Source organism: Populus nigra, chromosome 3, assembly GCF_951802175.1.
Source record: "Populus nigra chromosome 3, ddPopNigr1.1, whole genome shotgun sequence".
Taxonomy (NCBI): domain Eukaryota; kingdom Viridiplantae; phylum Streptophyta; class Magnoliopsida; order Malpighiales; family Salicaceae; genus Populus; species Populus nigra.
This window is the reverse complement of record NC_084854.1, coordinates 9,521,646-9,665,824: the sequence shown is the minus strand read 5'-3', so window position 1 is coordinate 9,665,824 and position 144,179 is coordinate 9,521,646. Positions and strand designations below refer to the sequence as shown.

The 144,179-nt window shown below is 32.7% G+C and overlaps 6 protein-coding genes, 1 long non-coding RNA gene and 2 other non-coding genes across 11 annotated transcripts in view; 5 read left to right on the top strand and 4 right to left on the bottom strand.

Moving 5' to 3' along the window:
* Nucleotides 1-32,827: 32,827 nt before the first annotated feature.
* On the bottom strand, nt 32,828-33,789 carry LOC133688932 (protein GLUTAMINE DUMPER 2-like). Its single transcript, XM_062108586.1, has one exon. The coding sequence runs from the start codon at nt 33,635-33,637 to the stop codon at nt 33,113-33,115; it is 525 nt and encodes a 174-aa protein (XP_061964570.1). The 5' UTR covers nt 33,638-33,789; the 3' UTR covers nt 32,828-33,112.
* A 26,959-nt stretch (nt 33,790-60,748) lies between these two features.
* Nucleotides 60,749-64,619, bottom strand: LOC133688685 (uncharacterized). The gene is made up of 6 exons (XM_062108261.1): nt 64,451-64,619; nt 64,338-64,364; nt 64,172-64,234; nt 61,210-61,288; nt 61,090-61,135; nt 60,749-61,007 (listed from the first exon to the last, which is right to left on the bottom strand). Exons 1-6 carry the CDS (start codon nt 64,490-64,492, stop codon nt 60,998-61,000), a joined length of 267 nt encoding a protein of 88 aa, XP_061964245.1. The 5' UTR covers nt 64,493-64,619; the 3' UTR covers nt 60,749-60,997.
* On the bottom strand, nt 61,402-61,506 carry LOC133690413 (small nucleolar RNA snoR99). The gene has a single exon (XR_009841444.1). It is a non-coding gene; the product is annotated as a small nucleolar RNA snoR99 (small nucleolar RNA).
* Nucleotides 64,620-77,726: 13,107 nt separating the features above from the next.
* Nucleotides 77,727-82,969, top strand: LOC133688649 (glutamate receptor 2.8-like). The gene is made up of 5 exons (XM_062108215.1): nt 77,727-78,037; nt 79,750-81,032; nt 81,121-81,433; nt 81,561-81,964; nt 82,172-82,969. The coding sequence occupies exons 1-5, from the start codon at nt 77,782-77,784 to the stop codon at nt 82,616-82,618; spliced, it is 2,703 nt and encodes a 900-aa protein (XP_061964199.1). The 5' UTR covers nt 77,727-77,781; the 3' UTR covers nt 82,619-82,969.
* Nucleotides 82,970-85,780: 2,811 nt separating this feature from the next.
* On the top strand, nt 85,781-90,359 carry LOC133687995 (uncharacterized). Its single transcript, XR_009841071.1, has 6 exons — nt 85,781-85,862; nt 85,965-86,054; nt 86,174-86,237; nt 87,331-87,926; nt 88,043-88,817; nt 89,102-90,359. It is a non-coding gene; the product is annotated as an uncharacterized LOC133687995 (long non-coding RNA).
* An 11,190-nt stretch (nt 90,360-101,549) lies between these two features.
* On the top strand, nt 101,550-101,653 carry LOC133690391 (small nucleolar RNA R71). The gene has a single exon (XR_009841425.1). It is a non-coding gene; the product is annotated as a small nucleolar RNA R71 (small nucleolar RNA).
* Nucleotides 101,654-104,926: 3,273 nt separating this feature from the next.
* LOC133688597 (diacylglycerol kinase 4-like) lies at nt 104,927-108,503 on the bottom strand. Its single transcript, XM_062108132.1, has 5 exons — nt 108,386-108,503; nt 107,352-107,427; nt 106,616-106,698; nt 105,731-105,801; nt 104,927-104,981 (listed from the first exon to the last, which is right to left on the bottom strand). The coding sequence occupies exons 1-5, from the start codon at nt 108,452-108,454 to the stop codon at nt 104,927-104,929; spliced, it is 354 nt and encodes a 117-aa protein (XP_061964116.1). The 5' UTR covers nt 108,455-108,503.
* An 8,438-nt stretch (nt 108,504-116,941) lies between these two features.
* Nucleotides 116,942-122,571, top strand: LOC133688245 (glutamate receptor 2.8-like). The gene is made up of 5 exons (XM_062107670.1): nt 116,942-117,255; nt 119,290-120,575; nt 120,679-120,991; nt 121,119-121,522; nt 121,744-122,571. The coding sequence occupies exons 1-5, from the start codon at nt 116,994-116,996 to the stop codon at nt 122,434-122,436; spliced, it is 2,958 nt and encodes a 985-aa protein (XP_061963654.1). The 5' UTR covers nt 116,942-116,993; the 3' UTR covers nt 122,437-122,571.
* Nucleotides 122,572-140,704: 18,133 nt separating this feature from the next.
* Nucleotides 140,705-144,179, top strand: part of LOC133690005 (glutamate receptor 2.8-like) — a 5,069-nt gene continuing 1,594 nt past the window's right edge. For 2 of the 3 annotated variants that reach the window (XM_062110142.1, XM_062110140.1), the window contains exons 1-3: nt 140,706-140,986; nt 142,532-143,820; nt 143,924-144,179. The exon at nt 143,924-144,179 is cut by the window's right edge and continues 57 nt beyond it. In XM_062110142.1, the coding sequence (XP_061966126.1) occupies nt 140,731-140,986; nt 142,532-143,820; nt 143,924-144,179 (1,801 nt within the window). In that variant the 5' untranslated portion in view covers nt 140,706-140,730. Of the gene's footprint in view, nt 140,987-142,531; nt 143,821-143,923 lie in introns of all 3 variants that reach the window. The other variant, XM_062110143.1, reaches the window with a different exon arrangement.

Genomic DNA, 144,179 nt, shown 5'->3' with positions numbered 1-144,179 from the left:
AACTAGAACAAAAGAAGAAGAGAAGGGAAGAGCAGCAATACCGTAAAAAACATACACACTCCTAAATTTAGGTTTATGCAGTCTGCAGAATAGTAGGAAATAGGCATATAAAACACATTCTCCCCTACTGACAGAATAGTAGGCATATTCCGTATGTATTGCAAAATGTATCATAAACTTTTTTCTTACTTTTACATTAACTGGCAGAATAATAGGCAAGGCATAAATCAAGACATTTGAATTGCTAACTGTCACCTTTTCATCAATAAGTTACTTAACATCTACATAGCTGAAAATAATTGCTTGATTGATGTTGTTGTTGTTTTCTTAATTTCATATGGATAATAGGGAAGATCCTACATCAAATGAGTCAAATCCTTTAAGTTCGGAACCAAATTCTTTGCCTATTCCAGTTCCAGTTACTACCTCCAGTACAAATAGCAACACTGAAGAAGGTAATCTACCTTCTAGATGTAATAAAAGAAAAACATCCTAAATTTGGGATCACTTTAAGAAACTAGATGGTAATTCTAAAACTCCTAGGGCTGCATGTAAGTATTGTGAAAAAGACTATATATGTCATATAATACTTAATGGGACTAGTAACATGTAGAGTCATCTAGGTGTATGAAAAAAATTTCCTTTTGTCATTGATCGAAAACAAAAAACTTTAGTGTTAGAACCTAAACCTATAATAGAAGGGGGTGATAATGGAGAGAAAAATTTGGTAACTGTTAAGACAGTGGGTTATAATTATGAAGAGTGTAAGAAAGCCCTTGGAAAAATGATTATACTTGATGAGCTACCTTTTAACTTTATAGAAAACCAAGGATTTAAATCATTTTTTAAAGTAATGTAACCTAGATTTAATGTTCCTTCTCGTTTGATGATTTGGAGAGATTGTTTGAAGATTTATTTAGTTGAGAAGGATAAATTAAAGAAAGCTCTTAAGGATCAATGTTTATGTTTAACAACTGATACTTGGATATCAATCCAAAATATTAATTATATGTGTTTGACTGCTCATTGGATTGATGAAGGTTGGAACTTGAATAAAAGAATTCTAAACTTTTGTCAAGTTTCTAATCATAAAGGTAAAACAATTGGCCAAGCAATTGAGAGTTGTTTATTGGAATGGGAAATTGATAAGATTTTAACAGTTACTGTAGACAATGCAAGTTCAAATAATTTGACAATAAAATATCTAAAAAGATTAACAATTGGGTGGGCAACTAATATATTGTCAAATGACTTCATGGATATTAGATGTTGTGCACATATTGTTAATCTTATTGTATGTACGAGATTGAAAGATATTGATGATTCAGTGGTTAAAATTAGGAATGCAGTAAGGTTTGTTAGATCTTGTCCTTCTAGACAACTTGTTTTTAACTAATGTGCGGAGAGGTTGAAAATTGAGAGTAAAAAATTTGTTTGCTTGGATGTTGCAACTAAATGGAACTCTACATATATGATGCTAGATGTGGCTGATAAATTTGATGTGGTTTTTATGAGGTTAAAAGAAACCGATCCTAGGTATTTGAGTTACTTTGAGGTTGATTCAAACGGGAAACAAAAAAACTTTGGTCCTCCTGCTTTAGAAGATTGGGAAAAGGCTAGATCTTTTATCAAGTTCTTCAAACTATTTTACACGGTTACATTGAAATTTTCTGGCTCATTGTATGTGGCATGTAATTCTTTCTTCCATGAATTGATTTCCATGCACACAAGCATATCTCAACTTTGTAGAAGTGAAGATGTTTATGTAAGTAACATGGCCAAGAATATGATGGCAAAGTATAAAAAATATTGAGGGGGATCAAGATACATAAAACTTTTTGTTGTATGTGGCTGTTGTGTTAGATCCACGTTTCAAATTGAAGTATGTGAGATTTTGTTTTGGAAGATTGTATGATGTTGAAGAGGCTGAAAATTTTACAATTAAGGTTAAAGATACTTTGCTAAGGTTGTTTGAGCATTATACGAATGTTGATGAGAATGTTGAGGTTGTTCCTAGTGTTGGAACTAGTATAAATGAAAATGTTAATGTTGATTTAACGGTGATAAATGATGATATGTTAGATGACTTAGCTTCTCAATTTAAAAAACATTTAGAGGAAGAAGGCTGTGTCCAAAAAAAAAAATGAAGTTGAGAGGTATTTGGGTGATGATTGTGAGGATCTTAATGATTTTAAATTAGATATTTTGGGTTGGTGAAGGTGTAATGCTACAAAATACAAGATTCTTTCTAAGGTGGCATAACACGTGTTAGCTATCATGGTATCTACAGTTGTTTCTAAAGCAGCATTCAGTACTGGTGGTCATATATTACATCCATTTCGAAGCTCTTTATCTCCTTCGACAGTGCAAACACTTGTTTGTTGTCAGAATTGGTTGAGTTTAGCACCAATTCCAATCAACATTAGAACCTTCATGGATTATATTGAAAATTATGAGATGATTGAGTCAGGTAATTTCTCTTACAAATTTAAATATAGTTATTTTATAATATTATTTATTTTTATATGTTTAATCTAACATTTTAATTTATGTTTTTGTAGAATTTGGTGAAAGTTTAAAAATCTCAACTGATTATTTGTAAGTAGTATTGGTGGCTTGGTGCAATTTTGGAATATAATTGTTATGGGTAATTAATTTGCTTTACCTTGTTAATTCCCCTTAACATTTTGCATACTTAATTCTTTCAATAGTTTAACTCTAATATGTTGCTAATTTGCTAGTGTTTTTTTATAGCATTATCGTTGCTGGAATTTTTGGATGCTGCCAATGCTAGAATTTTTTGATGCTGGTGTTGCTGAGTTGTTTTCTTCAAACTATGCCAGATGTTTATGATAATTTATTATTGGTCGCTAATGTATTCGCTTGTTAATTTTTACTTTTTTAGTGCGAACAAACTTTTAATTTGAGATGTTTAATTTTGATCATGCATATTGCATTGATTTATCACTTTGGGAAGCGTATTAAAACTAAAAGTCAGCCAATTTGCATCTGATTTAATTCATGTCCAAATTCATGTCCAAAGGTTGCCGTGAATTAACCGAACATCAGGTTGCTGTGAATTAACCAAACATCAGGTTGCTGTAAATTTTAATGTAACGCTAAGCCAATTTAAAAAAAAACCAAAAACAAAATCTATATATGAAGGGATTAGGTTTCTCGGTTTTTTCCAAAAAAAAACCGGATTTAACCGAACCGGACCGGTTCGGTTTGAACCGGTTTCCGATCCAGTTCAGTTAATATTTATTAAAAATACTAAATTTGGTTCGGTTGGTTTTTCTAGTCTAAACCGAACCGAACCGAATCTTGAACACCCCTACTAAAAACGATGCAAATATATTAAAAAAACATATTTTTTTGGATTTTTGTTGTTTTTCGCTATTTCTGGATTTTTCTGAAAATTTATCAAAACATGGGTCAAAAATTAGATAGCAACATCTAATATAAGGATAAACACTGAAAGGAGTTATATCTAAAATATTATTTGGAATGATGTTGTAGTCAAAACTTTCAAGTTTGTCCTGAAAGAAGCCTTATTAAAATTGGTGATATTTCAACCTGTGTCCCACGATACAAGAGTCATGGTCATCTAAAACATCAAAGAGAAAAGAGAAAAAAACAAAAATCACTACATCTCTTTAGATTTCTCACCATGGTTCATTTGCGGTGCATAAGTTGTGAATAAACTTGTTTTCTTTAAACATCTTTTATAGCAAGTTCTTAACCTAAAATACCAGGGTTTGATCATCGTAACAATCCCGTCAATGATACACTAATAGAAATAGAAACACCATTAGATCATAGCAACTGCAAATGAAGAAAAATAATGCAACTTACCTTAGGTAAGACATACTAAAGGTGTTAATACATTTCCTTTATGCAATTAGTTCCTTGCCTAAAATCTCTAAAGATCAGTTAGGGTTCCTAGTAAACATAATACTAGATGACGAACTGGTTTCTAATAACCATAATATTATATGATAACTCCTTATCCAACCAAAAACCTCTTAACCCATCTAGGAAAAGTCATCATGACGTCACACTATCATGTAGGGTGCGACATATAACACCGATCCAATTCTAGTTATTTTTTTCTATTTCTCCAAAGATAAAAGATATAATTGAAGAAGCATATTCACCATCCCATGTCCATTGAAAATGATATTATTGTATATGAACAGAGTTAGTGAAGGCATTAATTATGATTAAGATTTGATAATAATTGACAGCTTTGTTTTAATGTTTCTGTATTGCTTTGTATTATTATATTTTTTAGTTAGGACTCTAAAGAAGAAAGATAGAGAAACCGTAAAGAAAAGTAATTAAATTGAAAAGGTTTTTTTTTTTGCATTTATATGGAGAGATAATTTTAAATTCAAAGATAACTAGTGAAATAATAATTTATTATTAAAAAGCTCATTACTTGTTATATTTAAATACTAAAAAACTAAAATTCTAAAATATTTTACAAGGATGTTTCTAATTATCATAATATTATATGATAACTTCTTATCCAACCAAAAACCTCTTAACTCTTCTGCAAAAAATTATCGTGACGTCACATTATCATCTAGGTACAACATATAGCACTGATCCAATTCTATTTTTATTTTTTTTATTTCTCCAATGATATAATTGAAGAAGCATATTCACCGTCCCCACATCCATTGAAAATGGTATTATTGTATATGAACAGAGTTAGTGAAGGCATTAATTATGATTAAGACGTGATAATACATAGTAGTAATGCTTTGTGGTCTCATTTCGAAATAGGGTCCAGGGTGATAATTGAGTTTATCTAACTTAGCTTTAATGGGACTTTCAATTATTCCATAGGTGAAACTAATAGAACAAATGAATGACCCACTACAAAACTAAGGTGATGAAAAAATTTATTGTTGATCACTGTCTATCTATCTCTTCACACACACACACACACACACACACTTGATCAGCTCGTTTTGTGAAAATCTCAAAGACTGATTCATTGTTCCTTGTTAATTAAAAGTGCAATCATTATTCTACCCATTTGGGAATAAAACGAAAGAGGAGCGATTAGATTGAAGCCCAATAAGCTTGAGCCAGAGAGATTTTTCATAATCCAATACATAGCAGAGAGCGTGCCTGGAAATAAACAAATATATAGTGGGTTCGTGAATTAGATTAAAAAAAAAAAGATATAGCACAAAGGGTTTTATTCGAAATTAATATCATCAACTGTAATATGTTAACCAATTAAGAATCATACCATGTAGCATAGAATGAGGAATCTGCTTAGATATGCTTGAAAAGAACTTAAAGGAAAAAAGAAAGACATAAAGAAAAGCATCTGCTATCTAACCTTTCATGTGGAAAAAAACTTAAAAGATGACAGCTGAAGGAGGGCAAAAGCAAGATAAGAGAGAATACACAGAACACTTGGCAATTGCTAACATCTTGTAATAAAAGTTATAATAAAATAAAATAATGGGCTCTTTTTTCAACATAGATGGCACAAGGTTCCTTATCTTTGAGCCTAATTTATTCCATCGAAAGTACAAGGTTTACCGATTTTGTGTTGTGGATTAGATGGTACAACACTCTCTTGCTGCCGCGTCTTTATTACTTTCACCCTGTTATTTATTAAATTCCCAAGTACGAATATAAAGTTCCATCCAGAAAAGAAGAAGAAAAGACACTGGAAGGAATTACATTTTGGGAAAAAAATGCTAATTATTTAGTTTAACGCCATGTGATATATATATTTTGAATATATAAATATACTAATTATCAATCTTAATAAAAATGTTGCAGAGTTATTACGAGTATAATTTTGAGATGCGAGAAGGGTTCTGAAAAGGTTTTATAGATAAAAAACGATCTATGTAAAAAGTCTTTACTTGATTAGTTAACTAGAATTTTTATTAAAATATAATTGTTTAAGCTTATATGATGCGAGCCTCGTGAATATAAAAATTCATAAACTTATAATTAAATCAATCGTTTTTTTAAAAAACTAAATTTAGACTTTAAGCTTGTAATAATGATAACTTGTATCTAAACATTTAAGACTATAAATAACCAAAAAAACATCACCCAACACTTATAAAGAAACGTGAATGAGAAGTATAGAAGACCACGAATCTTCGTCAATTCTTCAATAAGTCATGGTAGTTTAATGAAAAACCAAATTAAAAAAATTTCTTCTCACACACGATGATATACAACAATATTAATGTATTTTCAATCTAAAAAAAATATTGTCTTACAAAAGTAATATTTATACTTGAAATAAAATAAATCCTAGTTGACATAGTTGAGAATAACATAATGTCTTAGGCTGGCCTTAGCCAACCTTTCCTGTTTATATATGTATGGCAGAACACGACAGTAATCGTAGGGATTATAACATTGGAATAATCCTATATTAATTTTCTATTCAGAGATATATATGCTATACATTCTATAATATGCCCCCTCAAGCTGAGGGTGGAGGATCGACCCGAAACTTGAATCTGAAAGCAGTAAAGGACGCAAAGAAAAGTGGTTTGGTGCAGACATTAGCAAGTTGATCCCGAGAAGGGATAGAGTGAATATGAATTTCCTTCTCCATAACCCGGTCGTGGACAAAATGATAATCTACCTCAACATGCTTAGTACGAGCATGAAAGATAGGATTCGCTAAGAGATGGGTCGCGCCAAGATTATCACACCAAATAGTAGGATCAGAGATGGAGGGAACTTCCAGATATATTAACAAATATTGAAGCCAGATGAACTTAGTAATACCATCTGCTAAGGCTTTATACTCAACCTCAGTGGAGGAGCGGGCAACTGTACGTTGCTTGCTGGATTTCCATGAAATCAATGTCTGACCAAAGAAAACAAGATAGTTACCCGTAGACATGCGATCATCAATACTACAGCCCAATCTGCATATGTAAAACCATGTAGAGCAAAAGAGGTTCCTCGAGTGACATTAAAACCATAGGATGTCGTTCCTTTGAGGTAGTGAAAAATGCGTTTAACGGCTGCCCAATAGGAATCTGTAGAAGCATGCATGAACTGATAGACTCTGTTAAAAACCAAGCAGATATCTAGGTGAGTGAAGGTAAGATACTGAAGAGAACCCACGATTTGATGAAATCGTGTGGGATCAGAGAATGGATGATCCGGCTGTATAGCAAGTTTGGAAGGCAAGACTAGAGTATCAACGGGTTTGCAAGAAGTCATACCAACTCGAGTGAGGATGTCAAAGATATATTTTTGCTGGCGCAACATCAGAACCATACTCGTAGACTGAACTTCAATACCTAGAAATTAGTGAATATCACCTAAGTCACGAAGCTTGAATTTTGAGCTTAGTAACTGGATTAGGCAATGAAGCATGGCAGAGTTACTACTCGTAAGCAGAATATCATCAACATATACCATGAGATAAAAGATATTACAACCATTAGATAAGATAAACAGGGAGGTGTCAACCTTGGAGGCAAGGAAACCAATGGAGAGTAAAAAATCACTCGGACGAGTGTATCGTGCCCTTGGTGCCTATTTTAAACCATACAATGACTTGTACAATCTGCACACATGAGATGGAAGAGTAGGGTCAACAAAACCTGGAGGTTGCTTCATGTAGACTTCTTCAGTAAGAACACCATTGAGAAATGCATTATGAATATCAAGCTGATGAATCTTCCAATTATATAAAACCGCAATGAAAAAGACTAATATGACGGTGGCCTGCTTAATAACTGGGCTGAAAGTTTCAGAATAATCAATGCCTTCTTACTGGGTAAAGCCTCTAGGAACTAGATGGGCTTTATAACGTTCAATGCTACCATCAATACGATGTTTGATCCAATATACCCATTGGCTACCAACAACATTTATCGAAGGATGAAAGGGCACTAGGGACCAGGTGTGATTGGAACGCAATGCCTTGATCTCATCACACATAGCATCATGCCAAGCAACATATTTATCAGCATCAGAGAAGGCAAGAGGTTCAGAGGAAGGAGAGAGCAATACTTGGGTGGCAGTTGTATCAGCTGCAGCAGAGGCCACCAGATTTATGGTTTTAGGTTGCCGTGGTCTAAGGACCATAGGGTGGCGGCTGAGTAATGGTGGTGATGCAGGAGATGATGGTGTCACGGAGGTGTCCTGCTGTAGTGGATAAGTGGAGAGATCAACCACTAGATTCAGACAAGGTGAAGAAGCCGGGGGAGAAGCTGCTGCAAGCAGAGGGCTGGCAGCAACAACGGGGCTAGTAGCAGAGACAAAATCTGCAGTAGCCTGGTGACTGGAAAAATAAAGGGAAGCAGAGGAGGAATTAGAGGGTGTCCCAGCACTAGCAGAGACATCTTGTTGGAGTGTAGGGAATACTGATCTACAACCTGTACTTGCAACATAATGGTGAGATGAAGATGCATGTGATGATCGGCAAGGGTAAGGTAGAGGCTGTGGTGTTTTGGTATGAGATACATGCAGGGCAGAGATTGGGCAGGGCATGATGGGGTGGTCTGTCATGGTCGGTGAACAATGAGAAGTGGGTCAGATTTGGGAGGATGGTAGCAGGAGGTGGTGTGTGGTTTTGAGCTGAGACCCGTGCAATCTATTCAGAATTATCAAATGAAAAAATATGTTCATGAAAACAGACATGACAGGAGATATACATGCGATGAGATTCAATGGCAAAACATCGATAACCAATGTGAGAGGAACTGTAGCAAAAAAAACACACATGGAGAAGATAAAAAATCCAATTATGATTATTATAAGGACGCAAAAAAGGAAAACAGAGACATCTAAAAGTATGCAAAAAATGAGAATCGGGAGACCGTTGAAACAAACAATCAAACAAAGATCAATTTGCAAGAACAAGAGTAGGCATGTGATTGATGAGATAAACCTAAGTGTCAAAAGTATAATTCCAAAAACAGAATGGACCTTTACATTGTCCTAAAAGAGTAAGGCCGGTTTCCACAATATGCCTATGATGTCTTTCTACTGTTCCAATTTGATCATGAGAGTAAGGACATATCAGACGGTAATGGATACCAATGGTCTGAAAGAAAGTGAAGAGTTTGTGATATTCACTGCCCCAATCAGTTTGAACATATTGTATTTTTAATGAAAATTGACGCTCGACAAGAGTTTGAAATTGATGAAAAACAGAATAAACATCAGATTTGACAACAAGTAAATAATACCATATATATTTTGTGTGCGCATCAACAAAGATAACAAAATAACGATAACCATCCGAAGAAAAAAGGGGAGCAGGGCCCCATACATTACTAAAAATTAATTCAAGCGGAGCAGCAGTTTTGTGATTAGTAAGTCCTAAAGACAAATGCGATGATTTTCCTAATGGACAACTTTGACATTGAAAATTAAGATGTTTGTTGTTACAAATAATCTTATTTTTTGAGACTAAATATTGAAAAATATAAGAGATAGGATGACCTAGGCGACGATGCCACAAATCAGCAGAAGCAGAAATGCAGGGAGACCAATAGGCTTGAGAAACTGACAGGACGGAAGACTTGAACCTGGACAAAGTATAGAGAACATCTTTACTCTGTCCTGAGAGGAGTACTTCATTGGTGTTGAGATCCTTGACATAAAACAAAAAAGGGTGAGATTCAAAATAAACATTATTATCGAGATAAAATTTTTGAACAGAAAGCAAAGGTTTTGTGATTGCATGAACATGCAGGACATGAGATAAAGTGAAAGAACGATGTGGGGTATATAGCTTGGTATGACAGATATGAGATATGGAAAGTCCCTTACCATCACCAACATGAAAATTATCATTACCATTGTATGGTTCTGAAGCAGTCAAGGTTGCAAGGTCAAGTGTGATGTGTTGATTTGCACCGGTGTCCGGAAACCATTCAGTAGTACCTGCAGGATTGTGCAGTGCCAGATTGGCACTATACTGCTGACCATAACCACATTGCTGAAGTTGGGAGCACTGAGGAGCAGTATGTCTGAAAGCTTGACACAACTGGCAGCGGGAATTGGATCCCCTATTGCGCTGCCAATTTCCCTGTCAGTTGCTTTGTGTGTTGTCTTTGCTGGGAGTGCTGTGGAAGCTGTAAAAGTCAGGACTAGAACCAGAATTGTGATGCCCTGTGTGATTGAACTCTTGAGGACGCCAGCTTCCATTAAAACTCTCTATTTTGACCAAACTGAGCAGCAGGCTAACGATGAGAGATAAACGCCCTAAGGAGGAATGTTCAGCATGGGCAACAAGGGTTCATGAATTGTAGCAGACCCTATGGACGAATGGGAGGATTTATGAATAAATTCATGTGTTAGCAGATAACTAAGCAAATCTGCATATGGAAGATCTGCCCGTGTAACAAGACTTGTTACTAAGTCCTTAAATTCTCTGCGAAGGCCACGAAACACATATAAGTTGAAATCTGCTAGCGAAATAGGTCGGCCAGTAGCGGCTAGCTCATCAAATAAGGCCTTAGCTTTTTGTAAAAATTGAGTTACCGATTCATCACCTTGTCAAAGGTCTTGAAGAGAGCTGTCGCACCCTCCCGAGAGCTCGACGTCGCGGCGACCCAATCCTTCGTTTGCGGGGGTTGATATTGGGGTCTTTCTGTTTTGAAAAAGGGAGTCGCCACCTAGTATTATGGTCACTAGGAAACCTAACTGGTCTTTCAGAGATTCTAAGGCAAGGGACTGGTTGCGTAAAGGGAAGGTATTAGCACCCCTAGTACGCCCTACCTAAGGTAAGCTGCTTGGTGTTTGATTTGCCTTATAAATGTTATGGTGTTGATGTTCTCTAATCCCATCACTTTCCTAAGATAAGTCGGCTCTGATGAACGAAATCTAGGGTGCTTTAAAACCTATTTTTTTTGTCTTAGTATTTTATACTTTCACAACTGGTAAACCGTGGAGTAAAAAAAAAAAAAAAATTGAAATGTCCTCGATTATAATCAAGGCTTCTTTCAAGGATATGTGCGGATTTATTATTCCTAGAAAATTATTTTGGATATTTACCACTCCGGGTTTCTTTATCCAAATATTAACAGTGAATAATAACAAATTATCCCCAATAATATTTTGGATATTCGTCCTTTAAGGATTTCTTTATCCAAACATTAGTGGTGAATAATAACAAATTATCCCCAATAATATTTTGGATATTCGTCCTTTAAGGATTTCTTTATCCAAACATTTGTGGTGAATAATAGATGAATTCCCCCAAAATAAGATTTTTATATTTTTTGGAATATTGGCCAATACCCTTTGGAGTTTTACAAACATGTTGTAAAATCCAGAAATGCAAGAAAAATGATTTTTGTTGTGTTTAAGAAATCCATGCGAAAACATTTGTTTTTTCGATAAAAGACGTAAAAACAATGTTAGGGTATTGGCCGTATGCATGAAAACAAAACATTTTTTTTAAAATAAACATTTTTTTGTTGACGAAAACCGGGTATTTTCATACTGGATTTGTATCTTTATAGTACAAAAATACAAACTTGCAGAAAATCACAGATTTTTTGAATACATATTTGAAGAAAACTTTTGAATGGGCCATACCCGGCCCAAAAGGAAAATGGGCCGAAATCAGCCCAACATCATGGGCTTACTTTCTACAGGGCTGGACTCAACCCAGCAGCATGGGCTGGGCTGGGGTTCCAGCCCAAAACAAGTATGGACTGGTTACTGTACACCAGCATAGTAACCGGGTTACTGTGCATATGCACAGTAAGTAACTAGTGAAATAGCATTTCACTGTTCAAGTGAATTATATTTCACTTGAACAGTGAAATGCAAGGAAATGGTGCATGCACAGCGACGAGAAGGAGAAACAAACCTGGTGGCAGAAGCGATGTTGAAGACGATGGCGAACACTCCCTTTGATGCTGGTGGCGGTGGAGAGGCAGCCGACGAGGTCTCCTGGTGGTTCTGACGGTGGCAGTGGCTGAGAAGCTAAATGTCAGCAACTGTTTTTTTTCTGCAGTATTTCTTCTCCTTTATGCAGATGCACCCGCCTCTGTTTTCCTTCCTCCTTTGCTTCTGTTTGGTTCTTCTCCTCTTGATCTCGGGTGTTTCCTTCTGTCAGCTGTTCGTCCTCCTCAGTGTACAATGGTTTCTCTCAATGGTGGCCCTTCGGTGTTGCTACGAAAAGTGCAATTTCTGCAGGGAAATGAAGAATGTTGCTGGAGGAGTAACCTATGGCCCTGCTGCTTCTTGCTCCCGGTGCAGAGAAGAAAACACGACTACTTCTAGGGTGATGGGGAAGAGATATGGAAAAGCCGGCGATTAGGACCAGCTGCTGGTGCAGAGGCGAGACTGGTCACAGCGCTGTTGCTGAAGGTTACAGTGCAGAGGCTGAAGCTGCTAAATCTTGCAGTGCTGTCATGTCAATTTTTTTGGTGTTGCTGTTGCAGCGCTGTTGTAGAGGAAATAGCCAGTGAGGAGGAAGATTGCGGGAGAGCCGTTTCTGGGGGGCTGTGTTGACAGAGAGGGAAGGTCGGTTGGCTGAAGGGGAAAATGGTGGGCTGTTGATGAGAGGGAGAGGTCGGTTGGCTGAGGGGGAGTAGAGGAAGAAATCTGCAGAAATTGGGCGAAAATGCTGGTTTTTTGGCTGACTTTGGACCCGATTTTCTCCTCCTCCAGGTCTTCAACAGAGATTCTATTTATAGGCGGTGTAAGAGGGTCATATTGTCTATATTGGGGAAAATTTTCAGCCCTTGATTCGACTCGAGGAATCCAAACCGTTGGTTCAAAGTGTGCACCTCGAGCTGCCAAATTTGGCAGCTCAAGGCTGTGAACTGCCCGAGGTGGCCACTTTGAGCCACTCAACGGAGCCGTTTCTAAATATTTCGACCCGACCGGACCATTCTCCAGGATAAAGGGGTTTCAGGTGGACATGTTGGTGCACGTTTTGTCGAATTTGAAGGCCAGACGAGCCGAAAAATGCGCCTGGAAAGCAGCCACTCGGGCAGCTTTTTGAGGAAGAAAGTGAACAGTAACAGGCGACATGTCACCTGGTTTTCCCTGCTCTGTTTTCAAATCAGTCCTCCAGTTTTTAATTTCTTCAATTTGGCCCCGGATCAAATCCAATACAGCCCCTCTGATTTACGCGCCTTTTCCAAATTGGTCCCTGGTTTTGGATTTTCTCAATTAAGTCCCTAATTAGCCATTAAACTTCAATATTTATGCAATTAAGCCCCTGATTGGACCTAATAAAATCCTAAAAATTATAATTTGGCCCCAGAACTTTAATTTCTTCTAATTAAAGCCCAAATTGACTTAAAATCAATTTATCTTGCAATCAAATCCTCTATAAATTGAAACATAAAAATCCAATTAAGTCCATAAACATCCAAATTTGGGCTTTTCTCCTCAAAATTCAAATTTTCCTTCTCAACAGGGCTCTCATCCTTCAAGAATATATTGTCAAAAATCAAATCTTTGTATTTTTAACCTCCTTGACCAATTTTCCGACCATTTTCTGAGCGCTCCTACCTCCTGTTATTTTTCTAACCTCCTTTGGGCTTTTTATTTTTATTTTTTTTGTGGGGACCCAAAAATAGGTTACAACAGATGCCCCCTCTTTATAATGCTTACGGAGCAAGGGTTTTGCGCAGTAAGTTTTATAAAGATAAACCCAAAACGGAACTCCCGAAACTGACCTGGTTGAAGTTTGATTGATCTGAAACTTGTCTTTTACAGCAATCCTCCTCAGCCCCTAAAAACTATGATCAAAATTTAGTCATCTTGAGATCCTTTCTGGCCATCTCCTTTGAATTCTCACTTCAGTTTGATCAACATGGAATTCCATCCGAGATCCCTTCTGGCGGTATCTAAAAAGTCATATTTGTAGTTTGTCCAACCTGAAATCCCATCTGGCGATTTTCCTTAGCCAAAGCTAAAATCGGTATTACTGTTGGGTTAACTTGAGATCCCTTCTGGCGACCTCCTTAGCCAAAACCTATATTTGTAGCTTACTCACTTTGGAATCTCATCCGGTGATTCAAAACTAAACTCTGTGGGGTTGGGTTAACTTGAGATCCCATCTAGCGATCTCCTTTAACCACAACCAAAACAACAACAAAATGTGTGTGGTCTTATTATGATGGGTGACCTACCCGAGTGGAGAAGGGGAAGAGTGGTCTCATTCTTATGGGTGACCTACCCAAAGGGGAAGAATGGCCTCATTATTATGGGTGACCTACCCAAGTAAAAAAAAGATGGAGAATGGTCTCATTCTAATGGGTGACCTACCCAGAAAAAAAATGATGGTCTCATTGTGATGGGTGACCTACCCAAGTGGAAAAGGAAAGAGTGGTCTCATTCTTATGGGTGACCTACCCAGGGGGAAGAATGGCCTCATTATTATGGGTGACCTACCCAAGTAAAAAAAAAAAACGGAGAATGGTCTCATTCTAATGGGTGACCTACCCAGGAAAAAAAAATGATGGTCTCATTATGATGGGTGACCTACCCAAGTGGAAAAGGAAAGAGTGGTCTCATTCTTATGGGTGACCTACCCAAGGGGAAGAATGGCCTCATTATTATGGGTGACCTACCCAAGTAAAAAAAAAGATGGAGAATGGTCTCATTCTGATGGGTGACCTACCCAGAAAAAAAAATGATGGTCTCATTATGATGGGTGACCTATCCAAGTGGAAAAGGGAAAGAGTGGTCTCATTCTTATGGGTGACCTACCCAGAGGGAGAGTGGCCTCATTATAATGGGTGACCTACCCAAGTAAAAAAAAGATGGAGAATGGTCTCATTCTAATGGGTGACTTACCCAGAAAAAATGGTCTCATTGTGATGGGTGACCTACCCAAATGGAAAGAATGTGAAGTGCGGTCTCATTATAATGGGTGACCTACCCAGATGGAAGATAGAAAAAAATATGGAGTGGTCTCATTGTTATGGGTGACCTACCCAGGTGGAAAGAATGTGAAAAACGGTCTCATTATGATGGGTGACCTACCCAGATGGAATGGTGTGAAGTGCAGTCTCATTATAATGGGTGACCTACCCAGATGGAAGATGGAAAAAATATGAAGTGGTCTTATTGTTATGGGTGACCTACCCAGGTGGAAAGATAGAAAAAATGTGAAGTGGTCGCGTTATAATGGGTGACCTACCCAAGTGGAAGATAGAAAAAAAGTGAAGTGGTCGTGTTATAATGGGTGACCTACCCAGGTGGAAGATAGAAAAAAAATGTGAAGTGGTCGCGTTATAATGGGTGACCTACCCAAATGGAAGATGGTAAAAAATGTGAAGTGGTCGTGTTATAATGGGTGACCTACCCAGGTGGAAGATAGAAAAAAAAATGTGAAGTGGTCGCGTTATAATGGGTGACCTACCCAAATGGAAGATGGTGGTCTCATTGTGATGGGTGACCTACCCAGAAACAAAATGATGGTCTCATTGTGATGGGTGACCTACCCAGAAAAATGTTGGTCTCATTGTAATGGGTGACCTACCCAAAGATAAAAGAAAAGAGCGGTCTCATTGTAATGGGTGACCTACCCAAGATAAAGAAAAGAATGGTCTCATTGTAATGGGTGACCTACCCAGGTGGAAGAATGGTCTCATTGTAATGGGTGACCCACCCAAATAAAAAAACATGGAGAATTGGTCGCATTGTAATGGGTGACCTACCCAAAAAAATGTTGACAATGGCTCAAAGGCGCACTTGAAAGGAGATAGGGTTAGAAAACACACTACCTAAGAAGTGAGGGCTCAAAGGCGCGCTCAAAAGGAGGTAGGGTTAGAAAACACACTACCTAAATGGTGGTGGCTCATAGGCACACTCAGAATGAGGTAGGGTTAGAAAACGCACTACCTAAGAAGTGAGGGCTCAAAGGCACGCTCAAAATGAGGTAGGGTTAGAAAACGCACTACCTGAGAAATGGTGATGAAACACCGATCTGACACATGTTGAAAGCAATGCATTATGGTCAATATGCATGTATGTTTTTGTTACCTATCTTGGAAACATAGGTCCCCCTTTCATCGTAAACTTCTTCGAGCTCTTGTTTCAACCTTTTCTCATGAACCGAAATATACCATATCCTCTTAATGAAGAGATCTCTAGTTTCTTATGGGGCCCTTTTCTTGCTTCATTGAGTATTGTGCTATATTATTATTTCAAAAGGAAAAGCTCAAAAGATTTGGTTTTGTTCATAAAAACTGAAACTTTCAATGCAATTAGTAAAAGATGTTTTTTAGAAGTTTTTATGATGATACCCCTTTGGGCTTTGGTTCGCTATGGACCCCTATGTGTACTTCGTACACTTCTTGCCCCCAGTGTAGTGTGCATAAATATGCCAAGTTTAGATTTGATTTGATTCTCTCCAATTGATGGAGTCATCTCCTTAGTCATGCATTAAAACAGTTCTTTTAAGTAAAAGATTTCAAATGCTATGAGATCATACGTTTTATGAAAAAAAGGTTCTTTACAATGAGAATTCATGGCTGCACCTTTTTTATTGATCGGGAAGCATAGTATTTCTTTATAGAGTCAGCCTTCACAGATTTAACTAGATATTCTCCATCCATTCTAGATAACAAATAAAGCTCCTCTCGAGAATGTTTTCTTTAACAGGTAAGGGCCCTCCTTGTTTGGCGCCCTTTTACTTTGATCCTCTTCTGGTAAAGGCTATATTCAGTACAAAATCTCCTTCATGGAATTCTCGAGGTCAGACCTTCTTATCATATGATTAGGCCATCATTGATGATAACAGATTGCAGCTAATCTCTTTTCACTGATCATATTCAACTATTCATATCTAACTTTTACCCATTCCAACTCTTCTAAACTCAGAGTCTACCAAAACTCTTAATGAGGGGTTTTCCACTTCTAAAGGCATCATCGCCTCCATTCCATATACCAACGTATATGGGGTGGCTCCTATTGAGGTTCAGACTGCGGTGCGGTATGCGTAAAGGGCCAATGGCAACATTTCATGCCAACACTTGTACGTGACTACCATCTTCTAAATAATCTTCTTGACATTCTTGTTAGTAGCTTCTACCGCACCATTCATCTTTGGCCTACATGGTGAGGAAATGGGATGCATGATTTTCCATTTAGCGCAGAGTTCTATTATCATCTTGCCAATTGAATTTCTGGGCATTATCAATTATAATCTTTTTCTAGTGGACCATACTGACAAATCAAATCTCTCTCAATAAATTTCTTCACCACTTTTTGCCTCTACGTCATCCAAACATCTCAATAAAGTTCTGTCCGATGATTTCTTATACAAAATTTCCCCATCAAGATCCATTGCCAACCTTCTCAAAGTCTTCTTGTTGATTTCGGATGCCCCCATGGGATATGTCTGGTTTTTTTGGATGAAATTCTTGATATTATAGTACCAAGGGTTTCCATCCACTTCTCTTTCGACTGAGCAACAATGAGCTGGGTTATTTCTGATATTGATGTGTACTGGTTGTACCTTGTGCCCGAAGTCTATTTTGGCCATAGATGCTAGTGTAGCCAAAGCATCTGCAAAGTGGTTTCCTTCCCTTCCTAGATGGGTGAACTCTATTTCCTTAAATTCTCCAGTCAGCTTAGACAGGTATTCTTGGTAAGGCCTTAGCTTCTCTTTCTTGGTTTGCCATTCTCCTTTTATTTGGCAAATGATCAACATTGAGTCTCCATACACATCTATCTTTTTATGTTCATCTCTAATGCAGCCTCTAAACTAAGAATGTAAGCTTCATACTCAGCCGTGTTGTTGATGCACCCGAACTGTAGCTTAATTGAAATCCCAACAACATCCCAGATTTCAACCCGAATGAACACTTTGTGGTTAAGCCTCAACTTATACTTCTTTCAAGACAATTCCTTCAATATTTGGACATGATTCTCTCTTTCTCTAGGTTTAGCAATCATGTCATCCATATCTTCAATTTTTCTCTTATTTTTTTTCATTGCCCGAATCTATGGTTTCAGCTCCTCTCTAGCGGGTTTCCGAGCTTGTTCACGTTGTCCTATTTTCATCAACATCTTCCTCTTCTATAGCTACTATGTATTCTTAAGTTTGGCCATTCATTCTCAGTGTAAAATGTAGATGTTTGTTTTGAAAGATCCGATTTGAAAATGGAAAGTGATGTGTAAAAACATCAAGATGAACTTTTGAAAATGCATGATCTCATTAAAGGAAAAATTATCTCAAAACATTTGCTTGAGCAAACCGATTAGGTGCGCAACATCATTCCAAACTCCTTCAAGTTTTCTCTGGTACTGAGCTTTTGGTTGTGGCCTTTCTTCATTTTCCATTTTTCTTTCTCGAGTGTTGTGGATTCTAGAAGGGGGACCTATGTTTCTTAATCTGGTGCGTGCATAGATGTATAAGAAAATGCATGACATAATGCATCATTGTCATAAAGAATGCTTTGTATATTGGGTATGGATGCAACCTTCTTGTGAACGAATAACATCCACCACCTTATAAACATAGGCTCTCTTGTCACATTGCTAGGAGTACTGCCTTTCAAGTCGTTTGTTTGAATCATGTTCATCAAGAGACAGATTTTGCATAAGAAGATGGGTCAACGCCCTTTTCATCAATGCTTGATAAATTTATTTCCTTTCCTCCACAAACTCTCTAGCCAAAGGTAAAAAAGGCAAAGCCGCGATTCTCAATCTTCCCTAAAAAGGCATCGATTTTAGCTAGGCTTCGGCGATAGCGAATGATGTCCCTTCCCACTTTTCACGCATTGATTCAAAGCAGCATTGTTAGCGTCGATTTGATCCTTGTATTTTTCCATTGTCCAAATACTTCCACCTTTTCGCGCTTCTTGTCAAGTTTTTATCCTCATAACTTTTATCTCATTTGTCTTAACCGCTAACTCTGCTTCAATAACCTTAAAACCTTTCCTTTTACTCTCTTCCTTTACAATATCCGTCGAATGGTTTTCCAACTCCAATATTTCTTGTTCAAATCCTCATACTTCCTAATCCTATCCATCAGTTCGAATTGAACTTGTGCAAATTTTTCTTGGGTATATTTTGTGCTTCCTTGGCAATCTTTAAAGTCAACCTCCATTGCTTCAAGTTCAAAGCAACTTTGCATCCAATCCAAACTAATCCCTCCTAGCTCCTTCTCACTTCTTTCCTAGCAATCTTCTCTTCAATTAGCTTTAACTCAAGCTTTGTTATTCTCGCGTCTCTAGATTGTATTTGCTCATCTAGAAATGCTCTCATTTTATCTTCGTTTATCATCATTTCTTCCAACATTGCCTTGTCTCTTCTGCTTTTGCTCAACTCTGTTCGAAGTTTTTGCACTTGTCTTCTCAACTCCTCTTCATTATTGACCCTTTTCCTCTTAATAGACTCTTCTATAGTTTGGGGAGATTTGGCCCTTACATAAGGCATGGCTGAAGATGCTAAATCTCTCCATCTTGCATATCCTTCACTTGCACTTGGATCCTTCAAACCTTCTATCTCAACCAAAACCAGATGCTTCCAATCTTGTTTGATGATCTCCAAAACTTCTTGTGCAATGGGATCTTTGAACAAACCAAAGAATTGAGCAATTCCCATAGTTCTTGGAACAAATTGCATGCCCCCAAGTTGCCTTACGACCAGGGCAGGAGCATAACTCATATAGCCTGTAATCCCCACCAATGGCACCCAACGTCTCTGTCCACAACTCATTAGGACTTTTACTGTTGTTACCCATGGGGCTCTCCACTTGAAGTCACTATTAGGCAAACCTTCTAATTTTTCAACCCAACCTTGGTTGTCTAGATCTCCCCATTCTTCTTCTTCTACTAACTTCAGGGGTCTTTGGGTGAACCACCAAAAATTATTGAAGATAGGTTTTTTTGTTTCGATATGGCTAACCATCCAGATATACAACAACTGCGTGCAACATCTCATTGCCCCTTTTCTGGTCCTCCTACAATGATTAAGCGTCAAGATGGTTTCAGCTAAAATAGCAGCCACTGGATTGATTTGTGTATTCTCATACTCTACATAAGCAGCAGCGGCCTCCAAGCTCACTAAACTCGTCTAGCTTGGGAACAACACAAGGCCAAATATGCCCAGGGCAATCAATCTCTCTTTTTCTAATCCCAACTTCTTTTCCAGTTCAATTTCTAGCATCCTCCATTTCAGATCGGTAGCATTCTTTTCCAAAAACTTTTTCAAGTTGGAGATTCTGAGCAGTTTTGATAGTCCGGGGATGATCTTGTCAGATCTTAAAGTCAACATCCATATTCCTACATAGTGGGACATAGGTCTATGCTTCCAAAAGAAAAACATCGGTAGTCTGTGCCAAAATGAACTATGGTTCGCACATCTGGGCTTAAAACTTCTACCCTTGCAATTTCCATCAAACGTCCTTATCTACTAAAAAATGCATCCTTATCCACATTCTGAAAGTGAGTCGTTAACTTGTTCACCTCATTCATAATGCAATTCAGGTTCTTGATTGGTGACAGTTTCTTAGCATCGCTTCTAAGGCAGTCTCCTTCAGTCAATTGTGACATTTCAGAATTTTTTATATATTCTATGATGAAAAATTTAGCAATGGTGGCCGTTTTGTTCACAAATCCTGTGGTTCAAAATGCCTTGGGGTTTTGATGCAAAAGATATTATGGAGCATACAACCTTAAGGATATGTTCTAGTTCCTTTACGTGAGACATAGGGTAGGTTTACTACTTGGTCTCTAAAAAAGGGTCTCTTGCTGTCCCAGTGATCGCCCTCATAAAGGCAATATGGGGGTTTAGCAGATAGTGGGATGGCACATGTACCAATCACTATCAGTCTAAACACTCAGCAAAGAGTTGGGGTTTACACAAACTTAAACCTTGACTCAAGTCATAAGGCAAGCTGCTAGTCCCCCACCTAACTTAAAGTTTAATGTGTGTGCTCTCGACAAGATAGTAATAATACAAGTGATGCATGATAGGGTGCAATAAAATCTATATCCATATCTGATATACCATGCATGATAGGATGTAAAGATGCATGCTAAAGCTTTTAAACAGAGTATCATTCATAGTAAAAAAAACAACAACACATGGCATAACAAAAAAAAACACATACCAAGCTTAGTCCAAGGGTCCCCAGTGGAGTCGCCATCCTGTCGCACCCTCCCGAGAGCTCGACGTCGCGGCGACCCAATCCTTCGTTTGCGGGGGTTGATATTGGGGTCTTTCTGTTTTGAAAAAGGGAGTCGCCACCTAGTATTATGGTCACTAGGAAACCTAACTGGTCTTTCAGAGATTCTAAGGCAAGGGACTGGTTGCGTAAAGGGAAGGTATTAGCACCCCTAGTACGCCCTACCTAAGGTAAGCTGCTTGGTGTTTGATTTGCCTTATAAATGTTATGGTGTTGATGTTCTCTAATCCCATCACTTTCCTAAGATAAGTCGGCTCTGATGAACGAAATCTAGGGTGCTTTAAAACCTATTTTTTTTGTCTTAGTATTTTATACTTTCACAACTGGTAAACCGTGGAGTAAAAAAAAAAAAAAAATTGAAATGTCCTCGATTATAATCAAGGCTTCTTTCAAGGATATGTGCGGATTTATTATTCCTAGAAAATTATTTTGGATATTTACCACTCCGGGTTTCTTTATCCAAATATTAACAGTGAATAATAACAAATTATCCCCAATAATATTTTGGATATTCGTCCTTTAAGGATTTCTTTATCCAAACATTAGTGGTGAATAATAACAAATTATCCCCAATAATATTTTGGATATTCGTCCTTTAAGGATTTCTTTATCCAAACATTTGTGGTGAATAATAGATGAATTCCCCCAAAATAAGATTTTTATATTTTTTGGAATATTGGCCAATACCCTTTGGAGTTTTACAAACATGTTGTAAAATCCAGAAATGCAAGAAAAATGATTTTTGTTGTGTTTAAGAAATCCATGCGAAAACATTTGTTTTTTCGATAAAAGACGTAAAAACAATGTTAGGGTATTGGCCGTATGCATGAAAACAAAACATTTTTTTTAAAATAAACATTTTTTTGTTGACGAAAACCGGGTATTTTCATACTGGATTTGTATCTTTATAGTACAAAAATACAAACTTGCAGAAAATCACAGATTTTTTGAATACATATTTGAAGAAAACTTTTGAATGGGCCATACCCGGCCCAAAAGGAAAATGGGCCGAAATCAGCCCAACATCATGGGCTTACTTTCTACAGGGCTGGACTCAACCCAGCAGCATGGGCTGGGCTGGGGTTCCAGCCCAAAACAAGTATGGACTGGTTACTGTACACCAGCATAGTAACCGGGTTACTGTGCATATGCACAGTAAGTAACTAGTGAAATGCAAGGAAATGGTGCATGCACAGCGACGAGAAGGAGAAACAAACCTGGTGGCAGAAGCGATGTTGAAGACGATGGCGAACACTCCCTTTGATGCTGGTGGCGGTGGAGAGGCAGCCGACGAGGTCTCCTGGTGGTTCTGACGGTGGCAGTGGCTGAGAAGCTAAATGTCAGCAACTGTTTTTTTTCTGCAGTATTTCTTCTCCTTTATGCAGATGCACCCGCCTCTGTTTTCCTTCCTCCTTTGCTTCTGTTTGGTTCTTCTCCTCTTGATCTCGGGTGTTTCCTTCTGTCAGCTGTTCGTCCTCCTCAGTGTACAATGGTTTCTCTCAATGGTGGCCCTTCGGTGTTGCTACGAAAAGTGCAATTTCTGCAGGGAAATGAAGAATGTTGCTGGAGGAGTAACCTATGGCCCTGCTGCTTCTTGCTCCCGGTGCAGAGAAGAAAACACGACTACTTCTAGGGTGATGGGGAAGAGATATGGAAAAGCCGGCGATTAGGACCAGCTGCTGGTGCAGAGGCGAGACTGGTCACAGCGCTGTTGCTGAAGGTTACAGTGCAGAGGCTGAAGCTGCTAAATCTTGCAGTGCTGTCATGTCAATTTTTTTGGTGTTGCTGTTGCAGCGCTGTTGTAGAGGAAATAGCCAGTGAGGAGGAAGATTGCGGGAGAGCCGTTTCTGGGGGGCTGTGTTGACAGAGAGGGAAGGTCGGTTGGCTGAAGGGGAAAATGGTGGGCTGTTGATGAGAGGGAGAGGTCGGTTGGCTGAGGGGGAGTAGAGGAAGAAATCTGCAGAAATTGGGCGAAAATGCTGGTTTTTTGGCTGACTTTGGACCCGATTTTCTCCTCCTCCAGGTCTTCAACAGAGATTCTATTTATAGGCGGTGTAAGAGGGTCATATTGTCTATATTGGGGAAAATTTTCAGCCCTTGATTCGACTCGAGGAATCCAAACCGTTGGTTCAAAGTGTGCACCTCGAGCTGCCAAATTTGGCAGCTCAAGGCTGTGAACTGCCCGAGGTGGCCACTTTGAGCCACTCAACGGAGCCGTTTCTAAATATTTCGACCCGACCGGACCATTCTCCAGGATAAAGGGGTTTCAGGTGGACATGTTGGTGCACGTTTTGTCGAATTTGAAGGCCAGACGAGCCGAAAAATGCGCCTGGAAAGCAGCCACTCGGGCAGCTTTTTGAGGAAGAAAGTGAACAGTAACAGGCGACATGTCACCTGGTTTTCCCTGCTCTGTTTTCAAATCAGTCCTCCAGTTTTTAATTTCTTCAATTTGGCCCCGGATCAAATCCAATACAGCCCCTCTGATTTACGCGCCTTTTCCAAATTGGTCCCTGGTTTTGGATTTTCTCAATTAAGTCCCTAATTAGCCATTAAACTTCAATATTTATGCAATTAAGCCCCTGATTGGACCTAATAAAATCCTAAAAATTATAATTTGGCCCCAGAACTTTAATTTCTTCTAATTAAAGCCCAAATTGACTTAAAATCAATTTATCTTGCAATCAAATCCTCTATAAATTGAAACATAAAAATCCAATTAAGTCCATAAACATCCAAATTTGGGCTTTTCTCCTCAAAATTCAAATTTTCCTTCTCAACAGGGCTCTCATCCTTCAAGAATATATTGTCAAAAATCAAATCTTTGTATTTTTAACCTCCTTGACCAATTTTCCGACCATTTTCTGAGCGCTCCTACCTCCTGTTATTTTTCTAACCTCCTTTGGGCTTTTTATTTTTATTTTTTTTGTGGGGACCCAAAAATAGGTTACAACAAGAGCCATGAAGTTGCATAATACGAGAATTGGATATGGAAGCTAAAGCTTGCTCAAGTGTGTGCCAGACAGAGCATGAGGTTGGATAATCAACAATAAGATGAAAAACTTTCATGGATAGTGAAGAGAGCAGGGCACTTATAATGAGTTGGTCCTGTTGTTTCCAACGAAGAAAGTGTTGAGATACCTGAAGAGAGACACCATCGGCAGCAAGAATATGTGGAGAGGCGCAGGAGTTTGAACCATCAACAAAACCGAAAACTCCTTGGCCTAGAAGATACGGTATCATCTGCATTCGCCAATATAGATAATTGGTGTTTGTCAGTTTCAAAGAGATGACTTGATGAGTATGGGAGAGAGACACAATTGCAGCGGCAAAAGCAGTAGTGGCTTCAGCAGAAGAGGGCGGTAGCAGATGAGCATTGTTGGGGTTTAAAAGAGCATGGCCAACATCTGTAAGTTGTGGCCACTACAAAACCGAAGCTGAAGAAGAAGTTGGTGCTACGGCAGGGGAGGAAGATGGCACTACCGGTGCTACTACAAAAGGAGAGATGGCTGCCGACTAGGAGGAATCCATTGCAGAGAGGAGAAGAAGTGTTTTAGTTTATTTAGGGCTCTGATATCAAGTTGAGAATAACAGAATGTCTTAGGTTGGCCTTAGCCAACCTTTCCTATTTATATATGTGTGGCAGAACACGGTAGTAACCGTAGGGATTACAACATTGGAATAATCCTATATTAATTTCCTATTCAGAGATATACATGTTATACATTCTATAATAGACATAATAGACTAACATCAATTCAAATTAAAATAAGACCCAAAGTATCTCAAATAAGATCTAAAACAAGAAAAATAATAAAAATAAATATTCTAAAAAATAAGCACAAGTTGTTGCCCTATAGGAATTAAAATAAGCAAGTGTTGAATAAATTCCTTACTTGGAAAAAACCCCTTGGCCGAATAGATATTGTTGTCGCTCTTTGGAATCCCAAACATAATAAAGAATCCTCTTACAACTTAGAATCCATAAAACATATGAAAACAAATAAAAATTGTTGCTGCCAAAATTAAGTATCTCATGAAGTAGATGGATTAGGCCTCTCTTGTGTACAAATTAAATTTATTAAAATCAGATCATTACATATTAAAGTTGTAATCTCATTGAAATTCACATTGACTCAAATACTATGAATAAGCTTATTGAATACATCATTAAGTTTCTCAATCCTTAATCTTGTAATTGGCTCATCTGAAACTTTTAATGAATTATTTGGTGTAGTTTAGATCGCATCATTATATTTATCATATAATCTTCTTATAAATATAAGGTTGTTTGAGCTTCATCTTTATCCAGTAACCTCTTATAAATATAAAGCCATGCATTCATAATTTTATGTGTTGAATAACAATGAATAAAAGCTTTAGTGTTTAGTTTTTTCAATAATTAGTATCAAAGCTTGGAAAAAAAAAAGAATAATTTGGCATCAGCAGCAGCCTCCATAGCACGAGTAGACCTGTAAACGCAGTAGCAAACAACCTCAAAAAAAGATAAGGCAACTAGTTAGAATAGCAGTAGCAGCTCACCATATTCTCATGCAATAGTGGCTTTAAGCACGTAACAACAACTTCATTCCAGTATAGACGCAAACATAACAACAGCACAAACGCAACAGCCTTCTCCCTTCACGACAATGGCAGACGCAATAACAGCACTTACACAAGTACACCTCCAATCACAGCAATTGTCCTTTAAAAAAAATAACATAAACAAAGTAGAGAAAACTAGAGTAACTAGAGAAAAATTGGCACGGTACGTAGCAAACCAAAATAGAACACAACAATAGTTCATTTTAGAAGAAAACGATCACACATGTAGAAGCAACATGCAGAAGCAGTAGAATGCAATACCATCTCAATAAGAACTCAACAACAGTCCTCTTTCTAGTAGTAGTGGCCTCTAACACAACAGTAGATCAGCTTAGCAGCAGGAGCAGTGGCAGCAACAATCTTCAATGTGAAAGAAAAACTTTTATTGCCTAGAATTTTTTGAAAGATTATTAATAAAACTTTGTGCAAATCTAGATATAGCAGTAACAGCTTTAACGTGGTAGCAAGCAAAGTCTCCCTTCAAGGCAAAAAACCAGCCTTTAATAGTGGCAGAAACGAGTCTCTAACAAATTAAATCATGACTTTCTAAAACAAATTCAACCAGTGATTCCTTGTTTTGATGACCATTATGATCATTGGATGATATTGTTAATGGAAAATTTGTTAAGCTCCAAGGAGTATTGGCAATTCATTTGACACACCTGGACATCGTGGCGACTGATTAAAAATTAATCTCGATATGGAAAAAGAACAGATATATGACATCTTGTTTTTTTAGGGGAAAAAGTCTTGTTTAAGGAGTCGCCACCTAGTATTATGGTCATTAGAACCCTAACTGGTCAACAGAGATTCTATGGCACGGGACTTGTTACGCGAAAGGAAAGATGTTATCACCCCTTAAGCATCCTACCTGAGGCCGGCTGCATTGCTAGTTTCGTCTAAAATTGCTAAAAGTTTGTTTATGTTCTGTTCTCATGGTCATCTTGTAAAATTCCCGAGTCTGGCGTCAGTCAATATTCACCTAATGAATATTTCCAACTCTGGTGTTGGTAAATATTGTGCAATCCATAAAATACAGTATAATTCCTGACTCTGGCGCTCGTGAATAAATCCGCAAAATGGTGTATTAAAATAAGTGAAAACTATTTTTTTGTTTTCCTTTTTTATCATTTTTTTATGTAGCCTGGTCACAAAACTTAAAAAAAGGGGGGTTCGGGTCACTGGTCCAAACTAGTGACTCGGCTGGTCACTGTTGCATGCATACATGAACAACTCACGCATGCATGCAACAGTAGTAAGGTAATTAATTTGGAAAAACAGGGGAAGAAAGACTTACCTGGTGAGGCAGTGGTTGGAGGCGTTGGTGGAGGAAAACTGGTTGGTTGCTTTCTCCTCCTCTTTCATTTCTTCTTGTTCTCCACTAGTATTCCCTCCTCTCTACGGTTGAGGATGGTGGCTTCCAGGGTTTCTGAGATCAGTGCAACTGCTTCAATGGAGGACTGCTGGATGTTCATGGTATGGAAGAGCTATTGGGGCTGGTGTAGCTGCGGAGTGAAAGCGAAGACGATGACAATGGTGATGGAGGGTTGCCTGACTGCTACTGTTTTCCCCTCTGTTTCTGTTTTTTTGTGTCTTCCCTAATCTTTCTTTCCTATGCTGTTGCTTTATGCTATTATTGGGAAACGAAGGCGAAGACGATGGTGATGGTTGGGGATGTTTGTTTAGCTGAGATGGCAGGCCAAGACTGGTGTGGTGGCGGTTTTGGTCTCAAGCCAAAGAGGAAAAGAAAAGCCACTGAGGGCTTCTCTGGCTGTTTTTGGTGATTGTGGAAGAAGAGGAGGAAAAAAAAAGCTGGGGGGAGGGGGCAGCGGCGACTAGTCTAGGATTCGGCCGCGCTCCCTCCTTTTTTGTTGTAAATGTCTTTTTTTTATTTATCTTTTTTGTAGGGTTTCTGGTAATGGCCTTCTCCTGGGGTTTCCTCTGCGCCCCTTTTGCATACACTAAGATTTGTATTTATAGTGCAAGAGTCCTTTCGCGTGTGAGAAACCAAGTTTCAATCAAACTCATTCTCTTTTTTGAAGTTTGAATTTGATTAAGAATTAAATTTGAAAGCAAATAACTATCATTATCTTGAAGACAAGGATTATCTTGAAGATAGGGATTATCTTGAAAATAAAGATAGAATGACAAAAGCACATTGTAGTCCCTAGTTTTCACGCAAGTTGACAACTCACACTTTTCATCGAAATACATCTCTGATCTTTTAATTTTACATTTTAAACCCTGTAAAATTAAATTAAAAGCCAATGGGCCAAAATTGGGTTACAACATCATTTATGAAGAAAAACTTGAACCACCAACTAATAAAAGATATGCAAAAAAGAGAGAAAGAAAGGCAATGATTAAAATCTTTTAAAGAAAAAAAGTTATATTTTCCGATTGATTAACTAGTCAATCTTGAAAATTATTCTTTATAATGATATCTCAAAGGATATTTGGAATTGCATGAAAACAAATATCAATGAATCACTAATGCAAAGAGGCAACAACTTCAAGCATTTTAAACGCCATTTGAATTGTTAAAGATGAATATGGGAAGTCAATTACAAAGTATTTTTCATGAACAATAGCAATTGTTAGTAAGATGCAGATCCATGGTAATAAAATGAAAGATATCATCATCATTGAGAAAATTATTTGATCATTGAAACTAAAACTCAATTTTATTATGTGTTCAATAGAAGAGTCAGAATAATGATGAACTCTCCATTGATAAATTGTAAAGTTCCTTGCTAATTCATAATAAAAATATGAGTCAACAAGATAAGAATGACCAGGTTTTATGAGTTTCATTTAATAATCAACTTTTTGCCTCATATAGAGGTGGTTAAGGAAAAGAAAGGAGCACAAGCAACAAAAATGGTAATTCCTAAAAATTAGCAAATAATTAGTCTTCTAATTTTCAAAGAAAAGAAAGAGTTTATGACAACAATCATTCAACTTTTAACAAGCCAAAATCAATAGACAAGTCAAAAGTTGAATACATTAGGTATCATATGTATGGACATTACAAATTAGAATATCAAACTAGGGGAAAGTCTATTGCACGTCATAGGGATAGGATTGCTGCTAGTTCTTCTAGCAGCAATGCTGACGACCACAAGTCATTAGGTGTCGACTAAGAACATACACTTGAGACACATGCATCGACTCACGATGCGAGCTTATCAAGCGTGATGCTGCAACATTGAGGGGAGTCCCTTCACAGTGGGATCCATTTACCCACAAGTATGAGACCTAGTGGAAGGATGACATTTCAATGTAAGTTTGTTTTGTTTTTATAATGACATGTTTAATAATTTTTGAAAAAATGATATCATTTAACGAATGCAATTTCAGGTTTACAAACATTGAGGCTGCAACAATAATAACATCGGCCTTTAAATCATCGATAGAAATTTCATTATTTCAATGGAGCCAAGTTTCTAAACATCCTAAATGGAAACCATAGGTTGATGCATGGTTTTCAAGGTTCAAGGTTAGTATTAACTTAAATATTTTTATGTTAATTTGGTTAGTTTATTGAAATTACTGAAAAAAAAATTATAAAATTTTTACTTCAAGGAAAAATTTGAGTGGGAGAGAGCTGATAATAATGTTACGATGAGGGTTTGGGAGAATCACACTGCAATTAGGTAAGATCAAATTCAAGATAATTTTTTATTCCAAATATTAAAATTTTATTTTTCATTTACTAATAGATAATTAATTTATATCATATAGGTTGCATGATTTTTGGTATGAGGTGTAAAAGAAAGCCAAAGAATATGCGAAAGAAAGAAAGCTTCTAAGTTGGAATGACATGGTGGTTTAGAAGGATTTCAAACCGCCATACATCTCAGAGGCTGTATGGGCAGAAATACATTTGGCACGTGATGTCTGTACGTTTCACATGACTATCATAGTTCGGTCACAGTTTCGTTACCACTAACACTACAATCAAGTGTGTTAGGATTTTTTTTCGCATGCAAAATGGATGTTAGGATTTTTTTTATTAATTTTTTTTAAAAAAATTATTTAACTGACAATATTTTTAAAAAAACGTATGTGCAAAGTGATGACTACTAAAAGGGGTACAACAATTTGTGGATAGTCGAGCTCAACACTTTGTGATGTGTTGGTTTTCAACCATTTTTTTTTGAATTTATTATTTCCTTGAATTTGGTGAATTTATTTTTTCTTTCTAGAATACATATAATAGCCAGTTGAAGGAGAGATACAGAGACAATCCTTCGACCGAGCCAAATCTCGATTTGGATTTGTGGTTGGAGATAGGATGTATGGTGGACCCGATAGAAATCGGGTGTTTGGACTCTCTTACACTACAATCAAGAACTTACAGATGACCTGTAGTGTTTCAACCATTCGATGATCGTAATCAATTTCAAGCACTCAAACTCCAGAGTTCGTAACAATGTTAGACCAACGAGTACAGGCTTGGACAACCCATCTTAACGAAAATATGAACGATTCACTATTGATTATAAAGAACTCTGTTAATTGGTAATGGAGATGAGATCACAGATGGGTAGTACATGTGAACCCCCTAATTACCCTACAGACTCGGTGATGACCAACCTCCTCCTCCTCCAACATCGCATCTATTTTAGATTTATTGTATTTAAATATACAAATATTTAGATTTGTGATAAATATTTAATATTTAATATTTAATTTATTTTAATTATTTTTCTACTTATTTTTTATAAATTTAAAAAAATAATATTTTTAAAATATCACTAATGAAGTTACCGATGGAACAACTCTGTCGGTATATTCTAGAGAGAGTTGGAAAAGAATTACTACAAATATCACTGCTACTGTACTAACTCACTGATGAAATTATAGATGATATTTTATCGATAATATGTTATATTTACTGATGAATATACCGACGGAAAAATAAAAACACCGATGACATTATATACTAAGTAATTGTTTTTTGGTGCGCTTTGTCTGTCTGTAAATTCATCAGTATATGTTTTTACTGGCGGACTCACCAATAGAGCATAAATCACTAACGAGAGTTTTTTTGACGAACTGTTTCTGTCCGTGAGCCCGTCAGTAATATACGTGCCGACAGATTGTGAGTGTAAATACCGACAGAAACTTTTATCGGTAAACTATTAAATTTAGTAGTGGAGAGACTTAGGAATAAAACTAATGCACAAATTAATTTTTGTTAGATAACATAATTAATTATGACCTCTTCAATATCCATCATAAAATTAATCTCCATGAGAAAATTGTTCAGGTTATGAAAGGTAATTAATCACAGAAGTTATTCATGAGTTGACAAAATATTATTTGGCTAGCCAAAAAATTATTTTACAATTAAACCTAGATACTCAAGCCCAAAATTAAGTGGTTTAAGTCTGAAGCCCATGAAACCTAGGACTTTTTCATTCTAAAAGCTTTGATGCTTTTTGAATTTAATTTTAACTTCTCAAGATATTATTAAATAAACCACTTGAAAGATTTGTATTTTTTTTCAACGTGAGATACAATAATTTTTAAATTTAAGAGTTTTTCATATTTTTAGATTAATTTCTTCACTTATAAATAGTTTTAGACAGGTTGATTTTACATGTTGAAATATTTATGTTAGGGAATATTATTAGATTTCAATAGTATAACATGAGAATATGGAATATTTTACTTTAATTAATGTTATATGCGTTCCAAATCATTACTAGCTAGGTACATCCAAATCCAATTACCTCACAATTTGAATATTTCGATTCTTTATCAAGATATGCTCTGAAGTAAGCATTAACTCCTTTATCTACTCTATGATTCCTTAGTGTTGCTTACTTCAGAAAGCATTATGTACCAATGATTATTTTTGCTTACATAGTGACATGTATTTTCATTGTAAGATTGTATATAGACCACCAATATAGGAACAATAGCCCAGCATAACAAAGACTGTTCAGGTAATGACCGACATGCACCACCTCCTATAATTTCCATGGAAAATGCAGTCTCCCACTAGCTGGAAAAAAAAAAACCCTATGGTGCGTCATTTTATCCATCGTTTGATCATTCCCACAAGAGTACTAGTAACAATAATAATTGATTAAACTTTCATATCGTTTTGTTTTTTAGTTCACAGCAAATTAAAAAGGAAGAAAGAAGAACAGATTCAAATAATCAAATCAATCACCAATAAAAAATTTTAAGTTGCTTAGTGGGAATCGTTTCGCCTCTCTTTTTTCCTGCTTAACTCTCTTCTTCCTCAATCAATCTCTAAGCATGATTATTTTTTAATCCAAACGTGAAGGCCAATATGTTGACAGCAACATCTGTATTATTGAGTCTAAGAACAAGATCCTTACATGAAATAAATCTAAATTTCATCTCACCAAATAAAACAAGACAATACGAGTGAGCAAATAAAGCATTAGTTAGGGCATTTCCATAATGGGTTTTGAATCAAGATCCACCTTCTTTATTAACTCATGGCACTATCGATCCCATTTAAATTTCCATTGTCCACAATTCATAAAGCGAGGATGGTCTTGTCATTTGGCCATACATAGTGCAGCTCCACAATTCAGTGCAGTGTCTATCACAAACCAATACAGTCATTAATTTGGGATGCAGACTTGGGTCTTCAACCATGTCTGACCAAAAAAAGACTGCAATGAAAGCTCTGAACTCATGATTCAGTACAGTTGAAGCAGAGACGTCGGGGAGCTTCTTTTAAAAAAAAAGAAGAAAAAAAAGCCTCATCAAATGTTATAATTCTGCGTTACTGTGTAACCTTAGCATTTTCACCTCGCCGCATTATTCACAATTTAGGAAGGAAGGATAAGAGAGACTTGTCAGTTGTCAGCATATACTTTTACACATGCCAACCTGCCTTCTGCCTTCACACTTTCTTGTTGTTTCTTCTTGAATTCTGCTTTCTGATTTGGAGAGTCACAGATTTCAAAACTATAAAGGCACATCTCATCTTCAAGAATAATTAAGACGTTTCCTAAACTGGCCATGATCAACAGGATTTCGGTTTTAGTAATTTCTAAATTATAGTAACAATATATTACCGATCAAGATTTCAGATTTTCTTGAAAAAAAGAAAGAAAGTATATATAATTAATGGTAAAAAACAGCTATATTCTTCCATTTACATTTCCCGAACTGAAAACACAAAACCAAGAGGGAGAAAGATAGCTGCTAAAGAGGGTCATACACCAATCTAACATCGGAGCTCATGTTACAGACGCTATTCCTCCAAAGAGACCTTAAATCAAAACCTGTAACAGATCTCCCTCATAATCCTAAAATTCAACACCTAAAAACCCCAAAAAAGAAGAAGAAAGGGGGGGGGGGGATGGGGGGGCTGAATCAATGGTTTTGACTGGAAGATTCATGACTGTTCATGTCTCCACTTTGAACCTGGTGATCTTCATCAGTATTCCCCTGTTTCACCATCTCAACATCATTAACATTCCCCAATTTCTCACTCTTTTCACTACTGCAAGAACAACTCTTCTCACTACTAGTATCACCAAATGAAGTTGACCTACTAGACATTGGCGTGGCCAAGAAAGTTGGCTTGACTTCACCAGCCATGATAACCAAAATCTTCTCCTCAAAAGCAATAGGCTTTTTCTCACTACCATCACCACTCTTATTCTCTCCTTCTCCAGCTTCAAGGTCTCTTTCACCTCCTTCATTGCCACTCTCCAGGTACCCAGATAGTTTCCAGTAAGAACATGCAAGAATTAAGAGGGCAAAAGCAATCAAACCAAGCATGGCAGCTAACCCACCAAACAAATACGGTACAGGTGAATGCCATGGTGAGTGAGGTGTAACTGCGCCAGGTTTTGGTGCTCTTTCTGTCACGTTGAAGGGTTCTCTTGCAGCCATTTGTTTTGTTAATTTATCGAGGTGAGAAAAAGAAGGGAGGAAATGTATAGCAAGAGGTAAGAACTTGGCCTTGCTTAGCTTTGCCTCTGTGGGAGATGAGGTTTTGCAGGTGGTGGTTTTGATGAGAGGTGAAAGAAAGATGGTAGTGTATATATAGATAGAGGAAGAGTTATAAAAAGAAATAAAAGTAGGTGCGAGGTGGTTTTTCATTTCTTTTTAAATCTGTGGGGGTTTTTTATTTCGTCATTTTGCATGAGAAAGGTGGGGTCCAGCACATTGGGACCCACTCTGGTTTTGAGGTTCTTAATCCGGGGGTCTTATTTATTTTTTATGTTACAGTGATAACGCACTTTGAAGCTGAGGATGCGATGCTGTAATGATAACCTGACATGACGGGTGTAGTTGGCTTCCTTTTCTTGTACTGTTCTGTTTATTCTGGTATTTATACATGCATATGTTTTAGTGTCTGAAAATGGAAGAATTCGAGATAAATTATTATCACAATCACCACCCACCCTTGAGCAGCCTCTCTTAATGGGATGGAAGGTGTGGTTGTAATGAACAAATAAGGCTAATTGCTGTTGCTAAGTACTAATTAGGGCGTTAATTATCTATAGGAATGTACAGAAAAGCATATAGAATAAAAAGGTGTGAGGTGTAAATTAAGTTTCTGTGGCTCCATCATTTGATTAGTGATGATATGATCCAAAATGGGATCTCATGATTATGTATGTTGCGAGTAACGTTCAATTTGCATTCGCAACAAGCCAGATGACGTTGGCCCCATACAATGGTTGCTTTTACTATCCACTGTTCAATACCAACTTGGATACCAGGTGGTGGCCTTTCAGCCTGCTCTTCTTCTTCTGGAGATGCTTTTTGTGGGATCATGACGTGTAAATATGTCTTCATTTTCGAATGGGTCTAAGATTTTACACTGATTAAGTGACACTCTCATGTTAAAACCATCGAAATTAAGCTGAATTAAATGTTCGAAATATCGGATTCAGCTGAACTAAATTTGGTTCAAACAAAAAAGACATCTTCTTTATCGTTTACACCAAAATCTAAGCACTGGAAAAGCCACCGTTAATTACTTGCTTGTAATTTTCGACCAGGTTGGTCGAGTTTCATACTCTCACAATAACATTTTGTAGTAAATCTTCCCTCGAAACTTTAAATCGAATTTCCTTGTAATTTGTTAATCTTGTATTAACGTGTTCTCAACTCTCGCCCCCCCCCCCCCCCCTTCTCTCTCTCTCTCTCCGGAAGCAGCTACCGTTTCTATGTTTGAATATAACTCAAAATGCATAAAACATAATGATCAACACTCAAAATGGGGCACGTGAAATTATTACACCAAACTAATAACTCCTTTATCATACCTAGGAAGGTAAAGAAATACACGATTTCACAGAAAGCAGATAGAGATCAGATCAAAAGGTCATTGGGGTGCGTGTGTGAATGGCCTAGTGCTGGAAAGAGATGGTTACTCTCACAAAAATGAACAAGAAACCGTTTCTGTGCCATATATATATATATATATATATATATATATATATATATATGTATATGTATATATGCGTGAGGTTTAGGACTACTCAAGCCACGGCCACAGAAGAAATGCCTATGGTGCTGCCTTTGGCATTTTCGTTCATGGCTATTCAACTTTTTACACCATAATAAAAGAGGATAACAAAGTTCACTACTTTTGCACAATAATAGCTCTAAAGTAACTCCAATGCTTCGTTTTTTCTTCTATCTCATTCTTAATTTAAGTCTTTTAAGTAAATAAGTATCATTGGACACTAACTGTTTTGGTCAATTGGGTTGAGATTGAGATTGACGAGTCATTGCATAAGAAGACAAAAACAAAAACAAAAACAAAATGACTCATCTTGTCTCCACATTTTTTCAGATTCATCAATAAAAAGATGTTGAAAATTGCATGTATACTTGGATTGATATTGTTACACTAAATCATAGAAGATGTCCATGAAAAGTATACAAAGTGGCGATGAAGAAATAATAATCATAATAACAACAACTACTCTCTTGCACTTTCATCCTCTTCCAATTTTCTTTTAGGAAGAAGACATAAGCAGGAAGCAAGATACTTCACATCCCAAGAGGGAACAACTTGTTATGATGCAGTTGGATCAGCTTTGTTAGCTCAGATAATTCTCAGAGGTCATAAAATCATGGAGATGGATGTGGGATCCAATTTCCATTTTGGAATTTGGAGTCCCTCCGTGATGGCCCCTCCACTAGCGTATGCCTTGCCTATATTGCTTTCCACCTCTTTCTTGCCCTCTCATTTGGAGCGTTTTTAGCTTTGGCAACGCAACTGGGACAAGCTAGCTAGCTAGTAGCTACCCCCAAGCCCTTGTGTAGCTGGGGGTGTGTGGATCGGATAATAAAGCCGAGCTTTAACCACTCAGGGTGTCAATGGGTCCCGCCCAGGGTTGAGTAGCTGTGGTTCCCACTTCAGAGTCACCTTCCACCACCGAACGTACACGTCAAGGACAATAGGACCTCCTTCCCATACGATTCCTCCAACTTCACATCATAAGAGATTGATGAAAATCACCATTGAAACAATGTAATCTACTCATTTGTGATTGGATCATACACTGATGATGTTGATTAATCTCTCCATTAAGATTATTTTATATTTGTTAAGTGGCACAATTGGATTGGCACCAAAAAGATAGCCACTTGGACGACGGGTCCCTATTAGGAGGATCAGAAAAATTTAACGAGAATTAAAAAAATGGCACAACCAAATCCCACTTCGTTCATTATTTTATTTTATTATATTGTTTTTTTTTTGGTGAAATATTATATTGTTTAGTTAGCTAAACGTATCTCTCTTCCTTCTAATAGGGTAGAGCTTCCTTTTCTTCTATTATTTAATCCTTAATTTTTCTCTATAAGTTGACAATAAGTCGCATTAGGTCGCGCTATAATAATGGTCACCACCGGGTGGTTACCTTGCCATTTTCTATTCCTTTAATTGTTTTCTTTCAGGTAGAACACCTTCATCCTAATCCTAAGCACACTAATTTATTTCTATTATAAAATTAACGGTGATGATAATTTCTTAGAGTTGGTTTGTTTTTATATTTTAAAATTATTTTTGAAAAAAAAATTGTTTTTTTATTTTAAAATATTTTTTTATATATATTTTCAGATTATTTTAATATGTTGATATCAAAAATAAATTTAAAAAAAAATATTTCAATAAAAAAACAATTACTATCAACAGTTATTTATATTTTTTTATTTTTACATCCCAACTAATTAAGATTTAAAATAACTACTAGAAATTTAGAACCTTATTACGTGCTACGCAGTATTGGAAACGAAAGCTTCTACGCATTTTATTAGTTAATGATTGTCGGTGTCAATTTTTGAGATCTGTGCAAAAAACCGATCGCGTCATTAAATGTTAATTGCCCCATATATCTTTTCATTGAGGTGACAAGAGAGCGAACAATCCATCCATTAATTTGCAATTATAATCGATTAGATATATTTACATATAAGCTATTGGTTTGAAAACATTACTTATACTTACCATAATTAACAGTTATTTTTACTTAAAAAATATTTATCGATTAGATAAATATTTCCTATTTGCTCACGTTAGCTTGAAGATATGCTAATTAATCTTGCGGAACCCATTAATTAATTAATCCCACATCAATGGAATATTATCTTGATATTAAACTTGATGTTGTCAGTACTTAATTATGCTGTGTGTTGATGCATGGAATTGTTGATTATATATCATGAAAGAATTAACTTTGATGAAGTGGGATTGCCACTACCTTCATATATATATATATATATATATATATATATGCAAGTACCAGATTTATAAAGGAGGCCGGGGTTCCCACAACCATGACTGATTTTTGTCTGCCTTCCTTTCTCAAGCAAGCTTTTAGTTCCTTCCATGCTCTTAATTCATCAAATTAAAGTGATTAGGGCCCTATGTACAATTACTTTTTTTTTTTCGTAATATCATATGCTAATTATAAACATTTATCATGCACGTATAATACAGGATTTGATGGATAAGGCACTTAGAGATCAGAACAAGTGTTTATTAATTTGACTTTAATGAAAGGCTACGCCCTAGGCCTTTGTAGAAATATAAACAAAAGTAGGCTGTGTAGATGATGAGTGCGATACTGTTGGAATCTAGAGTCACAGCAACATAACATGTAAAGATAATAGGGGCAGAGAGTTAGGCACTTGTTCCCTTCTCGGACGGAAATTCTATTGTGGAGTTCAATTATTGTGATTAATTAGTGCTAACTCTGTTTTTATTTTTTAGATTGAAGAAAAAGTTTTGTTTGATTAGTTTTTTATTAGAACACACTCAATTAAGTATCTGTTTGTTTTTTATGTTAAAAATATTTTTAAAAAATTAAAATTTTGTTATTTATTTTTTTATTTCAGTTTAATATTTTTTTATATTTCAAATTATTTTGATGTGTTGATGTCACAAATAATTTTTTAAAATTTAAAAATATATATTATTTTGATGTATTTTCGAGTAAAAAATATTTTAAAAAACAACCATTATCACACTCTTAAATACTTTAAAACTACATGAAAGAGGTTGAAAAAATAAAGAGTAAGAAATTGGCATAGAATTAGAATGTGATCTAACCTGCTCAACAACGCTAGAGGAGTGAGGAGATCATTCAAGATTGGTCACTATGCGTTGCTTTTTTCTTTTCTTTTCTTTTCTTTTTCTTTGATTTACAAGATTGGTCACTATGCTTTGCTTTTTTTTGTTTTTGTTTTTCTATTTTTCTTTGATTTTTTGGTCAATTTCTTTTTAGTTTCATCATTTGTTTTTATTAAGTTATCATACTCTCATGATATGAATCACAAGTTTGATAGGTTAGCTCGGTTAACTAAATTTTTTTTTAATTAACTTTTTTTTTTTCAATTTCATCATTTAATGTTGGGTTGATTGGAAATTAGATTTCATAATTATGTTTTTTCAACCTCATAACCTGGGAATAGTTCTTGATGGGTTAACCCGAGTTGATTATAGTTGTTTTTTGTGATATTTTTTTAGTTGAATTTTTTTTTTCAATTTCATCATTCAACACTAGTTCGGTTAGGAATTGAGTTTCATAATATTTTTTAATTTGCTTTCTATGGGGATGTCTTGGTCTCACGATCAAACTCATAGATTTTGACATTATATCCCTAGTTAAATAGAGTCATTTTTTTTACTTTCTTTCTAAAAGATTATCTCGGTCTCATTATTCGGGTCACAAATCCCTCAACATTAGATTTACTTTTTATTGGGTTGTTCTTGCCTTATGACCTAGGTCGCGAGTTTGATGGGATAACACAATTGATCACTTAGTTATTTTTTTCTTTTTTTAATTGGTTTTTTTCCCAATGTCATTATTTAATATTGTGTTTGATTGTAAATTAGGCTTCATGATTATTTAGGTTTGCTTTTTATTAGATTATCTCGACCTCATGACCTAGTAATAGTGCTTAACGGGTTAACCCGGGTTGCTTTGCTTTTTTTTTGTCATTTTTTAATTAGAATTTTTGTAAATTTCATCGTTCAATATTAGATCCGACAAGGCAATTAGAAATTAAGTTTCATAATTTGTTTTTTATTAGCTCTCTATGAGATAATCTTAGTCTCATGATTAAAGTCATGGATTTGGCTGGTTAAATCAGGTCATTTTTTATTTTTTTCTAAGAGGTTATCTCGGTCTGATGATCCAAGTCATAGGTTTAGTGGATTGACTCGGGTTATTTTTTATTATTTTTTTAATTTCATCCTTCAACATTGGGTTGGTTAAGGATTAAAATTCGTAATTTGTTTTGATCTACTTTCCTTGGGATTATCTTGATTTTATGACTCAAGTAGCAGGTTTGACAAGTTAACTTGAGTCACTTTTTAATTACTTTTTTAATTTTTTTTTTAATTTCATCATTCAACATTGGATTGATTGGAAATTAGGCTTCATAATTTTATTTTGATTTGTTTTCTATGAAGTTATCATAGTTTCATAACCTAGGTCACAGATTTTACATGTTAACCCAAGTTGACCCAAGTAAATTTAATATGTGGTTATTTTAATATTAAAAAAATATGTCATCTTGAAAAAAAAAAACTAGTTAGACTAGTTTTTACTGGTTGTATGGGTTGATTTTAGATCCGCAAAGTCAACCATTGTTACATCGGGTCAATCCTCACACGATTTAAATTTTTTTCCTGTTGGAGAAAAAAATATTAGCAACATCTAAATATTTTCTTATGTTTAAAAAATGTTTGACCCTATCTATAGTATAGCACGAGTCAATAATCTAGTTGAAGAAACTAATCAAATCTAGTGATTAAGATAATACATTAGTGGCAAGGGCAGAAAAAGAAGCTTTCTATTATAATAATGGATCTAAATATGTTTAGCAAATTAAATACAACATAAAATTTGATCAATGGAATGATAGATACATTTGGCAAAAAAAGAAGGGGGTTATGCATGATAAGAAAAAGAATTAAAAGAGTTCTAAATATAACTTACACCTGAAAGAATCAAATCCAAAATGGTGATTCCTTATAATTCATAAAAAGTTTCATAAGATGAAGGTTTTGTTAGTATCCTTCTGATACATCTTATAATGTGTAACATATTGCAAATATATTAATGAACTAGATAGAAAAGACCAAATTGTTAGGACTCTACCTTAAAAACTAGTTTGTATGATAAAAAAAAGAAAGAAAGAAAGAAAGAAGAAAGAACAAGAAATCTTTAACAAACTAGTTTGTATGATAAGAAGATAAAGACAGAAAGAAATAAATGAAAAATAAAGATATAGAAAGAGTTTTCTTATTCAATTACTTGATTTACACGTAATCCTTACCCTTACATTAATACTACTTTTTCTTAGCTATTAACTGTTGTAATAGAATTCTTAACTAACAATTCTCATATTTACACAGTTTTATTCATCAACTAACTTTATTTAATTTGTTATTTTTTTATTTACATTGCCATGTGATTGACCTATCACAATTAGTGTAACCTTCTATTTGTCTCCATTAATGTCTTTATGTAGGATTTGTAATAATACCCTTTTCTTTAACACAATTCTTATCCTTTATATTGACATTAAAAGTTGAAAATTGTTTGATCAACTCATCTAACTCTTTCCATGTAGTGTCTTCTTTAAAAACATTTGATCATTGAATTAACACCATAGTAGCGACTATATTACCCTTTTTCATGATCTTTTTGTCAAGAATGGCTTGAGGATGCACCTTAACTAAACCATGATAATGGATATTACTGCTTCATTAGTCATTGATTTCTTCAATAAAGAAACATGGAATACATGGTGTATTTTGGAATTTGCTGGAAGTAATACATGTAAGCTATAACCCCCACCTTTTGTAATATTTTGTAGCACCCATAATATCTTGGATTCAACCTAATATTTCTACACAAAGTAATGTTTGTTTGTCAATACAACTGTAATTTAAAAAACATCATGTCTCCAACCTAGAATTCCCTCTTCCTTTTTTTTTATCTGATAGTTGTTTCATCCTATTTCATGTCATTACCAGTTGTGACTTTAGTAATTGATTCATCTACACTCTTTAATGCAATACTTTTTCTATAATAGCCATATTGGTTGGACCTTGGAGTATCATTTCTCTATTTGAAGAGGGTAACCAAATAAGGTTTGAAAAGGTGTCATGTTAATAACTGAGTAGCAACTTGAGTTATATAATCATTATGCTAAAAAGAGCCAATTTACCTACTGTTGAGGTTTGTACTTGCTCATACATCTTAGATATATCTCCAAACATGGGTTCATCCTTTCAAATACCCTATCGATTTGAGGGTAATAAGCTGAACTTATCAATAGTTTCACCCTTAATAGTTTGAACATTTCTTTCTAGAATAAACTAGTAAAAACCTTATCTCTGTCTTTAATAATGGTTGATGGTAACCCATGAAGTTTGTAAAATTGATCTAAGAAGACTTGTGCAATATCTTGTACAGTGAAAGGATGTGTAATAGCCATGAAATATGAAAACAAAATATGAAAACTTTGTAAACTTGTTTATGATGACCATGATAATGTCCTTTCCTTTTAGGGTAGGTAATCCTTCAAAAAACGTTCATTGTGATGTTTGTCCAAGCTCTCTCGGGTACTAATAAAGGCTATAACAAACCTAGATAGGTTACTCTTTCTATATTAACTTGTTTTTACTCCACACAATCTTCAATGAACTTTTTCATATTAGTTCTCATGGCTACCTAGTAAAACATAGGTTTCAACCTCCTATATGTGTTTGGCATTACTACATGTCTTTCAATATAAGATTCATGAACAACATTAACCAATTTAACTCTTACTTTTCCTCTCACTCCAATGACTATCCTTCCTTTATATTTCAATATCCCTTCAATCAAACTGTAATCAAACCATACTCTTATATTTATCAATTTACCAGCAATAATCTCTTGTATAAAGGGATCGTCCTTGTATGTATCTCTTATATCTCTATACCATGTTGAAACTATAGTTGTGATTGCCATGAAGCTTACTTTATCTTCAATCGCATGATTCTCTTCCACTATCATGTCTCTTATAAATAGTATTATGGATAATACATCAACAACAATGTTCTTTTTACCTTTCTATAATGTATCTTGTAATTCAAACCTAGCAACTTGGTTAATCTTTTCTTCTGTAAAACAATATATTTTTCTGATCTAGTAGATATTTGAGGCTCTCATGATTAGTTCTTATAATGAATTGTTTTTTCTTATATTCCAAGTAGTGCCTCCATGTCTCCACAACCATTAGGATTGCCATGTACTTCTTTTCTTATACGACCCAAGGCCTTACTAAGGAAGGCTTATGGTTTTCCATTGTAACTCAAAATAGCTCTCAATCCTACTAAGTAGGTATCTATCTCCAATACAAATATACTATGAAAGTTTGGTAATGCCAACATAAGAGTAGTATACAATGCTTTTTTAAGTTGATTGAAAGCTACTTTAGCCTTTTCATTCCACTGAAATTGATTATTTTTAAGTAATTCATTCAAAGGTTTACTAATGATACCCAAACCCTTGATAAACTTCTTGTAGTACCTTGTTAGGCCAAGGAATCCTCATAATTCTTTAACTGAACTAGGAATAGACCACCTCCATATTACCTCTATCTTGTTTGGATTTGTGGAAATTTCATCTATTAAGATAATATGCCCTAAGTACTCCATTTACTTCTCACATAAAAAGAGTTTAGACCTTTTAGCATACAAGTGGTTGCTCCTCAAAACTTCTAATACCTTCCTCATATAATGCACATGAAGTTCCAAGGTGGAATTGTATATCAACATATCATTAAAAAAACACAAGCATAAACTTCCTCAAAAATGGTTTCAGAACCTGATTCATTAAAGGTTGGAAGGTAGCTAGTGCATTTGTTAATCCAAACAGTATCACTCTGAATTTATAGTAGCTCTAGTGAGTTTTGAAAACAGTCTCCTTAATGTCTCCATCATACATTTTTACTTGATGGTAACTTGATCTTAAATCTAGTTTGGAATAAATCTGAGAATGATACATCTCATCCAATAACTCATCAATTAATAGAATTGGAAATTTATTCTTTATAGTGAGATAATTAACTCTTCTATAATCAATGCAAAATCTCAATGAGTTATTCCTTGTTTTTACCAACACAGGTGAGGCATAAGGAATGCAACCAGGTAAATTACTCCATTTTACAACCTCTCTTTTACCAATTTTTCAATCTTTTTTTTTTAATGAACTTTTATAGAGTCTAATGTTTACTGGCTTAGCCCTTGGAATTAATGGAATTTTATAATCCACTACCCTTATTGGTGGAAACTATGTTGGCTCTTCAAAAACCTCCTGATATTCTTCTAGTATAGTTCTTATTTTTATATTATACTCCTACTATGGAAACTCACTCAAAGTTTCTATAGAGAAGAACTAGTTAATATAACCATTGATTCCATCCTTTAGACTCTTATGCACCTTAGTTATAGAAACTATTTAAAGTTTTGCTTCTTCTAGAATGTCTCTTAATTCTATCATTCTACCCTTCTTCCTAAATAAAAGCATTATTTTGATAAAACCAACTACGATGGGTGACTATACCCTCATCCAGTCGACTCCTAACACTACACCATAACCCCCTAGTTTAAGTATTCTCAAATCAGCCTTAAATTCATAATTTTACATAAACCATGTGAATCCAAGGCTTTTTGCATCACATAGCAATACATTGTCATTTGTTACTATTACTTCCAACACCATAGTTTTCAAAATTGTAGCCTCCATTCCCTTAATCACCAGCTCATCTATAAAACTGTAGATGTTGCCACTATCAATTAGGATGATTAAATATTCACTCTAAAAACCTGTTTTTTTATCCTCATTGTGTTGTTGGCATAACTATTAGCCAACACATTTAGTGACAATCTATATTCTTCAATATTATTATTTTGTTCATCACTTATGTTTTCCTCCTTTACATCTAAAGATTCTTCCTTTTTTCTTTTATCATATATAATCCTTTAACATTACATTTGTGATCAGGCATATACTTGTCTCTATATTTAAAATAAATACTAAGTTTTCTTCTTTGTTCATATAGGGTATCAGGAGCATGCTTCATGCACTGTGGTGTTTCATGCTTGAATTGATTAAGGGTTTTAGATGGAAAGTTATATGATGTTCTTCCCAAGTTGAAAGGATGATTGGATCTTTAAACAAATTTGTTTTTTTTTTCATAGCATTGTTAAATCCCTCATGCCACTTTGTTTGTTCAAAAGTTACAGCAAGGTTGTTAGTCTCAAGATCTTAAGCATAGGTTTGACATCCTCCTTTATACCACTGATGAAACTAGAAATGTAATAAAATTATGGAAGATAGGGGTTTAATGCACTTATTAATGATTTTAATTCTTCAAACTTCTCTACATAATCTTTCACCCCTTTATCTTGTTCTAGTTTGTTGAATTCTTCAACTATATCATCTTTGTTTCCAAAACTTTTACAAATAGCTTTAGTGAGTTCCTCTTAACTGATAGGTGATTCATTGTTATACATCAATCCTTTCAACCAACTTTTTAATTTTTCATATAGACACCAAGATGTCACCTCTACCAATTGTTGTATAGGGATAAAGTTGTACTTGAAGTATTTCTTACACTTCCTTATCAAACCCCTAGGGTCGGAAACCAATCAATAATGCAAATCCATTTTTGGCATTGTTGTTTCCGACCCTTTAGTGCTCTTGGCTTCCTATATTCTCTTCACATCCATAACATTTCATTCTTTATGTGCCTTTTTGTATGCTAGTTGCTCCAATCTCTCTTCTTGTTGCTGGATTTGGTAGGATTCCTCGAGCATTAGTTCCAATTTCTCTTCTTGCCATTTGATTAGTCCAGAAGGATTGAATTTGATTGGTCAAAATCTCAATTTTTGATCTGATTTCCTATCATGTTCTAGCCATCTTGCCTTGTTTACTGTAGCTGATTCTAGAAGCTCTTGATGAATTTCTTGTATTTGTTCATCAAGTCTCTTGCAATGCCCCTTCACAACTTTCATCTTATTGCTCTTTACCATTATTTTAAGTTTGCAATAACATCAAGAATCAAGAAATGACCCAAAATCGACTCTAGTACCAATTTGTTAGGACTCTGCGCTAACAAACTAGTTTGTATGATAAGAAGAGAAAAACAGAAAGAAGAAGAAAGGAAGAAAAGAGATACATAAAGAGTTTTCTTATTCAATTACTTGATTTACATGCAATCCCTTACCCTTAAATTTATACCAATTTTTCCCAGCTGCTAACTATTGTAACAGACTTTTTAACTAATGATCTCCATCTTTAATATATGATCTTATTCATCAACCAACTCCTATTAATTTGTTATTCTGTTATTTACATTGCCATGCGACTAAATTATCACAATTAGTGTAACCTTCTGCACGTCTCCATTACTACCTTCATATAGGATTTGTAAAACAAATCTAAAAATAAATTCATGAAAAAACTTGGATGCATCATATATAAAACTTGACAAAAACAACAAAAAATACATTATTTGATTGCTAGATCAAGCTCAAATCAGATGATTCCACATGCCATCAGACCATTAGATCTCCCAAAGTTATGATCGGTGCTGGGATTAATTGATCTTGACAAATAATAATCAAGGATGCCAAGAAGTTGATGGTTATCCATATTGATGCCTTGACGGTGATATATAGATAACATAACAGAATTGAAAGCGCTTTCATGCGCGGCCAGGAAAGGTGTGACAAGTGTTTACGCTATGTCTCGGCTGTGCTGCCACTTTGTTACACGAAAATTAAAGGCAGATGAGGTAACAGGTAGAAGTATAAATTGACCTTTGTAATTATCGATCTGAATTGCTTTGTTGGACGTGCTTATTGAATAACCTCAGCTAGCTTTAAACTACCGTCTAATATATATATATATATATATATATATATATATATATATATATATATATATATATATATATATATATATATATATGCCAGCTAACATTTCATTCATATTATATAACTTGCGGTACGTACTGCCGCGAAGAAATTGGAAGCATTTATTAGCAAGTAGCTGGTTCGTAGTTGATGTTCACATTTCACAAAAGGAGGAAGAACTTGACGGTTTCAAGCATTGATTTATAGATCGATTAGGCTATACTATGGATTAGACAATTAATATGTATTTCAAAAACACTTAAAATTCATAACTCAAGTTATAAACCTAGTTAAGTTTAATTAATAAATTTATTTTATTTAATTATATAATAAAAAAATACACAATTGCAATTAATAAACTGAATTAAAAAAAAAATTAAAAAAAAACAGTCAGACCTTCTCTAAAAACAATCTTGATAATATTTTAAAAAAGTTTTATAACCTCACTCTATAACAAAATAAAAAATAAATATAATTTAATAAAATAAAATAAATTCTTAATTAATACTAAAATATAAGAAAATATACTAATATATATGTAATTAAATAAATTATAATTTTATGAGGTCTTTATGGTTCAAACATATATGTATATAAATATATCTTATTAGAGGTTTTATTTGTTTGGTAAGTAGTTATTCTCCTCGCATTAATTATTATTCAAGATTCGATTTTTAACAGATGCTGCAGCAAAATAATTTCTTATAAATACATTTGTCTTGATGTTAATGACTATAGCTTAAGGCTCGAGTAGGGAGGGATTTAATCCTGTTATAAAGGTTGACTAGAGGTTAACCTTTTTGTAAAATCCAATAATTCTTTTTTTTAAAAAAAAAGTAAATATTAATTGCATAATCATTTTGTTCTCCTAATCAAACATGAATTGGATTAGGGTTTAATATCTATTGAATTCAATCCAAATCCAAGACAATCCAATTTAAACCCATGCAACACGACATGATTTCTAGGTCTAAATTAGGTTTGGATCAAGCATTTCCAATTCATGCTTTTGTATCCTATGTTAAGAATTAATTTCAAACAATTTATGAGATATCACTCAATATATGGATTTTTGATGTGGCTTTAAAGTTTTTTAACTAAGTGATACTAAGTTCAAATCCTATCATTGAAATATTTTCTTTTCTAATTAAAAATTAATATCACAAAATAAAATAGAGATATATTGATGTAGGTGGTTTTGATTACTTAATTGTGAGCTTCCATAACTAAGCTGCGTGAATAATCTTGTAAAAATATTTACATACCGAACATGGCCAAGTCAAAAAAAAATTGAATTGCATAGAATGAATGTCTTTATAAAAATACTCATATCTTTCTATTCGACTTTGGATCGTGATTAAAGTTTGCCAATAAATTTTACATGATTGATTTTATAGGTGGGCTTCCTTGTTAAAACCAGCTAACATTTAAAAGATCTCCAAATTAGATCTAGAATGTGTTGTTTAGTTTTTTTTTGTTTTTTTTTTCTCTTTTTTTTTTAATTTTCTAGTTTATTAGGACTTTTATTGTTTCTCTTTATTCTAATGTTTCTAATTTGTTTAGCTCAGTTGTTAAATTTATTTAAGTTGTAAACTTTTTTAAAAGATAACGTCTTAAAGAAAAATATTTAATAATTAAATTTATAATTAGAATTTTTAGGTGATGATCATATTCAATAAAATTTTGTATTACTTGTATTTTTTTTTTTTTGTGTTTATTGTGAGGTATAACCCTCCATAACAAAAAAACACAAAAGCAAAAGCAATAAATTCATACTTTTGTTGTTCTATATTTTTGTTTTTAGTGGTGAGCCCACCACTAAAAATAAACACAACATCCAAAGCAAACATACATTACATCCTATGCAATGGTCTTCATGTAGAATATTTTAACAAAACCATAAAATATGCAAGACTAATATTGTTTTTTATCAACATGAATTTATGTTTTGATAAGGCTTTTTAGCTTAAATTTAATTTTTGTTATTTCAAATTAATTATTATTTTAGTATTTTCAGATTGTTTTTACATGCTAATATTAAAAATAAATTTTTTAAAAATATTATTTTAATATAAAAAACAATATCAGATGCGCTTATTCTTGCATTGCTAATTCACCATCCCAACATCCAACTTAGCTGAGCTTCAATTAATATTACACGGTCTCGACTCGAGCTTGCCTCGTTTTGATAGAGAAAACATCCACATCAAGCCAAAAGCCACTTCTACCAAAATACAAATAGTAATTTGATCAAGCACTTTTATTATCGTGAGAATTGAACGCATTAACAGCAGAAAATTGCTCAATTGCAAAACTTAAGAGAACAAAATATCTTCCGAATTTTATTGGATGTCCCACAAAGATACTGAACACATGCAGAGGCAAAAAGAAAACAAAAGAAGGAACAGAGTTCAGCCTGGTCAAACAGTTTGCAAGAGTAATAATGGGCCCAAGTGCAGTGTGGTCATAATGGTGAAACTTGCAAATGCAAAGCAATGTTGGTGATATTATTTTTCACTTTCCCCTCAAAACTGAATTCTGAAAGAGATAGACTTTGTTCTTTATCTGAAACACCTGGCCCCGTCATGAAGGAAATATTATGATGTGGTCCAAAAAATAACCCTGAGCCATCATGTGATTTGTCCTGAAAAGAGCAACAAAGTCTTAGAAGTGACAAGTTAAAAGAATTATAGGATAGTTATAAAACTTGTCTTAAGGTTTATTCAAATCAAGGTTAGCTCACATGTCGGTTAACTTATTTTAAAAAAAAATTAAAATAATATTATTTTAACTAAAAAAAATCAGAATGAAGTAAATGGTTTGAGGGTCTGGACCAAGTCGACCATGTAATATCCCACAAAACTTCAAATATTTACGACACATTACTTATGCGTAGTTTATAGAAATGAGGGTTTTTTTTATTAAATACCATGGTCCTATACGTTAGACAAGTATAATATAAACAATTTTAAAATTCTATTCTTAACTCCTTAGAACTGTGTATATTGGATGATATCATCTATCATTTCAATAACCAAACATCTTTAAGTATTTATATAAACTACAAAAAAAAAAAGGAAAGACACTTATTCATTATGTTCATGAGGTTTACAAATACACCATAATTTACATATCAAAAATTCAAATGTTTATATAATAAAGTTTTATGAAATATAAGTTGTTTGTTCTTACAATTACTTAGATTATTACATGATTGTTTTACAAGATGCATACTATTAGATTACTAGACATCATGGTCATAAAATCAATATTTAAGTGCATAAACATTAATTATGATAAAAAAAAAGTATATAATCATGGTTTAGATCAATATTTAACAAAGTAAATTCATATTAATCACTTTCTAATAATTAGTCTATCTTAAATACATTATATCGTGTCTTCATTCAACAATAATTCTCGATATTTTATTTCAATCTATGTCCAACAATCAACCAATGTTGTATATATTATGATTTAGGAATTAACACATGGAGAATCCTTCATTACGAAGATGGTTCATCTCTGACTATAATCAATTAATACAATTTCTTAGACACAATTCCTATTCAATAATAATATGTTATAATTATTGTTTCATTATATCAATAAGTATTATCAACCGAGGTTATTCTTAGTAATTACTTTCGTTTGTCCTAACATATACACCATTAGCTGAAACTAATATCATCATTTGTTTCTAGCTATTCAACATGGACACCATTAACCGAGCTAATTTTAACATTTGTTCTTGGCTATCCAATATGAATTCTATTAGTCAAAGCTAATCTTATTATTTGTTCTCATTTATTCAACATGAATTCTATTAGCCAAAATTAATCTTATCATTCATTCTCAGCTATCCAACATTAATACCATTAGTCAAAGTTAATCTTATCATATATTCTCGGCTATCCAACATGGATACTATTAGTGAAAGTTAATCTCATTTTTCGTTCCTAATTATCCTGATATAGATACCACTAGCCAAGGTCATTTTATTATTGATTCCCGGATATCTTTAGTCAAAACGAATCCTGATATTCTTTATTACTCATGACTAATCAAATAACAGAATTCATACGATAATACATTATTAAAAATGTATCTTATGAATTTTAAAAAAAAAATGAAGGTGAAAATCACCTACTTGCCCCCCTGCGTAGTATGACCTACTTGTTCTCCTCGTAGTGTGTCCCCGCTCGGTTAAAGATCTGATTCCTATTGTACCTCCTGGTCTATAAAGAGACCATTAAGTAATATATTATCTCTAAGTATCATCAAAGATTATTTTCACACACATATATATGTGTACACTCGCACACATATAAATATATTTATATGTGTGTATATTATTCATATATTTGCATGGTAACAATATTATAATAAAACATTCATTCCAACTATATTGAGAATCGTCAACAGAAATTGAGTCATTATAACACTGAAAATCATCAATGAAAACCAAGTCATTAGGACACTGAAAGTTGTGAACGAAAATTGAGTTATTATGACACTGAAAATCATCAATGAAAAATGTGTCATTAAAGTATTTCTTTTCTAAAGTTCATGCATAAATGCCAATACCAAGTTGTTTTCTTAAAAGATCATATCATAACCTATTTTATGAACATTGACCACATCATAATTCATTTTCAAGATCATATGAAGTAAAATTAACATGTAATGTCTCCAATCTATTATAATTTCACCCAATCGTCAAATATTGTTAAGGAAGATCCATTAATTGTCATTATATTCATGAAGACCCTTCTATCCTATTTTCTTCCAAGATAACCAAAACTTATGTCATTTCTCTACTAAGCATACTTTTGTGTTTTTTAATATAATATCATCAAATTCTCATCTATTATAACATGGCATAATGTGTTCTATGTATTTCAATTTATGCAATTCTACTAGACATATTCAAATATCATGTTTACTTCTATTATTTTATTTAATTTATCATAATATTGCTAAATAATATTCAATAAATTCAGGTATTTACATTTCAAGGATTTTATTTCCTAAATCTTCATGGTGGCCGAGACACAAGACATTCTTTCCTAGTGTTCATTCCATCATTCACAATCATTTATGTTTCAAATCATTAAACACAAGCTAATAACTATCATCACATTATGTACAAACTTAATTTTTACTATCTTGTTTGTTTCTCTAAAGATGTTCATCATACAAGGATGTTTTCTTTCTTTTTATTATTTTGGTCGAACATATTGTAACAATTCTTTCAAGTTCATTCATGTAAATCACCATTTTCACTCCAAATATGTCTATGTTAACATGAAATAATCATATATCAATACTCTAAGCTTACAATTAAATAAGTTCTACAACTCATGATATAAAATAAGAATATTAACACTTTTAAAAATTTTGTTTCAGTCTAGATACTTCATTTAAAATACTTATCAAGGTCACTAATTAACAAATTGTATCATTCAATTATATTATCTCTTCATTTCTTCAATAGGTCGGCCTAGTAAGGGTTTTCTCTTTAACATATATCAATTTTTTTTGTTATAGAATCTGAAAATGTTCACTTCTTATCTCAACTTTCTAATCTCTTCATCTGGTTTTTCACAATCTTGAGGTATAAGAACCCTAAGTTACCTTGGTTGGGTTTTTCCTCCCATATCATCTAATAAATTCAAAACAACAAATGCAAGAGTAAAGGTTATCCTTATCACATGAATTTAAACAGAATTTGCAGGAGTGTTTTGGTGATTTTCTTCTCATTCTTTTTTGTTTTTCCTTCCTTCTTCACTGTTGTTCCAACTGGCCTCCTCTCTCTCTTATTACTTTAGTGTTTTTGGTTTTTCCTTCCTCCTTCACTATTGTTCCAACCATCCTCATCTCTCTCTTATTACTTCAATGTTTTTGGTTTTTCACCTCACTTTTATTCTTCTCTCACTCAAATATTTTGTATAGATGATATGCAAAGAATTTGTTTGGTGGAACTTGAAAGAAAATGGGCTGCTACAGTTATTTCAATTGGCCATGGCAAAAAGAAAAGTCACTTTTTTTTTCTCTAGCAATGTATTTATACTCCCTTTTAAAAGAGATTAGGCCATGTTTAGATGTTGAATTTTTTTTATCCTATTGTTTTTTTTACTTATACATTGGTTGGTTCCCTTATGTTTTTCTCGAGTGGTTATCAAGTCAAATTTTTTTTAATAACTATATGTACTACTATAACTCAATTTAACTTAATTTTTGTTTACATGGTTTACAAACCGGGCACGAGTTGACACAGGTTTTTGACCTAGTTAGGCTAGATCACTCTTATTATTTCTTCAACCCGGACCGGTCCAAGCCCTAAATTGACCTACCAAACCGGTCTAGGTTTTACAACTAGGAATGAGAGATAAAGAATATTGTGTATATGTATATCAAACTAATTATACACGACTCATACATACACACACATATACATACATACATACATACATACATACTACACACATGATCTCAATAAATTAATAACCTCGATTAAATAATATATTTTTTTGGTCTCGACTTGCGAACGATGTGGTAATTTAATAAATCACTAAATTTATAAAATAATATATTTAAAAAAAACACATAGGTCCCACTTGATATATAAATTAATAATCTCTTTATACATCAAAATATATACACACATATAGCTCATTTAAAAGGCCTTTGTAAAATATGATTCCAATGATACTTGTTTTCTCTTGAAATTGATTTTTTTTTAATCTCATCTCTGACTTTTCTTAATGCATTAAAAAGATCTAATGTTGTGTTCTTATATTGCAAGAGAAAATTATGCAATGTGATTGTTGCTTTTAGTGCATCTTTGCGCACGACGGATTCTAGCATATAATTATTGTTTTCAACTTTATCTTCAATGTCATTTCTCATGACTTTCTAATTAATTTGGTTATCAATCAACAACTTTTAAAGTTGTTTTTTTTTTACTCCTTTGATATGAGAAATCATTGTATTTAGTATTATCATTTGTAATACTATATATATATATATATATATATATATATATATATATTAATGTTTTTGTTTGACTTAATGTCCATGAAGTATATTAATTAAGTATATAATGAATGCAATTTTAGTTTTTTTATAAATGGATAGATCCATGACTTTAATTTAATAAGACTAATTACATTCATGAACTTGTTTTGGTTAAACAAATATATAGAATAATGATAATTCATAATTAGATAATTAGATAATATTTGTATATCATTATATATATATATATATATATGAACTTCAATATTTTGAAAACAAATAAAAAATATCTTGATTAATTAATAAATCTTCATGGTTGTAATGGTATTAATTTATAAAGATTTAAATGTATATAGTTACAAAACATGGACTCATAAACAAAGTCAATATACAAATTTAATGACCATGAACCATCTATAATAAATACAAAGGTTACAATATTAAATATAAAAAATAAATGCAATCTAATAATATTTAACATCCTCTTTCCAAATCAAAACAGTAAGGTCGACACAAGCTTGGGTTCGGAAGCTAAATCTTGAAAGCAACTAGTGAATAAGAATTTCATAAAGATATCTCCAAATTGATTAATTTATGCAATAAAGGATAAACATATAGGTAGCATTTGGTTACTAACTCGATACAAAATAGATAAAGATAGTGGAGATAAAAAGAATAAGTCCCTATGTACCTTCTATTTTGATAGGATAGAAATTCACTTCAAAATTATCTAAGAGATAGGTTTCTTTTATCTGTCTCTATTCCTCCTACAAAAACCATTTCTATTTTTTTGTATTTTTCCCTTCTATCTTTTAACACCAAGCAAAAGCAACAATTGTTCCACATATAATATGTTATCGGATAAAATGACAATTATTTTTTAAATTTTTGGTATGTTTTTCAAAACCCAAATCCCCCCTATATAAAAAAAAAAGATGTCTTCAAACCATTTTTAAAAATCATTTTTAAATAAAAACCTTTCAGGAAAAGAATCATTTTTAGAAATATAAATCTTCAATGAAAAAGGTTTCAAAAATAAAATACAGTTAAGTTATCAAGCAAGGATTTAATTTATAACTAGTCAAAAAGTCATATAGGCAAGAAATTTAGGGTTTAATTTAAGAAAAATGGATGAAATTGGTCATAATTAAAGTATTTGAAAGACCAATGATCAAATCAAAAAATTTAGCCAAGTTTAGGAATCCAATTCATTCAATTAAGGACCTAATTAAAGAGAAATTTTGAAATTTAGAGTCAAATTGACCAAAAAAGAAACAATTAAAGAAATAATCAAAAGTCTAATTGGGAGTAAAAATGAGTATTTCCAGAGCCACGAGATGAAGTTTAAAATGTGACAATACTAAGGGATTATTTTGAAAGCTAGTGGGGTAAAATTGAAAGAAAAAATAAAATTCAGGACCAAATCAACCAAAATTGCACAACTTGAAAATATGAAAGTCCTAAGGAAGGTTTACAAAATCTTCCTTTAACAAGTCAAAACAATATAATTTCATTTTAAATGAAACAACGTGTTTTGGCTTAAAACAACACTAACTCATGATGTTTCATAAAAAAAAAGGAAAAAAACACCAAAAACAATGTCATTTTAGAAATGTGCATGGGTCTTCTTCTTCCCTTTCTTGTGTGACAGTAATATATATGTATTAAAATTCTTATTTTTTACTTTCTCTCTACCAGATTTTAAGGACATTTTCTCTCTCTCAAACATTCATACCTTACGACAAACACACCCACCTCTTCCTCTATAATTGTACTTCATATTCAGCCAAAGATCTACTACATGGCCTCCCTCTGATCATAGAAAATACAAGCCAAAATTGCTAACCTGAGCATGTTGTACAAAGTGTAAAACAATGGTAAATGTCCAAGATTACCCAAATAGATCAATAAACGAATTTGTTTAAATAGATCAATAAACGAATTTGTTTCACCTAAAAAGACTCCAAGACCTTCCTCTACCTATAAATAAAGGTGCATGGCCTAAAAGAAGAAGAAGAATTCTAGAAATAGTAAAACCTGAATTTAAGAGAGTTAGTAAAGAATGAAGGTTTAAGTTTAAACCATTTTGTCGATAGGGTAGAAGAGAGCGGGGAGAGAGAAAAAACAGAAGAGAAAAATCATACCAAAATCACTAATCTCGAATAGGGTAAAAAGGAAAAGGTTGGTTTTTTAGGTTAAAAACTAGTTCATTTTGAACTAGAGAGTTTTAGATGGAATAAATAAATCAAATAAGAAAAGAAAACAGAAAAGAAAAGAAGCACAAACTAAAAAGAAAAAAGAAACCCTAATCTAGAGAGAGAAAATAATTCAGAATACCTCACCACTGTCGACTAGCCACTAGGAACCACTACAATAACTCTTCACTCTACTAGAACCACGATTAAGATAAATCACAACCTTTCTTCCCTCTTTTTCTTTCATTAGGGTTTATGATAAAAATAGTGCAAAGTGATGCTTTATGTGCCTTTTCATATAAAAATATATGAACACAAGTTTAAAATAGTGTTTTTAAGGCTTTAGTAAGGTTTCATTTAAACATTTATAAAAAAAAATACAAAAAAATATGGTGGCTAAATATGTTAAAAATGCATGTGTTTTTCTTTCCGATATACTAGATTTGTTCTTTGTTCTTTATGACCTTTTGGTCTTTTTTATCCATGTTTTAGCCTTGTAAGACTTAGGGTATACCCCTAGTATTTTGTAAATTTTTTGAATTTATACAACTTAACTTTTTTCCAAAAAAAAAATGTTTTTTTTAGGCTTATTTGTAATCTAGACTTGAAATAATAAAGGCAAGGGTTTTGAAATGTTCTTTGTTCTTTAGATGATGATGCATGAAAATTTCTTTGATTATGAATATGTTTGTACTTGTTTGGATGATACATGAATGAATACTATATAACTTAAGATCTTTTGGTCTTAGGTTTAAATTGTTACCTAGGGTTTTTAATTTTCTACTTGTTATAGTTATTCTCATCTTCATGTTCATGCTAAAATAAAAAATTTTAAATCCTTTTTATATGGACTGAACCTCTCATCAAAAAAGCTAAATCGTTTTTTTATTTTAAATAATCATGCATATTTCCTTGTCAATGTTAATTTTTACAAAGTTTATATGTGTAGGCATTCTAGGGTTTGTGTTTCAATATTTCTAAAAACAAAAATCTAAAAAATATATTTTCATCATATTGCATGTATATTGAGTTCTATCACTTGATTATAAAATTTATTGAGTTTCAACCGAAATTAAAAAGACCCTTTCAAAAACCTTTCTTTAAAGAAAGCATAAAAAATAAATATTTTGTTATTCACTCATGGTGTTTGGGATAAATAGACTCATAATGAGCTATTATCTTAAATATTAACGAGAAGTAAAACCTTGATCTATTTTGTTTTCAAAACGTGTTTTTCCTTTAAAATTTCAAGCATTTGAGTCTAATGTTTATCAATGGCATTTAAGTGTTAACCAGGGGTATTAATGTTTCTTAGTAAGTCCAAATCTATAACAATCTTATTTAGTAAAAATTATGAGTAAACTTGAATAAGTCATTATCCATGGGTTGTTGTTATATAAATAAAATATCGAGCGACAACTCCTCTGAAGATTTGGGATGGATTTAATGAGCCTAATAAAAGTCTATCCAATTATTCATTAATATAGCTTATTTGAAGAGAATATTTTTAAGGTTACTAATGCTTAAGATGTTATTCTTTGTAACATTCATATCATTAATATATAAAGAAGAATGATAGTTTCAATGTTTTATATACAAAAATAGTGTAGAATCATGAGTAGTAGAATGCAACTTATATGAGAAATAATAGTGCTAAACTTGGCAAACTAATCTTTTAGACATTGTTTGAGACCATATACAACTTTTTGAAGATAGGAGACTTGACTAGGGGAGTGATGATATCCTGAAAAAAGTTAAATGTATATATATATTTTTTAGTAAGACCACTATTTAGCATTTTTAAGATTCATTTTAAAAAAAATTGTTATTTATGTATGGTTATGATCCTCATAGTCAATACCATATTTTGGAGTGAATCTCATGGATATAAAGACAAGCTTTATATCATTCTACTGAGCCATCGGATTTGATTCTGATCTTATATACTCACTACTAATAGTAGACTTTTTCCCATGGTAAATCAAGAAAATCCCAGATGTGATTCCTTTTTAAAGCTTGTAATTATGTAAGCATAGCTTGCTGTCATTTACGATCAAAATTAGATTCATGAAAGCAAAGGGAGCTCATGAAAAGTAGAGAAAGCATAAGAGGAATAGTAATCTTAGAGATAAAAGGGCAGTTGTCTAATTTTAATTGGATGACCCAATTAAGATGATATAAATTGTAAAGGATTAATTAACGTAAAAACCTCATGATGATATAGAGATATTTACATTTAAGTCACTTGTATTTATATAAATCAATCTCTTAATCAGTGAATAACTTGGTAATTTTTTTACCAGGCTAACTGTAAATCATACGAGCTAGTATATATTTTATGATCCTAAAAAAATGATATGACAAGAACTTGAATACGTTTTAAAATAGATTCAAAACAATAATAATATTTTTTTTCCAATATAGCCTAAGAATTAACATAAATTTATGGTATGCTTGTGTGGTCGAGGTTCATTCCCAAAATGAACCTCAAATATTATATCAATTTTTTAGCTATATATTTTGCATTACCAATTTGTCTAGAAGGGATGAAATTGCAATAATTTGAAAAAATAGAAGTTAACATTGAGAGATTTTAAAATGGAAGGTGCCCAAAGGAATATTTTGTAAACAATAGGTGGTTTTGTAGGATTGTCGAAAACATGACTTAATCTAAATATGATTTAATTTTGAATGCCACACAAGTTAGTTCAAAAATAACTCTTACCGTTTGAAAAGAGAGAGATAGAGAGAGCATGATTTTGTGTTCAGTAAGTTTTGTGCAGGATCTCCTTGTTATTGTTAGGAATTGCTTCCAATTGTATTTATAATTGTTTTTAAAATATTTTTTATTTTTTAAAATATTAAAATAATATTATTTTTATTTTTTAAAATTTATTTTTTATACCAACATGTCAAAACGATTTAAAATTATAAAAAAATTATTTAAAATAAAAAAATTTTAATTTTTTTTAAACGTAAAAATAAATGCATTTTTAATTGACTAATCTGTACATGGACATGGTGACATCGCAAGGGTAAAGCTCTGTATGTCCCTCATTGGATAAATAGGTCAGTTTAATCCTTCTTATCTTCCGGAAGACAAGAAATGAAAGTACAAGCCCATGTAGCAACGTAATATTAACCCTTTTTTAAAATATTTTTTATTTAAAAGTATATTTAAATAATACTTTTAAAAAAATTTATTTTTAATATACTATATAAAAATAATTTAAAAATATAAAAAAAATTAATTTTAATTTTTTTCTAAAATATTTTTAAAACACAAAAATAAACAGGTTTTGATTGCATACATAAAATATAGCTATTGTGGAAATAGGTATTAAATATAACGGTTGTTTTTTAAAATATTTTTATATAAAAATACATAAAAATAGTATTTTAAAAAGACTATTTTTAATATTAAAATAATTTAAAATTACTAAAAAATAATTTAAAACAAAAAAAAAATTTAATTTTTTAAAAAAAGTTTTACAAAAATAAACTGAGTTTAATTCCGTACATGAAACATGGCTGTTGTGCTGTTGCAATCTATCACATAAGTCCTTTTTCTCAATGAGAATATTAAAGAGGTAATTAATCATTGTGTTTTGAAATAATAGGTTTTGCCACAATTTTTAATCATTATATGGCTTGTCATACATGGGATCAAAGAGATAAGTTTTTCTTCCTTTTTTTGTGTGTGTAAAGCTAAATGCAGCACCTATCAGTCTAACACTGAGTCAGTTCGGTCCAGGTCAGAAGCCAAAATGAAGCTGAAAAGCCGAATTCTGGGCATTTGGAAGGTCCCTCAAAGTCAAATCTTTGATCGATTCTCTACATGATGGACAAAAAATATCTATGTACAAATACAATATTTGCAAATGCTTTGAAGAAATATAAATACCTTCACTAAGGAAAAGACACGCCCAATATTCACTTAGCTTTCTTTTACTTTTTTCCGTCATCCTTTGACGGGGCTGCCGTACGGATACAAGCAAGGTTTTCAAAAGCATTCTTTTTACACTATACAGAAAACACAATATAAGTAGGATTTTTTAACTCATTATATATTAAGCTCGGTAGTAAATAATAACATAATATAATTAAAATTAAAATTAAATAAATAATAGAAAAGTTCAATCACTTTAAGATATATAAAAAAGCTAAAAATAGCTGAATAATTGGTTTGACTGGTTATTCAAAAAAAAAAAACTACGAAAATCACTCATCTTATATATAAATTTTAAACTGGGTTTGATTTTGTTAATTTTATACTACTCAAGTTTAATTGTACTAGTTTTTAAATTTTAATTTAATTTTACAAATATAATTAACTCATAAAATCATATATTTTTACTATCCGTACTGATTACCTACCAAACGAACAAGCATTGATGTGTTGATTGTGCTGAGATGTGAGATGTGTGGAAGCTGAGTCAGTAATCAGCAACGAGCAGTGAGTGGAAAGAGAACAAAATGGGTCAGCACTTGCCTCCCGATTAGTAGACACATCATCTACATGATGATACTATCAAGAAACACGGCTGCACCAGGACCAGTACAATGGCTCCTCTCACCTTGGACCCTACCTGGGTCCCTGTAATTTCCCACAGCACAAGTAGTTTTCCTCATATACCCTGCCATGCCTGACCTGTATCAATCACCAGAAAGCTCACCCACTTGGCCCTGCTAGTGAATAGATGCACCTTTCTTCCCCCATCTTAAACATATCAGTGCTGGATGGCTACCATGGGGTCATCTATGAAGGCGTCTTACAGATCTTTTGTCACAATGCTGCATTCTCAATCGCCAAAGCACGGTGGAAACACAAGAAAACGGCGGTGTACTTTGTTCACACCTGCATGTTTTGGGCTTGGCTAGCCCCGGTTACATTATTAGCCATTTGGGCACCTACACAGACTAGACACAACTACAGGGTGTTCAACACCCAGTTGGGCCGGAAAATATTTTACAACCAATTTTCCACACCATGTAAGAAATGCCGAGAGAAAACTGCTGGTGCGAAAAAAGGGAACAAACCGAAAAGAATCATGCATCTTATTAGAGGAAGGACTACAAACAACAAAAAATAAAGCAAAAGCAACCCCTGGAACCCTAAACCTGTCAACCATGAAACAAGGGATTGTCCAATAAGCAAGCAACACAATTCACCAGGGTAAGACTCTGGATTCCCCTGCACCCATTACATCAAGATTTACCACTTCAGAAGCCAAGTCATCAAGATTTCAATGTTCTGAAATATGGCTGAAAAATAACATGCCCAGATTTTGTAAATACAAAATGCATGCACGCAAGAACTGTAAAGCTACTTCACCAGGCTTGAAAAGAAAACAGGGCAGAGCATAATACATTTCTTGGTTCCCATACATCAGTACATCTGATAAAATATTGGTAACGCTGACAAGCACCAAGATAATTAATAGCAATTCTTACGATAGAGATGTTACATTGTCAAGTCAAATGTAAAGACACCTCATTACAAGAACATTTTTTTCATTCATAACCTACTAATGTTTGTTACCCAAAGCTGTTCCACTCAACCTCCTCTTAAAGAACCAGGAATGACCATTACTTTCCCCTGTTATGTACAAAAATAAAATGATGAGGAATGTATGAGAGATGGAGAGAAAAAGAATATAGTGTTTCTAGGTTCAACTTACGTGTTCATCATCAGAGTAATATTGTCTCCCTTAAGAAGAATCCTTCCTGTAAAACATAAAAAAAAATATTTTAGAGCATGCACAAACAACAGGAGGAAAAGGATTACAAAATTGAATTACCCAAAGACTTTCTGCTCTTTTTCTTGATATTGACTTCCTCAGCATCCTCCAAAACCAAATTCATGTACTCATCAAAGCCCTGCCAACCATAAAAACACCAGAATGACTCAGAACAGAACGAGGTAATGGATATGCTCTAAGTTTATACATGCCAGACTCACAAAAGAAGTATTTAAAAACCAAAAAGTACACGCATTCTCCATCCTTTAATGTTCAGCAAGAAATTCAATAGACTGCTGAAAAGGGCAATTGGGTGGTGATAATTACTTGTAAGGGACTTGTTCATCCCTAAAGCACCAGAAAGTCTGAAACCTGCTAAAGGGATGGCAATAGCAAACTACACTTATATAAATCATCCTAAGATGGAGTTGCGTAAAGACACATAGTACATTACTAATCACAACACAGGAGCATAGGCAAAAACTTGAGTTTTACATATACTTGATACTTGAAATTTGAAAGTTTGGACTCTTCTGCAGATTCAAAGCATACCATTTGTTCATAATACCAGTCATCCACTTGAAAGAGCATATTGATTTTTATCAAATTATATCTAATTATTATAAATAAATGTGTTGTATACTACAATATCAATTTCTGCGCCATACACTCAGTAAAGTGTTTATATAATGCACCTCTTAATGCAGGAGCAAATATTGTCATCATAATTTAATTTTTTTTCTATTTAGTTTAGGAATCCCTATACGAACTTTGTAATTATTTCTTGGGATTTAACCTTGGGATAGTATAAATAATGTTATTTGGCTTGTATTTTCAAAAGACATGGATGAATAAAATGTTGCATTTTTTTTTCATTCCTTTTTGTTGTTCATGTTCTATTTCCATTAACATATTCATTTATAACTATATCGTATCTTCCTCTTCCTTTATCATATGTGAGTGATTGCTTGGGTTAAGAGGTGACACAACCCAGTCTCTTATCACATTCTTTTATTTGTTAAAGCTAATCCTCTGAAAAGGATGAGTTTGCAAGGCGAATCATCAAATTTATTCTCTAATGAGGACTTTTGACCCTATCTTCTTGAAAAAATAGTTCAACAAGCTTTCTTTGAAGGAAAGACTAGCACAACACAAAAAACTAGACTTCAATAATTTGAGGCTATAGCAATACAAAGTTATTTAAAAGCATTGCAACCAGAAGAAATAGGAGTTCTATTACGACAAAATGAAAGATGAAGCCATAATGTTGAATCTAATCAGATTGTCAATCTTTTATCTTCTCTTTTTTGATGGTTGTGTAGATTCTTGAAGTAAAATGACAGGAGGGAGTGGATAAAGGTCTTATTAAGAGGTTATACAAATAGTATCCAATGTTGTTTGTTGGAAACACATTACAATATCTACTAGGAGATAGAGAAGGTTTTCTAGATGAGGTGCTAATATTGCAACATCTTGAAAAAACTTCCATAACATGCACACGAGCAGTGTTGGTTAGATGGCATATTCTTTCCAATCTTTTGACAAATATGCAATACAATAATGGCCAAAGAATAATCTAGAAGGTCTTGATGAGAATTTGTTACCTATTGGGCTTCTTTGGCCTAGTTTCCAAGCACATTAGGGGGGCGCAGTATACCCAATCCTCATTTTCCTCTTTATTATCCATTTCTATGGTGATGTCTACGCAAATACAAGATACTTTGAGAAAGTTTTGAAGTGCTCAAAAGCAAAGATGAGAGATTATTTGGTTCCATGATAGCTATTTTGGTATGCAAAACCTAGTTCAAAAGAGCATTGCTTTGAAGGAAATAAGGTTGTGGCACATACTCCAAGACCTAAAGCATCATGACTCAATGTCATACAAGATATGTATGGTATTCAAACGAATTATTACACAGTCAAATTTGGCTCTCCTATCACCATGCAAGCCCCTTGAAAAATCATAGATTTCTGCCCAATTTTTTTTATGTAGTAACATATAAAAAAATTATTGGTTCTTGAATCTGTTTCCATGAGGACGTGTGGGAATGGTAAGGGAGATGAAAACTAAACAGTTTTTATTTGATATGCATATGGGATATACATATGTACTTGGGAAAGTCATAAATCGGGTGTTGGAGAACATAAGAATTTGATCTGATATATATGTGGGATAAAGATAAGTCTAGGAAACTTTGGGATGCCATCCCTAGTACAATTTTCCTGGTCTTTGCCTTCATTCCTTATGTTTTTTCTATGGTATAAACCAGCTAAAAGGCATATTAAAAATGATAACCAATGGGGCATGGCATTGTTAACAATGAGTTTTAATTGACAAAACAATGATTGGAATAAACTAGAAGTTGAAGTTACAAGGAGCTCCTTTGAATTCAAGGGTTTCGAGTTAGGCAACATTAAGGGATAATAAATACAATACACTGCCTCAACACCTTAAAAGACAACAGTATTGTTACTTGTTAGATTAAGGAGATCAGAAATAAGTTACCTTCAATTGAGCACAAAAAATGGCTAGGTTCAAACATGTCAAAGGAGGAGATCAAAGACAGTATCATCAATAGAATCCAGGTGAGGTGGTTCGAAACTTCTAAGCATGAATAAAGCATTTTATGATAGTAAAGTATCAATTATGCAGATGCATAAATCCTATAAGATTGAGATCACACAGACTATGCATCATGTCAAATAATTTAAGCACAACTGAGTTGAGAATGTCAATATTCTAATCCAGCAACCTATAAAATATTATCCACCCATTGGACGACTAAATAAACTGATACTCTGGTTCCTTAAGCAGCTAACAACCACAATGGCCATACAAAGAGCAAGAATTGACAATATGATATTAACGCACGCTAGTCGGTGATATTTGCTCTAACAACAACCTTAAGCACACTCACCAACAAATATACCAATCAGAATGCACAAACTAACCTAACACCAATACATCCCATAAAACAAATCAAACTATATAAACTTTTTGTTTGCTCAGTACAAAACTTACAATAATTCGGCCTTCAATTCTCAAATCCTTCTGCTCAAAAAGCCAAATCTGAATGCGAGCTTTCTGTACCCACAAAATAGAAAAGAAAAAATCCCCATTAACAAACGGCAAAAATTAAGCAGACACAGAAAAGAAAATCAGTAAAATAAGGCAAAGAGTGACTTACACTTTGAAGAAACCTGAAAATCAAGTTCTGGCGCGGCAGAAATTCACAACAACAACAAAAATGTTATATCAAAACCCTAGGAAAAAATAATAATGAGAAGTAAGAAGACGTACAATGGGTTGGGTCATAATACGCTGGACTTTGGTGCTCGCCATGGCTGTGAAGCTCTCGAGGGTTTTTGGGGCACAGACAAGTAAAACTGTAGAGACGTTAAAACCCTAAACCACAAGGCCTTTCGAGGGGGGCAGGGGGGGAGGGGGGAGCGTACACAACTTCGAGAGTGTTTGCCACGATGGCTTATAAGAAAAAACGTAGCTATAGTAAATCACAAGTTGGTCCTCTATCTTTAAGCGTTTATGAAAAATGGCCCCACTTTTGAACGTTATAACCTCATTCATCCTTGATGCTAAGATCTACTTTCTTTCTTTCCTTTATATATATATAAAAATATACACGTCCCGACATAGTACAACCCTCTCTAGTAAATTGCTACATGCTTTATCTCTCTCTCATATATCATATATCATATATCATATTCATATATATACACTCACACACACACACTAATACTATGTCAGGACGTGTTATTTTTTTTTATAAAACATTTAGGCATTGCAAATATGTTTTAAAAAAAATCTAATAATTCAGGTTATAATTCTAACCAAATAATTTTTTATTTTTTTTAAAAAAAATTAAATAAAAAAATATTTCAAAAATAAAATATAGTTTTGGGTTGCAATCGGTAAGAATTTAATTTGTAGTTAGTTAAAAAATCATGTGGGCATGCAATTTATGGTTTGATTTAAGAAAATCAAAAGAAAAAGGTTAATTTGATCATAATTGAAAGAATTGAAAATTCTAGAATCAAAATAAAAAAGATGGAAGTCCAATTAATTGATTAAGGCCTAATTAAGGAGAAAAGTTGGAATTAAGATCAAAATTGCCTAAGTCATCGGCAAAGGACCAAATTTTAAAAATCAACCAAAGTTGATGAACAAATCAAAGTGGATTAGAGATGAAATTGAAAGAAATTTAAGGTTAAATGTCCAATAAAAAGTCAAATTGAAAATCTATGAAATTATAGACTACAAAAAACACACTTTAATTTTAAGACTAAATTAAAATTCTCAAAATGACATCGTTTCGATTAAGTGAGAGACTCTAATTCAACAAGAAATGACATGTTGCTTAGGTTATTAAAGGGAGAAATGACACATCGTTCACTACCTTTCTTTTGTCGTTTTTCAACATCTTCTAGTTATTGTTGCAAGCAAATAAAGACAAATTTGATTCTTTTAATCTCTTGTTTTATCCCCACGTATGAGACAAGTAACACGCAACCTTGGTCTATTCCATACCACCTGCAACCTAAGCCAAAAATCAAGCCTTTGGAAGCTCTGAATCTGCTGCAATTCCATGCCAAAACCATTGCCCTAATTAGTAAAAACTATAAGCAAACAAGACAATCCTCTCGGTCAGCTTGCAAGTTGGATAAAAAAGGAGTGTGAGATGTAAAGAACGACTATGATGGACTTCTAAATATCTAGGGTATCCATCATGCCAGCTCAAAGACCTAAAAGTACGCATCTTTGCTTATGTACATAGTCAAGTATGTGATAATAAGTGGTTTTAAGCAATTAAGTGTAGATTTGCCATAATAAAATAAGGAATTGTTTTAGACAGTTTACATGCATGGCCTAGCATATCTATTTATAGATTAATAGAACATATCAAGACTCAAGAGGAGGTTTGGTTGCGCCAGACTAGAATAACAACTTAAAAGTACCATAACTTTTAATCTGATTGTTGGATTGCGCTTAAATTTTTAAAAAAGTATCTGGATGTTGTTTTCTCAATAATAGCAATACGTCACTATGTGGACGGTCAAATATTTAAATATAAAAAATCTCGTTGAGGCCCCGTGATTTTAACAATTTTTGTGATTTTCCTTTTATTTTTAGATTTTTTGCTTATTTCGGATATTATGCTTCTTTCCTTTGTAATTTTAGATTTTTTGTTTTGTTTTCTAGTTAAGGTGAGGTTTATGGCTTATTTAAGACTTTGTAAATTTTCTAAAAAGACAATTATTTTAGAGAAAATAACCTTATAAATTTAAAGCTCGTATTTACATCTCTTTTTTCCTATTAAAATATTATGCTTTTTATTTAATTGTTGTTTTGAACTTCATCTGCATATAAAAAACGATGTCTAAAACCTTGTCAAGGAAGAGGAAATCAAAGGAAAAAAAGAGCAAAATAAAATAAAGGCTGTAACAATTATAACAAGAAAATAAAGAAGAAATCAGTAGCAAGAAAAAAAAAAGGAAAAAAAGAGAGAGGAAAATATATAGAAGTTAAAGAGAGGGAAAACAAGAAATACATGAGAGAAGAAGATAATGAAAGAAAAAAGAAGAAGAAAAGTAGAGAAAGAAAAAGAACAACTCTCTCGAGTCATGGCAATCAAGACATCTCTACCACAGTTATTTTAGCACTGTTTTAAGAAGATTGCAAACTTCAATGGATGACTTACAAGGGTTTTGTAGTAATGCGACATCACCACGTCAGTTTTAGGTGGGAGGTTTAATCTTGGTTTGGTCAATATAAGTCAAAACACGTATAAAGTAGCTATCAAGGTTTTTCATTTGAGCTTATGGTTTGATTCTCTAGGTTCAAAAGATTATAAGACAGTGTCGAATGCTACAAGAACTAGCAACAACGTCAAAGAATTTCCATGGCCTCTTACGCAACCTTAATAGTTATTTCTCTCCCTAGAAAAGTTTTACAGGAACACCAACAATAACAGTCTTTCAGGTAAGCTTCTCCCCCATTACTTGATGTTAAATCCTTCTATTTGGTTATTTTGAGTTATTATTGTATGTGGTTGAACTTTAGGTAACCAGTTTTGTTTGTGTTTGGCATACAAAGCAATAATCTTTTAATATGAACATGATTTACTTATACGAGGAGGAACCAATGTTGTAGTTTATCTCCATATAAGTTGGAAATAAAGAGGTGATATTTGATCCTTTTCCTACCCTGGTTTTTAGGTGTAATATTTAGATGACCCTTTCTACATGTGGAGAGGTAACCTATTAATATAGATTCCATAAAATGGAAGCTTAAGTGACTTTTGAGTGTTGTTTTTGGCAAGCTTAAATAGGGTATTTTAATGAGACAAACACGCATGCCTCCCTCTTGTGTTCCAGCCATATATTGCTCCTCCTTTTCATGATAGAGTGAGACCTTTTCTTGTCTAGGAAAGCCTACATTGCATTAAAAAAACACAGTCTGTGTTCTAAGAGGACTTTTTTTATATCTTGTCTTGTGTTTGAAACATAAAAGAGGAGAGATATGCATGTTGAGGTGTGTAAGACGTGTAGCGTGCTTATATTGTATTGGGAGAAAATGAAAGTGTCTGTTGGTTTTTGCTTTAAAACTACAGCATTATAAGCATGTCGAGATGTGTAGGCTGTGTTCTATGTTTGTTCAGTGAGAAAAAAGAAAAAGAAAATGCATGTCGATTAATTTTGCTTTCCTTTAAACTGCTGCATCATGTCTTCTTTTCTTAACTTCACATTTTTCTTCGGTTATACCTAGCATGACAGTAGAATTTAGGGTTTAGAATTTAATATTTCTATTAATAATTGTTCGCTCTTATTTCATGCTTATGTAATAAAAAAAATGTATCAAATCTTGCATTTTAGGCCAAGCCCATTTCAAAAAAAAAAAAAAACATACATCCTTACATCTTTTTTTAATTTATACATGTCTTGTTAATTATTGATGTTGTTTTAGTATTTCTACGTTTGTTTTTATAATAAGGAAAAATATTTTTAGGATCTAGGCTATGTTCAATGAGGCCAACATAGGCCCACTCAATTATTTATTGACATGGCTTAATAAACTATTAATAATCACATGTTGTGATCAAGAGTAAATAGTTATTGATATGTCAATTCACTAAACAAACTAGGAGTGACAAAAATAATTAGGATTTTAAAATGAATAAGCATAAAATCTATATTAGATTTAACTCATCATAGTAGACCTATGCACATAGATCATCGGTAAAATAGGCATAACACACAATTAGGAATAAAAGACAATTAACAATGCAACTTGTCTTAAGTAAGATGCTTTGAGGTAATAGTATATTTTCTTTAGCTTTACTAATCCCTTACCTTAGATCGTTGAAGAATAAGGGTTCTGATTAGTATTTAAAAGTATATTTTTATCAAGGTTTTATATCATCATTTTGCACTTGAAGTATCAATAACTCCTTAACTAAAGCATGTTTTATAATAACAAGTTTGATACTATAAGATACCTTTAATTAATGGTAAATGTTCATCTTAAATGTAGGCCTATCACATAAATCAAAGGATTGATTGATGAGTTGAATTACTGAAATTGAGAAGACAAAGAGAGGGTTAAGCTTAAAAAAGAGATGTTGGTTCAGTCTAAACTGGAACACTATTCAGTCATTAAGTCATATCTAGAGCTGTAGATCTTGTATTTCAATTTGGTTTATATGGCTAGAAAGCTAAGACATAGGCCTAAAACATTCATGGGAGTGCAAGACTCGATTCTATTGTTTGGAAGTCCAAATCTTAGCAACAACGGAGAAGTCAGAATATGTCCTGCAGCCTAGATACTATTCAATGTTCAGCCCACATCTCAAGTTCTAGAAGTCCAAATGCACTGATTCTTTTTTTTTTTAGAAATCTGAGACAATTTCCTAGAACTTTCATGATTTAAGTCTATTCAAATTCTGACGTTATCAATGACATTTTGTTCAGACAAGAAGACAAGGATTGTCACCAAGTCAAGATATGGCCACCCACTCAACAATTAGTCATCAAATCAATAGTTTCAAATTTTGGCCTATAAAAATAGGCATTTGCCATGCATTTAGGCATCTTGATTTTCAGATCAAGATCATGCTTTTGCTCTCTCTCTTTTTGTAATGCTTAAGTTTTGTTTATATTAATCTCTTGTTTATGCTTTTCATTTCCTTTCCTTTACTTAGTTAACTTATATCTTATTTATGTTCTTATCTTGTTTATTTATGTTTCTCTTCTTCATTATGTTTAGCTAAGTTTATTATGTCAATGTGAAAAGGTTACACTAATAGTGTTAGAATAAGTATAGTGTAAACTCAACATGTACTTTAATGTTTAATACTAACATGTTTTATATTTGTTATCTTGTTCGCTTTTAATACTTTACTTATTAAATGGTTAATCTAGATTTATGTTGTATAACCCTTAGGACAACAAATACTTGGCACTTTCATAGCCCATACTGTATAGTATAACCGACACCTGTGTTATGAAAGGAATTTGATTTGTTGTTAACATAAGTTATAATCATGAATGCCTAATAACATTTACAAGTATTAACATTATTCGAATGAAACAACTAATATAATCATGTTAACAATTTATAATCTGATTAGAACCTCCTCTGTGTGTGGTTTCTAGTTGAATAATAAGAGTTTATATTATATTTTTTTAAAATACCATTAGTGGATCCTCTAACCTTGACAATTATTTTTATCATTATTTAATCCTTATATCAATATCACATCTCAAAGCTCTCTTTATTATTATTATTATTATTATATAGTTAACCTCCCTGTGGTTCGACCCCGGTCTTGTCGGGTTATTTATTACTTTGACACTCCTACACTTGAGAGAAGACATTAATCTTTTAGTCGTGTCAAGTTCCTAGTAACCATAATATTAGGCGACGACTTTTTTCTTTATCCATTTCTAAATTATACATCACACTTTTTTTTGGTTCGCCACGATGTTAGGTGCGGCAAAAAAGAGGAAATTTAATTAATTAGGAATCCATGATCAAGAAAGAAACAATATAATTGCCTAATATTATTTTTTCAGTTTAGTTTTTCCTGTTTTATAAAAGATCCCAGACAAAATAAATAAGAGGCATTCAGGGAAAGAGGAGGACACACACATATTTAAAAAACAAAAGACACTTGCAAAAAGTCTATTCAAATAAAAAACCTAGTAAAGAGAATACAAAAGGAGAAAATAATAGTAGCACTTTAAGAACACATTTAACAACAAATGCCACCTTCTCGATCACCAATCTCCCACCTCAGGATGAGGTGGTCTACACCATCGATGCTAGAAGGAAGAAGAGGGAGTTAAGTTGCATTGCATAGCAGTCCACAAGCCTTCATAGCCTAGTGACATGTGGAATGATGCTTCAAAATTAAACCTGTTAGTCTACAAGTGTAATCCACATGATGTCAGGATTGTTTCTATTTTCTTTAGCAATTTTCTTCTCATTCCAGCTAACTTCAATAACTCATAAAGGTCAATTTTAATTCCATATATGATTTATTTGTTGTTCAAATAAATTTATGATTTATGATTTTTTATTTTTTAATCACAAAAGTATGTATACATCTATGTTATTTTGAATAAATTCATAGTGTATTCACAATTTTCTTTTTTCCTATGTTCAATTATGCTTGTTTATATCAATTGAGTTGGGTGAAACATTTGTGGTTATTTATAATAGATATACTTGGTAAAATAATTAATTTATGATAGATTAATATATATTAGGTAATTAAAAGAAATAATTAAAAACTTGAGTCACCATTACTTATTATTTTGAATCTTACCCCATAATAGTGAGAGGATTAAACTTTGTTGTCAAACTTAAATTCAAATCAATTTCATAGAAATTTTTACCTTCAATAAACATGTTAGTTTAGGTGAAATAACAGCATGCATGCATGATAAATATTTTTATCATTAAACCAAATAACATTGCAATTTATTTTATATATAATATTTTAGGATGATTTTTATCTTTCTTTTAATATAATCAATCTCTTATTAAAAACTTTTTAAAAATCACTTAAGTTTTCTAATAACCATAAACTAGATAATGACTTTTTTTTTTTATCTCTTTCATAATAATTAGATAATCAAGATATCCCCATGACATTAATGTATAACTAAGTACAAACCAGATGAAACTAGGACACAGTCACACCCATAATATCATCATTGGTCAAATATCCCAAGGGCTATATATATACATGCAATGAATAAGCACCAAGTAAAATATTTTTTAAAAAAATACATTGAATATCGGACATCGAATAGAATGAGATCAAACTGGTAAAAGAAAATATAATTTAAAACAAAGAACAAAATTATTAAAAGAAAGTTCTCTTACTTTTTTCGAATTCATTTCCAAAACCAATCCTCTCTTGTTTTAAGGTGACTTCCAAATCCGTTCTTGTTCGTGGCGAAGATTATCTCGGAAGCTCAACATGGAATGGAATGAGTGAAGAAGATTAGTTTCAGAAAAAACAAAATTAAAAGCTCATACATAACAAGTGAAAATAAATAGCAATGGATCAAAAATCATTTGAAAAGAAATCCATATGCATGCAGTAAGAAAAATAATCTGTATCAAATTAAAAATCATTTGAGAAGAAATCCACACGTATTAATTAGTGGAATAAACTACATTGATTTAAAAATATTTGACATCTCTAAATGCAACGAATAAATTAAGGAATAATACACATTGATTTAAAAAATCCACATGCATGAAATGGGATAAACCGCATTACTTTAAAAATATTTTAAGACCTCATATGCTATGAATGGAGGAATAATCGTCATCAAATTTAAGACTATTTGAAAAGAAATCCACACACATGCATGGAGTGAAATAAATTGTATTAGTTTAAAAACATTTGAAACTTCAAATTCAGCTAGTGAAATAAACCAAATGGAGGAATAATATGCATTGAATTAAAAATATTCTGAAAATAAATCCACACACATCAAGTGGAATATACCGCATAGGTTTAAAAAAATTAAGAACTCCAAAAACAATGATTGTACGTAGGAAGAATCCATTTTAGATTAAAAATCATTTAAAATAAAATCTACACTCATCTAGTGGGGAATAAATTGCAATGATTTTCTAAAATATATATTATATTAAAAAAGATTAATCAAATTTTTAGGTTTATATATATATATATATATATATATATATATATATATATATATATATTAAAACCTACACTTCAAACATTAAACAAAACAATGGTATTATTGTCATTATAGCATGTTATTCTATCATGTTTAATATCTACCAAACACAAAATATAATAAATTATCTAGGACATTCAATACACTCTAAACACAAACCAAGATAGTTATTGTCTAGTCTAGTCTAGCTTTTATTAATACTGTGGGGCATACCAAACATATCTTAAACTTCCCCACGTTATCAATTTCCTGGCAAAATGAGCCATGCACATTCCTTTGACTTGTTCAAACCGTTAAATAAAAACAATAACCCCGGTTGTTAAAACTATATTTTTGATATGACATGAAAAATATAAAATAAATTTAAATTGTAAAAACATATTATAAAATCATAAGGAATTTTTTTTTTATGATTTCTGAGAAAAATTTTCGTCTTGAGCTGAACATTTATTCTTAAAAAATAAAATACCATACATGAATGGTTATTTCCACATCAACCAAACAGGCCCTTATTGTTCTTGTTCAAAAAACCACACCTATTCAAAGAGAAAAAATCAAAGATCTAGAAAAGTCAAGAGTTTCCGGTCTTCCTTTTCTTTTACAGCCATGTAATCTACTTTATTTTGATTGCCCTAACTCTAGGCTCTTTTGTTGACAGCCATATAATTATTATCTTTCAATGATAATAATTAAAAAAAAAATGAAGAAAAGCATGCAAATCTTCTTCTTTCTTAATAGTAATAGTTTTAGTGCGAGGGGAAAAAAAACTAGTGATGCATATGAATTAATTATTACTTCAATGAACATTTCTTTCCTGCACAAATGGCAACTTGGTACACCTGATCAGGGAGCTGCTAGCAAAATTTTGGACAAATTAGCTTGGAAATTTTAAAAAAATAAGCGATTTAACACACCAGTAAATCTTTCTTTTTTCTTTGGTTACAAGATTGGCCTCCTCTATCCAGCTCGGGAGAAGAGAGAGGGAGAGAGGAACATCACATGATGCTCTTTCTCTTCAACAGAGTAGAGCAGGTAGAGAAAGTCACTGGTTTGATATAAAAAGGTCTAAAAACCATGAATTTGACGACTCAAGACCCACCATTTCCACACCAATCATTACCATCCTATTATCATGAAGGTGAAAGAAAAAACCCTCAATAATCAAATTCATCAGCATCACCAAATCCCACATCATAAGATGCATGATTAGACACCAAGTCTGCAATAAAAAGCCCATCCCAAATCTATTCTTTTTTGGTGACTATGGCACTTGCACTAGTGGTAGGTGGATAGCTAGGTGGGTGCCCATGAACATGTGAATTTACCATTGCCACCTAAATCCAAAAGCTTGATATCAAGATGTAGATGGTTTTCTACAAATGGGATTTGGGGGCAAAATTGAAGTTGGAGATGAAAAGAGAGGAAGAAAGAGGTCCAAAATAATTAAAAGATATTGTCTATCAGATTAAGACACAAACATGCAAAGATTGCAAAAACCCAATTTTATCAAACTCGATCTGAGTTTGACCGATTTTAACCGAGTTTGCTAATTTTCAAGTTTTTTACCTAATTTCACACATTATATCTATGTTAACTCGTAAAATCATATGATTTTACAAGTTAACTTGCAAGTTTGACAACTATAACAACAACCATTTTCTTACTAATTTTTGGACCAAAAAATGTTTCACATCATAGTATATTTAAATTTGATTGAGAGATTAAATGGAGTTTTATAATCAAATTTTTCAAATATCAATCCAAATTTGAATCCTAAAATAAAGTTAAAAATAACATTATAAAAAATTAATAAAGGATTTTGCATTGAAAGATCTATCGAAATTATTATTTTTTAAAAAAATTATTGTCCTAGGATTTTTTTGGGATTGTAGTTGTGGTTTAAAGTATATTTCACTTAGAAATGCATCAAAATGATATATTTTTTATTTTTAAAAAATTATTTTTGAGATTAATATATCAAAACGATTTGAAAATATAAAAAAATATTAATTTTTAACAAAAAAAAAAATTAAACTTTTTAAAAACACGGATTGAACTTTATTTTCAAAGTATCCCTAATGGAAAGTTTATGCGTGTATATGTTATATGTTTAAAAAATAAATACTACGAGGTCACATTAAGGAAGTGGGAAATTCCTATCCAAGTTTTCCCAGAGTAGTGGAACAGTCAAAGACAATCTACTCGGTTAGTGAAGACAAATAATTAATCGCACTTCTTGTCTGTATGTATGATCTGGTCTGTATGTTTGACTGAACTTCTCTTGGATGAGATTAGTCACGTGCTAAACTTTTGATTTTTTTTTCTTGAACACCACCAAATTTTCTTTTCTTTTGCATATTTCTGGTTTTTTTTAAAAAAAAATTATAAATTTTTTATGGTTGAAATTTGGGTATGAAACAAAAATCTCATGTTACGTGCCTTTTAACTAAATTTAAGATGAGTTTGTGGCCAAGTCAACTTCAGAATGGTCCGCAATGGCTGGTAAGTCTGAATTATGGTGTACCTACAGGCAAAATATTACAGCTAATTCTTGTATCTCATGTCGTGGTTATAGATATGCCATAAACTTAATTTTTATTTTATAATCATATCAACGTTATATATTTTCTAAAACAAAAAAAATACATGTTAAAATATTTTGCACCACAAAATTAAACGTCGACAGAGCCAATAATGGTTTTTGTTTTTAACACAGGTACATGCGGTGCCCATTTGGACTTGACAAGTGAAAGATGCATCTGACCTGCCGCTACCGTATGGAAGAAAACAACCTTTTCCTCTCTGCATGTTTGACTCTATCAATCGTATGGACGAAAATGGTTGAATCGTATGGACGAAAATGGCTGAATCGTATGGACGAAAATATATTTTCTAAAATAATACAATTTAATAAAAGTCAAGCTTTTTCAAATATCACAGTCGGAAAGTGTGACTTTTTCAAAATACATAATTTAGTTAGAAGATATTTCTTATTGTTTAATAAAAATGAACAATAAAAATGATTAAGTGAAAAATAATATTGATGCGTCGCTATTTGCAATTATGTCATCATGATATATTCACATATGGTTTTTAAAATGGTTTTTAAATTAATATTTAAAAAAAAAAGAAAAAGGAAAAAAGAAAGAAAGAAAGTATATATTGTACCAACAAATCTCAAAATAAACACGTATGGTCAATTTAATTTGCCTTCCTTGGTATTAACTATAAATTAAAAGAGGAGGAGGTTTTATTGCATTCCTCTTAAAAATCACTATTTATTGAAATAATATTTTATTTTGTTTTTTTAATTAATATTTTTTTATTTAATTTTATTTTTTAATATTATATATTTTTTATTTAGTTACCACACTCTCATGAGATGGATTTTAGATATAACGAGTTAACTTGGTTTGATTGGTTAACTCAGTTGACTCAGATTTTTTTTCTTTTTCTTAATTAGTTCTTTTTTTCCAGTTTCATCTTTTAATATTGATTTGATTGAGAATTAAATTTTATGATTTGTTTTATTTACTTTTCATTAGATTATCCTGATCTCATGAAATGTGAATAATGCTTAATGGATTAACCCGAGTTAACTCAGGTTGTTTTTTTGTGTCTTTTATTTTATTAATTTTTTTTTAATTTTATCATTCAATATTGAATCAATTGGAAATTGAGTTTCATAATCTATTTTGATTTATTTTTTATGAGAATATCTTGGTCTTAAGATCAATGTCACAAGTTTTAATATTTTAACCCCAGTTAAATTAGGTCGTTTTTTTTTATTTTCTTTTTAAGAGGTTATATTGGTCTCATTACCTGCGTCACGAGTCCTTTAACATTGGACTTGCTTTTTACTTGATTGTTCCTGTCTCATGACCCGGGTTGCGGATGACTCTAATTGACTCATTGTTTTCTCTTTTTTTTTAATTGACTTTTTCCTTCCAATTTCATTAATTAATATTGTGTTTAATTGGAAATTAGGTTTCATGATTTTATTTTTGTTTATTTTTTATTAGGTTATCCTAGTCTCATGACTCGGTAATAGTGCTGAACAAGTAACTCGAGTTAACTTGGCTTATTTTTCATATCATTTTTTAATTAACTTTTTTACAAATTTCATCATTCAATATTAAATTCAACAGGGACAATTGAGAATCAAGCTTTATAATTTGTTTTACTTTCTCTCAATGAGGTTATTTCAGTCTCAAGACCAAAGTCGCGGATTTGACAAGTAACCTGAGTTATATCAGGTCATTTTTTTATTTTTTTCTATAAGTTTATCTTAGTCTGATGACCCGGGTTATGGGTTTGATGGATTGACTCATGTTGTTTTTTATGTTATTTTTTTAATTGATTTCTTTTTTAATCTTATCCTTTAATATTGGGCTAGTTAGGGATTAAAATTTGTAATTTGTTTTGATTTGCTTTTCATGGGGTTATCTCGGTCTTATGACCTGGGTTGCAAGTTTGACATGTTAGCCCAGGTCATTTTTTTAGATCCTTTTTAAATTGATTTTTTTTTAAAAATTTCATCTTTCAATATTGAGCTGATTGAAAATTAGACTTAATAATTTATTTTGATTTGCTTGCTATAGGGTTATCATAGTCTCATAACCCGGGTCATGAATTTGACACGTTAACTCGGGTTGTTCAAGGCTAATCCAATATATTATTATTTTACTATTAGAAAAGATATCATCTTGAAATTTTGTTTAGTCAAAATTTGTTTTCACAGGTTGTATGGGTTGTTTTTGGACCACTAAAATCAACCGGGTTATATCAGGTAAACCATCAAACGATTTAATTTTTTTTCTGTTAGGAAAAAAATATTAGTAACATTTAAATATTTTTTTTATGTTCAAGAAAAAATTGATTTCGATCCGCAACATAGCGCGTGCCAATCATCTAGTTGAGTATTATATGTCACATCAATTTTGACTAAAGAGATTACAATTTTATTTTATTTAGTGAATTAGGCTAATATTATTGGTACGCATTTTAAAAATTGTTTATTTATCTTAACCGAAACATAATTTAGTTAGAAGATATTTCTTATTGTTTAATACAAATGAATAAGTGAAAAATGATATTGTTGTGTCACAATTTGCACTTATGTTATTATGATGTATTAATAGGTGATTTTTAAATTAATATTTTTTATATTTAATGTGCTGATATTAGATATTAAAAGAGCTAAAAATACTGTTTTACTATATTTTTAAATAAAAAACAAGGAGTCACTGCCGCGCGAGAAACAGCTAATTTTGACAATTACACAACGTGGTCGTGACAAGCACGTCCAAATAGGAGCTGGCTAAAATTTGCTAATGGCTCCACAAATACTAAGCATACGCATAGTTGCCATCAACAACAATCTTCATCAGAATGGCAAAGCAGAAAAGCTTCTTCTGTTTTCTTTGCTTTCTCTTGGTTATTCTGTGGAGTGAGCAGGTGATAATGGGGAAGGTGATTATACGAGTAGGAGTGGTTCTTGATATGAACTCAGCAGTCGGAAAAACGGCAGAGAGCTGCATATCTGCTGCAGAAACTGATTTTTATGCTAGGAATGCTGATTATCGAACTAGAATCTCTCTCGTCACCAGGGATTCCAAAGGGGATGTCGTGACAGCAGCATCTGCAGGTACCACTTCCCTGAATATTCACACACGAAATCGAACACATGATCACACGACAAAGAGAGAAGTGGCCAGTACTGGCCACTTTTGTCTTGTGTTCTACCTAAAACGCACTGTATATGTAAAGATCATAACAGCAAGTATTCAGATGCTTTATTGATTTTATACTCTCTCTCTCTCTCTCATGGTGATTAAATTAAGCACTAGAATTGATGGTATTTTTCAATGACTTTTTATCCTTTTTATTGTTATTTATATATTTTCAGTAATCTCATATTTAATATATATTTGATGATATGTGAATATTGATATTGCAATTGAATTTATATATATAAAAAAATCTGGAATTAATTATTTTTATATTTTCAATCATGGTTTTTTTATGGCAATATCAAATAGGGTTTTATGTCTAGTTTATTGGATTTTTTTAGTGTGATTCTTTGAATACCCGATGTCGGAAAAAATCAACACCAAAATTACAAGGTATTCATTCCTTTTCAAAACAACGGGATTAAATTATTCTTGGAATACAAAGATTAAAGAGAAAAAGTGGATAGAAACTGTCTCTTTTTCTCTTACAAAACCCCTTGCTGCTCTTTTATATTGAAATGAGAGGCACACGACACAGCTTGTATGTGTGGAGTTTTTTTTTACCGGCAATCAGCTTGTAAGTTTTAATTTGATGGCCACTTATTTTTTACTAAACTCAAACTTCTCTCACAAAAGAAGCTTGATCATCATTTTTTATACATTGTTATTGATATGGATATTTTCAATAATTAAAAACTTTATTTTCTTATCATTTTGAATCCATTAGTATCTAATTTTAATATGTTTTGATCGAGAATAAATAGCATGATACTCACTAAAATGAATTGAATTTTGAATTTCACAGTTCAACTCAAAGTTCTTTTACACTAGACCAAATTCATATAAAAACTTTTTTATCCTTAACAACTATTTATTGTTTTCAGAAAGAGCAAAATATTCAACTTTTTTTTACAACATTAATTGTTATGAAATTGCTTCCTTGCAAAAATCATTAAGTATCTCCATGTGAAGTTTTTGAAATCAACATCACTCGCTATACGTGTATTTGTATATCCATCTAAAACATGTTTATTATTTTCAAAACATAGACTAAAACTAGATGCATTTAAGATACTTAGAATATTTTTTTTTTTAACATATCTCTCATTAGATAACCAAAATTTTTCATTATTTTATGTTAGTAATAATCTTCATGGAGAAATTTGGTGTCAGACAGAAAAGTCAGAATAGCTATGGTGGAACTAAAAAACAACAGTAGCCCTCCCAGCACAACCTAACTTCTGATAGATTAAGGGTAAAAACAGTGTTATCACTATTAATATCCACAATTAAATTAGTTTGTATTCACAGTATCATTCATAGTAAAATTGCAATAACTCTTTTTTTTATTTTTAAAAAAATTGACAAATGTTTTGTTCGAATCAAAGCTTGATTATCATTTTTTATACATTGTTATTGATATGAATATATATTTTCAACAATTAAAGATTTCATTTTCATACCGTTTTGAATCCATTAATATATAATTTTAATGTGCTTTGATCAAGAATTTTGGATATCACGGTTCTATTTGTCATTTTAATAGCAATGTATTTAATATAAAGTTCAATTTCACAATTTAAAATATAGCATATTTTAAATAAAAAACTGACTTTGCAAAATGCAGCACTGGATTTAATGAAAAATGAAGAAGTTGAAGCAATCATAGGGCCTCAAAGATCATCAGAAGCCAAGTTTGTGATAGAGCTTGGAGCCAAAACACAAGTGCCAATTCTCTCCTTTTCAGCTACTAGTCCTGCTCTCACTCCACAAAGCAATTACTTTATCCGGACAGCTCAAAGTGATTCCTCTCAAGTGAAAGCCATTGCCAGCATTGTAAAAACTTATGGTTGGAGGGAAATTGTTCTAATCTATGAAGGCACAGAATATGGCATTGCTTTGGTTCCATATTTGCTAAATGCCTTCCACGCGATTGGTACTCGAGTTCCCTATGAAAGTTGCATTCCATCGTCTTCCAATGACACTGAAATCATGAGCGAGCTCCACAATATAAAGAAAATGCAGGAAAGCGTGTTTCTGGTGCACATGACAGCCTCCAATGGATCCAGACTATTCTTACTCGCCGAAAGCGCAGGAATGATGAGTGAAGGGTATGCATGGCTCGTGACAACAGGATTGTCCACCTTACTAGATCCTGTGGACGCAAAAGTAATGGATTCTATGGAAGGTGTATTAGGTGTAAAGCCATATGTACCAAAATCAATAGAACTTGAAGGTTTCAAATCAAGATGGAAAAAGAATTTCAACTCTGAAAACCTCTTTGGTTTATGGGCATATGATACAGTTTGGGCGATAGCAATGGCAGTGGAGAGGGCTGGCATTGTGCATTCTAGGTTCTTAAAACAAAACGCAAGCAACAGGTCAGTTGATCTTGCGGCTTTGGGAATCTCAGAAATGGGGCCAAGACTCCTGAAGTCCATATTAAACACTACCTTTGATGGCTTGAGCGGAAAGTTCCAGTTGGTTAAGGGTGAGATGGCACCTTTCGCCTTTGAAATATTCAATGTGGTGGGGAGATCAGAGAGGGTTATTGGATATTGGACACAAAAAGGAGGACTTTCTCAGAGCTTGGATAGCAGTAGTAAAATATCACACTCAAATTCCAAAACCAAACTGAAGCAACCAATTTGGCCAGGAGGCACAATACAACAGCCGAAGAAATTGAGGATTGGGGTTCCAGTGAGAAGCGGTTTTAGCGAATTTTTAGAAGTCAAATGGCATCAGCAGAGCAATGAGCCTATTGTTTCAGGCTTCTCTGCAGAGGTTTTCCTTGCAGTGCTTGATATATTACCATTTCCCCTTCCGTATGAATTCATACCCTTTATGAACAAAAGTAGTAGGAAGAGTGCCGGGACTTACGATGATCTTCTTCGGCAAATCAAACTTCAGGTCCCTGTTATGCTACTTAAAATCCATTTTTCTACTTAAAAGCTTAAAAGTTCATAAAAAGAGTGACCTTGTATTGTTTGTCTTTCAGAAATTTGATGCAGTGGTTGGAGATACAACGATAGTGGCTTATCGCTCATCATATGTAGATTTCACCTTGCCTTACTCGGAATCAGGCATAACAATGGTGGTTTTGATGAAACGCGATGAGAGGGATAACATGTGGATTTTCTTGAAGCCACTAAGCCCGAAACTTTGGTTAGTAACTGGACTAGCCTTCTTTGTCACAGGTTTAGTGGTATGGGTGCTCGAACACCGTACGAACAGAGAGTTTAGGGGAACACCAGAGCAACAACTGGGCACAGTTATCTGGTTCTCCTTCTCAACACTGGTCTTTGCACATAGTAATTAACTTCTCTAACTTTCGTGTTTTTGTCTTCTTTACTTTCTTTTCATAATTGATTAGAAGCGCAACTAAAATGAAATTCTAATGTATGAGCATGAATCAATTTTTTTTTTTTGCCGTAATAGGAGAGAGGCCAGAGAACAACCTGACAAGATTTGTCTTGATCATATGGATATTTGTGGTACTTATTATATCTCAGAGTTACACTGCTAGCTTAGCCTCAATGCTAACAGTACAGCGGATGCATCCCGCATTTGTTGATGTCAAAGAGATCAAGAGGAATAATTACTTTGTTGGACACCAGAAAGATTCTTTTGTGAAAGATTTCCTTAAAAAAGAATTACTTTTCAATGACACGATGTTGAGGGAATATAGCAATCCAGAGGAGTATCACGATGCGTTGTCTAATGGTAGTGTGGCTGCTATCTTTGATGAAATTCCCTACGTTAGACGCTTCCTTGACGGCAAGAACCGCTGCTCTAAATTTCAAATGGTAGGACCAACCTATCAAACCGATGGATTTGGCTTTGTGAGTGACTCTCTCTCTCTCTCTCTCTCTCTCTTTCTGAAGTTGTTAGGTTTTAAGTAGAACTCCATGATTATCAGGCTACTTATAATTAAGGCAAAAGTGATTAGCCATTGTTAAGCATGTATTTAACTATTACAGAACTTATGCAGTGAGTAAACTTTCTAATGATCAGCTCGATCTTCTTCTTTCTTTCTTTTTTTATTATAGGCCTTCCCACTTGACTCCCCACTAGTCTCTCATATCTCAAGAGCAATCTTGAATGTCACTGAAGATCATGATAAAATGGAAGCAATTAAGAGGAAAAGCTTTGGTAGGGAAATCACCTGTGAAGATCAAGGAGCTGAAACCTCTTCAGGTGGTCTAAGGTTGTCTAGCTTCGCGGGTCTCTTCCTTGTCTCTGGACTTGCTTCCATATCTTCGCTCCTGATATATATCATCAGGTTCGTTTGCTCAAATTATCCTGCTTCAAACACAATGCATGAAGAACAATCCATGTGGCTGAGAATTCTTGAGGTAGCAAAGCGTTTTGACCAGAAAGATCCCTCCGTCCATCATCTTAGGCGAACTGAATCTAGAGTTCACCCTGTCACAGGTCCTGAAAGTATTGGAGCCTCCCCTGAGACTGGCAACGTGCATGAAATGACTTTCCCTTAACACCAAGGCTCTTCAGAGACTGTTCATGTCTCCAGCCAAATATATGATATGACATTATTTTTATAAGTTAGATAATGGGGTTATGGTGCACCCCATCTTATAAGAAGGCATAGAAGGAGTTTAATCGTCTCTACTTAAGCTTTGCATCAGATCCGAGAAATATTCAGTTAGGGTTATGCACTGATGGATTTTGTCCATTTGACAAGTCTTTAAATACATACTCTTGTTAGCCAGTAATTGTGACTGTTTATAATTTGCTTCCGTGGAAGTGTATGACTAGACCATTTATGTTTTTGGCAATAATGATTCCCGGGCCAAAGAATCCGGGGAAAAAGCTTGATGTTTTCCTAAGACCTTTGATTGATGAGTTAAAGAATTTGTGGTCTGTTGGTGTTGAAATATATGATGTATATAGAAAGGAAAATTTTCAATTAAAGACAGCTTTGATGTGGACCATTAGTGACTTTTCAGCATATGGCATGTTATCGGGTTGGAGTACTTATGACAATCTGTCTTGTCCTTATTGTATGGAGCATAACAAGGCTTTTTAGATTAAAAAATGGAGGAAAATTATATTTTTTGATTGTCATCGACGATTCCTACCCATGGACCACCTATATAGATGTCAATCCGATAAGTTTCTGAAAGGAGTAATTGAAAGGCTCTCTCATTTACCTTGTCCATCTGGTTTGGAAATGTTAAACGAAGTGTCCAAGTTTATTGAGGGACATAATGAAAGTTCATCATATAATGATAAAATTCCTGGCTTTGGTGTTAAACACAATTGGGTGAAGAAGAGCATTTTCTGGGAGCTTCCATATTGGCATACAAATTTGATTCGTCATAATCTTGATGTCATGCATATTGAGAAAAATGTCTTTGACAATATTTTTTATACAGTAATGGATTGTCCTAATAGAAGCAAGGACAATTTAAAGGCTAGGTTGGATATTCAGTTGTATTGTAAGAAACCAAATTTACATTTGCAACAAGATACGAGTGGTCGGGTTTACAAACCTAAGGCACTTATTGTCTACACAAGAAACAACAACAAGAAGTTTTGTCATGGATGAAGGAATTATCATTACCTGATGGTTATGCTTCAAGCATTTCACGATGTGTGAAAGAGGCACAATATAAGGTTTTGGGGATGAAGAGTCATAATTGTCATGTCTTCATTCAAAGACTTCTTCCGACCGCTTTCCGACCTTACTTACCTAAGCCAGTGTGGGAGGCATTAACTGAACTGTCCGTATTTTTTCGAGATATTTGTACAATAAATTTAAATGTCCAACACATGAAGTTAATGCAGATGAATATAATTGAAATAATTTGCAAACTTGAAAGGATTTTTCCTCTATCCTTCTTTGACTCCATGGAACACTTGACGATACATCTACCTTACAAGGTAAAAGTTGGTGGACCTGTTCAATATCGATGGATGTATCCATTTGAACAGTATGTTTTCATACTATGTTAATTTTATTCCCTTACTAAGTGACAGAAATGATATAGTATATGTTTTATTTGAAGAAGAAAGTGACCAATAAAGCTAAATTTGAGGGTTCCATATGTGAAGCATATTTGATTGATGAAATTACTAATTTTGCATCTCATTATTTTGGTGATGACGTGCAAACAATTTGGAATCAAGTTCCACGGAATGATGATGGTGGCCTTAAAAGTCTAGATGAACATCTCTCTATTTTTTCCTATCTAGGAAAAAAATTATCCAAAAGATTTTATAGAAGACAGTTGTCACATGCTGAAATGCAAATTGTGCATAACTATGTGATATTCAATTGTCAAGAACTGAAGCCTTATTTAGAGTAAGTATGAAATATTATTTTGTTCTTAATTTATTATTAACTTTAACATTTTAAAATTTTAGGCATGTCATCAAGAGCTAAAGTCATAATAACTACATGCAAGTGATGTTGAAATTGAAAAATTATGCGAAGAGATCTTTCCAAATTAGTTAAAAAATAATGTAAGTATTTTAATAAAATTAATTTATATTTTATGTCAATTAGTTACTTTAAAAAATTACTAATCTCTTTTAAAAAAATTAATTATGCTAGGTGGAATACCAATCTAACGGAATTGAAAATCAACTCTTTGGACTTATTATGGGCCCTTCAACTTCAGTTAAATGTTATAATGGGTATTATGTGAATGGTTTTAAATTTCATACTCAAAGTTATGGTCATTCTAAAAAGACAATGAATAGTGGAGTTTGTGTGAAAGGAAGTTGCTATGATAATAATGAACGTGATTATTATGGAATGCTTAAAGAAGTTGTTCGACTAAAATATTTGGGGAGTAAGTGCAAGTTATTTATGTTTAAATGTAATTGGTATGATACAAAATGGTGGATTAGAGTGCATCGTTCGAATGATTTGGTTGAAATCAAGCATACATCTCGACTACATGAAAATTAAGATTTTGTGTTAGCACAACAATGTCAACAAGTCTACTATACATATCCACCTGATAATAAATCCTCTGAATGGTGGACAATTATTAAGACAACTGCTAGAAGTTGTTATAATGTTGACATGGGTGAATTTATTGAAGATGCCAACAATGTGAGATCATTTGATGTTGATCAATTAGATGAGATTTCTCAACCATGTCGTGTCCTTCCTACTCAAACACTAAATGATCCAAATATACTTGTTGAATCATCTTATTATGAAGAAATCAGTCAATATGAATTGCTTCAACTTGACATAAATTGGGGAAAATAAGATGAAAAGGTTGCAGAAGAAGAAGAAGAAGCTGATGATGATGATGATGGTGATGATGATGATGATGAGGATGATGGTTGTGGTAGTGGTGGTGATGACGACGATGACATGGTTTTGTGTGATGATGATGACATGGTTAGGAGTGATGATAATAATGAGTAGCACAAGTTAATTATATTTCGTAGTATATGTAATGAATTATCTTTATTAGATGTATGGATGATTTCATATTATTTCTTCATATTACTTAACAAGTTTAGGCTTTCAATGTTATTTCTTTATTATTTTATTCAAGTGTGTGTTATGGATCACATTACATATATTATTTTCATTGACCTTTGAAACCATTTCTAATCTTTCAAGTATCAATCTTTAAATTATGATTTTGATGTTATGGTTTATTTTGTGATTTGTCTTCTTGCTGATAGATGTTGAGGCATGAATGAAAAGGTTCTTCCTACTCAATGTTTTTATTTATAGGAACAAACATTCAGGTAAGCATACTCATAATTTTGATTTCTGCTTAATTAATTATTCAGATTTTTATAATTTTTATTGTTTGTGTTAATTGGCTTTTGACAATTGACTTGATGAAGATTGCAAGGACTATTTTGAGTTCCAAATTACTATCACATGATAAGGAATACTTTGCAAAACTAGTTGTTGATGCAGTTATGAGATTACAGGTGAACATTGATTTTTAATGATAGCTTACCAGCCATTAATTCATATTATAAAAGAGACAGTTCACTACTTATTGCCACTGTTTTCGCATTTCTAACAGCACTTGGCCACCATACTGCAGCCAAGATTTTAAAAGGTTTGCAGCCACTGTTTTCGTATTGGAGGATAAAGTTCTTCATAACCAGGTATGTCAATGGATGGAATCAGGCATGTGTATGATAAATGTGCAAAGCAAAATTATTAGAATATTAGAATATGAAAATACCATTGCTAGCTATGATGGGATCAGTTTCTTTTGTTAACATTTTTTTTGGTACATTGAAAATATTAGAATTATGTATTGATGTCTGTGAAAATACAATTGCTATGATGGGATCAGTTTCTTTTGCTTTAGATGCTTCGGTACTTGTGAAAATACCATTGCTATTATGTATAATTTCCTCCACGCTATGTAAGGTTTTTTTCAACCTGGCGAATCAAATACACTGTTTAAGGTCTTGATGCTATTTATATATTTATTTTTGTTACAATAATTACTTTATTTGAAGTATAATATTTTTGGAAGTGATGGCTATTAAATGGACAATCCATACTGATTTTGAAAGAGGATTTATAGGTGCTGAGGTTTGTTTCTTGTTTTTGGATTCACCATTTTCAAAACTGCTGAAAAAGGAATACTTCCATGGATTTCTAATGCAAGCAAACAAAAAAAATGCTAAAAAATGTAGAAGCACAAACAGGTTCTCGTTCTAATTAGCAACTGTCAAATTGTTTATTACGCTATCCCCAATCGAAGTGTCATAAGGATGTCCTTCAACCATTCAGTTTGAATTGCTAAATTTTAAAAATCATAAACTGGATATTGTTTGTAATGAAGCTGCATTTACAAAAATACATCTCAGAATTGGACTTGAGGATTTTTTTGATAAAGTTAGTTTAAAAAAATTTGATCACCAGTAATTGAAAAACATGTATTTGAATGGGAAAAAAAAATAATGAGATTTAACAGTTTGTTTTCATTTTAGTTATGGCACTCTTGAAAAAATATCTGTGAATTTTTTTTTCCTGATGCTTTAACTATAAGCTTATTTATTGTTATGCTATAGCTATTGACCTTACTGGAAGCAATTACTCTCACTTTTATTCTCTTACTTTGTTTTCATTCTAGTTGCACACAAACTCCATCAACACATTCTCATGATACTCTTTGAAACTAAGATTTTTGGTTATGAATAACTTTATCATATGATAATGCATATTTTTTTTTTTGGTTTTTAGCATGTCTCGACGAGGATTCATATTAGATTCTAGGAGTGACAGGTCCACTTCATCCAAATCATTTCAAACTCCATCAAGGCGTAATAACAAAGGATCCACATTTCATCAACCTGTGTATCAGAACTCAAATGAGTATTATATACCTACTTTGGGGAGTACACATCCTCCTCAACATGATTATGGAAGGGTTGAAGCATATCAATATTATGAGGGCTTTCGCTTCTAAGATTTGCTTCAAATTCAAGGAGGTTTCTCTCGAGATAACCAACTTGTTTATGGAGGACATAATTCATATAAGAGTTATGAGAGAGTTATGAAAGAGTTGATGGTGATGGTGATGATGGTGATACTGATAATGATGCGAACATTAGAGATGAATATGAGGGAGACAATAGTAATGAGAGAGGTGTATGTGATGAGAGAGCTGGTAGTAATGAGAGAGGTGTATGTGATGAGGATCAAGATGGCGTTCCATCAAACCATGGTTTAACCTCTTCTCCATACAATTATGATCGAAGTGTTAAAAGAAAGGGTTTTGACACACCAATAAATCCAATTACAAGAAAAAAAGAGCTTTGTTTGTATGGAACAACAGAGTAAGTTGAAACTTTTAAAAACTAACTTATTAATGTTATATTTTCAGGTATGAAAAAAATTACTTATTATTGTGTAATTATTTGTTTAATAAAAGTTTGTTATTATATTTTTTCAGGTTCAATAACGCATCGTGTAAACGTGCAATCGGAGATATTTTGAGGTCCAATTTTAAAGGAGCATGGCACTCTTGGGAAAAAATAGATTCATTGTGCAGGGATGAACTCTTTAAAGAGTTTAAGGTAAGAACCAACACTAATTGTCATATTCTTTTCAGTTTTGATCACTTTAATGTAGCATTATGAAAATTATCAACTGAATAGCTAGAGAAGTGTGCTGGTAATTGCCTTGTTATTTGTAACCATAAATATGCATCTCAGCTCCATATAGGTACTGTAGTAGGGACTGATTTGTGTTATAATTTGTTCTTTTTTCTTGTTTACTCTTTAATATCATTTAATTTCTTTAGTTATTACATCATCTTGCAAATTCTGAACAAGATAACACAATATGATTAATCATTTCCATTCTTTTAAATTTTGTGCACTCTTTTTACTTAGTAGAAAAAATATTCCTTTCTTGAGGAAGATGAGTCGATTGTTCGTAATATTTGGGAAGATAAGGCTAGGATAGCTTTGAATCAACAATTGACATGAGCTCGTAAGAAAGCCATATCAAAAGGAAACACTACAAATATTATAGATTGCCTTGATAAAGGTCCTGCTTGGATGAACAATGACGACTGGAATCAAATGATCAAAGATGTTTGGTTTACCCTTGAATTTCAAAGGAGGTCGGAATCTGCTAGGAGGAATCGATTAACCAAAACAGATGGCAAAATAAGCACTCATTCTGGCGGAACAATGTCATTTGCATCATATCGAGCTAACATGGTAAGAATTTTATTTTTTTATGCTTAAGATAATGAATTAAAATTTTTATATTTATCTTTTATAATATTTATTAATCTTGAAAGCAAGATGAAGCTGGTGAAAAAGAACATCCATGGGATGATGTCTTTTCAGCTTTGCATCAAAGTACTAAGCAGTCTGGTAACTTCATCGACAACAAGTCTAAAAAAGTGGTTGTATGTATTTTTATTTGATTATTTATTTATATAACTTAAGTATTATTTAACCTTCAAATGAATTTATTATTGCATGTATTTTATTTGTAGGAAAATTATAAAAAGGAGATGATTTCAAATTAAGTATGGAACTAATCAGGAAAATCATCCTTCATTTGATGAAGCAGCTTGGTGTGTGGCTTCAAGAGGAGTTACAAAGGGTAGGGTATATGGTGCACCTCGTATGCCAAAATCTATAGTTAGTACAAGCTCTTCATCACATTCCTACTTAGTGGAGTCATCATATCCTAGTTCATCGTATCGAGCATTGCAAAAGGAGATAAAGAATAAAGAAGAGGAGATAAAGAAAAAAGATGATTTTATTTTTGAAATGAAACGGCAGATGAATTCCATAAAGAATATCTTATGAACAATCTTGGATACCATGGTGGGACATCAAATATTGGCCAAGGTATGCCACCACTTTTGGCCAAATTATCCTGACATTGCTATCGCCCAAACTGTATCATATGCCCATAAACCAAAGAGGTTTTCAGAGTTGAAATTCTTTTTCCATCTTGATTTGAAACCTTCAAGTTCTATTGATTTTGGTACATATGGCTTTACACCTAATACACCTTCCATAGAATCCATTACTTTTGCGTCCACAGGATCTAGTAAGGTGGACAATCCTGTTGTCACGAGCCATGCATACCCTTCACTCATCATTCCTGCGCTTTCGGCGAGTAAGAATAGTCTGGATCCATTGGAGGCTGTCATGTGCACCAGAAACACGCTTTCCTGCATTTTCTTTATTTTGTGGAGCTCGCTCATGATTTCAGTGTCATCGGAAGACGATGGAAAGCAACTTTCATAGGGAACTCGAGTACCAATCGCGTGGAAGGCATTTAGCAAATATGGAACCAAAGCAATGCCATATTCTGTGCCTTCATAGATTAGAACAATTTTCCTCCAACGATAAGTTTCGACAATGCTGGCAATGACTTTCACTTGAGAGGAATCACTTTGAGCTGTCGGGATAAAGTAATTGCATTGAACTGAAGTGAGAGCAGGACTAGTAGCTGAAAAGGAGAGAATTGGCACATGTGTCTTGGCTCCAAGCTCTATCACAAACTTGGCTTCTGATGATCTTTGAGGCCCTATGATTGCTTCAACTTCTTCGTTTGTCATTAAATTCAGTGCTGCATTTTGTAAAGTCAGTTTTTTATTTAAAATATGCTATATTTTAAATTGTAAAATTGAACTTTATTTCTAGCGATAGCATGGCATGATATTAAGTGTGGGCATGATTCGACAAAACATTTTTCAATTTTTTTTTTTAAAAAAGAGTTATAGCAAATTTACTGTGAATGATAATGTGGATACAAACTAATTTAAATGTGGATATTAACAGGGATAACATTGTTTTTTCCCTTAATCTATCTGAAGTTAGGCTGTGCTAGGAGGGCTATTGTGGTTTTTTAGTTCCACCATGGCTATTCTGACTTTTAATTTGTTTAATTAATTATTTATAGATATTTTAAAAGTTGTAGAATATATATAACCAACATAAATTAATATTAAAAATGACTTTATCACCAATAAAAAATGGAATAAAAATAATATTCATATTATAAAAATTTAGTTAAATTAAATTGCATTAATGCAAATAAGTCGATATACAATAAAAAGAAACAACAAAAGACTTCCACATGGATTGTTCTTCATTCATTGTGTTTGAACTAGGATAATTTGAGCGAAGGAACCTGATGATATATATCAGGAGCGAAGATATGGAAGCAAGTCCAGAGATAAGGAAGAGGCCCGCGAAGCTAGACAACCTTAGACCACCTGAAGAGGTTTCAGCTCCTTGATCTTCACAGGTGATTTCCCTACCAAAGCTTTTCGTCTTAATTTCTTCCATTTTATCATGATCTTCAGTGACATTCAAGATTGCTCTTGAGATATGAGAGACTAATGGGGAGTTAAGTGGGAAGGCCTATAATGAAAAAAAGAAGAAGAAAATAGATCGAGCTGATTAGAAAGTTTACTTACTGCTCAAGTTCTGGTGTCCAACAAAGTAACTATTCCTCTTGATCTCTGTGACATCAACAAATGCGGGATGCATCCGCTGTACTGTTAGCATTGAGGCTACGCTAGCAGTGTAACTCTGAGCTATAATAAGTACCACAAATATCCATATGATCAAGACAAATCTTGTCAGGTTGTTCTCTGGCCTCTCCCCTATTACGGCAAAAAAAAAAAAAAAAAAAAAATGATTCATGCTCATACATTAGAATTTCATTTTAGTTGCGCTTCTAATCAATTATGAAAAGAAAGTAAAGAAGATAAAAACACGAAAGTTAGAGAAGTTAATTACTATGTGCAAAGACCAGTGTTGAGAAGGAGAACCAGATAACTGTGCCCAGTTGTTGCTCTGGTGTCCCCTAAACTCTCTGTTTGTACGGTGTTCGAGCACCCATACCACTAAACCCGTGACAAAGAAGGCTAGTCCAGTTACTAACCAAAGTTTCGGGCTTAGTGGCTTCAAGAAAATCCACATGTTATCCCTCTCATCGCGTTTCATCAAAATCACCATTGTTATGCCTGATTCTGAGTAAGGCAAGGTGAAATCTACATATGATGAGCGATAAGCCACTATCGTTGTATCTCCAACCACTGCATCAAATTTCTGAAAGACAAACAAGACAAGGTCACTCTTTTTATGAACTTAATTTCAAGCTTTTTACTACAGCAAATTAGAATAGAAAAATGGATTTTAAGTAGCATAACAGGGACCTGATGTTCGATTTGCCGAAGAAGATCATCGTAAGTACCGGCACTCTTCCTACTACTTTCGTTCATAAAGGGTATGAATTCATACGGAAGGGGAAATGGTAATATATCAAGCACTGCAAAGAAAACCACTGCAGAGAAGCCTGTAACATTCTGCTCATTGCTCTGCTGATCCCATTTGACTTTTATAAATTCGCTAAAACCGCTTCTCACTGGAACCCCAATCCTCAATTTCTTCGGCTGTTGTATTGTGCCTCCTGGCCAAATTGGTTGCTTCAGTTTGGTTTTGGAATTTGAGTGTGATATTTTACTACTGCTATCCAAGCTCTGAGAAAGTCCTCCTTTTTGTGTCCAATATCCAATAACCCTCTCTGATCTCCCCACCAGATTGAATATTTCAAAGGCGAAAGGTGCCATCTCACCCTTAACCAACTGGAACTTTCCGCTCAAGCCATCTGTCAAGGTTCCTTCGCTCAAATTATCCTGCTTCAAACACAATGCATGAAGAACAATCCATGTGGCTGAGAATTCTTGAGGTAGCAAAGCGTTTTGACCAGAAAGATCCCTCCGTCCATCATCTTAGGCGAACTGAATCTAGAGTTCACCCTGTCACAGGTCCTGAAAGTATTGGAGCCTCACCTGAGACTGGCAACGTGCATGAAATGACTTCCAATGAAGGAGCCGAAGATGTTGGAGAAAATCAAAACCATAACAATCTTACCTCGGGGAATAGTGGTCCAAATTTTATTGCCTCCAATGCAGATACTGTTGCCCCTAACACTCCGGAAAGAAACCGAGCTTCACCTGATACTGCCTATGCGCATGAAATGACTTCCGATGAAGGAGCCGAAGTTGTTGTTGGGGATCAAAACCGCGGGAATCCTACCTAAGTGAACAGTGGTACAAATACTAACACAATGTAGCCCACAATAACCAGCTGTACATGAATAATGGTGAGCCACCATCCATTCACCAATGCTGATTGAAAGTTAACATATGATGTCCTTGTTGTATATATTATGTTTATGGCAATCAGGGCATTGAGGAATTCACAGCTACTTCATGACTAGGATTTTTTTTTTCTATTTGAAATACAAACCATGATTTAAATACAGCATTACTCTTTTTTTAAAATATATATATATATATATATATATATATATATTTGTATGTATGTATGTATGTATATGTACACACACACACCTCAAATACAAACCATAAGAGGTCATTTGAAATTGCATTTCAAACAGATTTTTTAAAAAAAATAATTTTTTTTATGTTTTGGATTTTTTGACATGTTGATGTCAAAATAATTTTTTTAAAATAAAAATATTATTTTGATGTATTTTTAAATAAAATATACTTTAAAAGTAATTGCTACCACATTTACAAATATCCTATAAGTAACACGAGCTTATGATGTTTTATATATACTTGAAGCGCAAAGCACTTCAAATGCTAGACTTCAATCTTCAGTGATCATAAGTTGATTGTCATTTTGGTGGTTAAGGATGGTGATTTTACAATCAACAACACAACAGTAATAGACTAATGGTATACTTTCTTTGTCATCCTAGTTTGTAGAGAAACTTGAATGTTTGCTTGTCCTCAAGCAAAAAGGAAACCATGAAAGCACAGGGCTAAAATCTCATGATAAGTTCAACTTTCACATTTAAATGGCTCCCTTGTGCAACATTCACTTCTTGACTTAGCTCATAGACAATATTAGATAACGGAAAACTAAGCATTCCTACTCTCTATGCAGACCGTTGTACAAACTTCTAACTCATCCATGTGTTTCATGTGTTTAGCATCTTTGAACCGTGCGCAGTCATTCTGTCATTACCTGTTTTCACTCATACAAACAAGGTAGCCAACTTTTGGAGCAACAACACACTTTCACTTGTCTTTTGACAAGGGTGATTTTTTTAATTTTTTTTTAAAATTTATCACTTGTCTTTTGACGCGAATATAAATATTTATGATGAATGCACTCGGTTACCTAACAGGTCATAAGCTTAAAATGCATTTGCATACTTATATTTTAAGCTGCCGTTTGATGTAAAAGTAAACATTTGTGATGAATACTCATAGTTACTAAGCAACTCAAAACATTGGAGTAGATACACATCATATACTTATTCATTCACTTTCATACTCATTATCACTCTTTGTTTTAATATTTTGCTCAAAGGGTAATAATAAGAAAGAAACAACACACTTATCTTTTATGCATAACTACACAATTCATATGACTTTGCTAGAAAAGTGTACTTTAATAATTCCAAAGAAAATAGTCATGCTTAATCCAACTTTATAAGATATTTTGCTCTAAGCCAAGGAATATCATGGATACATCATGAAGCACCTAAAAATATCAAAGTTGGTCTTAAATGCATATCACTTTTCACCCTCTGTTTTCATAGTCCCAGTACATATGCAGTGTCTTTCATAGTCAAAGTATGCAATGTCTCTCCAAAACTTAAATATCACATTGTCCTCAATGGAAAAACAAAGAATAGAAAGGCTTACGAATACTTCCTTTTGACTATGTGGGTGGGAGTTTGTCGTTGCTCCTGGTTATTTGCTTGTATGTTCCATCCCTGCACAACTCAATAAAATGAATAAGGTTTTTTTTTTTTCTATGGGTTGCCTCCCAATTAGCACTTAGTTATAGTCATTAGCTTGACTTTTCCATTTTGCTAAGATGAAGTGAGAGGGATATCATCCCTTTTTCCAATTAACTCCTCATTCCTATAATGCTTCAGACGCTGCCCATTCACTGTGAATGTTCCCTTTTCATCATGAGTGACCTCTACTGCTCCATCAGGAAATGGTCCTGACCACCGTGATTTAAGTTTACCAAGAAAAAAGTGAAGCCATGAATTGAAGAGTAATACCTATTGACCAGGGACAAACTCCTTGCTTACAATGTGTTTGTTATGCCATGCCTTGGTTCTTTCCTTATATATCTTGGCATTCTTATAGGACTCATTACGAAATTCATCCATTGAAAGTAGTTTTCTTTTGGAAAGTGAAATCCAGGAAAGTCAATTATTTTCTGATGTTTGGTAGTGTAATGGAAAATAAGTTGAAAAACAATTTCCAGTGTTTGGTTATGTCATGGAAAATGAGCTGGAAAATAAGTTTTTAATGTTTTATTTTTCTCAAGTTTATTAAAATAATAAGGAACAAATCTTAAAAATTAAAAAGTAGAATAAAAATGAAATTGAAAAAAAAATATAATTTCATAAATTATCTCAAATAAAATAAATAATAATCAAAATAATAGAGATCAAATTTAAAAAAAAATGAAAGATGAAGAAATTAAAATAATAATAATTAACATTTCATAAATTATTTCAAATAAAATAAGTAACAATCAAAAGAATGAGAACCAAATTTGATACATAAAAAATTTCAATAACAAAATGATAAGGGAAAAGCAAATAACAATTATAAAAATGAGGACCCAAGTTAATATAAAATTAAATTTTAAGAGATGAAATTAAAAAATAAATATTCAAAACAAAATATATATAGCAATCAAAAGTTTGAGGATCAAATTTGATATAATCAACAAATAATATGACATTTCTAAATTTTTCACAACTTCCGGAAAGTGTTTTCCGCCCAAATTTTCCAGGAAAACACTTTCTTAGAAACCAAGCCAAATTTTCCTTTGACTGAAAAGTGTTTTCCATTGACCAACTTTCCTAATAGCAAACAAACACATGAAAGTTTGGAAAGTGGTTTTCCAGAAAGTGAATTCTGGGAAACAAACATAGCCTAAGTTGCAGAATTCTTTTCTCACCTGCAACCTATAGATCCATGTTCAGTTGTTTCATTGCCCAGTATGCCTTATGCTCTAATTCAACAGAAAGATGACATGCTTTCCCAAAAACTAATCGATATGGAGACATTCCCAATGGTGTTTTGAATGCTGTTTGATATGCCCACAATGCATCATCTAGCTTTCTTGCCCAATCTTTACTAGAATTACTTACTGTTTTCTCTAAGATTTGCTTCACCTCTCTATTTGATACCTCTGTTTGGCTATTTGTCTGAGGATGATAAGCGTGTCTGACTCCATACTTAGATAGCAGTGCTTCAAACAGCTTGTTGCAAAAATGAGTTCCTTCATCACTGATGATGGCTCTTGGAGTACCAAATCTAGTAAAGATGCTCTTCCGTAGAAAATTAAGCACCACCTTGCCATCATTTGTAGGCATTGCAATTATCTCTATCCACTTTGATACATAATCCACTGCTAAGAGAATGTATTTGTTGTTATAGGATGAAGGAAAAGGTCTCATGAAATCGATGCCCTAAACGTCAAATAATTCCACTTCTAGGATATTCTGCAGTGGCATTTCATTTCGTCGAGATATATTCCCAGTATGCTGACATCTATCACAAGCAATAACAAAAGCATGAGTATCTTTAAACATAGTGGGCTAATAAAAACTAGACTGCAGAACTTTAGCTGCAATGCATTGCGCTCCAAAGTGCCCCCAATATTCAAGTGTGTGGCAGTGCTTCAGTATGTTTGTCATTTCCTCTTCTTGAACGCACCTCCTGATGACTAATCTGCATACTAGGGAATGAAACTGTTAGTGGAAACTACTAAGATTCTTTCATCAGGAAAGCTTTCATTTATAACCGTGAATTTAGGCTACAGTTACTGTGTCAATTATAGTTGTGAAAGATGATCTGCCACCACGTTCTCAGTCCCTTTTTTATCTTTAATTTCTACATCAAATTCTTGCAGTAATAGGATCCAACGGATGAGTCTAGGCTTGGCATCTTTCTTAGACACTAGGTGTCTAATTGCAGCATTATCAATATACACCAGCACCTTGTTTCCCATTAGGTAAGGCCGAAACTTATCAAACGCATAGACCACAACAAGCAACTCTTTCTCGGTTGTGGCATAATTGAGCTGGGCATCATTGAGTGTTCTGCTGGCATAGTATATGGTGTGAAACACATTATTTTTCCGCTGCCCCAATACTGCTCTAATTGCATAATCACTTGCATCACATATCAGCTCAAATGGTTTCTCCCAATTCGGTGCAATTACAATAGGAGCTGTCGCTAACTTCTCTTTCGACAACATAAAGGCTGTCTTGCATTCCTCATCAAACTGAAACTTTGTGTCTTTTAGCAGCAGACTGCATAGCAGTTTGGATATTTTAGAGAAGTCTTTGATGAACCTCCTATAAAATCCAGCATGACCAAGAAAACTACTAACCCCTTTTATTGTAGTTGGCGGCAGAAGCTTGTCTATTGCCTCAATTTTAGCTCTGTCTATCTCTATTCCTTTTTCTGAAATCCAGTGCCCCAACACTATACCTTCCTTTACCATTGTCATAACCTAATTTTTGAACAAATAATAAAAATTAAATATAGTTGACAATAGGGTTAAGACAACAAATTTTAAAGTTTAGGGATGTAATTTGAGAGTTATTTGATCAATTTTGAAAGAATTAAAAGTTAAAGATTTAATTAAGGGTTAAATTGGACAATCCACAAATTAAGGACTGTTTTGTAAACAGTGTACCAATGTAGGGATTTAATTGAAATTAATCAAAAGGGGGCAAAATTAAAAGAAATTTTTAATTGTTTAGGGGTCCAATTGCCGAATTTCCAAAGTTCAGGGGTCAAATTGAAAACTCCCGTTTTCCAGCCAAAACGACACCGTTGCTAAGGAACAGCCGTGCGTCTTCTCCATCCCGATTCAGCAGGGGAGCTTCCGATTCAGCAGGGGAGCTGATAATCTGCAACAAATCTCATCTTGGACCACGTCTCTTGCCGATAATCTGCAAAGACAAGACAGGTTGCAGGGCTAGCTTCTCTATAAAAGGGAGAAGAAAACCCAGAACCATGGACGAAGAGAAAAACCCAGAAAAACAAAGAAACCAACCCAGAAACAGAGCAACTCACAGCACCCGACAGCAACAAAAAAAACCAGAAAAACAGAGCAATTAACCCAGAGAAAAACAGAGCAAACAAAACAAAACCAAAAAAAGAAAATACGGAGAAGAACAAAAACATCAGCCCAGATTTCGTCCCTGCAAGAAACAAGTTTTCGTCAAAAAAAATATACACAGAAAAGGAGAGAAAGGCAGAGGATCACGGATCAACCCTATTTTCGTCCCTGCAAGAAACCAATTGATCACCGAACCATTGGTTATTGACAGAAAGCAATCGAACCAACACCGGCGTTGCAACCTTCCTCAGCATCGCCAGAAACAGAAAGCAGCCGAATCAAAGCAGCCACACCAGCGTTGCAGCCTTCTCCAATCGCCAGAAACAGGTGCGCCCGTTTCCATTTTTTTTTTTTCTCTTCGGTATTCAAATAACGTTTGAACAATGCGAAGGTAATTTAATTACCTTCGCACTGTTGATGCACGCGTGAAATTGTTTCACGCGTGCATCTGTTTTTTAGCAGGTCACTGGCTTGGGCCAGTGACCCGGGCTGGACCCGCCAGCCCAGCCCATGTAGGCTGAGCTGGGCCCAGTCTAAAAATATAAATAAAAAAATAAAAATATATAATAAAAGTATGTCTGTATAAATAAAAAATAAATATGAATTTATTGTTTTTATTTATTGACGCCAGAGTCATAATAAAAATATTAATTCAAATTTATTTTATTGTATTTTATTTAATTACATAAAAATAAAAAATATGCATGCAAAAATAAAATCAAATAAAGTAAGTTTATTGATTTATTCACTGACGCCAGAGTCAGGAATAAAGATATTGATGTAAATTTATTTTATTTTATTGTATTTTACTTTTATTTAGTTACATAAAAAATGTGTATGCGTAAAAAATAAATTTATTTGAGTTGTTTATTCACTGACGCCAGAGTCAGGAATAAAAAATACGGATTTAAATTTATTTTATAGCTACGTACTATTTATCAACGCCAGAGTTGGAAATATCTATAGTTAAATATTCACTGGCGCTAGAGTCAGGAATATTACATGCAAACCATCATAGCATAAACCAACAAAATGTTAGCAATTTATGACAAAACCAGCAATGCAGCCTGCCTCAGGCAGGACGTTTAAGGGGTGATAATATCTTCCCTTTTACGTAGCCAGTCCCGTACCATAGAATCTCTGCTGACCAGTCAGGATTCTTAGTAACCATAATACTAGGTGGCGACTCCTTAAAACAAACCATTCCCCATCAAAGAATAGGATGCCAGAAATCTGTTCTTTTCCAAAGATTTAATTTTTAAAGCCGCCGTGATGTCGGGTGCGACAACCATGAAGTGACATTTTTCCCAGTTCAATATCAAGTTTTTCTTTTCACAACGATCTAAAACCAACGCCAACTTTGTAAAGCAGTCATCGAAAGAAGTTCCAAATACAGAAAAGTCATCCATGAAGACCTCAATGATCTGCTCCACCATATATGAAAAGATAGCCATCATGCACCTCTGAAAGGCAGCCGATGCATTACACCACCCAAAAGGCATTCTTTTGAAAGCAAAAGTACCATAAAGGTAGGTGAAAGTGGTCTTCTCTTGGTCCTTAGGTGTGATGGCTATTTGGTTGTATCCTGAATAACCATCTCGGAAACAGTAGTATTAAAGCCCAGCTAACCTGTCCAGCATCTGATCAATGAATGGTAGGGGGAAGTGATCTTTGCGAGTTGCTTTGTTGAGCTTTTGATAATCCATGCAAATCCTCCATCCAGTTTCCGGTCTAGTAGGTATCAATTTGTTATCTGCATCCCTTACCACTGGCATTCCTCCTTTCTTTGGCACAACTTGAACTGGGCTCACCCATAAGCTGTTAGAGATTGGATAAATAACACCAGCATCTAACCATTTCAGAACTTCTTTTCGAATTACATCTTTCTTGGTCGGGTTAAGCCTTCTCTGATGTTCTACTGTTGGCTTGACTTCATCCTCTAACAGAATTTTATGCATGCAAATAGAGGGATTGATGCCTTTGATATCTGTTAATACCTACCCGATAGCTGCCTTATGTTTTCTCAACACCCTCAACAATTTTTCTTCCTCTGTTTTGGATAGCTTTGCAGAGACTATCACAGGATAGGTGGAAGCTTCTCCAAGATATGCATACCGAAGGTGCTCTGGCAAAGGTTGCAATTCCAGAACCAACGCTTGTTCACTGGTTGATTTTATTTTTGGTGGTGCTTGTCCCGAATCTTCAAAGTATCTTCTATGGTTAGGTTCAAAAGAGTCCATCCAACATGTATATTATGTTATCTCAGCATCCTCTTCCAGTACATTATTTACCAAACATGCTTCCAATGGGTCAGTTGGAAGCTTGACTTTGTCATTAATTAAGGAGTCCACCACTTGAATGCTGAAGCAGCTCTCCCCCATATCTGGCTATTTGATGGCTTTGAACACATTGAAAATCACCTCCTCTTCATTCACCCTTAACCGTAGCTCCCCTTTCTTCACATCAATTAATGCACCTCCAGTGGCCAAGAATGGCTGGCCAAGCAAGATAGGAATCTCATTATCCTCCTCTATATCCAGTATGATGAAGTCTGCTGGAAAGATGAACTTACCCACTTTCACCAGTACATCTTCAATTATTTCTCTTGGATGATTCAGTGACCTGTCAGCTAGCTGCAGTGTTACTGTGGTTGGCCTTGCTTCACCTTAAGTTTAGGAGGCAATTTCTTCTACAAAATGGCATTGCATTTCTCAGTAAGAGCAACAGTCTCATATTCCTCTAGCTTTCTTTTGTTTGAGAGGATGTCCTTCATAAATTTCACATAGCTTGGCATTTGTTCAAGAGCATCTGCAAAAGGAATGTTAATCTGCAGTTTTTTAAACACATCAAGAAATTTAGAAAATTGCTTATCAAGTTTATTCTTCTTGAGTCACTGTGGAAATGGAATTCTCTGCATAATTTCTTGCGTTGGTTCTGGCAGAGGATCAGATTTTTTCATATTCTGAAGTGGTTTGGCCACTTGCTCCTCTTCTTTTCCTACACTCTTGTTTTCAGCAGTCTGCTCCACTTCTTTTCCACTTCTTAAGGTTATGGCCTTGCATTGCTCTTTAGGATTAATTTCAGTTGTGCTTGGTAGATTTCCTTGTTGTCTACCCGTGAGCATGTTGGCTAACTGACCAACTTGAACCTCCAAATTTCGAATTGAAGCTGCTTGGTTCTGCAAATTGGTATTTGTTTTAGTCATGAATCTGCTGGTGTTGTTTGCTAATTGTGTCATAGATTCTTCAAGTTTTGATTTCTCTTTCATGTGCTTACTTGAAGATGGCATGACTAGATTCTTCATGACAATTTGATTGTTCCATGAGAAATTAGGATGATTTCTCTAGCTGGGATTATATGTTGCACTGTAGGGGTTGTTCTGTCGGCTGTAGTTTGACACAAAAGGAGCATGTTCTGCTTGAGAGAATGGGTTCTCAACCTAACACTCTTCACTTGTGTGATTTCCATGGCAAAATCACACGTTGTATGGATGGCATTTTCTGTCAGTTGAGTGGCTTTCAGTTGTTGAGTAAGTGAATGGACTTGAGTTGTTAATGTCGTGATTGCATCAATTTCATGCACCCCAACAGTCTTCTTCTGTATGCTTCTTTCATTTGGCACTGGTAATTGTTCATGGCCATTTCTTCCAATAAGTTGTAAGCATCATCCTGTGACTTACTCATAAAAGCTCCTCCTGAAGCTGCATCAATTAGTGTTCTTGTGGAGGCATTCAATCCATTGTAAAAATTCTACACCTATATCCACTTTGGCAGTCCATGGTGTGGGCATCGCCTGAGCAAATCCTTGTATCTCTCCCATGCCTCATATTGTGGTTCACTCTCAAGTTGGGCAAAATTAGATATCTCAATGCGCATTTTTGCTGTCTTGGCTGGTAGGAAAAATTTAGCAAGGAATTTATGAGCTAAATCTTCCCAGCTGATAACTAAGTCTGCAGGCATGGAGTTTAATCAGTTCTTCGCTCTATCTCGTAGAGAAAATGGAAACAATTTGAGGCGAATGGCATCATCAGTGACGCCATTATGTTTAAATGTGTCGCAAATTTCTAAGAAACTTGCAATATGGGTGTTAGGATCATCACTTGGCAACCCATAAAACTGATTTGAGGTCTGAATCATCTGCAGTATTGCTGGTTTGCTCTCAAAATTATTGGCCTCAATCCTTGGTTTCCTGATAACAAAACGGATTCCTGTCACTTGTGGGAGAGCAAAATCTCTCAATACCCGTATGTCTTGCTCATGATTTTCATTGTCTGCCATAATGTTTGAACTATTTTGAGTCTCTCACGTTTTCTTTCTTAATCCCCTTGCAGTTCTCTCAATCTCAGGATTATAAGGTAGAAATGACTGGTTTTTATTGTTTCTCATGCACTAGACAACACACCTAAAGAGCTGAATGCAAAAAACAATCAAATTAGATCAAATTTAATTTATATTGATATTATTAGTAATTTTATCTAAAGTCCCCGGTAACGGCACCAAAAACTTGTCGGTTAATTTCGCAAGTGCACGAATCGTAACAAGTAATAAAGTGACGAGTAGAGTATTGTCCCACAAGGATTTGTAAAAATTACTACTAATTATCAAATTTAAATTATGATATATTTGAGAAATCGAATGAGATAGTTTATGAAACAAAAATTAATGTTAAAAAAAAACAAAAACCCAAATGATTAAATATTAATGAATTCAATTGTACTAGTTCTAGGATTTCTGACTTACCGTAACTATTCATATGTGAACTTTCTCAATTGAATTAATTACTCCTAACATTGATAATCAGGTTTTTCTAATTTAAACATTAATCTCTCTCGAGTATCAATAAATTATTTCGACAGACAAATTTCATATATTCTATAAAAGTTTTGAACTTGTTGAAATTTATTAAGTACCGTAAAACATGTAACGATTACAAAAGTTCTTAGGATATCTCTATCCTATAGATTTCTTAAGGTATTTCAAACAATAGCTAAAACAATTATCACTTCTCAGTCTCAAATTGAATTCAAAATCATGCAAATGTTGGCCAAACATACACAAGCATTACACATAGAATGAAATACTCAACAACTTAATGTAATAATTCAATTGAAGAAATTGTTCACATATTCATTGTAAGGTTACATCAAAAATCCCAGAATAAAAGTCTACTCCATAGTTAAATTAAAGAGAAACAAACTTGATACCATGAATATCACTCAAAAGCAGAGAATGGCAGTGGAATAGATAGGTGTCCTCCAAATCTTCTTTGTTTTTGCCTCTGTTTTTCTTCGCTCTTTGTGCCGCCTCTTCTTTTTTATTTTGTCTATTTTAGGGTTTCTCTATGTATGCCTCTCCTCTCTTGCAGACCCCTCTTTTTTTCTTTTATATTGTGGCCTTTCTACCCCCGCTGGAATGAAGACAGTTTCTTTTTCTGAATTGAATTCCTTCCTACCCAGACATTGCGAGCCAGATTTGAGGTAGGAAACGTGCGAATTCAAAGATCTCTATTTCTGGAGAAATTGTAGAAAATCAAATCTTCTTTCCAACGACATTGATCTTGTGATTTTTGGACCTTTGAGACTTGAGATAAGGGCCATAAACCGAGACAGTATTTGGAGTGTAGGAAATTCGGGTTTGATTCAATCCCTGTTTTTCGACTCGCTTTTTGGGCTTCGAAACAGCAAAATTGAGTTATATGCCCTTCATATGTTTTGTAGACCTGCATCTCAGATATTTGAAAATGGTGACGAACATCTGGAACTGAGTTGTATAGCTTCCTTTGTAGCACACAATAAATCAATGTTCGATTTTACTGCTGGATTCTGTCGGCTCAGTAACCTAGTATCTGAAAACACATTAATTTCCCACCAGGTCAATAGTTGAAAAAAGGAATCCAAAATTCTAATTATCTTGTGCAACACATCCAAAATATTTCAAAATCAAGCATGAATAGTGAAAAATATACATGCTAAAAATTCCCTTATCGATCAGGCTGCATCTTGAAATTGGATTTGGGTAGAAGAGCTCTCCTGGTAGATGCGCTGAATATCCTTCCTTGAAAATTGAAGGCTAAGCCTGTAGAATTGTCCTCTGAAGGTTCATTTCTGTTGCTGTGCATAACTTATCAGAGACATGTTATCCTTTTTTTTAGTGTAGTGGTGGTTCAATAATCATCAACTTTTCTATATCTAGATGGAATCCTATCAGGGGCTCTACCTTTGTAGGTACAAACACGACATTGTCCTGCACATCAAGCTATAGCCCTATCACAAGCATGTCAGATGGAAGTAAATAATTTCAAGTAGAATTTGACTGAGTTGCTGAGCAACTTGATGATTTAGATGTCGTTGCAGGTCTTACAATGGCATGCAAATTTACAGCAAATGTACTAGCACTGTTATCCATAAATAAAAGTACAAATTTACACCACGTTTGCCAGTGATTTCAACCCTGAGGAAATGCCACCTCCTTCAAGGATACAAACCTAAACCAAAGCAACCCAAAATGCAAATTATAGTTGTTGTTGTAAACAACTAGAGAGGAGGGATTATTAAGGGGTTATAAATTACTTCTCACGTGGTGCAAATTAGGGGGTAAATTTTAACCTACGAGAGGAAAGGAAAAGATTTTCAGGGGGGGCAATACTTCTCTCCTTTTTTTTTCTCTTCCTCAAACTTGAAACCTATTTTTTCCTCTTTTAGTCACCCCTTGTTAGTGGAATCTTCTAAAATACATTCTTTGTTGTAAACAACTAGAGAGGAGGAATTATTAAGGGGTTACAAGAGCAAAATTGACTGGTGTGAAAAATAGACTCGGAGGACAGATGTGTGATACCTTTTCCAAATACTGTCGTTTAGGACTACCCCATGGATTTCTTCCACTCCCATAATTGTGAAGATTTAAAGCAACAATCGCTCTTACACTAGAAGAAAGAACGCACGAGTATAAATTAATTATGAAAAAAATAGCAACATGAAGGATTAAAAAAAACAGTGCTACATGTTTGAATATCTCTAGCAATAGAAACAAAAGAAATATTTGGGTCAGATAAAACACTTTCACGGGTTTATGAAATTAAATAGATGCGTCTCGTTACTTAAATCATTAAAGTATCTCAACAGAAATCATATCAATCCCACTACCTTTTAATTAGGAACAGGTATCTGCTCCCATTCTGTGCATCCTGAGGATATTCTTGAGTCCCCTACAGCCAATAAATGTTATACCAGTATATAAATCAAGGCAAAATATTGTCATGGAATACTGTAGTGACACATTAACAGTGCAAAAAGAAAATTCCAGAAAAAATGAATAAATAATAAAGAAAATATTTGATAAAACAATCATAAGAAGAAACGGTTTCAAATATCCAAACAAAAGCCGTTTCAGCAACTACGATTAAAAAAATTCGTTGACACAAATTTCCAAGGAAACTGCAGCGAGGTGACTACAAGTGGTTGCATATAACAAATGTACAAATTTAACAATAAAAGGAAAATTACTGATAAGTTTGGGATCGTACGAGACTTAGAAACAGTGGCTAAATGTTGCAAAAGAACATTTTCTAGTGAAGAAAAAAGTAATTCGGAATACCCTTAAGCTAGCAAACAAAATAAATAATTTAAGGAAACAAAAAAAATAAATAAATTATCCATCACCACAACAAATGGAATCATAATGCCAGTTAAAAGGTCATTGCCCAGTTGTAGTCCCATCCAAGTGGGATTCTGGGTGTTAGAATTTGGAGACAATCCTACCCTTCAGCATTGTTTCGCGAAGCTCTCTCAAGACTCAAACTTGAACCTATGAGGTTGCAAGCCAAAAACTTCTACACTACAATAAGCAATGGATCCAAAAATTATCCTAGTCACTGAGTATTAGAACAGCAAAGACAAACAAAAGATGTTCAAATCAAATGGTATAAAACCAATTTTAGTTTCACATATATCTAACCTCAAACTTGGATCACTTGTGCAAGGTGTGACAAACCAACCCTGAGTGCAAGAGTATCCAGAGTAGATCAACTGCAGCAACAGATCAAACACAGTATGGTATCAATGTTACCAAAAACAATTGAATCCTTGACTATGATTTAACAGTTCAAGAAAACATGATGCCAGGTAAAATTGTGCTCATCAACATGCCGAAAAAACATCTGTTTCACTAATCACAATGGAAATAATGGGAAAGGTTACGCACCCTTTCTGGCTCAGCTATATTGATTGGTGTGGTGCTTAAACTTCTAACTCTTAATTTGCGCTACTTTAGCCACCAAATAAGAAACAACAGAGCTCCTAAAAACTACTAAACCTTGAATAATCATATAAACTAAGCAACCAAGTATTATCCTAGAGGTCTTTCTTCATTCTTCATCATCAACTCGAGAGATTTTTTGCGCTACAAATAACAGATCATGCAAAATAAAGATGACAACATGAACAGCTAAATAAACAACAAAACTAGATGACCTTTCTACAGCTTCTGTGAAATTCAACAAAAGAAAGAAACATACAACCTTTATGCTGCTGCTGAATCTTTATTTCTTAAAAGTTTGACACATCTGTCTCTATTGCAAATTATCAAATTCACAGAGCCAAAATTCAAGAAAATTAGAAGTGTTCAGAATAAATAAATAATTAATTAGATTAAGATAGATGTTATTTGACCTCGATATTTATTTTCTTCTCATTTTTTTCAATTTTTTGCAATTTAAAAATAACAGTTTTGTACCAGCAATTTTACAGTATGGTACCAATGTGTTGAGAACAGAGCTTTAGCAACATACGAAATTAACATATACAAATTCATATATAAAGAAATATGAAGATTAGGTCAAACCTTGTTTGAAAGAGGACCTTGTGCAAGGTTAGGTTTTTCATTGCGTAGGTGATGGAAGCCATAGGCAACCCGAGCATCCATTCCTGTGCAAACAAACAATAAACTTAGAAGCAATTAGTCTTATTCATCAAATATTCATCACAAGCTAAAACCTGCAAGGTTGTCATTTGGAACAAAATTTTTAATGTCATTAAGCAAGTCTTTGCAAATGAAGTTTTACATCTTTCTTTCTTAAATGCCATAGGATTCTTGTCTGAGTTAATTAGCGAAATTGAGTTCAACATGCACCGCCTAGTTCAGATGGTGAGTTAATCGTTGTGTTAAGCTTTCTGTCTAGTGAACAAACAATTATAAAGTACAAACCAATGAGATACCATGTTGAAGAACCAATGGGCACAAAAAGGAAGCGAATGAAAGAATCAATCCAGAAGAACCAATGGAATGAGAAAACACCCCATTTGATGGATTAAAAAAATACAAAAGAAAAAAAAAATCATTTTTCAACTTTCAAGTAGTTCAATTCTTACACAGAAAATACTTGGAATCATTATGGACAAGTGAGCACAATGAAACAAAGTAACAGATTCTTTGGAATGAAACATTCTTGTTTAAGTTCATCAGTTGAAACACTCGTCAAGACAAAAAGTTGAACTCAAACAACATTATAAATCTCTAAAACCAAGTTAAGACCATATGTGCGCAACTTTAACGGCCATTCTAGAACATATTGACATACCTATGCTGAAGTAATTATAAAACACTCCCTCGTAGCAGTTCACTTTCTCAGGCAACTCCCCCTCAATTGTTAAACCCTGCACTCGAAAGAAAATTACAACCGTTCAGCTACCAGATTTGTAGCAATATATCAGCAAATAAACATCACAGGATTAAACCATCAAAGTAACTGACTTTCATTTTACAATGAAATGAGATCTATAAATCAACATATTGGTAAATGCCCCCCCCCCCCCCCCCCACCCCAAAGACATGTATTTGGTTTTTTACATCCATGGATCCCTGCCCCTTTATCTCTGTATGCGTGTGGGTGGGAGTGGAGGAGGGATCAGTGTATTCATTTACAGATGAGACAGAACAGAAATTCTAGAAGTATCTTGACAAGAAAACATTATGGCCGTAGATGAAGCAGCACATGATGACAGTACGATTCATTCAGACAAAAGAAAGGCTCTAAATTATCTATGTTAAATATAGGTTGAAGCCAACACTTAAAAGTTATTTCCAATCATATTACTTGATCCCAAATATAAAATTTCATTCTTTCCAAGAGTCATGTGCATTCAGAAACTCAAATATCAATGTTCATATTCCTCACGTTGCATGGAAGGTGATTAGGCTTGTGATTATAAATCCTTCCCTCTATACAGTTAGCTAGCATGGGTCTGCAGGGTAAGCTAACTCACCCAAGGGTCATCCTGGTCTTTGAGAATTATAATAACTATCATAAAACTGGCAGTATCATGAAATGCACAGGGAGCATGAAGCAGATCATGGCAACCACGAATAAGACTAATTGCAGACAATCCAAATAACTTGCAATGCATAAAAAGGGAAAATCAATCCATCAAGAATCCACCCCTTCCCCCGCGAAATAATAATAATAAGCACCACCAGAAAAAAAACCTATTGAATATGGACTTTGTCCTAATTTGCACTTTCTACACTGACATTACCCTTGAACTGCCAAAAATAAGCACGCTTTGGCAGCCAAATGACTAAAACAGTGTAATTTAAAGCAGCAGGGCCCAGTACCTGATCAAGAGAACACTCCTCTGTAGGTTTCAGGGAATGGGGTGGATCCACCACTTTTCCACTCGGCATTGACACTAGAAGATGCCAACTGCATCATCAAAAAGGTAATGTTTAACATAAGTGCTTGTTATGTCGAAAAGCCATAATCAAACCACACCTATAACCAAACAAGACTTCTTTCAGAAGTACAAGATTTATGAGCACAAGATGATGCAAGTTGCAAAGAAGTGCACAAGAGGAATCCTCAAGGGCACAAAGGCATGGCAGAAACAGAAAACCAGAAAAAAAAAAAGCCAAGATACAATGTCTACATAGATAAAATAAAAGCTAACTGCAAAAACCAAGTTCTAAGCAGTGGCACGTTGGGGAAAACATGAACAGCAAGATTAATGCGCGAGGAGATATCTACACACTAAAAAATGACCACAATTGTCACTTTGCTACTGGAGGAACTGGCTTCCTATCCTGTGTATGAAGCTCTGTGAGACTTCCTAACACCCAACCAACCGTACCATCACCTCCCGCAACCTGTCCACTCATCCAAAAATTTCTCAAAGCGTACACAAACAAGAAATGGCATCATCAACACGATCATTCATGTACCGATCAAGAAAAAGTGCATTTATTTCAAAATACCATGCAAAACATACCATAATTCTCAACTTGTCACGAGTATCTTTGGCACAATAATCACCGAGGTCAGCCAACTTCTCTAAACAAACCAAACCATAGTCAAAAAATTCACGGGGATTGTTTAGGTTTAATTAATATTTTTTTTTTATTAACTATAACTCAATACTTGTTTAGACTTAATTAATTTTATTTTTTTTTAGCTAGGATTCAAGACTTGTTAGGATTAGGGTTTGAGGTTACTAGTAAAAGTTTTGGGTCAGTTTTTATAAATGGATCAATTCAGCCTATAAAGATAGATCAATTAGGGTTAATTTCTCATAACTATCTAAACACTTATGAACTTTTCAGTATAAAGTGTGATAGAGATTCTTGTATTTTTTTTGTTCTCAAATGAACTCAATCTGTCTTATCAAAGATTAACTAGTTTTGTGGCGTTATTCTACTTCATTCCAATAGTACTAATGCATTGAGATATGTTTTTATTATGTCACATTGCTATTAGACCTCTTTTTGCTTTCTGATATGAGATCTCAATCTTGATTGTGAGTTGTATGACTATATAATCATAAGGTTTGCATCAATTGGTATCAAAGATAGGCTCTAAAAACATGTCATATCTTTTTGAATTTTTTATTTTTCTAGTGTTCGTAAAGTTTTTCTAGTGTTTGCGTCAATAGTTAAAATGATTAATAGTGAATTACTAAAATGATTTTTGTTTTTTTTAATAATAGTAAGAGAATTATGATTTCCAAAAATACATATTGCAACTTATACCGTGACGGTGTTGGGGTCTATCCGAAGTTAGAATGATAAATTAAACTTGCCAAAACTTCCAAACATTATTTTAAACAAATATTTTAATTTTGTTGAGATTTTCGTTTACAATTTAGAGCATTGACCTCAAGTGGTTGGTGATCGTTAAAATCTAGCAAGTAAGATTTAATTGACCCAAAAGAACCTGAATTAATTTATTAAACTTGCAATTTAAGTCATGAATTTAACTAAGCTTGATAACATTATTTTTTAAGAAATAATTTTTTATTTAACTATATAAAAATAAAAATATACGCTATTAGAAAAGCAATTAGATAAGATTAAAAAAAATAATGGTTTCTAAAAAAATTGCTTACATTATAAAAAGATGAATATAAGCACGGTAAAAATGTAATAAAATAATATATAAAATATATTCTTAATTAAATTTAATAAATTAATATATTTATATTATCTTAAATTAATTAATTTTTAAAAAATAAATTTAAACTAGATAATATATATATATATATATATATTATTTTTCTCATTATTTTTTGTTTTAAACTCCTTTTGTTTTCTCAATTTTTTTTCTCGTTTCCTTTTGTTTAGATATTTTTTCTTCTCTTTTTTCTTTTTAATTTTCTTTTTACTCGAAAATATTAAAAATCATGAAAACATATAAATGTACTTAAATTCCAAGAAAGGGAATAAATTATATGAAAATAGTTAAAGTTTGTGAAATAGGATAAATTTTCTTTTCTTTTGCATATTTCTGGTTTTTCATTTTAAAAAAAAATTATAAAATTTGTATGGTTGAGATTTGGGCATGAAACAAAAATCTCATGTTATGTGCCTTATAACCAAATTTAAGATGAGTTTGTGCCCGAGTCGACTTCAGAATGGTCCGCAATGGTTGATTAAGTCTGAGTACTTACAATCAAAATATTACAGCTAATTCTTGTATCTCATGTCGTGGTTATAGATATGCCATAAACTTAATTTTTATTTTATAATTATATCGACGTTATATATTTTCTAAAAAAGAAATACATGTTAAAATATTTTGCACCACAAAAAGAAACGTCGACACCGTCTATAATGGTTTTTGTTCTTAACACAGGTACGTACATGCGGTGCCCATTTTGACCTGACAACTGCAAGATGCATCTTCCCTGCCGCTACCATATGGACGAAAACAACCTATTCCTCTCTCCATGTTTGACTCTATGAATCGTATGGACGAAAACGGTTGAATCGCAACGCAAAATCACAATTGTTATTTATCGATCTTGCTGCCAGAGAAATTTTTTGAAAATATATTTTCTTAAATAAAACAATTTTATATAGTTTTTAAACTCAACTCAGTAATCGACCTGTTATAATAATCAGGTTATGGGTTAGATAAGTTTACCCGGATGAACAAAAAAAAAATTCAATACAACATCCATAGAAAACACCTAACTAGCAACATTTTAAAAACCTATATTAAAAACAAATCAAACATAATTTATAATATTATATTCACCTAATTAACAATAAAATAAGAATTTTGGTTAGCAACAGCCCTTAAGGAATACTAACATGGCAAGATTACAAAGCAATGTCTTTTACTCAATGTATAAGTGATGCATTTTATAATTGTCCTTAATCAATCACCTGCTATCCATGTTACCCACGAGTACCACCAAGAGACCTTGAACAATCTCAGGATTGCTATGCAAAACACCCACATCCTCTTTGTTGATATCCTCTTTGTTGTCATGCTCATGCTCGATACCAAGTTCTCTAATTTTTTTTCCATCCCTCACTCTCCCCATTAATTACTCCTACTATTAACCTCAATTTTTTTTTATTACTGCTAATCTTAATCATCGTAATTCTTCTTTCTTTCTATCTATCCACCCATCCATCTACCACTCTTTGCCTACCTTTCTAATCAATATTATACGCAGTTGATGATGCATTTTTTCTTGTCAATTAGGCATCTACAATCACATCAATTTTATTACTTGGTTTTCATTGATTAAACCCACCTGGATCTAATCATCTACTGATTATAATTATAGATGATTAGATTCTCTCAATCTGTTGTTAACATGAACAAAAACAAGGCAAGAAACAGAGCCTAGATTCAAGCAAAACGCAGGCAAGGAACAGAAAATGATTGACATATAAACAGGGCAAAGAACAAAAATATATCTTACATAAACAAAAAGCCAATGAATTAAACAACATATCTTACATCTATGAAGAGAAACGAAACCAGTGAAGAATAGAAATCTAAGAGAGAAGAAAACTGAAGCGAAACAAAAAACTATCTTATATCAAACCAGTGCTTTCATAAACAAAAAAACTAAAGAGAAATAAGTAACAACAACTTCATCTGACATTGATTTGCAGATCTTAACTGAAGAGAGCCAAACAAGAAAAGAAACAAACACCTTACAAAAATAAATTTATAATTTGTTGAGGGCCTCTTCTTGTTATTCTAACCAAAAGAGAGACGGAGACTTACCTGATATGGCTTGCGCGTGGCTTAAATTCATTTGCAACTGATATTGCTATGAACTTTGAAGATTGAAGAGATTAGGGTTTCTAATTCTGTGAATTGTGATTCTGTCTTCATGTTGCAATGCAAACGGTTTGGTTAATTGATAGTAAAAAGCTAAAGCAAAAAAATGACGTTATTATATATATATAAACAGCCGGGTCTCAGCTGGGTTTACTCGGGTTGACCGGGTTTTGTCGGGCCAAATCCCTGGCCAGTTTTTTCATTAACCTGGCCTGATTCCAACCCCGAGTTAGCTAGTCCCTGATCGACCCACTAGGCTGAACCTGATTTTAAAACTATGCAATTTAATACAATCTCCTATTTTTTTATCAGTTGATCTTTTAACGTTTCACTATTCTTTTAGGTTATTTATTAGAATCTCCTAGGCAACCAAAGTATATAACAACGGAGTACCACCACCACCAAGTGTATTCAAGCCAATAGTTGACCACATTAACGACCATAACAATAAATACTTGAAAAATATAAAAAAAAAATATAATGCATTAATATAAATCACCAACAAATATTTTAATTATACGATGTTAATTTTATTACAAAATAATATTTCACTTCTAAATCATTTCAACACTTTTTTAATAAGAATCCTTCTTTTTATTTTCATCATTATTATATCTATCATCTCTCTTTTTTTTTGAATTCCAGGCCAAGCTCACCATTTTTATCCATTTATCTATGTTTATTGGTACTCTATATTACATTTAACTCATTGATGCAATTATATTATTCGTTAATTTTATCCATATTTATCTAGTATTTTGCTCATGTTTTATATATAAAATGACTTGATATTCTTTGTTTTATGTTTTGAATGTACTTTTGGATGTAATATTTGAAAAGAAGTAATTTGAAGATAAAATTCAAACCATGTACCAACCCGTGTCGAATATTGGTAGATTTAACATTCGATCGATATTTTACTCAGAACTTGAGCTATAAAGGTCGAAACGAAGTGATTCCAGTAACATTAAAAAGCTAAGCTAACATCCATGTATTTCTATACATATATGGCAAGAAAAAGAAAAAGAAAGAGCATGGAAATCATTGCCTTCAAAGACAAGTCTCGTATTTTGCCATTTTTTATCTTCGACCATTCTGACTTGAATATTTTAAGTTAGTGAAGTTCATTTGATGCAAACTCAATTTTTTTGGATTCCTGACTTAAAGACCTATCAACCTGCCAAATGGTAATAAAAAATAGCACATACGAGAGAGATATGATTTTTCTAAGATAACCCATAAATTCTACTATTAGATGAATTTTATGAAAAAACAAATCCAACTTACTTCCTAAACATCTAAACCGACATAACAATTATTTTTTCATATGAAAAAGATCTTTATTTGAGCAAATTAACTTTAGTACGTTCAAAATCAAAATTTGAAGATTATATGCAAGAATATTTTTCATTCTTTTATTTTAATACTTAAATATATATTGTTTACTTTATAAATGACTCCTAATTTTTTTAGGATACAAACGGAACAGTAGGAGTGTGGGGGAAGAGGGTTTTTTTATTAGATAAAAAAAAAAGAGACAGAGAAAAAAAGGATGGCCACTAAAAAGGAAAAAGAAAAAAAGTAGTTATTTTAATACTTAAATATCCTTTTCTTGGTTTTTGTTTTTAACACAGGCACGTGCGGTGCCCATTTTGACCTGACAACTGAAAGATGCATCTTCCCTGCCGCTACCATATGGACGAAAACAACCTTTTCCTCTCTGCATGTTTGATTCTATGAATCGTATGGACGAAATTCACAATCACAAGCTATTTACCGGTCTCGCTGTTTAGAAGAATACAATTTAATAAAAGTCAAACTTTTCACTGCCTTTTCAAATATCACAGTCGGAAAGTGTGACTTTTTCAAAATACATACAGTAGAGGAAAAGAAAGTATATATTGTACAAATAAATCTCAAAATAAACATAATTTAGTTAGAAGATATTTCTTATTGTTTAATAAAAATGAACAATAAAAATGATTAAGTGAAAAATGATATTGTTGCGTCGCTATTTGCAATTATATCATAAAAATGAACAATAAAACCTAATTAACTTTTTTTTTCAGTTTTATCCTTCAACTTTGAGTTAATTAAGAATTACTGATGTGAATTAGCCTACGAACACTAATGACCCATTACACATTCCAAAGTGAAAGCATTGAAAGAAACATTGAATGAATTGGTTATACAAGTTTCAACAAAGGCTGAACTTGGGGATCCTTTGAAGCATCTATATGAGCTTTATTACATTTAATTCATGTGCAAGAGGGATCCAATCCATCCTTATTTAGGTCATGAAATTTCGACAACAAGGCTGCTAATTTTATATCAGTTTTGGCTAGCCTTGTTCTGTGATGTTTCCATGTGTTTTGTAAATTTCTAACTAGTTTTTGATTTTCTATTATGTGTAGGAACATTAATTATTTCCTTTAAATATTATGATTTATTATATTTTCCTTGTCAAGTGAGGAGAAAACACAGTAAAGAAAACAAAGAAATCCAAGCTGATTTAGGAAACACAAGTGGTGGCAAAAAGGAGCAGTAAAGACAGCATCCTTTTCCTTCCAAAAGAAGGATAAATACAAGATTGAGATCAGAATTCTATTCTAACTTGGAAACTAAAGGGGCGACAACTTCTCATCTAGCTCTTAGAATTATTGGGCAACATTATATGCTATAAATAAGTCTTGTATTAGACTTATAATGTTTTCTTTTTTTCTTCTCTTCTCACGACGAAACAAGATTTAAACTTATGGACTTTAATTTTTTTTATTATTATTAGCTATAACTCAATGCTTGTTTAGGCTTAATTAATACTTTTTTTTTTTAGTTAGGATCCAAGACTTGTTAGGATTAGGGTTTGAGCTTACTAGTAAAAGTTTTGGGTCAGTTTTTGTAAATGGATCAATTCAGCCCATAAGGGTGGATCAATTAAGGTTAATTTTTCAAAACTATTTAAACATACGTAAAGCCTAAATTCCAAAACCTTTGATGAATAACACTTATGAACTTTTCAATTTAAAGTGTGAGAGAGATTCTTGTATTTTTTTTGTTATTAAATGAACTCAATCTGTCTTATCAAAGATTAACTAGTTTTGTGGTGTCATTCGACTTCATTTCAATAGTGCTGGTGCATTGAGATATATTTTTATTGTGTCACACTCCTATTAGACCTCTTTCCGCTTTCTGAGATGAGATCTTAATCTTAATTGTGAGTTGCATAACCACATAATCATGAGGTTCGCATCAGTTGGTATCAGAGCTAAGCTCTAAAAACAAGTTATATCTTTCTAAAAAATTTATTTTCCTAGTATTTGTTAAGTTTTTTTAGTGTTTGCGTCAATAGTTAAAATGATTAATAGTGATTTACTAAAATGATTTTTGTTTCTTTTAAAATCAGTAAGTGAATCATGATTTTCAAAAATACACATTGTAACTTATACCCTAACGGTGTTGGGGCCCATTTGAAGTTAGAACGATAAATTAAAATTTTCCAAAACTTCAAACATTATTTATAACAAATATTTTAATTTTGTTGAGATTTTCATTTACAATTTAGAGCAATAGACTCTAGTCAAAATCTAGCAAGCAAGATTTAAGATTTAAATTATATGAAAATAGTTAAAGTTTGTGAAATAGGATAAATTTTCTTTTCTTTTGCATATTTCTGGTTTTTCATTTTAAAAAAAAATTATAAAATTTGTATGGTTGAGATTTGGGCATGAAACAAAAATCTCATGTTATGTGCCTTATAACCAAATTTAAGATGAGTTTGTGCCCGAGTCGACTTCAGAATGGTCCGCAATGGTTGATTAAGTCTGAGTACTTACAATCAAAATATTACAGCTAATTCTTGTATCTCATGTCGTGGTTATAGATATGCCATAAACTTAATTTTTATTTTATAATTATATCGACGTTATATATTTTCTAAAAAAGAAATACATGTTAAAATATTTTGCACCACAAAAAGAAACGTCGACACCGTCTATAATGGTTTTTGTTCTTAACACAGGTACGTACATGCGGTGCCCATTTTGACCTGACAACTGCAAGATGCATCTTCCCTGCCGCTACCATATGGACGAAAACAACCTTTTCAAATATCACAGTCGGAAAGTGTGACTTCTTCGAAATACATACAGTAGAGGAAAAAGAAAGTATATATTGTACAAATAAATCTCAAAATAAACATAATTTCTTAATAAAAATGAACAATAATAATGATTAAGTGAAAAATGATATTGTTGCGTCGCTATTTGCAATTATGTTATCATGATATATTCACATATGGTTTTTAAAATGATTTTTAAATTAATAGTTTTTTTGAAGAAAGAAAATAAAAGAAAAAAGAAATTATAAATTGTACCAATAAATCTCAAAATAAACACGCATGGTCAATTTAATTTGCCTCCCTTGGTATTAACTATAAATTAATAGTGGAGGAGGTTTTATTCCATTCCTCCTTAAAAAGCACTATTTATTAAAATAATATTTTATTTTGTGGAGTCACTACCGCGCGAGAAACATTGACAATTACACAACGTGGTCGTGACAAGCACGTCCAAATATGAGCTGGCTAAAATTTGCTAATGGCTCCACAAATACTAAGCATACGCATAGTTGCCATCAACAACAATCTTCATGAGAATGGCAAAGCAGAAAAGCTTCTTCTGTTTTCTTTGCTTTCTCTTGGTTATTCTGTGGAGTGAGCAGGTGATAATGGGGAAGGTGATTATACGAGTAGGAGTGGTTCTTGATATGAACTCAGCAGTCGGAAAAACGGCAGAGAGCTGCATATCTGCTGCAGAAACTGATTTTTATGCTAGGAATGCTGATTATCGAACTAGAATCTCTCTCGTCACCAGGGATTCCAAAGGGGATGTCGTGACAGCAGCATCTGCAGGTACCACTTCCCTGAATATTCACACACGAAATCGAACACATGATCACACGACAAAGAGAGAAGTGGCCAGTACTGGCCACTTTTGTCTTGTGTTCTACCTAAAACGCACTGTATATGTAAAGATCATTACAGCAAGTATTCCGATGCTTTATTGATTTTAAACGCACTTTTGTCTTGTGTTCTACCTAAAACGCACTAGAATTGATGGTATTTTTTTGAATGATTTTTTTCCTTTTTATTGTTATTTATATATTTTCAATAATCTCATATTTAATATATATTTGATGATGTGATTGATATTGCAATTGAATTTATAAAAAAATATCTAGAATTAATTGTTTTTACATTTTCAATCGTTTTTTTTCACTATATCAAGAAGGGTTTTATGTCTAGTTTATCGGATTTTTTTAGTGTGATTCTACAATTTATTTGATGGTTTACTTATTTTTATTTTAAAAATTTTAAAAAAACTCTCCACATGATGTATTTTATCTGAAAATGAGTAGTAATACAAAATTAACCAAATTCATTGCCTACGTTGCACAATGAGTTTGTTGAGAAAATTCACCATCCAAAAATCCTACTTCTTTTCTGTCATTTTATAATTAAAATAAGATTCATCAATCAACAACATTAAATAATCAATTACATAAATCAACACCAAAGTTTTTAATTACTTTGAATACTCGAGATATGTCAAAAAAATCTCATTATATCTCAAAACTTTCACTATCAACTCAACATATAATAGAATTACAAAGTATTCATTCTTATTCAAATCAAAGGGATTGACTTATTCTTGGAATACAAAGATTAAAGAGAAAAAGTGAATAGAAATCAACATCACTAGCTATACTTTAATTTTCTATGTTTACTCATACATGTGCATAAAAATTATTGATTCATAATTAATTAATTATTTAGTTTTAATTTGAATGTGTGGTGGTGGTGTGAGATCTTAACAAATCTTCTCTTCATGCATCATGTGTGTGCATCATGTGTGGAGTTTTTTTTATCGGCAATCAGCTTGAAAGTTTTAATTTGATGGGCTCTGCCAAGCCTGTTTATCTTCTACATAACTCAAACTTTTCTCATAGAAGAAGCTTGATTATCATTTTTTATATATTGTTATTGATATGGATATTTTCAACAATTAAAGACTTTATTTTCATACCATTTTGAATCCATTGATATCTAATTTTAATATGCTTTGATCAAGAATTGATAGTACGATGCTCACTAAAATGAATTAAATTTTGGATGTCACAATGCAATTCAAATTTCTTTTACATCAGGCCAAATTCATATAAAAAATTTTTTATCCTTAACAAATATTTGTTATTTTCAATAAGAGTAATGTATTCAATCTCTGTCGTGAATAATTCAACTATTAGGCCAAGTTCATATTTTTACAATATTGATTGCTATGAAACTGCTTCTATGCAAAAGTCATGGATAATTCAACTATTAGGTCAAGTTCATTAAGTATTCCGATATGAACTTTTTAAAATCAACATCACTAGTTATACATAAATTTGTGTATCCATCTAGAACAAGTTTATAATTTTTAAAACATAGTTTAAAACATAGACTAAAACTACAAGTGTATTTGAGATACTTAAATATCTATCTTATATTTTTTTTAATATATCTCTCCTGAGATAACTAAAATTTCTTATTATTTTATGTCACTAATAATCTTTATGGAGAAATTTGGTGTCAGACAGAAAAGTCAGAATAGCCATGGTGAAACGAAAAAACCACAGTGGCTCTCCAGCACAACCTAATTTCTGATAGATTAAGGGTAAAAACAGTGTTATCCCTATTAATATCCACATTTAAATTCGTTTGTATCCACATTACCATTCACAGTAAAATTGCCATAACTTTTTTTTAAAAAAAAAAATTGAAAAATGTTTTGTCGAATCATGCCCACACTTAATATCATGCCATGCTATCGCTAGAAACAACGTTCATTTTTACAATTTAAAATATATCATATTTTAATTAAAAAACTGACTTTACAAAATGCAGCACTGGATTTAATGAAAAATGAAGAAGTTGAAGCAATCATAGGGCCTCAAAGATCATCAGAAGCCAAGTTTGTGATAGAGCTTGGAGCCAAGACACAAATGCCGATTCTCTCTTTTTCAGCTACTAGTCCTGCTCTCACTCCAGTTCAAAGCAATTACTTTATCCGGACAGCTCAAAGTGATTCCTCTCAAGTGAAAGCCATTGCCAGCATTGTCGAAACTTATGGTTGGAGGGAAATTGTTCTAATCTATGAAGGCACAGAATATGGCATTGCTTTGGTTCCATATTTGCTAAATGCCTTGCACGCGATTCGTACTCGAGTTCCCTATGAAAGTTGCATTCCATCGTCTTCCGATGATACAGAAATCATGAACGAGCTCCACAAAATAAAGAAAATGCAGGAAAGCGTGTTTCTGGTGCACATGACAGCCTCCATGGGATCCAGACTATTCTTACTCGCCGAAAGCGCAGGAATGATGAGTGTAGGGTATGCATGGCTCGTGACAACAGGATTGTCCACCTTATTAGATCCTGTGGACGCAAAAGTAATGGATTCTATGGAAGGTGTATTAGGTGTAAAGCCATATGTACCAAAATCAATAGAACTTGAAGGTTTCAAATCAAGATGGAAAAAGAATTTCAACTCTGAAAACCTCTTTGGTTTATGGGCATATGATACAGTTTGGGCGATAGCAATGGCAGTGGAGAGGGCTGGCATTGTGCATTCTAGGTTCTTAAAACAAAACGCAAGCAACAGGTCAGTTGATCTTGCGGCTTTGGGAATCTCAGAAATGGGGCCAAGACTCCTGAAGTCCATATTAAACACTACATTTGATGGCTTGAGCGGAAAGTTCCAGTTGGTTAAGGGTGAGATGGCACCTTTCGCCTTTGAAATATTCAATGTGGTGGGGAGATCAGAGAGGGTTATCGGATATTGGACAGAAAAAGGAAGACTTTCTCAGAGCTTGGATGGCAGTAGTAAAATATCACACTCAAATTCCAAAACCAAACTGAAGCAACCAATTTGGCCAGGAGGCGCAATACAACAGCCGAAGAAATTGAGGATTGGGGTTCCAGTGAGAAGCGGTTTTAGCGAATTTATAGAAGTCAAATGGCATCAGCAGACCAATGAGACTATTGTTTCAGGCTTCTCTGCAGAGGTTTTCTTTGCAGTGCATGATATATTACCATTTCCCCTTCCGTATGAATTCATACCCTTTATGAAAAAAAGTAGTAGGGAGAGTGCCGGGACTTACGATGATCTTCTTCGGCAAATCAAACTTCAGGTCCGTGTTATGCTACTTAAAATCCATTTTTCTATTTTAATTTGCTGTAGTAAAAAGCTTAAAAGTTCATAAAAAGAGTGACCTTGTCTTGTTTGTCTTGCAGGAATTTGATGCAGTGGTTGGAGATACAACGATAGTGGCTTATCGCTCATCATACGTAGATTTCACCTTGCCTTACTCGGAATCAGGCGTAACAATGGTGGTTTTGATGAAACGCGATGAGAGAGATAACATGTGGATTTTCTTGAAGCCACTAAGCCCGAAACTTTGGTTAGTAACTGGACTAGCCTTCTTTGTCACAGGTTTAGTGGTATGGGTGCTCGAACACCGTACAAACAGAGAGTTTAGGGGAACACCAGAGCAACAACTGGGCACAGTTATCTGGTTCTCCTTCTCAACACTGGTCTTTGCACATAGTAATTAACTTCTCTAACTTACGTGTTTTTGTCTTCTTTACTTTCTTTTCATAATTGATTACAAGCGCAACTAAAATGAAATTCTAATGTATGAGCATGAATCAATTTTTTTTTTTTGCCGTAATAGGAGAGAGGCCAGAGAACAACCTGACAAGATTTGTCTTGATCATATGGATATTTGTGGTACTTATTATATCTCAGAGTTACACTGCTAGCTTAGCCTCAATGCTAACAGTACAGCGGATGCATCCCGCATTTGTTGATGTCAAAGAGATCAAGAGGAATAATTACTTTGTTGGACACCAGAAAGATTCTTTTGTGAAAGATTTCCTTAAAAAAGAATTACTTTTCAATGACACGATGTTGAGGGAATATAGCAATCCAGAGGAGTATCACGATGCGTTGTCTAATGGTAGTGTGGCTGCTATCTTTGATGAAATTCCCTACGTTAGACGCTTCCTTGACGGCAAGAACCGCTGCTCTAAATTTCAAATGGTAGGACCAACCTATCAAACCGATGGATTTGGCTTTGTGAGTGACTCTCTCTCTCTCTCTCTCTCTCTTTCTCTCTCTCTCTCTCTTTCTGAAGTTCTTAGGTTTTAAGTAGAACTCCATGATTATCAGGCTACTTATAATTAAGGCAAAAGTGATTAGCCATTGTTAAGCATGTATATAACTATTACAGAACTTAAGCAGTGAGTAAACTTTCTAATCAGCTCGATCTATTTTCTTCTTCTTTTTTTTCATTATAGGCCTTCCCACTTAACTCCCCACTAGTCTCTCATTTCTCAAGAGCAATCTTGAATGTCACTGAAGATCATGATAAAATGGAAGAAATTAAGACGAAAAGCTTTGGTAGGGAAATCACCTGTGAAGATCAAGGAGCTGAAACCTCTTCAGGTGGTCTAAGATTGTCTAGCTTCGCGGGCCTCTTCCTTATCTCTGGAGTTGCTTCCATATCTTCGCTCCTGATATATATCATCAGGTTCCTTCGCTCAAATTATCCTGCTTCAAACACAATGAATGAAGAACAATCCATGTGGCTGAGAATTCTTGAGGTAGCAAAGCGTTTTGACCAGAAAGATCCCTCCGTCCATCATCTTAGGCGAACTGAATCTAGAGTTCACCCTGTCACAGGTCCTGAAAGTATTGGAGCCTCACCTGAGACTGGCAACGTGCATGAAATGACTTCCAATGAAGGAGCCGAAGATGTTGGAGAAAATCAAAACCATAACAATCTTACCTCGTGGAATAGTGGTACAAATTTTATTGCCTCCAATGCAGATACCGTTGCCCCTAACACTCCGGAAAGAAACCGAGCTTCACCTGATACTGCCTATGTGCATGAAGTGACTTCCGATGAAGGAGCTGAAGTTGTTGTCTGGGATCAAAACGGTGGCAATCCTACCTCAGTGAACAGTGGTACAAATACTAACACAATGTAGCCCACAATAACCAGCTGTACATGAATAATGGTGAGCCACCATCCATTCACCAATGCTGATTGAAAGTTAACATATGATGTCCTTGTTGTATATATTATGCTTATGGCAATCAGGGCATTGAGGAATTCACAGCTACTTCATGACTAGGATTTTTTTTCCTATTTGAAATACAAACCATGATTTAAATACAGCATTACTCTTTTTTTAAATACACACACCTCAAATACAAACCATAAGAGTTCATTTGAAATTGCATTTCAAACAGAATTTCTTAAAAAAAATAATTTTTTTTATGTTTAAAATTTTTTAACATGCTGATGTCAAAAATATTTTTTAAAAAATAAAAATATTATTTTGATATATTTTTAAATAAAATACACTTTAAAAATAATTATTATTATATTTATAAATATCCTATACATAACACGAGCTTATGATTTTTTTTTATATAAATATACTTATACCGCAAAACAATTCAAATGCTAGACTTCAATCTTCAGTGATCATAAGTTGATTGTCATTTTGGTGGTTAAGGATTGTGATTTTACAATCAACAACACAACAGTAATAGACAAATGGTATGCTTTCTTTGTCATCCTGGTTTGTAGAGAAAGTTGTGGATGTCCTACCTAAAATGCAACTTTGGTTACCTGTTTAATGGCTGAATTTTGAAATTGGATTTGGATGCTTCATTCCGTTTTAAAAATATTTTTGAAAAAATTTGAATTTTTTTTATTTTGTTTTTGCTTTAAATTAATATTTTTTTAATGTTAATTTTTAGATCATTTTAATACACTAATATCAAAAATAATTTTTAAAAAATAAAAAATATTATTTTAATATTTTTCAAAATAAAAAAAACTTTAAAAAATAACTAAAACTATATTTCAAACTATACTTCCAAATAAGTTATCAGGAGAGCTCTCCTGGTAGATGCGCTGAATATCCTTCCTCGAAAATTCAAGGCTAAGCCTGTAGAATTGTCCTCTGAAGGGTGCATTTTCTGTCGCTGTGCATAACTTATCAGAGACATGTTATCCTTTTTTTAAGTGTAGTGGTGGTTCAATAATCATCAATTTTTCTATATCTAGATGGAATCCTATCAGGGGCTCTACCTTAGTAGGTACAAACACGACATTTTCCTGCACATCAAGCTATAGCCTTTTATCACAAGCATGTTAGATGGAAGCAAATAATTTCAAGTAGAATTTGACTGAGTTGCTGAGCAACTTGATGATTTAGATGTCGTTGCAGGTCTTACAATGGCATGCAAATTTACACTACTAAAAACAAAATTTACACTACTAAAAACAGAGATTATTAGCATCTAAATTTAGTAACAGATAATTCCGTTACTAAATTCAGTACTAAAGGCACTATAAACTTTACAACGGATTATCTGTTACTAATTAAAAAAAATAATTATTTAAATCTTAATTTAAAACTAAAATTATATAGGTCGTTGATTACTTTTGATATGATAAAATCTCAACCATTTAATTTCATTGCTTTTGCTAATTCTATACCTAGATTACTCCCCCCATAGAAATGTAAACAGAGAATAAAGAAACCAACATATGAAATTAATTAACTTTCTATGGATGTCCTTTGTCCCTAATAACATTCATAACTGTAGAAAAATCACCCTCTCTTCATTGATTTAATTTTTCTTTGTCCCAAACTTTTCATCTTCTTTTCATTCATCTTCAACATCCCTAATTTTTTTTTTCATCTTCTTCTCTTCATCTTAACAGATTCAATCTTTTTCTGTAAACCACCAAAAACACAGACCTATGGCAACATCCCACCAAACCTATCATTATCACCATCGAACATCTTGATTTACTCCTTTTCTTTGTAAACGGGTTGGGTTTTGTACTTTTTTTCTTTAATAATTCAGGTAATTAATTTAGAATTTATGTTTTTCATCAATTGAGTTGGGTGAAACGTTTGTGGTTATTTATAATGGATATACTTGGTAAAATAATTAATTTATGATAGATTAATATATATTAGGTAATTAAAAGAAATAATTAAAAACTTGAGTCACCGTTAATTATTATTTTGAATCTTACCCCATAATGGTGAGAGGATTAAGCTTTGTTGTCAAACTTAAATTCAAATCAATTTCATAGAAATTTTTACCTTCAATAAACATGTTAGTTTAGGTGAAATAATAGCATGCATGATAAATATTTTTATCATTAAATCAAATATCATTGCAATTTACTTTAGATATAATATTTTAGGGTGATTTTTATCTTTCTTTTAGCATAATCTATCTTTTATTAAAAACTCTCTAAAGACAGTTGAGTTTTCTAATAACTATAAACTAACTAGATGATAACTTCTTCTTTTTTTTTATCTCTTTCATAATAATTAGATAATCAAGATATCCCCATGAAATTAATGTATAACTAAGTACAAACTGTCAAAGAACCATCTCACCTAAAAGTTTAAGCTGTTAGGTGAGGTCCCAAGATATGATTTATATTATTCTCTAACACATCCCCTCAAGTGAAAGCCCTTTGGGCTTGAAACTTGCACATGCTCACATTACCTTGTGCTTATTTTTTATCAATTAAATGGGGATGGTAAGATTCGAACTTATGACCGCTTTGTCATCAAGGCTCTGATACCATGTCAAAGAACCATCTCACCTAAAAGTTTAAGCTGTTAGGTGAGGTCCCAAGATATGATTTATATTATTCTCTAACACAAACCAGATGAAATTAGGACACTCTTACACCGTCACACCCATAATACCATCGTTTGTAAAAGATCTCAAGGGCTATATATGCATGCAATGCACAAGAACCAAGTAAAATATTAAAAAAAAAGCATTGAATATGAGAAAATGAATAAAATGAGATAAAACTGGTAAAAGAAAATATGATTTGAAACAAACAACAAAATTATTAAAAGAAAGTTTTCTTACTTTTTTCGAATTCATTTCCAAAATCAATCCTCCTTAATTTGTTTTTAAGGTGACTTCTAAATCCATTCTTGTTCAAATTAAAAATCATTTGAGAAGAAATCCACACGTATTAAGTGGAATAAACTACATTGATTTAAAAGTATTTGACATCTCTAAACGCAACGAATAAATTAAGGAATAATACACATTGATTTAAAAGATCCACATGCATGAAATGGGATAAACCGCATTACTTTAAGAATATTTTAAGACCTCATATGCTATGAATGGAGGAATAATCGTCATCAAATTAAAAACTATTTGAAAAGAAATTAAAAACATTTGAAACTTCAAATTCAGCTAGTGAAATAAACCAAATGGAGGAATAATATGCATTGAATTAAAAATATTCTGAAAATAAATCCACACACATCAAGTGGAATATACCACATAGGTTTTTAAAAATTAAAAACTCCTAACACATTGATTGTAGGAATAATCCATATTAGATTAAAAATCATTTAAAATAAAATCTACACTCATCTAGTGGAATAAATTGCAATGATTTTCTAATATATATATATATATATATATATTTATTCATTGTATTAAAAAAGATTAATCAATTTTTTAGGTTCATATATATATATATATATATATTAAAATCTACACTTCAAAAATTAAACAAAACAATGGTATTCTTGTCATTATAGCATGTTATTCTATCTTGTCCAATATTTACCAAACACAAAATATAATAAATTATCTAGTACATTTAATACACTCTGAACACAAACCAAGATAGTTATTTGCCTAGTCTAGTCTAGCTCTTATTAATACTGGGGGGCATACCAAACACATCTTAAAACTTCCACACGTTATCAATTTCCTGGCAAAATGAGGCATGCACATTCCTTTGACTTGTTCAAACCGTTAAATAAAAACAATAACCACTTTTGTTAAAAATATATTTTTAATATAATATGAAAAATATAAAATAAATTTCAATTGTAAAAATAAATTATAAAATTATAAGGAATTTTTTTTTATGATTCCTAGGAGAAAATTTTGTTTTAAGCTGGACATTTACTCTTAAAAAATAAGATACCATATATGCCTAATTATTTCTACACCAACCAAACAGGGCCCTTATTGTTCTTGTTCCAACAACCACACCTCAGAGAGAAAAAATCAAACATCTAGAAAAGTCAAGAGTTTCCAGTTTTCCTCATCTTTTATTGCAGTGTAATCTGCTTTATTTTAACTGCCCCAACTCTAGGCTCTTTTGTTGATAGCCATATAATTATTATCTTTTAATGATAATAATTAAAAAAAAAAGATGAAGAAGAAGCATGCAGGTCTTCTTCTTTCTTAAAGTGTGTTTGGCAGTGTGGTTGCGGGTGCTTTTCAAATAACTTTTCGTGCCAAAGTGCATGCCAAAGATGTTTTTTTATTTTTTAAAAATCATTTTTGATATCAGCACATCAAAACGATCCAAAACGTACAAATCATATTAAATTTTAACAAAAAAAAAAAATTTCAAATTTTTTGGGAACGCGGCCGCAGCCGCGTTCCCAAACGGTGCCTTAATAGTAATAGTTTTGGTGTGAGGGAAAAAAAACTAGTGATGCATAAGAATTAATTATTACTTCAATGAACATTTCTTTTCCGTGCAAATGGCAACTTGGTACACTTGATTAGGCAGCTGCCAGCAAAAATTTGCACAAATTAGCATGAAATTTTTTAAAAATAGGTGATTTAACACATCAGTAAATCTTTCTTTCTTTGCCTTTGGTAACAAGATTGGCCTCCTCTATCCGGCTCGGGAGAAGAGAGAGGGAGAGAGGAACAACACATGATGCTCTTTCTCTTCAGTAGAGCAGAGCAGAGCAGGTAGAGAAAGCCACTTGTTTGATATAATAAGATCTAAAAAACATGGGTTTAACGACTCAAGACTCACCATTCCACACCAACCATTACTATTCTATTATCACGAAGTAAAAAAATACCCTTAAAAATCAAATTCATAAGCATCACCAAATCCCACATCATAAGATACATGATCAAATACCATGTCTGCAATAAAAAGCCCATCCCAAATCTATTCTTCTTTGGTGACTACTGCACTTGCACTGGGTGGGTGGGTGCCCATGAACATGTGGATTTACCATTGCCAGCTAAATCCAAAAGCTTGATAACAAGATGTAGACGGTTTTCTGTAAGTGGGATTTAGGGGCAAAATTAAAGTTAATTGGAGATGAAAAGAGAAAAAGAAAGAGATCCAAAATAATGAAAAGATATTGTCTATCAGATTAGGACACAAATATGCAAAGATTGCAAAAATCTAATTTTGTTACACTCGATCCGAGTTTATCAAATTTGACCGATTTTCACCGAGTTTGACCGAGTTTACTAATTTTCGAGTTTTTATCCAATTTCACACGTTATATCTATGTTGACTCGTAAAATCATACGATTTTACAAGTTAACTCGCGAGTTTGACAGCCATAACAACAACTATTCCCGTACTAATTTTTGGAGCCAAAAAAATGTTTCACATCATAGTATATTTAAATTTAATTGAGAGATTAAATGGAGCTTTATAATTAGATTTTTCAAATATATATCAATTCAAATTTGAATCCTAAAATAAAGTTAAAATGATATTATAAAAAATTAATAAAGGATTCAAATTGCATTAGAAGATCTATCGAATTTATTATTATTTTTAAAAAATTGTTACTCTAAACTTGTTTAGGATTGTGATTGTGGTTCAAAATGCATTTAGCTTAGAAATGCATTAAAATAATTTTTTTTATTTTTTTAAAAATATTTTTTGAAATCAGCACATCAAAACGATTAAAAAACATGAAAAAAATTAATTTTTTTTAAAAAATAAAATTTTAAAAACACGGGTTAAACCACATTTCTAAAATGTCCCTAATGAAAAGTTTATGCGTGTAAATGTTATATGTTTTAAAAATAAATACTACGAGGTCACATTAAGGAAGTGGGAAATTCCTATCCAAGTTTTCCTAGAGTAGTGGAACAGTCAAAGACAATCTACTCGGTTAGTGAAGACAAATAATTAATCGCACTTGTTGTCTGTATACATGATCTGGTCTGTATGTTTGACTGATATTCTCTTGGAATGAGATTAGTCATGTGCCAAACTTATGATTTTTTTTTCTTGAACACCACCAAACTTATTAAATTAAATTAAAAAAATAAATAAATCTCCAAGATTTAGAATATTATTTCTTATAAAAATGTAATTATAAAATTGTTTTTAGAAAAAATAAATCCTTTGAACTAGGTATTAGAGGCAATGTGGTTTTTTCACCATGATACAATTGTCTTTGACAAATTATATAGGGTTAGATTGATTATTTCATCTTTTTTTATAGTATAATTACTAATTTAACCATAAAATAAAATAATATAATGCTTACTACTATGGGACATTTTTTTCTTTTTAATTTTTTTAGAATAGTGTAATTACTTTGATGTTTTTAAAGATAAAAACAACATAACTCTCACCAAAGAGCTTTTTATAATTTTACATTGATTTTATTGTAAATTTTAAAGGCACTGAAGGAAATTGGTTTAATTTATATTAATTAAATATAATTAAAAAAAATTGACAACCTCGACACAATGGGGTAACGCGTGCCCTTAATGTATATCAAGATTGACACCGACAATTTAATTTATTCTCTTTTTTTCTATCTCCCTACCCTGAATTATGTGCTAGCCCCTTTAAAAATTCAGATTAGCCCATGCAATTTCTTTCCCCTTCATATTTTGTCCTTATCTTTTTTATTACTATATTTTTTTTAATAACTCATGAAATTACAAATGTTTTTTAATTTCATCCCTTTTAATTTTTAATTTTTCAATGATGGTCCTTATTCTTTTTATTATTATCTCATTATTTTTAGTAAGTTATAAAATTACAATTTTTTTTTCAAATTTCTCCCCCTTTTTTATTTTTTTTCCACTCAAATTTAGTCCTCATTCTTTTAATTTCTATTTATTTTGTTTGTGAATCATTTTTTAGGTTTTTGTTTTTATAATTTCAACCTCCATGGGTTTTTTTTCAAATTTGATCCCCATTATTTTTATTGCAATTTTTTTATTTGACAAGTTTTTTAAATTGATATTTTTCATAATTTTATCCTTCAAAATTAAATTTGTTGAAAATTAAGCTTTTTAATTGAACTCGGTTCAAGGATTTTACGGATTGTGAGTTTTAAAGATTAGACTCGATTTGGGAGGTTTGTTCAGGTTGACTTGTTAATTCTTTCTTTTTTAAAAGGTAATGTTTTTTTTACCTTGTTTTTAAGAGTTTTGCTTTATTATTTTTTATGATTTGCCTTCTATAGAATTAATATCGGATTCATTACCTTGTTTTTAAGAGTCCATTTTAAAAATTCATATTAATTTTCCTCTCTTTTTTCCCACATAATAAGAATTAGTTAAATAATTTATAAGGCGTTCAAAGAGAATCTATTTTTAGTTGAACTAACCATGAAAACATTTGCACTTTTTAATTGGAAATAAAATTCAAATTTAATTATATTATTTTTTAAAGGTTCTACTTGATTAAATCTTAATTTTAATCGAGGCCGACAAAATGATTACATTGATACATAATTGGAATGTCAAAGAGGATACTATTCAATCAAAAACTCAAGAAGAGAGAATGGACTCACCCTAAAAATCTTATCTCAATCGATTTGAAAGTTGAAAATTATGCTTATTAATATAAAACTGAACAATAAAAAAGTTTATGTAAAAAATCAAATATGACCTTACTTGAAACATATTAGATCCTTTTGTTTTTTTATTGATATCCTTTTTCCTTTGACAAGTTTTCTAAATTGATTTTTTTTTACGATTTCAATCTTAAAAATTAAATTAGTTAGGAATTAAACTTCTTGATTGAACCCAGTTCAAGGATTTCATGGTCTGCGGATTAACCCAGGTTGGCTCATATTTTTTTCATTTTTTTTTATTTTCATCCTTCAACATTAAGTTGTTTGACAATTGAGCTTCATGATATTATTCAATTTTCTTTAGAGCTCGATCACCCTGGTATCACAACTTGGTCAAAGATTTTGCATGTTGACCCAAGTGGGCCTAAATCAAGTTTTTTTTACCTTTTTTAAATCATATTCTTTTTTTATTAATTTTTATCCTTCAACATTTTATTTGTTAGAGATTGAGCTTCATTTGTTTTTTGTGGAGTTATCATATTCTCATTTGATTTATTAGGAATTAATCTTTGAACTTTTTTACTTGTGTTTCTTTATATGAGATTATCTCAATTTTATATTCATGGTCGCAAAGTTTGCAAGTTAACCAAGTTTAATTGAGTTTTTTGTTATTGTTTTTTTTTTTAATTTTACCCTTCATCATTGAGTTGTTTCATAATCTGGATTAGCTCATATCAGTTTCCTTTTACCTTTTTTTCATTATCATTTTTGTGTATTTTTTTATTTTTTAATCAAATTATTTAAATTACCAACTAAACCAATAAATCGTCTTTGATTTTTTTTGGTTGGCATTATTTTTTTTATGTTGAAAAAGAAAATTCTGAGTTACGGCTGAGTGTGGCTCACAAATCTAGTAAACAAAAAGCTAAAGAGGGAAGGGGTTTTACTATTCCCCTCCTCACAAAACACTATTCTTTAGAATAGTGTTTCTCTTATTTTTTTTAAAAAAAAAATTATCTTTCAACATTAAGTTTATTAAGGATTAGGTTTCATAATTGTTTTCAAATTACGTTTAATAAGGTTATCCTAGTCCTATTACAGGGACCATGAGTTTAACGAGTTGACTTGGTTTACTCTAGTTTTATCTCCTTTTTGCTAATTGATTTTTTTTCTCAAACTCATCCTTCAACAATGAGTTGATTGAGAATTAGGCTTCATTATTTATTCTGGTTTGATTTTTATGAGGTTATCTTCATCTCATGACTTGGGTCTCAAAGTTTAGTAGGTTATCCTAGGTGTTGCTACCCAATTTTTGACCCATGTTTTAATAATTAGGTTGACTCAAGTTGTTTTTGTGTGTTCTTTTTTTAATTGATTTTTCAATTTTAATTACATCCTTTAATATTAGGTTTATTGGGGATTAAGATTCATAATTTTGTTCAATTTATCTTTTATGAGATTATCTTAATTTCATTATCTAAATCGCGTGTTTGACGAGTTAACTTGGTTGACTCGAGTTTTTTTTCCTTTTCCTAATTAACTTTTTTTTTTCAGTTTCATCCTTCAACATTGAGTTAATTGAGAATTAGTAATGTGAATTAGCCCATGAACACTAATGACCTATTAGACATTCCAAATGGACCATTTATTGGGTCCAAAGTGAAGGCATTGAATGAAGTAGTTGTGCAAGTTTCAGCAAAGACTAAACTTGGGGATCCTTTGGAGCATCTAGAGGAGCTTTATTACATTTAATTCATGTGCAAGAGGGATCCAATTAACCCTTATTTAGACTATGAAATTTCAACAACAAGGCTGCTAATTTTATATCAATTTTGGCTAGCCTTGTTCTGTGATGTTTTCATGTGTTTCGTAGATTTCTAACTAGTTTTTGATTTTCTATTATGTGTGGGAATATTAAATATTTCCTTTAAATTTTAGGATTTATTATATTTTCCTTGTCAAGTGAAGAGAAAACACAGCAAAGAAAACAAAGAAATCCAAGCTGATTTAGAAAACACATGTGGCGGTAAAAAGGAGCAGTAAAGGCAGCATCCTTTTCCTTCCAATAGAAGGATAAATACAAGATTGATATCAGAATTCTATTCTAACTTAGAAACTAAAGGGGCGACAACTTCTCATCTAGCTCCTAGGATTATTGGGCAACATTATACGCTATAAATAAGTCTTTTATTAGACTTGTAATGTTTTATTTTCTTCTTCTCTTCTCACGACGAAACAAGATTTAAACTTATGGACTTTATTTTTTTTATTAGCTATAAATCAATGCTTGTTTAGGCTTAATTAATACTTTTTTTTTGCTAGGATCCAAGACTTGTTAGGATTAGGATTTGAGCTTACTAGTAAAAGTTTTAGGTCAGTTTTTGTAAATAGATCAATTCAGCCCATAAAGGTGGATCAATTAGGATTAATTTCTCAAACCTATTTAAACACACATAAAGCCTAAATTCCAAAACCTTTGATGAATAACACTTATGAACTTTTTAGTTTAAAGTGTGAGAGAGATTCTTATATTTTGTTTTGTTCTTAAACGAACTCAATCTGTCTTATCAAAGATTAACTAGCTTTGTGGCATCATTCGATTTCATTTCAACAGTGCTGGTGCATTGAGATATGTTTTTATTGTGTCACACTCCTATTAGACCTCTTTCCGCTTTCTTAGATGAGATCTCAATCTTGATTGTGAGTTGCATGACTATGTGATCATGAGGTTCGCATCAGTTGGTATCAGAGCTAAGCTCTAAAAATAAGTTATATCTTTTTAAAATTTTTATTTTCCTAGTGTTTGTTAAATATTTTTAGTGTTTGCGTCAATAGTTAAAATGATTAATAGTGAATTACTAAATTTCTTTCAACAACAGTAAGTGAATTATGATTTCCAAAAATACATGTCGTAACTTATACCCTAATGGTGTCGGGGGCGCATTTGAAATTAATAAATTAAAATTTTCCAAAACTTCCAAACATTATTTAAAACAGATATTTTAATTTTGTTGAGATTTTCATTTACAATTTAGAGCATTGGACTCTAGTCAATTTAGCAAGCAAGATTTAAGATTTAATTGACCCCAAAACAATTCCAATTAACTTGTTCAACTTGTAATTTAAGTTATGAATTTAACTGAGCTTGATAACATCATCGGGACTTGACCTGTGAAAGATGCATCTTCCCTGCCGCTACCGTATGGAAGAAAATAACCGTTTCCTCTCTGCATGTTTGACTCTATGAATCGTATGGACGAAAATGGTTGAATCGTATGGACGAAAATATATTTTCTTAAATAATACAATTTAATAAAAGTCAAGCTTTTTCAAATATCACAGTCGGAAAGTGTGACTTTTTCAAAATACATACAGTAGAGGAAAAAGAAAAGGAAAAAAAAAAGTATATATTGTACAAATAAATCTCAAATTAAACATAATTTAGTTAGAAGATATTTCTTATTGTTTAATAAAAATGAACAATAAAAATGATTAAGTGAAAAATAATATTGATGCGTCGCTATTTTCAATTATGTCATCATGATATATTCACATATGGTTTTTAAAATGGTTTTTAAATTAATATTTTTTTAAAAAAAGAAAAAGGAAACAAGAAAGAAAGAAAGTATATATTATACCAATAAATCTCAAAATAAACACGTATGGTCAATTTAATTTGCCTTTCTTGGTATTAACTATAAATTAAAAGAGGAGGAGGTTTTATTACATTCCTTTTTAAAAAGTACTATTTATTAAAATAATATTTTTTTTTGTTTTTTTAATTAATATTTTTTATTTAATTTTATTTTTTAACATTATATATTTTTTATTTAGTTACCACACTTTTATGAGACGGATTTTAGATTTGACGGGTTAACTTAGTTTGGTGGGTTAACTCAGTTGATTCAGATTTTTTTCTTTTTCTTAATTAGTTCTTTTCTTCCAGTTTTATCTTTTAATATTGATTTCAGTTTTTTTTTGTGTCTTTTATTTAATTAATTTTTTTTTAATTTTATCATTCAACATTGAATCGGTTGGAAATTCAGTTTCATAATCTATTTTGATTTATTTTTTATGAGAATATCTTGGTCTTAAGATCAAGGTCACAAGTTTTAACATTTTAACCTCGGTTAAATTAGGTCTTTTTTTTATTTTCTTTTTTAAGAGGTTATATTGGTCTCTTTACCTGCGTCACAAATCCTTCAATATTGGACTCTTTTTTATTCAAGCCAATAGTTGACCACATTAACAGCCATAACAATAAATACTTGAAAAATATAAAAAAAATATAATGTATTAATATAAATCACCAACAAATATCTTAATTATACGATGTTAATTTTATTACACAATGATATTTCACTTTTAAATCATTTCAACACCTTTTTAATAAGAATCCTCCTTTTTATTTTCATCATTATTATATCTATCATCTTTTTTTTATTGAATTCCAGGTCAATCTCACCATTTTTATCCATTTATCTATATCTATTTGTACTATATATTACATTTAACTCGTTGATGCAATTATATTATTCGTTAGTTTTATCTATATTTATGCAGTATTTTGCTCATGTTTTATATATAAAATGATTTAATATTTTTTATTTTATGTTTTGAATGTACTTTTGGATGTAATATTTGAAAAGGAGTAATTTGAAGATAAAATTCAAACTATGCACCAACCCGTGTCGAATATTGATAGATTTGACATTCGATCAATATTTTACTCGAAACTTGAGCTATAAAGGTCGAAACGAAGTGATTCTAGTAGCATTAAAAAGATAACATCCATATATTTCTATACATATATGGCAAGGAAAAGAAAAGGAAAGAGCATGAAAATCTTTGCCTTCAAAGACAAGTCTCGTATTTTGCCAATTTTTTACATTCGACCATTCTGATTTGAATATCTTGAGTTAGTGAAGTTCATTTGATGCAAACTCAATTTTTTTGAATTCCTGACTTAAAGACCTATCAACTTGCCAAATGATAATAAAAAAGAGCACATATGAGAGAGAAATAATTTTTCTAAGATAACCCATAAATTCTATTAGATGAATTTTATGAAAAAAACAAGTCCAACTTACTTCCTACACATCTAAACCGACATAAAAATTATTTTTTCATATGGAAAAGATCTTTATTTGGGCAAATTAACTTTAGTAAGTTCAAAATCAAAGTTTGAAGATTTTATGCAAGCCTATTTTTCATTCTTTATAGGAAAGTAGTTATTTTAATACCTAAATATATATTGTTTACTTTGGAAATGACTCCTAATTTTTTTAGGATACAAACGGATTAGTACGAGTGTGGGGAAGAGGGATTTTTATTAGATAAAAAGAAAGAAAAAAAGAAAAAAAGGATGGCAACTAAAGAGAAGAAAGAAACTCTCACCTTTTTTCTACACCTAAAATTATATTTTCATCCTTTCTCTTCCTTGGCTTTTTGATAGTCATGCAATGTTAAGTTATTTTTTTTGTTGAAAGGATACAGAAGTCTTCATATTTCAAAAAAAAAATATTTTTATTTTAAATTAATTGTTTTGATGGTTTTAGATTATTTTAATATGTTAATATCAAAAATAAATTTTAAAAAATAAAAATACTTTTAAAAAAATTGTTACCACAGTACCAAATAGAATCTCTAACCTCAGTGTTTCTTAACTTATTTTTTATTTTAAAAATATTAAATTAATATTTTGAGAGATGAATGTAGCTCTACTATACTACAAACCTTTAATGGCTTTTCTTTTTTCTTCAACAATACCGCAAGAAGCTTGAAATCAAATGTGGTTCATGCATCGATGTTTTCTTGCATGTTACATTTTCACTATTTCACTCTTGAAGTGTTTTGCTTTTTATATCTTATTTTCTTATATTTAATTTTGTGAATTATTTAATAAATAGTGAAGCACCATCATAAATCCCAATTCTTTTAATATTTATAATTCGGCTTACTCTTAACTACGAGTGTTTGGATGGATTTTCTTGGTTATGCCTTGGAAAATACAGTTTGGATAAAAAATATGGATATAATATCTAACCCTCCCTCTAATATATATATTATCCTTTTCTCACTGTTTTTTTTTGTTTTAAACTCCTTTTGTTTTCTCAATTTCTTTTTTCTCGCTTCCTTTTGTTTAGATATTTTTTCTTTTTAATTTTCTTTTTACTCGAAAATATTAAAAATCATGGAAACCATGCCATAAACTTAATTTTTATTTTATAATCATATCGACGTTATATATTTTCTAAAAACAAATACATGTTAAAATATTTTGCACCACAAAATTAAACGTCGACAGAGCCAATAATGGTTTTTGTTTTTAACACAGGTACATGCGGTGCCCATTTGGACTTGACAAGTGAAAGATGCATCTGACCTGCCGCTACCGTATGGAAGAAAACAACCTTTTCCTCTCTGCATGTTTGACTCTATCAATCGTATGGACGAAAATGGTTGAATCGTATGGACGAAAATGGTTGAATCGTATGGACGAAAATGGTTGAATCGCAACGCAAAATCACAATTGTTATTTATCGATCTTGCTGCCAGAGAATTTTTTTTGAAAATATATTTTCTTAAATAATACAATTTAATAAAAGTCAAACTTTTCACTGCTTTTTCAAATATCAGTATATCACAGTCCGAAAGTGTGACTTTTTCAAAATACATACAGTAGAGGAAAAAGAAAAGGGAAAAAAAAGAAAGTATATATTGTACAAATAAATCTCAAAATAAACATTATTTAGTTAGAAGATATTTCTTATTGTTTAATAAAAATGACTAAGTGAAAAATGATATTGTTGTGTCGCTATTTGCAATTATGTCATTATGATATATTCACATATGGTTTTTAAAATGATTTTTAAATTAATATTTTTTAAAAAAGAAAGTATATATTGTACCGATAAATCTCAAAATAAATTAAGCAATTGATGATGCATTTTTTCTTGTCAATTAAGCATCTACAATCACATTAGTTTTATCACTTGGTTTTCATTGATTAAACCCACCTGAATCTAATCATTTATTAATTATAATCATTGATAATTAGATTCTCTCAATCTATTGTTAACAGGAACAAAAACAAGGCAAGAAACAGAGCCTAGATTCAAGCAAAACACAAGCAAGAAACATAAAAGGATTGACATATAAACAGGGCAAAGAACAGAAATATATCTTACATAAACAAAAAGCCAATGAATTAAACAACCTATCTTACATCTATGAAGCGAAACGAAACCGGTGAAGAATATAAATCTAAGAGAGAAGAAAACTGAAGCGAAACAAAAAACTATCTTATATCAAACCAGTGCTTTCATAAACAAAAAACTAAAGAAAAATAAGTAACAACAACTTCATCTGACATTGATTTGCAGATCTTAACTGAAAAGAGCTAAACAAGAAAAGAAACAAACACCTTATAAAAACAAATTTATAATTTGTTGAGGGCCTCTTCTTGTTATTCTAACCAAAAGAGAGACGGAGACTTACTTGATATGGCTTGCGTGTGGCTTAAATTTATTTGCAACTGATATTGCTATGAACTTTGAAGATTGAAGAGATTAGGGTTTCTAATTGTGTGAATTGTGATTTTGTCTTCATATTGCAATGCAAACAGTTTGGTTAATTGATTGTAAGAAGCTAAAGCAAAAAACGACATCTTTATATATATATATATAAACAGCCTGACCTTAGCTGGGTTTACCCGGGTTGATCGGGTTTTGCCGGCCAAATACCTGGACATCTAAACCGACATAACAATTATTTTTTTATATGAAAAAATCTTTATTTGAGCAAATTAAATTTAGTAAGTTCAAAATCAAAATTTAAAGATTTTATACAAGAATTTCTTTCTTTATAGGAAAATAGTTATTTTAATACTTAAATATATACTGTTTACTTTAAAAATGACTCCTAATTTTTTTAGGATACAAATGGACTAGAATGATTGTGGGGAAGAGGGTTTTTTTATTAGATAAAAAGAAAAGAGAAAAAGAAAAAAAGGATGGCCACTAAAAAGAAAAAAAAAAGTAGTTATTTTAATACTTAAATATCCTTTTCTTGGTTTTTGTTTTTAACACAGACACATGCGGTGCCCATCTTGATTCTATGAATCGTATGGACGCGATTCACAATCACAAGCTATTTATCGGTCTCGCTGTCAGAGGAATATTTTTTTAAAATAATACACAGTCGGAAACTTTTCACTGCCTTCTCAAATATCACAGTCGGAAAGTGTGACTTCTTCAAAATACATACAGTAGAGGAAAAAGAAAAGGGAAAAAAAGAAAGTATATATTGTACAAATAAATCTCAAAATAAACATTATTTAGTTAGAAGATATTTCTTATTGTTTAATAAAAATGACTAAGTGAAAAATGATATTGTTGTGTCGCTATTTGCAATTATGTCATTATGATATATTCACATATGGTTTTTAAAATGATTTTTAAATTAATATTTTTTTAAAAAGAAAGTATATATTGTACCGATAAATCTCAAAATAAACACGTATGGTCAATTTAATTTTCCCTGCTGGGTATTAACTATAAATTAAAAGAGGAGGGGTCTCACAAATCACTATTTATTGAAATAATTATTTACTTTGTTTTTTTTTTCTATACTTGTTTTTTGCTTTGTTTTTTTTAGTTAATATTTTTTAATTTTATTTTATTTTTTAATATTTAGTTATCATACTCTCATGAGACGAATCCTAGGTTTTATAGGTTAACCTGGTTTAACAGGTTAACTTAATTGACTCAGATTTTTTTTCTTTTTTTTAATTAGTTTTTTTCTTCTAGTTTCATCTTTTAATTTTGATCTTATGACACGAGAATAATACTTAACAGATTAACCCGAGTTAACTCAGGTTGTTTTTTGTATCTTTTATTTAATTTTTTTTTTAATTTTATCATTCAACATTATATCAGTTGGAAATTGAGTTTCATAATCTATTTTAATTTGTTTTTTATGAGAATACCTTAGTTTTAAGATCTATGTCATAAGTTTTGACATTTTAACCCTAGTTAAATCAAGTCTTTTTGTCATTTTCTTTTTAAGAGGTTATATTTATCTCATTAATTACCTGGATCACGAGTCCTTTAACACTGGACTTGTTTTTTATTGGGTTTCCCTGTCTCATGATCCAAGTTGCGGATTAACCTAATTGACTCATTTTGTTTTCTTTTTTTAATTGATTGTTTTCTCCATTTTCATCAATTAATATTGTGTTTAATTGAGAATTAGGCTTCATGATTTTATTTTTGTTTGTTTTTCATTAGGTTATCTTGGTCTCATAATTCAGTAATAGTGCTTAACAGGTAACTCGGGTTAACTTGACTTATTTTTCATATCATTTTTTTAATTAAGATTTTTTCAAATTTCATCATTCAACATTAGGTTTGATAAGGATAAATGAGAATCAAGCTTTATAATTTGTTTTGACTTTTTCTCTATGAGGTTATTTTAGTCTCAAGACCAAAGTCACAGATTTGACAAGTTAACCCAGGTTAAATCAAGTCATTTTTTTTCTATAAGGTTATCTTAGTCTGATGACCCAAGTCATGAGTTTGATGGATTGATTCAGGTTGTTTTTTATGTTCTTTTTTTATTTGATTTTTTTAATCTTATCCTTCAATATTAAGCTGGTTAGGGATTAAAATTTGAAATTTGTTTCGATTTGCTTTTCATGGGGTTATCTTGGTCTTATGACTAGGGTTGCAAGTTTGACATGTAAACGCAGGTTGTTTTTTTAGGTCTTTTTTTTTTCAATTTCATTCTTCAATATTGGGTTGATTGAGAATTAAGCTTAATAATTTATTTTTATTTGCTTTCTATAGGGTTATCATAGTCTCATAACCCGGGTCATGAAATTGACACATTAACCTGGGTTGTCCAAGGTCAATCCAATATGTTGTTATTTTAATATTAAGAAAAGATGTCATCTTAAAATTTTGTTTAATCAAAATTTGTTTTTACAGGTTGTATGAGTGTTTTTGGACCAGTAAAGTTAACAAAGTTATATAGGGTAAACCCTCACACGATTTAATATTTTTTCTGCTAGGAAAAAAACACTAGCAACATTCAAATATTTTTTTATGTTCAAGAAATATTTAACTTGACCCGTAGCGTATCGCAAGCCAATCATCTAATTGAGTACTATATGTCACATCAATTTTGATTAAAGAGATTACAATTATTTTTTTTTGAGTGAATTAGGCTAATATCGGTATGCATTTTTAAAATTGTTTATTTATCTTAATTGAAACATAATTTAGTTTGAAGATAATTCTTATTGTTTAATAAAAATGATTAAGTGAAAAATGATATTGTTGTGTCACAATTTGCAATTATATTATTATGATATATATATATTCATAGGTGTTTTTTAAAGTGATTTTTACATTAATATTTTTTTTATATTTAATAATGTGCTGATATTAGATATTAAAAGAGCTAAAAATATTATTTGCTATATTTTTAAATAAAAAATAAAGAGTCAATACCGCGTGAGAAACATTTAATTTTGACAATTACACAACATGGTCGTGACCAGTACGTCCAAATATGAGCTGGCTAAAATTTGCTAATGGCTCCACAAATATTAAGCATTTATAAGCAGAGTTGCCACCAACAACAATCTTCATCAGAATGGCAAAGCAGAAAAGCTTCTGCTGTTTTCTTTGCTTTCTCCTGGTTATTCTGTGGAGTGAGCAGGTGACAATGGGGAAGGTGATTATACGAGTAGGAGTGGTTCTTGATTTGAACTCAACAGTCGGAAAAATGGCAGAGAGCTGCATATCTGCTGCAGTAAACGATTTTTATGCTAGGAATGCTGATTATCGAACTAGAATCTCTCTTGTCACCAGGGATTCCAAAGGGGATGTCGTAACAGCAGCATCTGCAGGTACCACTTCCCTAAATATTCACACTCGAAATCGAATACATGATCACACGACAAAGAGAGAAGTGGCTACTGGCCACTTTTGTCTCGTGTTCTACTAAAATGCACTGTATATGTAAGGATCATAACAGCAAATTTTCAGATGCTTTATTAATTTTATACTCTCCCTCTCATGGTGTTTTTAAAGCCAGATCTTGGAATACAAAGATTAAAGAGAAAAAGTGGATAGAAATCCTCACAAAATTTGCTAACAGCCTTTTTGTTTATGATAAAATGACCAACTTAGACACTGTCTGGAATGAATAGCTATATTTCTAGAACTTGATTTTAGCTTTGATAAAATTGTGAATGAGCTTCAAATATATATGAGATTGAAGACAGGCTGCTCAAGCTGTCTCTTTTTGGTTTTTCTCCTGGTGTGCTCTTCTCTTTTTCTCTTACAAAACCCATTGCTGCTCTTTTATATTTAAATGAGAGGCACACGACACACCATGTCTCTGTTAGTTTTAATTTGAATGTATGGTGGTGGTGCGAGACCCTAACAAATCTCCCTGCACCATGTCTGGAGTTTTTTTTTCTACCGACGATCAGCTTGTAAGTTTTAATTTGGTGGGCTTTGCCTATTTATCTTCTACAAAACTCAAACTTCTCTCACAAGAAAAGCTTGATTATCATTTTTGGTACATTGTTATTGATACGGATATTTTCAACAATTAAAAACTTCATTTTCATACCATTTCAAATTTATTGGTATCTAACTTCAATTCACTTTGATAAAGAATAAATAGTATAATGCTCATTAAAATGGATTGAATTTTAGTTGTTATAGTGTAACTCAAAGTTCTTTTACATTATACCAAATTCATATAAGAACTTATTTATCCTTAACAATTATTTGTTATTTTCAGTAAGAGTAATATATTCAATCTTTATAGTAATTTATTCAACTATTAGTCCAAGTTCATATTTTTACAACATTAATTGTTAAGAAACTGCTTTCCCTATAAAAATCATTAAATATTTTAATGTGAACTTTCTGAAATCAAATCATCAACTGTATATGAATTTGCATATCCATCCATAATATATTTATCATTTTCAAAACATAGGTTCAAACTAGAAGTGTGATACCTAAATATTCATCTTTTTTTTTTTTAACATCTCTCTCATGAGATTAGTCAAAATTTCTCATTATTTTATGTTACTAATAATTTTCATGGAGAAATTTGGTGTCAGACAGAAAAGTCAAAATAGCTATGGTGGAGCTAAAAAATCACAGTAGCCCTCCCGCACAACCTAACTTCTGATAGATTAAGGGTAAAACCAGCGTTATCACTATTAATATCCACAATTAAATTAGTTTGTATCCACGATATCATTCACAGTAAAATTGCCATAACTCTTTTTTTTTTTAAGAAATTTGAAAAATGTTTTGTCGAATCATGCCCACACTTAATATCATGCCATGCTTTCGCTAGAAATAAAGTTAATTTTTACAATTTAAAATATAGCATATTTTAATTAAAAAACTGACTTTACAAAATGCAGCACTGGATTTAATGAAAAATGAAGAAGTTGAAGCAATCATAGGGCCTCAAAGATCATCAGAAGCCAAGTTTGTGATAGAGCTTGGAGCCAAGACACAAGTGCCAATTCTCTCTTTTTCAGCTACTAGTCCAGCTCTCACTACAGTTCAAAGCAATTACTTTATCCGGACAGCTCAAAGTGATTCCTCTCAAGTGAAAGCCATTGCCAGCATTGTCCAAACTTATGGTTGGAGGAAAATTGTTCTAATCTATGAAGGCACAGAATATGGCATTGCTTTGGTTCCATATTTGCTAAATGCCTTCCACGAGATTGGTACTCGAGTTCCCTATGAAAGTTGCATTCCATCGTCTTTCGATGACACTGAAATCAAGACCGAGCTCCACAAAATAAAGAAAATGCAGGAAAGCGTGTTTCTGGTGCACATGACAGCCTCCATGGGATCCAAACTATTCCTACTCGCCAAAAGAGCAGGAATGATGAGTGAAGGGTATGCATGGCTCGTGACAACAGGATTGTCCACCTTACTAGATCCTGTGGACGCAAAAGTAATGGATTCTATGGAAGGTGTCTTAGGTGTAAAGCCATATGTACCAAAATCAATAGAACTTGAAGGTTTCAAATCAAGATGGAAAAAGAATTTCAACTCTGAAAATCTCTTTGGTTTATGGGCATATGATACAGTTTGGGCGATAGCAATGGCAGTGGAGAGGGCTGGCATTGTGCATTCTAGGTTCTTAAAACAAAACGCAAGCAACAGGTCAGTTGATCTTGCGGCTTTGGGAATCTCAGAAATGGGGCCAAGACTCCTGAAGTCCATATTAAACACTACATTTGATGGCTTGAGCGGAAAGTTCCAGTTGGTTAAGGGTGAGATGGCACCTTTCGCCTTTGAAATATTCAATGTGGTGGGGAGATCAGAAAGGGTTATCGGATATTGGACAGAAAAAGGAGGACTTTCTCAGAGCTTGGATGGCAGTAGTAAAATATCACACTCAAACTCCAAAACCAAACTGAAGCAACCAATTTGGCCAGGAGGCGCAATACAACAGCCGAAGAAATTGAGGATTGGGGTTCCAGTGAGAAGCGGTTTTAGCGAATTTATAGAAGTCAAATGGCATCAGCAGAGCAATATTGAGACTATTGTTTCAGGCTTCTCTGCAGAGGTTTTCTTTGCAGTGCATGATATATTACCATTTCCCCTTCCGTATGAATTCATACCCTTTATGAAAAAAAGTAGTAGGGAGAGTGCCGGGACTTACGATGATCTTCTTCGGCAAATCAAACTTCAGGTCCGTGTTATGCTACTTAAAATCCATTTTTCTATTCTAATTTGCTGTAGTAAAAAGCTTAAAAGTTCATAAAAAGAGTGACCTTGTCTTGTTTGTCTTGCAGGAATTTGATGCAGTGGTTGGAGATACAACGATAGTGGCTTATCGCTCATCATACGTAGATTTCACCTTGCCTTACTCGGAATCAGGCGTAACAATGGTGGTTTTGATGAAACGCGATGAGAGGGATAACATGTGGATTTTCTTGAAGCCACTAAGCCCGAAGCTTTGGTTAGTAACTGGACTAGCCTTCTTTGTCACAGGTTTAGTGGTATGGGTGCTCGAACACCGTACAAACACAGAGTTTAGGGGAACACCAG

Coding starts and splice junctions, on each gene's coding strand:
- LOC133688685 (XM_062108261.1), bottom strand. CDS start 64,492: ATGGCGAGCACCAAAGTCCAGCGTATTATGACCCAACCCATT. Junction 64,235..64,337: donor TTTTCAGGTTTCTTCAAAGT/GTAAGTCACTCT, acceptor TTGTGGGTACAG/AAAGCTCGCATTCAGATTTG. Junction 61,136..61,209: donor AAAGAGCAGAAAGTCTTTGG/GTAATTCAATTT, acceptor TATGTTTTACAG/GAAGGATTCTTCTTAAGGGA.
- LOC133688597 (XM_062108132.1), bottom strand. CDS start 108,454: ATGCCGAGTGGAAAAGTGGTGGATCCACCCCATTCCCTGAAACCTACA. Junction 106,699..107,351: donor TTATAATTACTTCAGCATAG/GTATGTCAATAT, acceptor TTGTTTGCACAG/GAATGGATGCTCGGGTTGCC. Junction 105,802..106,615: donor AAGGTCCTCTTTCAAACAAG/GTTTGACCTAAT, acceptor CTGTTGCTGCAG/TTGATCTACTCTGGATACTC.
- LOC133688649 (XM_062108215.1), top strand. CDS start 77,782: ATGGCAAAGCAGAAAAGCTTCTTCTGTTTTCTTTGCTTTCTCTTGGTT. Junction 78,038..79,749: donor CGTGACAGCAGCATCTGCAG/GTACCACTTCCC, acceptor TGCAAAATGCAG/CACTGGATTTAATGAAAAAT. Junction 81,434..81,560: donor AACACTGGTCTTTGCACATA/GTAATTAACTTC, acceptor TTGCCGTAATAG/GAGAGAGGCCAGAGAACAAC.
- LOC133688932 (XM_062108586.1), bottom strand. CDS start 33,637: ATGGCTGCAAGAGAACCCTTCAACGTGACAGAAAGAGCACCAAAACCT.
- LOC133688245 (XM_062107670.1), top strand. CDS start 116,994: ATGAGAATGGCAAAGCAGAAAAGCTTCTTCTGTTTTCTTTGCTTTCTC. Junction 117,256..119,289: donor CGTGACAGCAGCATCTGCAG/GTACCACTTCCC, acceptor TACAAAATGCAG/CACTGGATTTAATGAAAAAT. Junction 120,992..121,118: donor AACACTGGTCTTTGCACATA/GTAATTAACTTC, acceptor TTGCCGTAATAG/GAGAGAGGCCAGAGAACAAC.